Here is a 135,391-nt window from a genome sequence, read left to right on the forward strand (position 1 = left end):
ATGTCTAGTCAGCCTAACTAGGTACAACCTGTTTTAAGGCAGACATTTTTATGCAAAATAAACAATAAAATTACTACCTACTAGTTAATTTACTATACTTATTAATTTATACCATTTATTATTTAAGATTGTTTTTGAGTAAATATTCCGATTTTTCTCTACCTAAACCCAGTAAACAATTTTTTACAGTTTAAATTCATTTCAACAGAGGGGAAAACATTTTTGAGAAGGGAATATGAAAGTCTAGGCGTTTACAGGGCTTATGATCTGTCATTGGCCGGTTTAAGTGGCCACTTTACACACTGTGTAACATTCACCATTCTGCTCATGTTTAAACAACATCCACATTTCCTCAATTCTTCCATCTGTTGAATTTTGTGAAGTAAAAGAGCTGAAACCTTTATCACGTGGGTGAGATTCACCCGGCTGAACCAAATCACCTACTAGGCAACGCCTAAAAACAATTTTTCAATTTTTATACTTCTTCTTTTACTAAATTTAATTAAACAATGTTTTGAGTATGTCCAAATGCTTGCATACTGGCTGGATGTCAAAACATTGTTATAGTTCATGCTATCTTAAGAACAAATATGTATAAACTTTTAGTAACATTAACATTTTCTATAAAAATTTCTTAACAACATATTTTGTTTAATTAATTTAAATATTTATATTTTAGTTATAGCAGTTTGGCTCATTAAAGTATATCATTAATTTTATTAAATGTCCTACTTAACTTAAAACACAGTTTAAAAAAAAAAGATAAAAAAATCATGGTACAAGTACCATTTACATACATGTTTTGTACATAATGGTATGGTGATATTTTTCACATCAATGAGATATATTTACAAGAAAAAAAAACTTGTAATTAGAGAACGTAAAAATAAGCTTTAATTTAAAACATATTATCTTATCACTAGATCCTCAACACAAAGACAACTTAAACATATTTTACCAGGTACCTGGTCATTTTCATTTTTGATATCATATCTTTTTTTTTCTTTTTTAAAAGAAATATTAGCGTTTTTATAATTTACCCAAATATTTCAATTTTGGTGGCCATTTTTAACGAGTTGTAAATAACTCACTATTAGAAAATGGAAATCAAGTTGGGGTAGAGTGGGGTTCGAATCTCGGACCTCTGATCCGTGAGTCCGCAACACTAGCCACGGGACCACAACCCGATTTCAAGTACAAAATTCGATATGGGTATTATTTAATGAAAAAATAATTAGGTAAATGTTTAGTTCACAAAATGCTCTACACAGCAGTGATGCCAATTTGAAACCGATAAAATTGGACTTAGGCGTTTTTTGAAATCGGGCATCCAATTTAATTTCTGAGTTACTATTTTCTTTTAAATCGTTTCATCCTGAAGCTACAGAGCGCATAGACGGTTGGAATTATTTCCGCTATTTAAGAATTTTAAGTTTGAAATAATTCGATTGTTTATGACATTACATACGGAGACTAGTTAAACGAACGACGTCTTGCAGCTACAAAGCGCATTAACAAATGACATTCTTGAAACCTGACAATGATTGAAAACTAAATTATGTAAATGCAGAGACTTCCATAATTGTTTCTCTCGTCCCTGCTGTAATTGCCAACTAATTGATTATTTAAGCTTTCACATTGATAAAAAAAACGTATTATTTATCAAATCTTATTGTAGCATTATTTTTCTTTTTCATTATAACCTAGCTCTAAATACTAGTCACTTTATGTTTATATTCAAATTTATTTCAACAGAGAGGGAAAAAGTTTTCGAGAAGAAATTTGGAAGTCTAGGCATTTACAGGGCTTATGACCTGTCATTGGCTGGTTTAAGTGGCCACTTTACAACACACTTCACTTCACAAAGGTCAACAGATGGAAGAGTTGAGGAAATGTGGATGTTCAAACATGGGCAGAATGGTGAATGTTACACAGTGTGTAAAGTGGCCACTTAAACCAGCCAATGACAGGTCATAAGCCCTGTAAATGCCTAGACTTCCAAATTTCTTCTCGAAAACTTTTTCCCTCTCTGTTGAAATAAATTTAAATATGAACAACTCCCTAGGGAGGAAATCCAGCCAGTCTGCAAGCATTTGGACATAATCAAACTTTATGTTTATGTTAAATTATTCTCAATTTTAATTTGCCATATTTATATTTAGAACAAAAGGTTTTCTCACTTCAATTTGTTATCTTTTATTTGTCATCTTATAATTGTACGTTTCTTTTTTAATGTTTTGCAATTTAAAAAAAAAAAAAATTTACTAATTTTTTTAGTTTTAATTATTTAGTTGAATTATATAGTTATATTTCATTTTGTATATTAGATAATGAATTGTTCACTGCTGTGATTATTTCTGTATTTTTTTATTTTATTGTAAAAGGTTCTTTGAACCGTTATCATGCGGCTGTGTAAATCTTTTAAAAATTTAGGTTCATTTATATTGCTTTACATAACATACGTACGCCCCCATCTTGAATATTGCACTGCTATCTGGTCTCCTGTTTATAAATTAAATATTAATAGAATCGAGAATGTTCAAAAAAAATTCCTGAAAAAACTAGAATACAAATTTCATTTGCATTTTCCAAATTATTTAGCTTCGTTAAAATTTTATAACCTTGTTTCATAAGCACACAGAAGAGATATGTTTGATCAGATCCTGCTTTATAAAATTGTCAATAATAAATTCGATTCCCCGGAACTCATTAATCTACTTGCTTACCGTGTCCCCTCCAGGCCAACTAGACTCTCTGATATTTTCTATATTCGTAAATTTAAAACTAATCATCGGAAACATTCTACAATCCCTCGTATATGTGAAACATTTAACAAAAAATTTAATAGTCTTGATATATTTAACACTCCATACAATATGTACAGAAGAGGTAACTAATAGGCTTGATTCATGCTCTTCATTCATAATTCGTTTAATCATTAAATCAAATGCAATTTTCCACTCTCACTTTCCTTCAATCATCCTTTACCACTCCCTATCAATTTCCTTCTTTTCCTTTCCACTATCTCCTTGTTTTGTCCATATTTATCTTATTTTAATATATAGTACATTTATTATTTATATAGTTTAAACTTCAAGCCGTCGTCGCTTTATTACAGTATTATTTAGTGAATACATATAATTGGATGGCAGGCCCTACTATGTATACATTTTATATAATTAAAAAAATATATATATTCATTTAACCTGTACATCTGTTTGTATTCGAAATAAATAAAATATATAAATAAATGAATAAATTTGTTTTTCAAATAATTCATTTCTGTGCATTGATAAATCATCGTGACGTCAAAATAATCATATTTGAATGAATTATTGTATAAATCGTGTAATCTACACAACTATGCACACACTCATGAGTAACTTCATTCCTTTGAATTCCAACCCACATGGGTACAAAATACGTTGTATGTATGATATTATATCACATATTTTAGTTTGATTTACTCGAGGTCTTTGCCCTTCCAACAATTCTTGCAAAAATGGGACATTATCGATTGCGTTTTTTATTTCATTTTTAATTTAGCTGCTCAACTCTTTATCTGATCCAACTTATCTGTAATTAAAAAAGAATGATAGCTTTTCAATTAAAACAACCGTGTATCTAGATTTATTAATAGTCATTAGTAAAATTGACCCCGGTGTCTGACGCAACGTGTGTGCTCATTTTCGTTTTGTCAATTTTTATCGTAAAAACCACACATCTCTTTAATATCTGGAGAGTGGTGCGCGGTGGTGTGGGGGCATGAAGAAGTCACTAACTCACTAATAGGTGAGAGAACACAGAAGAAGTACCTTCGTTAACTGTACATGAGAGGGCAACCTCTTCTGGCTCTTTCTAGAGCATATAGGACATGCTCAACGGATGCACTTCCGGTTCTAACGGGCTTGTTTCCTTTAGATCTGGAGGTTCAGCGACGATCTGCAAATTTCCACCTAAAAAGAAGGCGTTCTTCTGTTATTGGTGGCGTCCGCCTTATCCCAACTGAAGGAATGTCTCAATCGAATATAAAAAAATGACTTTGAATGCTCTTCTTAATGCTTGGCAATCGCGATGGGAATCTTCCCCTTCAGGGAGGGTTACCTTTCTTTTTTTTCCTTCAATCCGTCAGCGCTTAGAATCTTCTTGGGTTATCCCCGATCACTGGACTACGCAGTTTTAAAATTATTTGTTTTCAATATTGTTGACTCCCCTTCGTGCTGCTGCGGATAACCTAACCAATCTTCTGAACACATCCTGTGGTCTTGTCCCTTTCCCTTCTCTATGATTACCGAATGGAGCTTCTCGCTACTATCTGTGGCCATGTTATAGGTCCCGTCGGATATACAGATCTGGTGGCTTCTAAAAAGAATTTCAAGGCTTTTAAAAAGTTTTGTTATCATTTCGGCGAATTAATCACGTCCAATCAATTTAATCCCAGTCAGTGAAGAATTCACTTCCCTCTCTTCTAAATCCAATGGAGTACATATTATGTACTTCTGGATTACTTTCTTTCAGCACAAAGATGCTAAGGCTACCAGATTTCAGAGAGCTCCTCCGGGCAGCTTTTCTCGTTTGACAACGAGCAAATTTTCCGTGTATGTGGGCACCGCCAAGGAGACTTATGTCCTCAGATGCGGTATGCGGTATGTGGTGGGCGAGCTGTACATGAAAGAGTATGAATACTACCCATTGCAGTTCCCATCATTGTCCCTTTTGGGTATGCTTGGTGTCAAAATTTTGTTGGCCAGAAGGAGCATTGCCGCGCTTATGATGGCCTTTAAACTTCTGAACTAGTTAATTTACGATCCCAACATTTTGGAGCTCATAAAATTATGTTTACCGAGCAATTATTTGAAAGTCAGGCAACACAGACCATTTGTTCTTCCGGAATGCAGGACAAATTTACCGATGATGATGCCTGTGGGGAGAATGATTGGTCTGTTGGACAGGTTACAAAGAGAGGTGGATCTTTTCCATGCTGGGATTACCAGCGTTAGATTCTTCCTCTCTAACTATGTATCATCATGTGCATTAGTGACATATTCGTCTTTGTATACTATTGTTTTTATAGACTATATGTTGGAACTTATTAATCTGTTGTCCTTTTTTTAACGTGTTTTTGTAATGACCTAATAATATAATTTATATACATTGCGATTGGCAGTAGTTCTGTGTTGTACGAGTACATTTAAATAAATATATATATTTTTTTATTATTTATTTTTATTTTACTAGTTTTTCCGAATCAACCAATAATAGAGTGTTTTGATCAGCGTAGCCAACTTTCGTTGAGCTGAAATCGGTGGATTTAGAAAAATAAATCGGTAGATTCATTATAACCTGCGCTGCTTATTCTTGTTCTTAGTGGTGGGCGTCAGTGCTATGCAAGCTCCTGACGTCACAGCGACCCGCGAAGATCTATTGTGGCGGGTCCTGGGAATGGTTCTCGCCCTCCAAAAGCCCATGTCTATAAAGAGCCTGGGTACTGTGTGGAAGGCGAGAGTTAGCATTTTGCTAAGCCTCCCCCTCAGCCCAGATCCGTAAAGTATCGGGCTATTAGGTAGGGGGTGAGCTCTTTAACATCCCCAGGTTTAACCAGTTGTGCCTCGAGGATGAAGCTCCTTTTATGATGTAAAGCATCACATTCACATATAATGTGTATAGATGTTTCCTCATTTGCACTGCAGAACCCCTACATCTATAAGTTTCGGAAAGGTTCATTCTAGCAAGGTATTTGTGCTCTGCTATTCTAAACGCGAACGAACAATGAGGAACTTCAGCCCTACGGGAAATTGGATTCAAAAAATGTTTTCTGACGTGGGGTAAAAATTAGAGCATTAAATTGTACGGCAAAGTTTCTTGAAAATGTACAGAAAAAATAATAAAAAATATTTTGATAAAAACGCACTACTTTGAATGACGTCACTGGTTCATATGAATCAACCTATGATCTGAGAGCTATGGAAGATTTCCGGTCTGCTTGTCGCTTCTGGGCCAATGGGAAGAACTGAATGAGAATAAGCGGAAATGAACCTCTGACGTAACACGCGGAGTTATTTCATAAATACAAAACATTAAAAAATCGTAGCGCTGATAATACGATATATAAAAATTAAAAAAAAAAAAAATTGACTTAGTTTCAACAGTCTATTAACTTTTTTTAAATACCACTGAACTTACTCATTATAGCGCGGTATAGCTGTAAATGCGTTCGGAATACCAGCCCTGGAACAGTTTCACAAAAATGAATTAAAATGTTACTTTTGACGAGCCACGCTACCAAAAACTGTTATAGTGTGAAGAATGAAACAGTTTTAACAGTACTCTACGCATGGAGAGGGGGGGGGGGGTAACCACAGTTTTACCGCGCTACTCTAATAACAGTTTTTTTTATGAAACAGTTCAAAAAACATGGTGAGTGGCCGGGGGGAGATGTTGGCTATCGTTATGTCTTAAATATAGCCTATTGTTATTTTTTTTAAATCGGTAGAATTACCATCGAATTCAGTAGATTGCTCCCAAAATCGGTAGAGTTGGCAGCGCCGAAGTCACCGAAGAGAATTTGTGACGTCACACGCGGAGTAATTTAAAAAATCAATAAATGTTAATTAATACATACATTTCAAATACCCAGCTAGTCATGCTTGATTTAATCTTAACAGCTTCTTCACCTTATGAATAATGAATAAGTATTTTCACAATACCTTTAATCTTCAGTATTCAATATATGTCAATAAATCAAAATCCTGTTTCACCAAACGTTAAATAAACATTCTCTGTCTATTATTTCGTCGTTGCGCCGGCAATATCTGTTAATAATATTTTTTTTAAATAAAAAAATACTATTCATTAAGATTAAACAATTTTGTTTCAACAAAATATAGTTAAAATTTTGTCAAAATAAAATGACATACTCGTATTTTACCTTTTTGTCACCAAGAAAAATGTATTTAAAAATAACATCCACCATTCAAAGATACATTGTTTAAATTATCTTCTTAAAAAAAAAACAAAATGTCACTTAATTGATATTACCGGCGCAACGACGATTTATTAAAGTATAAATTTTGCGATTAAATAGTTTCCTCATATTTTTTTATTTATTAGATGACTCTTTTAATTGTTCCTTCTTAGAACTTCCAAAATTATGAATGGATGTCATCTTGCTTTAATATAATATAAAGAGAATACAAACAATGTAAAAGTATAAATAAATAAATATATCAAATAATCAAGAAGGGTACCTCAGAATACCGATACAGTACCTGTGCACCACTAGTTATGGATAAAGAAATTATGATCTCTTTCTTTTTCTTCTTCATCTTTTAAGAGATTTTTAGATCTGTGTTTTAGAAAATTAGTCATTTTCCTAAAATGGTGAGATCCAACTGTTCCTCCATCTCTTGGGCGGTCTTCCAGGCGGACGTTGTCCAGATGGGATTTCATTGGCTGCAGTGTACACAAGTCTGTCGCTGCTCATTCTGTCTAAATGGTTCCTACAGTATCTTCGTTAGGATCTGCTCCATCGTACGATATCCACTATTTCACACATATCTCCAATTATAGTATTACGGATTCGGTCTCGGAACGTTTTTCCAGTAATGGACCTTAACACCTTCATTACAGCAGTTTTGAGTAGCCCTTTGGTACGAACAGTATCAACCCGCATAACTAAATGAGGACTCCTTAGTTTTAGAAAATTATATTTATTTTAGTGCCTGAAATATGTTTACTTGAATAGAGAATTGATTAGTTATAATTTAAATCGTATTAGTAATAGATCTGATAGTGTACTGTCAGTTCCAGGATGCAGAACTAAGTTCGCGCAGAGGCACTCCTTACAGGTTGGTCCAAGATCCTTCAATCTTTTAACCAAGGAACTACAAAACATTAAATCACTGGTACAGTTTAAAGTAGGTTTGAGGTCTTGGATTAGCATGGAAGGAGCAGATAGACACATTCTTAAAAAAAAAAAATGCATACTGCAAATAAATCATATTTTCGTAATATCAGCATATGTTAATTTGGTTTTTCTTTTATTTTTCTTTTCTTTCTTTTCATGGTCATGTCATACCATGTATAATATGTGCTACAAACTTTTTAATAATTAAAAAAGGAATAGCCCACGCTCAGACGCTGTAGGCTTTGTGGGCATTTTTTCCAATTCATGTAATAGCTTAATTTTAAGATGTATTTTTCTAAAGTGTATTTTTGTTATTATTTTTCTATGTAAATTAATATGTGTATGTAAAAATAAACAAACAAAAAAAAATACCTCACTAAAATGTAATTGAAATAAACATTATAAAATTATTTCAAATTATGTTTGCGCCATTAAAAGTTTTGTCAGTTCCGCGCCCACCGAAGCTATCAAATGTCAAGAAAGGCGAATTATTGTTAAATCCATTGCACACAAGTAATTGTACTTTTTCCTGATAACATTAACACCTTTTATCCTCCGTTCAGTCGTCATAATACTGTATCATTTGATTTCGCATACTTTCGTTATTTGAACTGCATCAAGGATTTAGAATGACTCCTTCTTTTCCACATTCGTTCCTAAGCGGAGCATGTGGATATCACCAGTTGCTTTCAGGATACCCTATCGCCAACCAACACCTCATATGGTATCTTTCATATGTTACTAATATAAATCGCATCGAATCAGTTCAGCATAAACTTATAAGAAAAATTGCTTACAAACTAGGAATCACAAGAGATTACTATAACTATACCTATACCGACATGGGACTTTTCCTGAATATATCCAGTCTCTCACAACGTCGATTTAATTCACATGTTTAAAATGCAAATTTGTAAGTTCGCGTCGTAACTTACCGCTTTTCGATATTTGGGTGTTTCACAACAAAAAACTTACTTCCACTCTTCAACCGATCGTTGTTAATTCGTACACAAACGTAGTTTTTTCTTCCGAGATTTCGTTATCTTCAATTACGCTTGTTTGCGTATCATTTCCTGAATGTTTCACTCTCGAATCTGGATGATATACCGTCTTGTTTACCGTGACGCCTCATGTTTTCACCTCGCTGTCATGTTTGCATTGTCGTAACACGCTCCGGGTAATCAGATTGCCAAACAAGCGCCGCACGGTCCCTCGTTTTGCTGCAAATGCCGAGCACTCCTTGAATTATTATCAATTAGACTGTTTGTCCAGCGAGATTGGCTCGCGGCGCCCTGTTTTTGAAAGAAATATAGAATTCGTGATGTTTGTTCGCCTCGTTTTGAGTATACAATCTGATTCCTCGTCACGATGTTCGTACATAGGTGTAACAGATTTGAGTGCTAGTTTTTCTCTTCTCCGTGCCCAATGAAAATTTTAACATCTTCTGTTGCTAAGCAGATATCATAAAATCATTTTACCTTGGACGGGTAACCATTTGGCTGTCATGAAGAGATAAGACGCAATGTTTTAGATGGTATATTACATAAGACGAATTTTTTGTCACTTAAACGTGCTCATACATGGTAGAATAAGATATTTTTTTAAACATGAGTTGAAATTAAACGCGAGGTGGAATTCTTATCCATAACTGAGCCCATTGCGCGTAAAGTGAGTCAAATGACCAAATGGTCAAATATTTGAATTTAAAGTTTTTTTTATTTTTTTACTGAACTATTTTATTGACATAATACAACAGAGATGAAGAATACTTTAGAAAATGGAATGTAGAAGTCTAGGCATCTGTACCAGGCCTACGACCTGGCGTTGGCTGGTTTAAGTAGCCCCTTTCAACATTGTAACATTCACAATTCTGCCTATATTTGAAGATTTATATTCTTTCAATTATTCCACCTGTTGATGTTTGTGAAGTTAAAGAGCTGAAACCTTTATCATGCGGGTGAGATTCATCTGATTAAATTATTTCACCGATTTGGAAGATTTGACATCATCATTATCATCATTATTTCCTTTCCGCACCTAATAGTGCATAGGGCACTGCATTGGTTTACCAATCGCAGCGGATCTTGATATTTTTTTTTACATGAAGGTAAGATGATCAGTCATACACTTCAGTTACCAGTCCTGGGACTATTAAATATTTTAGTGGGAAAACACCCTTTTGAATAAATCTTTCATATCAACCATGTCGAGAATCGAACCCGAGACCTCTTGCATGGTAGGCAAACGCGCTGACCATTACACCACGAGGCCTTAGGTAAAATTAGGTGTATATATATAACACATGTGTATACATAATAGTAAGAGGATCTTGTAACGAAAAACTCCCTCAGAGACGTGGAAAATGTCAATGTGCAAAGTAATATTGTTCAACGTGGAGATAGCACTTTCAACAGGCATAACCATTGGCAGGTTAGTCCTGTATATTTGAATGTGAAACAGACTATACTGACGCTGTCTAAGGTGACATAAAAGCTAAGGCTCCGCATAATTTCAGGTCGTAACAATCGAAAGAAATGCGTTGTTAAATACCCATTCCTTCTGGTCTTCAAACTGCCGTAACCGATCATATCCTGGAGGAACTTAGCGGGACAAAGTCATGGATAATATCTGCACTTCCTCATGCAGAGAACCCGAAGAAATTTCTCCTGAACCCTCTTTACCATAAGATAATACTTGAACTCACACGGTCCCCAATTCGTTAATGTTGTCGATGTAGTTATTTATTTATTTATTTTTATATCAACGGTTCAAAGAACCTTTTACAATAAAAAGTTTTACAGAAATAATCATAGCAGTGAACAATTCATTATGTTATATTAAACATATGAAATATAACTTTATAATTCAACTGAATAATTAAAACTAAACAAATGAGTTCAAGTATTTTTTTTTAAAACTACAAAAAAGTAAAAAAGAAACAAAAATATCTAAGATGAAAAATAAAAGATAGCAATTAAAGTGAGAAAATCTTATGCTCTAAATATAAATATAACAAAGTAAAATTAAGAATAATTTAACATAAACATAAAGTGGCTAGTATTTAACTAGGTAATAATGAAAAATAAAAATAATGCTACAATAATACTTTATAAATAATACGTTTTTTATATCAATGTGAAAGCTTAAATAATCTTAATAACACCTTTAAATTATCAGTTGGAATTTGGCAATAAATCCACAAATGTATAATTTATATATAAAGAAATAAACAAAAATAAATATCCAAGAAAACAAAGTTAAATTTAATAATATATTTTTAAATAAATTCATTCCTTTTCTAAAAAAAAACGAGTGAGATTACATTTTAATGTATAAAAGGAGTTAGTATTGAAAATATCAAATATTTTTTCGAACTTATTTCCATACCTATGTATTCTGGATATATGTGAATGCATTTCGAAGTTGGTACGAGAATTGTTACAATAAAGTAATTCTCTACTTCTAGTGCACCTACCGGGTATTCGAATTTGAATTAGTTCAAGTAAAGCTGGGCTTTCAATTATTGATTTCATTATTTTAAATACGAATAACAAATCAGCTATAAATTTTCGGTCTGAATCAAATAATCTCATTTCACTTCTAAGAAAATCATAGTTATGAGGTTATTTGGAATTTGATTGAGGAACTGAAAAAAATTAATAACTGATAAAGCCATGGATAATACTGAACTCCCTTATGTAGGGGATTCGAAGAAATTTCTTCTGAACCCTCTCCACCATAAGAGAGTACTTCAACTCACACAGTCCCCAATTCGCCAATGTTGTCGATGTAGTCATGAGGTTATTTGGAATTTGATTAGGGAACTGAATATCAAATCAAACACTGTTTATAGTCAACGTACGGAGAATGGCTCCGTTTATCGATGGACCTCGATTACAATTGGAAGTTGACAGTTATCTTCAATTGTCTATTAAGTAAAATCGAATATTCTCTTATCGCATCTAGGCGAAGGTCTCGCGTGTTGCCGTTGCACACACGATATAAATTAAAACGCATTTAAAATGCTCTTATCGATTTCACCGAGTTTTTAGCAAACATAATTCATGTCGACATTTTAGCGCCGCCCGCCCGGGCCCGCCGTATCTCGCTCTCCATAATTTAATCAAACATAGAGTAAATTTAAGACATTTCACTGATAATGTCTGCCTACATTCTGTGGCGATAACGCTCCGGCTGTCTGTTCTGCTTAGCTAATTATAAAAACTTAGACACTTGACTAATTGGCTAGACTTGTGTGTTAATTTTAAGCGCAAATGTTACTCATTAATATAAGCGATATTTAATTTGCAAATTCGCAGCTATAATTGACTGATCTGTGTTTTAAATAATCATCATCATTCCCCTTTCCGCACCTAATGGTGCACAGGGATTAGTACACCATCCGCAGCGTCTCTTGATAAAAAAAATTAACACGAAAGTAATCACAGATTGTAAAATAATTATGATATTAAAGGATTATTAGTTTAAATCATTTGGAAAAAACATGGTTGCTAACGCTGGAAATTCCAAGACGATAATTATTATTTTATTATAGAAATAAAAGACGAGTGATACTTTAATCCACAAATTTGGAATATGCTGTGACCGGTTTCATCGCTTTAAACAAACAATAACATAAACAAAGACTTTACTATGTTGATTAAATGGACAAACATAAACTTACTTACACTTAATGAAAAAAAATGCAATATCATCCATTTTGAAGATAGAAAAAAATTACATCTTGTAGATGTTTACATAAATAATGAACGACTTACTGAAATTGAACATGTTAAATACTTAGGACTAACAATAGACAGACAATTGACATGGACAATTCAAATCAACAATTTAATTAGCAAAGTGGCGACATTATCGAGTATTTTTTTGAAAATCAAAAACTTAGTTCCAAAAACGGAAAAAATTCTAATGAAGTCTATGTAAAAACTAAAATATGTTATATGCAACGCAACTACTATGGGGAACAGGATATCAAAATGACATAAACAGACTACGAAGACTACAAAATAAAATATTTAAGTTAGTATATGACCTTCCCTATCTAACTGCAACTAGAGAACTTTTTTAACAAACTAAGCAATTAAATATAACTGAACTCTTTCAACTAGAATCATTAAAATTTATCCATAAATTATCCACTAATGTAATTGTAGACGAAGAACTAAAACTTGTAAACAATTGTAGTCAACATGGACATACTACGAGAATATCAGACAAATACCATACACAACTTTCTAAAACAAGACAAGGGCAGTCGAGACTAATAAACCATGGACTGAGATTATACAATAAACTACCAGACAAAACTAAACAAAAGACTCAGACAAACTTTTCAAAAGATGTAAAAAATATTATTTTGAACAACAGAGTATGAATAAATTTTTTTATACTATTTTTGTAAAATGAATGTAATAATCCGTAAGAGTTTATAAATATTTTTTTCAAAATAAAAAAAAAAATGTAATTCCAAAATGTAGTAAATCCTTAATTTCTCGGACAAGCAGTCCCTCCACATACCCCTACTCCTCTCCTACACAGCCGCTTCCCCTGTCCGCGTCTGGTGCATATCGCTTCGTTGGTCAAATACCGCAATTTTTTTTTGTCGAGGAGGAGTAGGGGTTTGCGGAAGGGATGTTAGTCAGAAATCAAAGATTTACTCCATTTTGAGATCTTAAAAAAATTTTAAATTTAAAATGACTTTTTGGAAAAAAAATTTTGGATTTTTTTAAAAGCTTACCATGAGGAATGACCCTCTTAAGTTTCGCGGTCTGGCCTTGAAAAGCCGTGTATATTTCGTTTTTTTAGTACAAAATTTTGACCAGTGTGTTTTTTGTTGGCTGGAAGATATTGCTTTTAGCAGTAGATTCGCTGAAGGACGTTTTATTCATACTGGATTTTTTTTTAAAGAAGTAAATAATAACCATTTTATAAAAGTTTTAAAAATCTAATACATAAGAGCATGATTATGCAATTTGATTAAATAAAATAAAACATACAAAATATTAAAATTGAAATTGATCGCACTTAGATCGTACAACCATAATTTATGGTTGTCTATAAAAAATAACCTTCCTTGTTGCGTAATCAAATAATAATTGACCAAGCAAAAAAATGAATATCTACTGCATTGATTTTTTGTGATTTTCTTATAAAGTCAATTACATTACTTAGATTTTTATTTTACTATTTTAATAATTAATTATGCATTCACATTTTTTGTTTACTTCTAACTTTTATAAAAATATGTCTTGTTTATTTATTTAAATATTTATAAGATAAACTTTTATACGAAACTAATAGCGATTGTTCAATTTATGTTTTTGTTTTACGATAAGGAAGTTCAGTGCTGCGGGAAATTGGATCAATTTTTTAAAAATATTTTCTTAGTTAAAAAGTGTATAAACAAATAAATAAAAGATTTTAAAAATACTACTGAACTTTCAAATTCTTTTTGAAATTCTTTTGTTGTACGGTCTTTTCATGTTTTGTTACGAGTATTATTCTTTTTAAATTAGCAAAAATGACGATTGTAACTGTGTTATATTTTCTACAAAAGTTTAAAATAAGCATATTTTGAATTTCCTGAAAACGAGACATTCCGCGCCGTATATGACAAGCGGCGCGTATTACGTTACCGCGCCACACTTGTACACAATGTTTTTTTTAAGTGCACCCGGCGTGCATTGCGCGTGACGTCGACGTGACTAGACGCCAAATGCGAGCCGTTTTGTAGGTATTAATGGAAACATTATGAATGAAAACTTGTTTTGGTAACATTAATAGTTAGTCGTAAAAATCTGCTCTAAACATTGAAAATATTTTCAACGCTTTTCCCGATTTATAAAAACACCGTATTATGCAACGACTTATATTTTCATGTAAGACATAAATGAAAATACTTTTTACATTCCTTATTTCGACTTTTTGATCAATTAGCACTTTCACCCTCTAATGGCCATCTTCAGACCGGTAAACAATTTAACTCTATTTAACTTTTATTTATATTATTATTTGTATAAACATGTTTATTCTGATCTTTCCGGCTGTTAATTTTTATCTGTTATTCATTGTTTTTATACATGTTAATAATATTATTAAGTTAGTAAAAATATTATCTTCACCAACAAGCCTCAGAAAGTGGCTTGGTGGGATTTTTGTTTTAGTAAAAATATAACAAATGAAGTTTTTTAAATTGTCAAAATGTATAACTATACTATTAAAATAAAAAAAATGAATAAAAATAAAATAAACCAACAATTTTCTTTTAAAAAATTTTTTTTAAACGTTTTGTTGAAAATTAAATCCTTGTATAATTATTATAATATATATTGTTTATTTTGCATATTTTAAAAACCCTGGTTATCTGGTATATTCAAAATAAACTTTTTTAATTTGAGTTTAAGATGAGGTTTTACAATAAACACGTGTGGTTTTACAACACACAAACAGTGGCCACTTAAACCAGCCAATGACAGGTCATAAGCCCTGTAAATGCCCAGACCTACATATTTACTTCTCAAAAATGTTTTCCTTCTCTGTTGAAATAAATTTAATTATTAACATTTTAAATCATTTTACATCGGGTTGTGGTCCTGTGGCTAGTGTTTTGGACTCACGGACCAAAGGTCCGTGGTTCGAATCCCACTTTACCCCAACTCGATTCCATTTTCTAATAGTGAGTTATTTACAACTCGTTGAAAATGGCCCTCAAAATGAAATATTTGGGTAAATCATAAAAACGTAAATATATATATATTTTTTTTTTTAATTATAATTTTAAATCATTTTCAGTTAATTGAGGAAAAGTTAACGTGCGACTATTCTGCGTTCAAACGGATCTTGTATTTTCTCCCTAGGTTATGGCACTAGAGTGATGTTTTTTTTTACGCACTATAGATATTTACCATGAGCGTATCTCAAACGCTTTGTTTTGTTCTTAGGGGAGCTATGAACATCCAAAAACCCTAATAGCGCCCAATTTTATCTGTCGTCTTAAATACGGAAAAGGTACCGGCACAAAAAAAATCATTCTAATACTCTTGCTCTAAAAAGGCGTGTGGATAACGGGACAGAGATACCTCGATTTAAGTCAGGTATAATCAGTCCGACATGCAGTTGTCTTTTTTTGCACAATATAGGGGTGGCATCTGCGAGAAAGTGACGGAAAAACTATGTTCAAATACCCGTTCATCAAACTTTTCTGACATTGCATATTCTCTTAAATTTGTATAACAAGCCGCATAAATCGACAAACTGCGTTACTATACAAATCCTAAATATTTTAATCCTGATACGTTACATTCAATTTAAATGTTATTTATTCATATATATGTATATTACGAAATGAAATATCTCAATTCATACACATAAAAAAAATGAAAATAAAAATGTTAAATTAGGCGTATTAAAAATAACGCATAGGTATACATAATATCCAGAGAACGATGTATCAAAAAAGTAAAATAATCTTTTGTACGTAAAACTCCCTCAGAGACGTGAAAAATGTCAAAGTCCAAAAAAATATTGTTCAACATAGAGATAGCCCTGCCAACAGGCATAACCATTGGCAGGTTGGTCCCGTATATTAGAATGTGAAACAGTCTATGCTGACGCTGTCTAAGGTAATTATCCGGAACATAAAACCTTATGCTCCGCATCATTTCAGGGTTGTCAATAATACCGCACAACAATCGAAAGAAATGCGTAGTTCAGTACCCATTCCTTCTGGTCTTCAAACTGCTGTAACCGAGCATACCCTGGAGGAACTCAGTGGGATAAAGCCATTGATAATATCCGCACTCCCTCATGTTGAGAAACTGACATACATATCCACAACATTAAAATCAAGTCTGATGATCAACGCTGTAATGCTATCCAAAAAGTTGGAAAGGAGTGTCAAATAACTCAGAAAAACTCATTTGATTGTTTTGTTTACTGGTCCTTATGAAACGTGCTTTAGCCTGCCGGCTGTTACTATTCAAATGTAAGTATTGCAGTACCGAAGTATTGAAACCTTGAAGCAATACCAAACTTGTAATAAAATAATAATTATTTATTTTTAATCTTATGTACAAACAGCATAACAACTATGAAAATTGAATCTACAGTTTTTTTTTGGCTGCTTTTTAAGAGCCTAAGCTCTAATAGAAAAACTACAAATACAGAAGTGTTTCTAAAACTGTTTTCAATAGCTACTTATTATTTACTAAATCTTATTAAAGATTTGTATAAAACCACTTACCGACTTTTCTATGTCTACCGGTTTCGAGACGCACCGGTCTCTTCGTCAGGACATCAATTAAACCAACATGCAAATCCCATTATACACCTTCACCATAGTTGTTGCACAAAAATATAAAACCAACACGATATGAATTTTAATAAGCACATGCACTGATTAAATTATGAAAATATTCTGTTTTTGAGAAATAAATGAAAAGTAGAGGGGGTGGAGGGAAGGGGTAAGCTTAATAGGTTTAATAGGGTGACCATTACAGTGGAAAATCGTATAAAGGACTATATTGGAAGTATGTTTGATTATTGATCAAAAGAACATTATTTTTTAAAGCTTTCCTAATGTGAAATATTTCCATATTATTTACTTTTAACCCTTTATTATTTGCATGTAAGATTTTAACTCTTGTATTTTTATCAAATTCATGACTTAAACTGATTTGGTGATTTGCGAATGAGGAACTTCAGCCCTACGGGAAATTGGATACAAAAAATGTTTTCTTACGCGGGGTAAAAATTAGTGCATTAAATTGTACTGCAAAGTTTCTTGAAAATGTACAGAAAAAAATAATAAAAAATATTTTGATAAAAACGCACTACGTTAAATGACGTCACTGGTTCATGTGAATCAACCTATGATCTGAGAGCTATGGAAGATTTCCGGTCTGCTTGTCGCTTCTGGACCAATAGGAAGAACTGAATGAGAATAAGCGGAAATGAACCTCTGACGTCACACGCGGAGTTGTTTCAGAAATACAAAACTTTAAAAAAATCGTAGCGCCGATAATACGATCTGTAAAAATTAAAAAAAAAAAAAATTGAATTAGTTTAACAGTCTATTAACAAATGAAAAAATTGAAAAAAACCACTGAACTTCCTCATTCAGAGAAATTATTATTGTAAAGACACCTCACATGTTCTTTAACACGAATATCAAAATTTATTTATGTTCTTCTAACGTAAACTGAAGGACAAGAATTGGATTAAAATAGACATAGAACAGTCGGTGGTGGTTGGTTAGTGTAAGTGGTTATATACAAATATTTAATAACATTTAGTAAAATGTTTGACTACAAAGTTAATGCTTTAAATATTAATAATATTCATTATTTATTTACTAATAAGCACTGCAGTACGGCACGCAGGCCTTTTACTTACAAAAATACATATTCACGAACAAACAAACAAACCATCACGCCGTTTCCCCGTAAGGGCGGCCGACAGGATAGAATGCTATATCGCTCTGTCTTTGCATACAGATCTCGCTTTCTCTACATTTATACAACTTCTCCTCTCGAAAGCTTCCTATTTTTATGTTTGCTATTTAAGCTTATACACAAATTACGAAATACTCTATTCTAAAATGTTAAGAACCAATGTTAACTGAAATTATGTGTCTGTGGCGTTTATGTAAAGAGGTACAAGTCACTATTGGCTAATTATACAAGAGCCATTGGAAGATACAATTTTAGGTGGTATTTTAGGATATTTTTTATATGCGTAAACTCAAGGATAAAAACAGGTGAAGCGGTACAACTTATATTGCGTTTCTTTCCATCTTACCTTTTTTCATGTTGTTAAATGATGCAAACTTCGTGTGCTTGTTTGCATATTTATTTATAGGGTTCTTTATTACAGATCATTTGTGACATAAGTCCTAACTCCATAGGAATAAAAGTCATGTGTTGAGTTAGAACGAGCAAATAGTTACTCAGTCGCATGAGTATATAATCACAAATATTATATAGGATCAGAAACATAACAAGTTTGATGTCAAAAATTATAGACCTATATCAATGTTATCTATTGTTCCGAAAATATTTGAATCTATTATAACAAAAAAAATAACACCTGTATTCAAAAATGTGTTGATAGATCAGCAACATGGATTTCGAGCTGCCAAATCCACTACGACCAATCTGCTTGCTTATACTACTGCTATTACTTGTGCTCTCGAAGACAATCTTCAGGCTGATGTGCTTTATACAGACTTTTCTAAAGCTTTCGATAAAGTCAATCACACAATTCTTCTGGCTAAACTACAAGCCATTGGTATAAAAGATCCTTTATTATCATTTTTCAGGTCTTACCTAAGTGACAGAAAACAGTTGATTCAAATTAATAATTCCTTTTCTTCTCCAATCACTTTTACTTCTGGAGTACCTCAAGGAGCCCACCTTGCTCCATTATTATTTAATATTTTTATAAATAATATTATCAATGTTTTTCGAAATACAAAATTCTGGCTTTTTGCTGATGACAACAAGGTACTTACACTGATTGAATCTCCCAGTGATTGTCTTTTTTTTCAACATGATAATAATTGTTTTAATGAATGGTGCGACATCAATTGTCTTCAACTTAACATTGACAAATGTAAAATAATATCTTTCTCGCGACTACAAACTAAAAAATACTCCCCTTTCAATGGTTTCGTCAATAAAGGATCTTGGCATTTCTTTAGATAGTAAACTCTCCTATGTGAACACATTGATAATATTGTAAACAAATCTCTCAAACTTCTCGGTTTTATCAATAGAGTGACGGCGGACTTCAAAAATATTAATACCATCAAAACTCTTTATTGCTCACTAGTTCGACCCCATCTAGAATACGCTTCTCCTATTTGGTCTCCATTCTACAGGACTCATATTGACCATATCGAGTCTGTCCAACACCGATTTTTAAGAAAAGTGGCATAGTTTCTCGGATTACAAAGGGGTAATTATTCTTATTTTGAAATAGAGCAATCTCTTAACCTTATATGCATTTTCAAAATACTTCATGCTTTAAGTGATGTCCCATCTCTGTTGCAATAAATTTCTTTTCATGTTCCCAACCGTGTCACCAGAAGTCAAAATCTGTTATTTATAAAATCTTCTAAGAGCAGCTTTGGTTTTTATGTCCCAATGTCCAGAATGTGTAGATTAGTCAATTCATCACACGACTTGGAATTTTTTGGGATAGATCTTCCGGCTTTTCGTAGATCTCTTCGCGACTAAACAGTGTGGGATGAAGTTGGATTGGCATGGTTTAGCTGAAAGTTTTTGATCTTACGTTTTTTAAAATAAATTGTATACTATTATTGTTTTGCCCTTGTTTGTCTTTGCTAAATAGTTTTATGTTTTTTTTGTTCAGTTTCTTGCATTTATGTTTCTTCATGTAACTGTTGTAATTGGCTTAGGCCGTATATATAAAATAAATAAATAACAAAAATAATAATAATAAGGGAAAATACATGTCAAAGAAAATCTACGCTTAGGTCAGCGTTTGATTCAGGCAGAGGAAAACTTCGGCGCTCCCCGAACACTAGATTCGGAGATTGTGCTTTTGCCGTTGCCGGCCCCTCTGTCTGGAACCAATCGCCCTCAAACTCACGAATCATCGACAGTCCCACTCAGTTCAGATCCCAACTAAAATCTCACTTCTTTAGTTTATCATACCCTCAATTTTAAATCAGAAAATATAATATGTCACTTTAGCTTAATAAGAATGTAAGTTTAAGTATACAATTGCAAAGCGCCTCTGTGGTGATTTTTCACAAAAATGGCGCTTTATAAATCAGCCAAATATCATTAGATTACGCTTCTACGGCAAAAGCGCGCTGTTCATAAGTCCTCATCGTGTTTTTTTTAAGAAAAAAAGAAATATTAGCATTCTTATAATTTACCTAAATATTTATTTATTTATTTAACACTTTATATACACATACAATAAATATACATATAAAAGTGGGCATATTGCCCTAAGGCAATTTCTCCCTACATACCCAAACCGTTCAGTTTGAGAAAATTACAAGTACATGGACATATTAATTCTTACAATTTTATTCAGAATTAAAAACAAAGATTAAGAAAATAAAAATATATATACAATTAACATTATACTATGAAGCGAGGAGAGGGGATGGGAAGGAAAGAAGAAGAATAAAGGGACAACTTAAATATTTAAATAGTGACATTTCAATATTGACTTAAAAGTAAATAACGAAAGGGTGTCTCTAACATTAGTGGGTAGATTATTCCACAGTCAAGTGGCTACTACTGTGAAAGAAAAGGTAAGAAAATTAGAGCGATGAAAGGGTATTTAAAAGGTTCTCTTGTTACTAGAACGAAGATATAATCCGTGTTGTGATAGAGGTTGGAAGAGTTCTTTCAGATAAGACTATTTTGTTGACCATTCCCAACGAGTTGTAAATACTTCACTATTAGAAAATTTGAATAAAGTTGGGGTAGAGTGAGGTTCGAACCTCGGACCTGTGATCCGTGAGTTCGCAACACTAGCCACGGGACCACAACCCGATTCTTGTTTGAAACCACAACCCGTTTGAAACTACTGGTGGTTTAACTTAAACTGGCGCGTTCAGAAAACTCACACTAACGCATTTAAAATCTACAGGATGTTGATTTAAAAAAATGTATTAAATTTTATCCAAATGTGCTATCTTTTTGTTTCATTATTTTATATTGTTCAAATCATTTTGTAAAATGTTGCAATTTACTAATTATATTCCTTCCAAGAACAAAGGGCAATTTAAATTTGAAAATATTTTTTTTTTTTTAGTTAACTACTCTAGAACTAGAATGCAAAGTTGTGTAGATTGTTTTAAATAACAAGATTTATTGTTTATCAATAAGTGTAAATACATATTTTTCCGATATAATTTGTACTGTGCATTTCAATTACACTCTATTAATTATAATACTAAAATTAGTAAAATGTGACATTTTGAAAAATGATTTATAAAATATAAAATCAGGAACAAAGTATTTTAGTAATTCATTATTACACTTTCTTAACCCATCCAACACCGAATTCAAAAAAGATATCACGTTGGGTTAAAATTTAATACAAGGTTTTTAAAATCAACATCCTGTAGATTTTAAATGCGTTAGTGTGAGTTTTCTGAACGCGCCAGCTTAAATTAAACCACCAGTACTTCTCTTTAGCCAAGCCTCTTGAAACCAGGGAGATAGCAATGCAGCATCCTGTAGATTGGAACTGCATACTCGACAAGTTTTCTCGATTTGAGTGACATGTACCGCTTTATCTTAATGCCGCAGAATATGATGTATTGTAATAAGTACCTGTGTTTGCAGCATAATGGAGCAATATATTAATAAGTTGGAAGTACGACAACACAGGCTCGAAGCGTGTTTTGTATGGGGACTAAAATACTTCAACACAATACAACACCAACAAACGATATTATAGTACAGTCGTACGTACCTTATTATAATATTGTCTTTGAATGTATTAAATATAGTTCACTTTAGTTACTATCCTCAGTCCAGTGCTACCCGGATCAGAAATTCGAACAGAAAATAGTTTATATTTAATTAATAATTATAACTAACCTTTACTTGAGATTCTGACGAATTATTTCACCTACAGAGAAACGCCAGTTCGCAAAACTTTGTAATGTAATATATTTTAATGGATAACCCATAAAGCGCCATGTTCGTATTATAAAAACTAATAAATAATAATAATTGAAAACAATCAATAATGAATAGGTAAAATACATTTTATTGTTATCAAAAACATTTTTCACTTTGTGGTATGACATTTTACACTTATTTGTTTATAAATTTGTATAAACCACTTGAATTATTTTTTAAATTACACTTCGACCGGTTTTGATGTTACTACCTCATCGTCAGGAATTTAACTAACTTATAATTAATTGTATGATATAAATAGCAACGCGTGTAATTATAAGTTAGTTAAATTCCTGACGATGAGGTAGTAACCTCGAAACCTAAAAAAATAACGTGCGTTAATAGGTGCGTTTTTTGGCGATTAGATTTGAAATATTATCACTTTTGACTTTAACTATAAATAATTTAATCAATTGCATATGAATATTACATTTTTCCGATTTAAAACCTCTCATTTTTTGCATGTGTAATGACTATACAGCACCGTGACGCGCGTATGTTTTTGGGACAGTAGGGGAAAGGGTCTTTAGTCCTTTATGATACAGATTGTTCGGAGTTGCCTTGGTTCTTGTTTTCGACAGTCCAAAACATTCACTTTAATTCATACCGACAAAACTCGTCATGTAACAAGCGACATGTACGTAATTTTCCGGCCTTTAGCGATTATTTTTTTATCGCTTTTCTTTCTAATTCCCCGTGAAAAACCGTAAGTTCACCTTGCTATCGGTACGAGGCTCGTTACAAGTATTATTTATTATTGTACTTAATGTTTATTCTCCCATAAATTGATTCCCATTAGCACTTAAACGAGTTTGGTGCGGTTTATACTTCCCTATGAGTTATTGTGCGTCGCGCGTATCGGAATGCGAGCAAGGATAGTATTGTTGATATGGAAAAACTTTAAATTGAAAATTCCGCACTTCTTCACTCAGAGTTTGTAATAGATTTACCATTTAATAAACTACCGTTATCATCACCAAAGTACTTAAGAAACGACCCAAATTTTTAGCGGACACGGAGCTATGAGAAGTTTTCTATATAGGTTTAAATTAAGGAATGATGACTATTGTCCTTGCGATGATATTTCTTCACAGAGTATCGAACATCTGTTATTTCAGTGCCCATTTTTAGTTTGCAACGCCATAATCTTGAAGCAGAATGCAGGAAAGATGGAATATCCTTAACAGATATCCACACTGTAGTTAAAAGTAATTATCACGCGCCATTGTTCTTGAACTTTGCAACAATGGTGATTGGACTCATAAAGATAATAAACCAAAATCAGTGATCGAACATCCCATTTTCAAGACAAACAAAAACGATTTTTTCCGAGTACCTAAGCGTTGTACATGACACGTAAGGCTACTAAATACAGGGGTCCTAATATATATTTTTAAAAAATCAAAAAAACCATTTAATAATTCATTCAAAAAACGTGTTTACAACAGGTATATAACTAATCTAGTTATATATTGAGGTATATAACTATAGTAAGCGTAAGATTTCGAAATATGGTCCCTCAAACGGCCAATTGGCATGTGTTTGATAGAACGGACTTCAGTCTGTTGCGAGCAGTCCCCGGCTACTTTTGAACTTTGTAAATAATCCCACTTCGCTTGTTTATCTGAGAGAGCTCATCCAACCTCTTTCGCAACACGGACTATCTCTTCGATCTAGTAACGAGAGAACCCTTTTAATACCCCGTCATCGCTCTAATTTTGTTGCCTCCTCTTTCACAGTAGTGGCCGGTCGATTGTGGAATAATCTATCCACTAATGTTAGAGGCCCTTCTTTATTTACATTTGAGTCAAGATTAATATTTAAATTGTTCCTTTATGCTTCTTCTTTCCTTCCCATCCCCTCTCCTCTCTTCATTGTATAGTGTTAATTTTTAATGCTTTAATTAATCTTTTCTTTTAATTTTTGTATAAAATTGTAAGATTCAATATGTCCATGTATTTATAATTTTCTCAAACTGAACGGTTTTGGTAGGTAGGAAGAAATTACCTTAAGGCAATATGCCCGCCCTTATATATATATAAAGTGTCAAATAAATAAACTTTTGTCTCCTCGCAATTACTAAAATGCCTATACTCGTTTATACGCCAAGATAATGCACAAATCGATCTAAAAAAGCGATGGTATAACCTTTCACTGGTAAGTTATGTTTTTCTCTGAATCAATACTTGTTGAAAATAGCTATTTTAATGTTGAAAAACGTCTTATTAATATGTTACAATTCGTGAGTTATCTCCTGTCTCCATCCTGCTTAGTTAGTCGGGCGTAAAGCGAAACGACAAACAAAGGTGACGCGTATGCGAAAGGGAGCGACATACTAAATGGAACTTGCAGTAGATAGATGTAAACAGTCCGTGCTTTTTACTGCACTACGTATTTGCTTGGCGTGACGACACTTGCTCCCTTCGCTGGTCATTACCTTGCCTCTGGGACGACTTTTTAGCTCGATTTTGTTCGGAGTATTATCTCCATATATTATATCTCAATGGTTTACAATATGAATACTGAACACTGTCAAAAGAAAAAAAGCCTCCTACTTTGGTCTCCTATTCCGCAATGAGAAGTATGCCCTTCTCCAACTTATTATGGAAGGAAAAATAGAGGGCAGGCGGGGTGTGGCGCAGAAAAGAGCATCATGGCTCAGAAATCTCAGACAGTGGTTCGGTGTGCCGGGCGTATCATCGCGTAATGAATTCAGAATGTTGGTCGCCAACCTCTGCTCCGGCAGGAGCGGCAAAGAACAAGAAGAGGTTCACAATATTTTTAATGCGTCATAATCTGGGAGGGAAGTAGGCAAAATCGAATCTAGAAAACGCTTTATTTTTAACTACTTTTTATTTTTTCAATTACTCAAACCGGCAGGTATTTTTTTTTATTTGTGTAAATGTAACGGTTTTTTATTTAAGTCCTAAACTGTGGAATCATCTCCCATCCACTATTCAAGATGTTTTATTAAATTTATAAATTTTAATTTTTAATAATTATTAATGATTTATAATATTTATATTACATTGCAAATGGCGGCTTTCTATTCATTAACTTCTTACTTATAGTCTTTTTGAAGTTCCTGATTTGATCAAATGTATCTATTTTAATTCGCCTAACAGGCCAAGGAGCCATTATATTTATCTCAGGTATATTAATATATCCAAGTCAAATTTGCAAATTAATTCATCTGTTCCTGTCGAAATGCGATCTATGCGATACTCTGTTATCTGTGGAAATGCGATCTCTCAGGCGAATGTGTGGTAAAACTATGTATGATAGATGTACAAATGTTGAGATCCGTACATTATGCAAGGCTGAGATAAGCATTATCGACAAAATCAAGAAAGGAGCTCTGCGCTGGTTTGGACATGTAGAGCGAATGGACAGCGAAAGACCGGCTAGGAATATTTACAATGCGAATGTTGATGGGTGCAGAAACAGGGGAAGACCGAGAAAGACATGGCATGACCAAATCCAACAAATACTTGAAGATGAACATGTCAAACATCGGAATAATCGGCGCGCGTGCTTGATAACATCTATGGATGTAGAGGAAGCGAGATCTGTATGCAAAGATATAGTGATGTGGCGTTCTATCCTCTCTGCCTACACTTACGGGGAAACGGCGAGGTGGTTTGTTGTTGTTGTTGTAATTCTATGTTCCCGAGAATTCACTCTATCGGGAACAAACACACTTACAACCAAAAAATTGATGCATTTCCTGCAACTTTATCAAACTTCAAGAAACAATTCAGTAGTCTGATGGCAGAAGGGACGATCTATAATTTTCAAAAATGTTCTGGAGAGCTGAAATACGTCTCAATTTCAAGACTTTAATCCACAAACTAAAATATTTTAGTGTTGCTTTTCAATAATAAATTACCATTCTAAATGAAGCTGATTTTTTTTTTCTGCGTGTATTTACTGAAATATTAATTAAAACTTTTGAAAACTTAAACATAGACAAAAATACAGATGGTCCCTTCTGCAATCTGACTACCGAATTATTCTTTTAATTTTCGCATAATAATTTAATTTCTAATATTTTAATTTGTTTTCAAATTTTTGCATGTATTTTTTTATATTTTCAATTGTATTTTATTATTTGTAAATTGTTCATATGTAAGGGCGTTAATAAATAAATAAATTTTTAGCGATGGAGATAGCGTTTGTAATCAATCGCGGCCCGGGTTTGATGATTTAACACGTGTTTTATTGTGACTTTGCAACCAATCAAGCGCTTTTGATGCATGGCACGTGCATTGCACATTAATCGTCACTACGTTAAAAAAAATCATTTGTGAGAATAATGATTCTGATTGTGACACACTTTACCGAAAATCATAACAATCTAATTTGAGTTACAACCGTCCTTTGATCTGTGTAATATCTTACTGCAGTCACAAAATAATGACACTCGAAGTGTTACAGTTGCTATTATGCGTCATTGAATAGCACGTGTGAGATGCAATGACGTGACATCGAATTATATGCACTATCAAAATGCCATAATACGAGTACACATACGATATGCAGTATAAAAAAATAATCTAATCACTGAGGAGTCATTTATTTACGAATGATATTGATAAAAATAACAATGAATTTCTTAACATATTACAACAGAGATGTAGAACATTTTAGAGAAGGTAATATAGATGTCTAGGCATCTACAGAGCTTATGACCCTTTTAACTGGTTTTTGTGGGCACTTTACGCACTGTGTAACATTCACCATTCTAACTATATTTTAACATCTATATCTCTTCAATTCTTCTATCTGTTGATGCTTGTGAAGTTAAAATGCCGAAGCCTTTATTTATGCGGGTGAGATTCGTGTAATTGAATTATTTCACCTACATACCAGGCAACGCCTGTAAATGTTATTTATGAAAATTACCTGAAAATGTTATTTTTTCAATTTCTATACTTCTTCGTGGACCAGGTGGATTTACCAACAATATTTTGAGTTTGTCCAAATTTTTGTTACAAGGAATTTTATTTAAATTTGTTGCAACAGAGAGGGAAAACATTTTTGAAAAGGAAATTTAAAAGTCTAGGCATTTACAGGGCTTATGACCTGTCATTAGCTGGTTTAAATGGCCACTTCACAAACTGTGCAACATTCAGCATTTTGCCTATGTTTGAACATCCATATTTCTTCAATTCTTCCATCTGTTGATTTCAGTGAAGTTAAAGAGCTGAAACCTTTATTGTTGTGAAGAGATTCATTTGACTGAAGATGGAAGAATTGATGAAATTTGGATGTTCAAACATGGGCAAAATGGTGAATATTACACAGTGTGTAAAGTGGCCACTTAAACCAGCCAATGAAAGGTCATAAGCCCTGTAAATGCCTTGACTTGCATATTCCCTTATTTAAGGTATTCTCCATACATGTTGTAATTTGTTAATCTTAATGACTCCCGAGGTGGTGAAATCCAGTATTTTGTCTACAAACTCAAATATTAAAAGTTTAGGATTTTAAAAATTATTTTTCATAAAACTACACCCTAAAATACACCATAAAACATTATTTTAATGCAATACAAAAAATCATGAATTTAAGTGTCAAACCAGTAAAAAAAAATTAAATCAGTAAATAATTCGAAAAAAAAAAATACAAAATAGATTTTTTTTTATAAAAGTGATATGATCTTTTCAATGAACAAAATCTGACGTTTGCCATATTATATGACACTTTACTTTGCGTCCGTGCTCTGGGGTGACAACAATGTAAAATATGCTAAAAATATATTAAATATTTATTTATTCTGACTCCGTCATTTACATTTATAATTAGACCACTATTGTGGGACCATTTTAAGAGATGCAAAAATATTTTTTGTTGTTCGCGTTCAGCATTTGCTACATTCTGACACGGCATTGTCGCCAGTAAATAAATATGCAGTACATTCGTGAGACAATCTTCGAGAATTGGTATTGGTGAATATTTTAGCCTTAGAACTTATGCTTAACTTTCGTATCTAGTTGGATGGCCAATTGTGACTAGTTGACTGAAGTAAAATAATTCTGGGCCTATTTCACACACGAGCTGTATTCTTTACCGGCTTAATCCGACTGGATACGGAACTTATATAAAACTAGAATTTTTACATTGCTTTGTCAAGATTGAGTGAAAAATCAATATTCATGTGGGATAAAAAAAAATTTTTTTAGTTATAATTTACGTACAAAAAGATATGATGTTCAAACGTAGGCAGAATGGTAAATGTTGCACAGTGTGTTAAGTGGTCACTTAAACCAATGATAGGTCATGGATCTTTGTATTAGGGAATATACATGTTAAAGAAAATCTACTTCTAGGTCAGCAATTGATTCAGGAAGAGGAAAACTTGTCGAAATCCGGCGCTCCCCAAACACTAGATTTGAAAATCGTGCTTTTGCCATAGCCGGCCCCTCTGCCTGGAACCAATTTCCTTCAAACTTACGAATCATTGACAGCCCAGTCAGTTCAGATCCCGACTAAAATCTTACTTCTTTAGATTATCATACCCTCAATTTTCAAATCGGAAAATACAATATGTTACTTTTGTTTAGTTAGAATGTAAGTTTAAGTATACAATTGTAAAGCGCCCTTGAGGTAATTTTTCACAAAAATGGCGCTATATAAATCAGCCAAATATTATTATTATTATTATTAATCCCTGTACATGCCTAGACTTCCACATTCCCTTCTCAAATTTCTTTCCCTCTCTGTTGCATGTTGCAAAAAAAACAAGAATTATAAATTGAGTTAAAAATGAATTATTAACAGTTTTAATATTTAGAAATTATTAATCATAACACACATGTTAAACCCATTAATAGGCAATATGCGTAGACGCGGACTTGTAGAAATTCCCATTAAAAATACATTAAAAAAAAAAATGTAGTGGCACAATTATTATTTTTATATTATTATTTATGTCGTCATCCTTAGTTAATTGGTAATAATTCCTTGTATGTGACAGAGAAAGTAATGATTATATAAAAAAAAGATAAGGTGAGAAAGACGTTTACAAAAAGAGATATAAAAAAGACGGGAAGTCGAGTTTGGCCTATTCTTATTAATTTTTGCGTATCGATCTTTTCCAATTAATTATTAAAAAAATAGAAAAATAATTGATTTTTAACAGGTATTATTGTGTTCTTTTAAGACTGATAAAATAATTTATTTAAATAAAAGTGATCCAAAATCGTTTTTAACGTAAATTACGTAGTGGTATATACAAACTGAAAAGTGTTTATTAGTCTTCGTTCCTCATGTCCAACCTGAAGAACGATGGAGGCGAATCGTCACCCAGACTGATATAGACTTAAATTTCCGCCCAGAGCGGAAAAATAGCTAACTGAAGCAGAATTTTCAACCTGGAAATTTCTCATGAATTTCTTCTCAGGGGAAAATTTCCAACCTAAAGAACATTCGTCACAAGAGTCACCCAACCGAACCGCAACCAAGTATTAGTGACGAAAATATTTGCGTGCAAAGAGTACCCCGAGAAGAATTTTCACGCTACAAACCAACCAGTATTATCGTAGTTTTATTTAAAGTTATTTATTGAAATTTCCAACCAAGGCAAACAAGGCATTTTTCAAAAAGTTACTTTTTGAGGAAAAAAATTATGCAATCATAATTATTAAACGTACGACCTGAAAAAAACCTTGTTTTGGCAAATTAACAACCAGAAGAAGAAAATTTCATCCCAAAGAAAAACTAGATTTTATGAAATTTCCAACCCGAAGCAAAAGTGTTTTGAAAAATATCCAACCTGAAATAAGCGTTGTTTTCTAAAATTTCCACCCTAAAACCTGATTGTTTCGTGAGGACTTTTTTTTCGAGAGTGGAAATTTCTCGGTTGGGAAATTTCTGGTTGGAAGAAAGAGTTCGGCCTCGCGATTTTCGCTACCAGAAACTTCACCGGGTGCGGCGCCTCCCCGCGCCTGCCCGCCACCACCATTCCCTCCATCAGCATGACGAAGGGGCCGCGAAAGGTGAAACTGGTCATCGTGGTCAACAACAAAAAGGAGTAAGTTCTTCTTACTGTTTTATACCCATCTTTGTAATAATCAAATTTGTCCATTTTCAAAGCGCTGATTTCGTGAGTGATCAATAAGGGCGCTGTACATTTCAATCCGATTGGTTCGTGGTATTACGATTAACTTATGTTTCTAGTAACTTCCTTAGACATAGGCAGCTTTCCTGCTTGCAAAACCAGGGCCGCAGCTTCTGCAACGGGTAGATTCCATAAAATACCTTGGTGTTTATTATTTTTTTTTTTTACATCAACGGTTCAAAAAACCTTTTACAAAAAAAATAATTTGCAAAATAATCACAGCAGTGCACAATAATAATTTAGTACACAATATGAAATAATAGAATAATTAAAACCAAACAATTTAGTGAACACATAATACTAAAGCCAAAAAAGTTAAAAAGAAACATTACATCTCTAGATAAAAGATAACAATAACCATGAGAAAATCTTATGTTCTAAATATAAATATAACACAGTAAACTTAAGAATAACTAGATAATAATAATAATAAAATAAATACAACATTAGTACTTTAAAAATTACAAGTTTTTTAGAGCAATAAAATAAAAATTTTAAAAAATAAAAAAACTTAAATTAACTAAAGAATACCTGTATTTAGTGAAATCATCATCGTCAATTGGTTGGAAGAAGTTGCCATTTGGCAATGAATCCACCAATGTACAATTTAAATTATGTCTAACACGTTAAAATAAAGAAATAAAAAATCACGTATTCCAGGAAACAAAGTTAAATGTAAAAAAATATTTCAAAATAAGTCCATTAATTTTCTATAAAATATAGAGTGAGAATACGTTTGAATTCATGAACACAGTTTGTATTGAAAATATCGAATATTTGTTCAAATTTATTTCAATACCTATGTATCCTGGGTGTAGGTGAGTGCATTTTGAAGTTGGCCCGTGAATTGTTACAAAAAAATAATTCCTTACTTCAAGTGCACCTACCAGGTATTCGAATTTGAATTAGTTCAAGCAGAGCAGGGCTGTCAATTATCGATCTCATTATTTGAAATAAGAATAACAAATCAGCTACAACTCTACGGTCCGACAATTCAAGTAATCTCATTTCATTTCTAAGGAAATCATAACTTAAGGATTCTACAGGTATTTTTAATTTGTAATTTATAAAGCGCAAGAATTTATTTTGTACCCTTTTGATGGCATGAGAATAAATTTCATAGTAGGGAGACCAAACCGAAGAGTTGTATTCAGGTCTACTCCTTACTAATGAGCAGTACAACTGTTTCACAGTAAATACATTTTTGAAATTTTTCCGTTTTATCGAGTTAAACTTGTATTGCAATTTTATTTTTCATGTTTTGTATGCCTTGAAAACATTTTTGTAATGTACATAAACGCGTTAAATAAATAAATTGAAATTGAATAACAAATTTTTAAATTAAAAATTGAAATATGATATGAAATATTCTGTCATTCCTGCACTTATGTACAAATAGAGAGGATGTTTGAACATAGCCAGAATGGTAAAAGTCACACAGTGTGTAAAGTGGCTACTTAAACCAGCCAAAGACCTGTCATAAGCCTTGTAAATTCCTAGACTTCCATACCCCTTTCTCAAAAATGTGTTCTCTCTCTAATCTAATCTCTGTTGCAACAAATTAAGATCTAAATAACTCCCTAGGGAGGAAATCCAGCCTGTCTACAAACATTTAGATAGGCTCAAAACATTATGGATTTAAATACTAACTAAAATAGAGTGTAAAAAAATAATAATAGCTTGACTATGTTGAAGATTTAAATGCCAAGTGTTTTCATTAAAAAAATTACATTATAATTTGATAAATACACTGTGTCTTAAAAAAAATTGTTTGTTTCAATTCAAACTGCTTATACTCAAAAGAAATATCTGCTATCAGTTTTCTCAACTGAATTTAAACCTTATGAAAATTTGCATTTAAGGCTGTAATAATTGCTTAAAGTGACTAAAATGAGTTTTTTTTTGCAGTATCAAGTTTTAAAATTGCATGTTAGCTAATTTTGGGCAAAAAATAAAATATGACACGCTTTTCTCTCACAATTAATCGTAATCATCAAAGCCCTATGATGAAATAATAAAAAAAAAGTTTTTATCAATATCATCGCGATTAACTTGTTTAAATTGTTTTTTGCGTTTTTCTCGAAAGTGGATTTTCAGAGTTAAGGTGGTTCGCGGATTGCGCGGCAGTTCGGTGGCCACCGGTTACTTTGTCATATAATCAGTTATGTCGTTTGAGACCTTTGTATGGCCGGCCGGTTACCATTATGGTAAGTACATACGGTTTTCCTACTCCCACCAATTAATTTCATCTCGACAATATTATAACTTGCATCATCTCATCCGTGACATGGTGCATTGTCAGGACGTCGGGAGACGCGTACGAACAATAATGTATTCATTCACGACTGCATCAAAAGTAAAAACGTACGCAAACAGCGGTGGCGTATTTTGTAGCTAATTCGTTTCGTAAATTCAGTCGTATCGTATGAAAGGGAATAAGAGCTAAATACAATTTTGATTGCGTTAGAAAGAGATGGATATATGACGACGATCGAAATTTTGACAAAATAATCCTCCCGAAAGGAAACAGATATCATAAGATGGAGGCGAATTCTTTTTATGAATGACAAAAACTACCCATTCTAGATTACGCCGATGTTTCCATGACTGATTTAAGCTGTGAGCAACTCTATAAACTTGAGCGACTTCAGAATACATGCATAAGGTTTTTTTTGTCTTAGGAAATATTCTAAAATAAATAAATATTATCACTCCCTCTCACTTCTGTTTAATGTACCTTATAGTCCTAACGCTCCTATATACCTCCGTGAAAAATTTCAACGCTTATTAGTTCATGATTTACCTCTTCGTTCTAATTCTCAAAGCATTATCTTAATATCCATCCACAATTCTTCTTTTTTTAAACTCGTATAGTGTCCATGCGGCATCTCCCATCCACCATCAAAGATTAAAGAACTTCTACAGTTTCTCTGTTTAAATCACGTCTGACGAAACATCTCTTCCTTAATCTCTCCTTTTTTTTCTTTTTCCCATTGATTTAAGGTAATTTATATATAAATCCTGTTATATCAATGTTTATATATATATTTAGCTTTTTTTATTTTAATTTTCTATTGGATGTGTTTTGTAAATTATAATAATTCAACTTTTATTTTATTGGTTGGTTGGAAGAAATTGCCATTTGACAATAAGCCCGTCAGTGTACAAATACCACTATGTACAAAAAGTTGAATAAATAAATTTAAAAAATCTAAACAATCATCTAATTCTCTTCTTTCAAACATCAAATATATAAACCTTCTTAAAAAATATTAAGCCAAAGACAAAGTATCTAAATATAATAGATCTGGCACATACCAATTAAACTGTAATGATTACGATTCAATCTACATTAGAAAAACTGAAATAATACTTATAAATCACTAATCATATTTTTTCTATATTCACTAACCATCTGATAGAATATAATTATATAAATTATATAATATTCAATAAAATAATTGTACTTTTTTGCATGCGTTTACATTTTGGCTCATATATGGTCACACTGATGATAAAACATCTAAAAAATATGAAAATGTGAAATTATACATAACGAATTTCATAAGGAACATTATTGCGACTTTAAGCATTACCCGAAACACTTAATTTGGTTAAATTGACCAAGCCGTATTATTTTTTTTCCGTTTTTTAAATAGTTTTTTTTACATCTGTGTGGCCAATATGTGAAGCAAAATGTAGTCGGGTAAAAAAAATAAAAAAAAACTTAAATCAATCACTCTCTAGATGGTAGAGATGATTATAAGCACCACCACTGGACAGTAAAAAGAAGATTACGGGTTTGAGTTGACCATCCCTGCAATGCTCGATGGCCTTGCGGCCGCGTGAGAGTATGTGTGACCGTGTGTGTGTGAGGAAGCAATTGGCGGGTAATTAAAAGTTCTCGGTACTGGGAACAATCAATGAAGACACAATAAGCCATCGCCATGAAAGATCGTTAATCTTAAACCAGGGGTGATAATCCAAACGGTCTTGCGGCCGTAGAAAACACTCTTATCTCACGTATTTTGTAATTTATTTATTTAGATAGTTGTACATATAAAAATTTAACGCCTAGTTATACCTTAACTGTTTCTTTTTCTTCACGTGTCATGACGGGTTCCCCGACGTTGACGATCACTTGGGAGAAAGCTTCCCTATCCTGAGCAGTGTGAAATAGCTCCTCTACAGTTCTAATCCTGGTCCATGCTCGGATGTTTCGAAGCCAGGAAAGCTGTTTTCTTCCGACCCCTCTACGTCCCTCGATCTTCTTCCTCGTGACAAGCTGAAGTATGTCATATTTATCACCTCTCAACACATGGCCAAAATATGAAATCTTACGGAGCTTAACAGTGGTGAATAGTTCCCTATTAGTATTGGCTCTACGTAACACTTCATTGTTGGTTATCATATCGGTCCAAGATATTCTTAACATTCTACGGTGGATCCACATTTCAAATGCTTCAGGGCGGTTTATAATATTAACTTTTAGAGTCCACGCCTCTACAGCGTACAGTAAGACAGACCATATATAACATTTGACCATTCGTTGTCTCAGCTTAAGGTTTATATTATCGTTACGAAGAAGATTTTTCATTTTGTTAAATCTTGTTCGGGCTGCTTCTTTTTTTTATTTTTAAATAATATTAGCATTTAGAAAATAACACATATTGAGAACAGCAAAGAAACAAAGCTAAATATACAACTTTTTTTTTATTATATAAATAAAACACGAGTGATACTTTAATCCACAAATTTGAAATATCCAGTGACCGGTTTCATCGCTTTCGCGACATCTTCGAGACTGGTATCTTTATTAAAAAGTTAAATGTATTTATACAGAACAGAGGTAAGGATACATAATTCAAAGTTACATGCTTTTTTAATGAGTTTTGTTTTAGTTTTGTTTCCATAAACCAAAAATAATAACAATAATATACAAAAATAATTTCAAAAACAAAACATCGTTATAAAATCCAGACGCTTTCAGATGCCACTCTATCTACCTATATAGGTGTTCGTTTTTAACAAAAATCATCGCCATCCCACAAAACGATGCGATTGACCCAGCATCTCTAATATCTTTTGGCATCTCATTAAACATCTTATTTTATATTTTTATTTCATTTTATTTGGGATTTTTACAGCTATTACATAAACAAAATAATTAGAAAAATCTTAACAATACTAAAGCCAATTAAAAAATTCCACTGTAAATATAATCATTTTTTTTTTTTATCATTTATCATTTATTTATTCATATATATGTACATTACAAAATAAAATATCTTAATTCATACATATATAAATAATTAGGTAAAATTAGGTATATGTAAAAAAAACACATTAGTATACATAATATCCAAAGAATAATATGTTAAAAAAGTAAGAGAATCTTGTAACGAAAAACTCCCTCAGAGACGTGAAAAATGTCAATGTCCAAAGTGATATTGTTCAACATAGAGATAGCCCTTCCAACAGGCATAACCATTGGCAGGTTGGTCCTGTATATTGGAATGTGAAACAGTCTATGTTGACGCTGTCTAAGGTAATTATCAGGAACATAAAAGCTAATGCTCCGCATAATTTCAGGGTTGTCAATAATACCGCTCAACAATCGAAAGAAGTGCGTTGTTAAATACACATTCCTTCTAGTCTTCAAACTGCTGTAACCAAGCATACCCTGGAGAAACTCAGTGGGATAAAGCCATGGATAATATCCGCACTCCCTCATGTAGAGAATGACACATAATATATAAGAAAAGAAGTTTAGTAATTGTATTTGTGTGACGTTTGTATTCATGTGTATGTGAATGTGTGTATGCGTGAATGTATGAGGGAGAGGATACATGTGCGTGTGGGAATGAAAGAGGGATCTTAAGTCCTTTATGATACAGATTGTTTTGAGTTGCCTAGATTCTTGTTTTGGGGAGTCTGAAACCTTCACCTACCCTCGTAGGATAGCGATGAATTTGGTTATTACGCTGAACATCACAAAACATGTCCGGTAGTCAGATGGCAGAAGGGACCATCTGTAATTTTCAAAAATCTTCAGGAGAGCTGAAATACGTCTTAATTTCAAGACTAACTAAAATATTTTAGTGTTGCTTTACAGTAATAAATTACCATTCTAAATGACGCTGATTTTTCGATTTTTTTTTCTGCGTGTATTTACTGAAATATTAATTAAAACTTTTGAAAACTTAAACACAGACAAAAATACAGATGGTCCCTTCTGCCATCTGACTACCGATGTATTCGGGTAAAAATTTATTTTTTATATAAATTTATATTTGAAGCACTAACTTTGTGGTTATTCATTATAATAAAATAAATAAAACAACTTTGTTTTTAACCACTAATTAAACAATAGAGGCGGATTCTTTTTATAAATGACATTTTTTCAAAACAATTATCGAATTCCCTAACATCAAACGTTAAACCGGCGTTCTACACAACTAATAAAAAAGAACATTATTAAAAAATCACAAAGACAAAGTCCATAAATATAATTAATCTGGGATATACCAATTAAATTGTAATGATTGCGATTCAATCTACATTGGAAAAACTAATAGAAACTTCAATTTTAGTGTAAAAGAACACTTAAGATGCTTAAATAATAATATTTTTCTGAATTGGACAAACTCAAATATTGTAATGAAACCAACTGGTCCAAGAAGAAGTTGAAAAATTGAAAAATTGTTTTCAGGCGTTGCCTAGTATGTGAAATAATTCAGTCAGATGAATCTCTTCGCAACAATAAAGGTTTCAGCTCCTTAATTTCACTAAAATCAACAAATGGAAGAATTGAAGAAATATGGTTGTTCAAACATAGGCAAAATGGTGAATGTTACACAGTGTGTAAAGTGGCCACTTAAACCAGCCAATGACAGGTCATAAGCCCTGTAAATGCCTTGACTTCCATATTCCCTTATTTAAGGTATTCTCCATCCCTGTTGTAATTTTTTATATAAGGAGTACCTAAGGTAGTTTGTCAGGTAAAATCACTAAAATGTTTTTTCCAACGCTGGCTGATGCAGCAAACTTCCGTCGTCATCACCAAAGTACTTTCGAAACGACCCAAATTCTTACCGGACACGGAGCTATGAGAAGTTATCTATATAGGTTTAAATTAAGGAATGATGACTATTGTCCATGCGATGATATTTCTTCACAGGGTATCGAACATCTGTTATTTCAGTGCCCATTTTTCAGTTTGCAACGCAATAATCTTGAAGCAGAATGCAGGAAAGATGGAATATCCTTAACAGATATCAACACTGTAGTTAAAAGTAGTTATCACGCGCCATTGTTCTTGAACTTTGCAACAATGGTGATTGGACTCATAAAGGTAATAAACCAAAATCAGTGATCGAACATCCCATTTCCAAGACAAACAAAAACGATTTTTTCCGAGTACCCAAGCCTTGTACATGACACGTAAGGCTACTAAATACAGGGGTCCAAATATATATATATATATTTTTTTTAATAAAAGGTAGTTTGTATTGCCGGTAAGTACTATGTGTGGCCAACTGTATAGTGTATAGGTAGTAGAAGCGACCTCTCGTTTCATTCATAATGTGATAGTGCGGACGTCTCAACTCAGCAATCAACTTTACAAGGATATTATCCGCGTAGTTACTTTACAACATACAGGATGTTTATTTTTAATTTTTACAGCAAATTGATCAAATCAACCTTTCAAAATATCGGCCCGCATTACAATGGGAAGTCAACAGAATCACATTACAGAAATTTCAAGAACAATTCAAGAGCTAAAGGATGAGATAATGAGGCTCGATACTCTTTGACGGTGGAGAGAGTGCAGAAGAAATTTCTGCGCTATCTGTATCTAAAAGAGTGTGGATATTATCCTTGGCTCTTCCCAACGACTTTTTCTGGGGATGCTAGGCTATCAGTCATTATGGGGGAGGAGGGACGTTCATTTGGGTGTTCAATTTTTTCGGGTGGTCGCATACATAACTCATAAATTCTGATGGATGTAGGTCTGTTTGTACCTGATAACTATCTTCGACAAAGACAGCATTGATTGTTTTACCTACCACGATGCAGAACCAACCTGCCAATGTTTATGCCGGTTGGTAGAGCAATCTTGCTACTTAATCGCTTTGCCTCGGATGTCGACATATTTCACGACATTGGGCCTTCCCTTAGGAAAGCACTTTCTAACTTTTAATTTTTCTTTTTACATTTTGTTATATTAATTTACTATCTACTATAATTTGTGATCCATTATTGTATGTAGATCGAATTGGGTTTTCTTTCTGTAATGTTCTAAATATCTGAATAAAATAAAATAAATGAATAATTTGACACATTAACGACTTCTTCCTTTCCAAGTCGGTCCCTCAATGCTGAAGATCGTGTTCACCATGAACACTTCTGATTAGTCTGTTCCACTCCAGTCTGTCCTCAGCCCGACGAACTGACTCATCAAATTTTAGCCCCGTAGCCACCTTCATTTGGTCAGTCCATCTATATGGGACTCTACTCCGTCTTCTCCTACCTTCAACTCGGCCAGACATTATTGCCTTTTCTAGACTGTCCGGCTCACGTCTAGCAATATGTCCAAAGAAAGACAGTATACACACCACTGATAGACGAGTTGTAAAATGGAGCATTAACGACATTGAACCTCAATTATGCCTTAGCGTCATTGAAAATATGGACCATCCAATAGAGGTATGCCACCGAAGCCGTGGCGAGCGTTTGGCCGATATTTTGATTCACACATAATTGTCATAGATTTTTTTCTTTCTTTCTTTCTCGTATTATAATAATTTTAAAAAAGATAGTTCTTCAAAAAAAAAATTGTTTTATTTACAATTAGCATCGTGCGTTATGGTTGGACCACCCTGTATTTATTAATACGTTTGTATTTTAATTTATTAGGTATCAAAAAAGTTCTGTTCGTTTTTTTCCATTTTGAAAAATGAGCACAGAAAGTTATTAAAAAAAGTAAAATGGCTGCTCTAAAAGATGTTTTGTTAGGTTCAACGTAACAAATATTATTTTATTTGATTAAACGCCTTCAAAATGGAATGTTTTATTTTGTTTTGTCCTCTTGTTCTCTTCATTTGTAAAAAAATGGACACAACTTATATCGATCAACAAATTAATCGATAATGTATTTTCTTTTATTATTTTACAACAAAATAGATAAAAATTCATAGCATCTTCACCGTACACTGCCCAATTGTCGCGAGCAGCTTTGGCAGGGAATATTGAGAATTGAAACGAACATAAACAGATAGAAGAACTGAAGGAATATAGATATTCAAATATTGACAGAATGGTGAATGTTGCACAGTGTGTAAAGTAATGTGGATGCACTATAGTCGTTAAAATATAGCTTGATTATAATGAAATTTGTCAGAAAAAGTGACGACATAACTTTGTAGTGACGTCTAAGGAGTGATTTATATTGACACACGAAAAATCATTATCTGGTATGTAAATTAATTTTTTTAATACAATGCTTGACATATAAATCAACATAAATATATAAAATCAGCTTTAAAACTAAAAAAAAACTTAAATAAACCTAATTATTAACGACGTTTTTACAAGGTTACATAATTTTACAAAAACGTTAGAGATGATGATGAGATGATCGAATAAAAAAATAAAAAATTTGATGTTGTCTATGAAAAAAGTATAAATGTCTTATTTTTTTAGTGAATAATTGTCTTAAACATACCATAATGGACTTGTTTTTGCGTTTTTATATCAATTTTCGGAAACAGAGTTTTATGTTTTCATGAAAAAACTGATTAAATTGATTTGATCGGTACATGATCAGTGATCGGTAATTTCACATCACCATTGACATTAGTTTGGCAGTTGTCATTCTAATCAAGCTATATTTTAAAGACTATAGTCTTTCATATTTTCTTCTGTAAAACGTTCCTTATCTCTGTTGTAATATGTTAATATTTGAATCATTCTGTACGTAAGCGTAAGTGTACTCTTCGTTTAACAAACGGTTGTCATGTCTCATGTCTATATTCCGTATCATCTGATTATTTGCCTGTCAGAACTATGAAGATGTAGCCAGGTTCTCAAAACGTTATCAATGCGTTACACAATTATTATGCTGTGCTTAAGAAACGCCGTCTGAATTTTCTTTATACAGCTTGCCTACCACATACCGCACATCAGCACATAAGTTTCCTTAGCGGTGCCCACATACACAGAAAAGAATCTCGTTGTCGAACGAGAAAAGCTGCTTGAAGGAGCTCTCTGTAACCTGGTAGCCAAGAAAGAAGGTCATCCAGAAGAACATTATACCTCGAATTATACCTCGAATTCATTCATTAGACGTACCTGTAGAAATTATAACGGACTCAGTATTGATGTAGACATTTTTAACTGCACGTTGCATTTGTACAGAAAATTTCTTCATGGGGTCGATTATTTGGGATAGTTGCTGAATGTACATCTTGAGTGGTTTATGCTATGTATGTATATGTGCCGCAGGTAATGTATATGTTTGTGTATGTTTTATATGTGCGTTCATGTGTGTGCGTGGATGGCTCGGAGTGTACATTCGGTATTTTTATTTATTTTAATTTATTACCTCCATGGAAAACGCAAATGTCAACAATTATCCTTTTTTCACTTAAAATTCTTATTTATTTTTTATTTTTTGTCACATTTAATGTTTATATCTTTTTTATTTATGAAAACTTAATTGGTCTTTTTATGTTAAAAAAATGTTGTTTTTAATACTGATTTTGTATGACTGTATGTTTTCTAAATAAAATAAAATAAAAAATAAAACATAATATGCACTTCATTGAATTGAGAAAAGAGGGAAGTGAATTCTTCACTGACTGGGATTAAATGGATTGGACATGATCAATTATATAATTTGACGGTATAGTTGAAGATAGATTCCCTCTAGCGATTATAAAGATATACTACCGACCCCCCACCTTCAAGTTTCGAGTAGGTACATAGATATGAAACAAGGGGAAGCGTACGTGACGGTACACATATCTACGCTCTAAAATGACATAGCTTTAGTATGACGTCATAGTTGAAGATAAAAGTCTCCCGACCGACTATAAAGGTACACTACCGATCCCCCACCATCAAGATTTGATCTACGTACATCGGTTGATACCGACGGGTCTAGAACCCTTCGATACTTTTACGCATTAAAAGTGTCAAAAAAAATTCCACCGAGCAATTTTTCCTTTAATTTTGATTTAACTAATTTTTAAATCGTTTTGAGGTTGGCACTTTTTTTTTCTTAAAAGTCTATTATAAATATGAGAGAGAAATAAGTAAATTTTGAAGTCGAATTTAATTCCGACATAACTGTCACTTTAATAAAACGAACGCCAGATGTGAAAATAATGTCGCTAGATTCTGTCCTATTAACAAATAAGAGTATCTAGACGTTAGAAAGTTAGCACTACACACAAAAATAATTTAGTTATTAATTTTTTTCCATCTATTTTACTATCTTTCCGAGTGTATGCATCGAGACGTTAAAGAAGCCGGCTTTGTAGTCGATCGGTAGATACATACAGACGATCGTTAAGCGTACCGTCTAGGTGATTTCCAAAAATCATACAAAATTCACGTTCAAACGAGCATTTTTTGCTTGAATTGGGATTTATTGGAGTTTTTAATCGCTTTGAAGTGAGCAATTTTTATTACTAAAGACTATTTAAACTATAAATGACGTAAGAAACGTGGACTAATTGTTTGCGGTCATTCCATTGGCTTGTTTCGATCATATGATGTCGATATGACAAGTAGGTAGAACATACCGAGGTAAGATACAGATAGTACAGAAGTTAAGTATACCGTCTCGATATATACATATGAAGATAGCGTTCATAATCGAGGCACTAGTGTTGTTGATATTGTGTTTTATTTTTAAACTTCGCTAAGTCTCGCTTTTCTATTGTTATTTTTAGTCTGTACATTCATAAGTGTGTTGTGCACATTAAAATAACAATAAAACAATAATATTGTAATAACTATTTTATGCGCAATGAGTTCCCTTGCCACGTACAGGGTCACCGAAAAATAATATCCCTATAATTTGATGCGTGTTACATTGAGATATAATATATAGAGATGACACTCCGTACAAACCCGAGCTAAAAAATCGTCCCCCAAGAAAAGTGAATGACCAGTGGAGGGAGCACTAGTCGTCACGTCATATCACGTCGACTTTGGCAAGCAAAACACGCAGTACAGTAAAAAGGAAGGACTGTTTACATCAGTCTGCTGTAAGTTCTATTCAGTATGTCGCTCCCTTCCACATACGCATCACCGTTGTTTATCGTTTCACTATTCGCCCGACTAACTGAGCAGGGCAGAGACATGAGATATAAATAATGGTAACATATTAATAAGACGTTTATTAACATTAAAATAGCTTTTTTAAACAAGTATTGATTTAGATAAAAACATCATTTACCGGTGAAAGGTTATGCCATCGGTTTTCCAGATCAATTTGTGCAGTATCTTAGCGTACATATAGGCATTTTAGTAATTGCGAGGAGACAAAAGTTCGCTGTTCGCAACAGACTGAAGTCCGTACTATCAAACATATGCCAATCAGCCGCAGGTTGAGGGAACATATTTAGAACACTTATGCTTACTCTAGTTATAAACCTCAATGGCGTGTTATGGATGTAAATTATGTATCTATCTGCCTAATATTTATTTATTTAAATTTGTTGCCGCAGAGAGGGAAAACATTGAGAAGGAAATATGGAAGCCTTTGCATTTACAGGGCTTATGACATGTCTTTGACTGGTAAAGGTGGACACTTAAGACACCGTGTAACTTTCAAGGATGTCCAAGGTAAAGCTGATTATCCTCCAAAAAAATGTAGGATAATAATTTTTCTGTGTATAAAAATGTTTGTATTTTAATGTTAACAATCAACATTGTTTTTGGTGGATTCCAACCAGATTTTTCCCTTAAATTATTTTAGTTTTGATTCATTTATTTCTTTTCACTGGATTTTGGGAATTCAAAAATAATATTAACTTACATTTATTTATGTAAAAAACATATGCCTGCAGTCCTGTAAGTAAGAATTGCGCCACTTTCCCATTTTGACGTCTTCAAAAATAGTATTTATGTATGAATATTAATTGTTTTAAGTCTTGTTGATCACTCGTGAACAAATATTTAGCAATGAAAAGTTACACAGTAGGGTGGGCCAATATTTTGTTTCCGAATTTTGAAATAATTTTTTCCTAAGTGTAAGTGCAGTGAAAGGAACCACATTTCTTCTTTACAATACACCTATATATAGCACCGTAATCAAAACTTTTAAAACGAAAATAACCTAAAATACACCATTTACAAAAATAAAACTTAACATTTTACTTAAATACTGATACATATACAAAATTCTTAATTACGGCACATAAATAACAAGGCACTGACGTATAATAAATAGATACGTAATTCCTAAAAGCTACATCGATTGCGTTGCCTTGAACAATAAAAAAATAGATCAGAACAAATCACGATATATGCTATCATTCATGTAAAATAAAGATGTATATTATGGTTTGCCGATAAGAATTTTGAAATGAAAGGGGCCTAAAAAGTTGCTTTTTGGATTACTTGGAATGCAAAAAATATTCGATACTACTTTTGGCCTTCAACCAGAGCTTGAAGTTTTCGAAAAAGTTGATTTTTTGCGCTAAACCGGCTGCCATTTCGTATTTAAGTAAGAAAATCAGTCCAATTCAATTTTATAATGTGCATTAAACCTTATTAAATTAGCATCTAAAGGCGTGAGTTGCACTTTGTTTTGTAATAAATGGGTAGCACTGTTTTAATAAGCCACTATTTTTGTCAATATTAGCCAGGCGCTCAACGAAATCAGTTCCGCGGAGTATAAACTTTTTGCATTTCAGTAGTTTTAAAACGTGTTCGAATTTGTAGTGTGATTAACAAAAAATAATTTTATCAATATAGATAATTAACAAAATGTTCAGACAGTGATCAACTTCAAACCTCAATTGAGGGCCAAAAGTAGTATAGATTTTTTTAAAAATTATTTTTACGTTCAATGTGATCCAAAATGTAACTTTTTAGACCCCTTTCACTTTGATGTCTAAAAAAATTAAAAACTTCATACATCATCGGCACACTCTATTACAGTCCTTTTTACACGCTTTCTTGACACAAGCAGGCATTTTGGTTTCGATTCTAAACGTCACGCCTGGCTGGCGGTCGAAAAACGACTAAATACGCATTGTAAGTGACAGCGTTTGGGCATGAGTTCAGTGTTATGATTTTTGAGGGCCGGGCCCTTTTCTATGTGTATTAATATGTCAATGGTTGAAAGAAATTGCCCTTTGGCAATGCGTTTACTAATTCAAATATATATTTACAAAAAGTTAAATAAATACCAATCTCACATGTATGAATGAATATTAATTCAATATGTAATGATTTTCACCTTCAGTTCTGATGGTTAGAATCCCTTCAAGCGGAACCCACTTACGGCTGTCGACTTGTCATATTTATCGGACGTTGATATCGCTAACAATGAAGGGAAATAGTAACTATTATGTGTTTTGTACGTTTTTTCCGTATCCGGCGGGTGAAGAATACAGTACCGTGTGTGACATAGAACCAGAACCCTTGAAATCAAGTGAGTAAGAGGTATCACTAGAGCCCCTACAATGCAGATTGAACAAACACCTTGCTAGAATGAACCATTCCGAAACTTCTAGATGTAGTTTTTTTAAAAAAAAAAATATTATATGGGAGTTGCTTTATTATTTACCTTGCTTATAATATACAAGGTTTACATATAAAAAGCTTTAAATTTATCGAAACTATTGAGATCAGGAGGGATATATTAATGTGGGCTAATCAGGAACTTCTCAGCATTTTCTCATGTGGAGAGGAAACCACTTAAAACTCTCCAGGGGAAGCCGGCCTGTTGGCAGCAGTCAACAGGCCTGCCGTTCCACTAGAGGAGTGTTCGGCATTTTGTTCCCTACTTTGGTTTATTTTACCAATTGCCTGCACTATATTGACCATGTATGATACTACCTCTCGTGTGAGTTCTTTATTGTATCGCCGATGGGATGTCTAGATGTAGGTTCTGTAGTGCAGATGAGGAAACAGGTGGTGTATTCGTCAAGACGCTTGACTCACACACGGAAGGTTCCGGGTTCGATTCCCGGTAAGAACACAAAAAATAAATGTGATTTTTCTCAAGCCTGGGTGTTCTGTGATGTAACTCAATAAAATAAAATATCGATGAATATCTACAAATTATATGTTTTTAAAATTATGTATGTATTTTTGTTCAACTACCTACCTCACAATACTGTTTTTAATTGAAGAATAAATACACTAAAATATTCCAAATAAAAAAACGTCGAAATGAGAAAAAAAATCGTCATCATCATTTCCTTTTCACATCTAATGGTGCATAGGGTACTAAATTGGTACATCAATCGCAGTTTAACGTGATCAATTTTGGTAAGATTGCCTTACGCCTCAGGTGCCAGGACTATGAAATATTTTCGTGTAAAAATACCTATTTAAATAAATATTTCATGTCAACCTTGTCGGGATATTTTAAGTGTTAATATAATTAAATATACTGTATCACCCAAATATTACAATGTTTCGATCTGATTGCCGCGTGCGTTGTTGTCTCCTATCGTAATAGTGAAATTTACGAACATGTTTTTCACATCATCAGCGTACGAATAGTTTCATGAAAAATTGACAGGAAGTTATTATGTGTATATCAGATACATTTACATAATAAATAACTAATAATCCCATCCTGTTTACAAAGCCGCATTATATATTTATAATGCATGCAATAATCCGCAGGCTGTGTGGTATGTGTATAGTATATATGATGTTTTAATTTTAATTCAATCTTTTAAAACGAGCGGTTTAAATAATAAATACAATTCGAGATTAGCGAAAATTGACTAATCTGCTTTCCTTCCATGCTTTTATTTGTTTTTTATACATCTTGATATTTTTATGTTATTTTTGTATTATTTAAGGGGACCAGAAAGGTTTCAACGGCCGAAAACTGGGTAATAAACTGAAATACGAATGACGGCTGTGGATGAACAGATAAAATATACACAAATTTAAATTCAACGGAAAATTTACATTATATTGATTGTAACAAATACCGTAACAATATAATTTACGTCCTTTTCACATGGTGTACAAAACAAAAATATATTTATCTTTTTCTTTGTTTTGTACACCATTTTGTGAAAAGAACCTAAATTATATTGTTACGGTATTTACTACAATCAATATAGTGTAAAGTTTCCGCAAACCAAGTTTTGTAAAATTTCCATTGAAAATAAACGTAAAAACAATTTCTACTATACACGTACTAAGGTAATAGATTTCTCTTGATTATGTCTAGTCTGCCGAACTAGGTACAACCTGTTTTAAGGCAGACATTTTTATGCAAATATAAATTAACATGACTACCTACGAGTTAATTTATTATAAAATTATACAATATATATGCCATTTATTATCTTAGAATGTTTTTTAGTAAGTTTTCCGATTTTTCTCTACCTAAATCCAGTAACCATTTTAGTACAAATTTATTCAATAGAATTCGGGTCATCGTTTTGTAATGTTCGGGTAACATATAAAATATTTTGGTGCCCAGAAACCTGAAATTTCTTTGCCCGAATTCAGAGTTTGTGGTAGACCCCATGACCCATCCTCTAGTTTGGCTTCTGGTAGTGTGGGAGTGTTCCTTTTAATGAATAATTAGTTTCACATTTTCATTTAGAATCATCTTAAATACATTGTATTTGTATGAGTATCATTAGTTTATATTACTATTGACGAAATGTGGATGTTTAACCGTAGCAAAATAGTAAATTTTACACGCGGAGGCTAGTCAAACCAGCCAAAAATAGGTCGTAATTCTGTTAATGCCGAGACTTCTGTTTTCCTTCTCAAAAATGCGTCCCCTATCTGTTTCAATAAATTTTAAAATACGGTGAATTTAAACTGAAATTTAAACATTCTGTATATATATTTACAGACCATCTTTTCAATGTCATCGTGATTTGTACGCTTACGTGCAATGAGATAATAAAGAGTAGAAACATTGTAACTAGAGTGCGTTTGGAGCATCTACAACAATATTTTAATATGTCGTTAGCTTAATTTATTTTCTAGTTCTAACTTAAACTTAATATTTGCGTTTGTTTTTTGATGTACTCATAGATACTTCTACTCATACTCATAGATAAGTCTAGACATTTACAGGGCTTGTGACCTGTCATTGGCTGGCTTAAGTGGCCACTTTACACACTGTGTAACATTCACCATTCTGCCCATGTTTAAACACCCACATATCCTCAACTTTTCCATCTGTTGACTTTTGTAAATGCCTAGATTTCCATATTACCTTCTCAAAAATGTTTTTCTTTTTTGCTTTTTATGTGTATATTTCATTAGTATTTTTAATTACTTATCTGGATTTACTTGTTATTATTATAGTTTTGCAATTTTATCTTATTTATTTTGTATTTACATATGTATGTAAAATATTTTTTTCATATTTATGTTCTGTGTATATGTTAAAGGCAATGCATGCCGTTTATGTAAAAATAAATATAAAAAATATTATTGATATTTAAAGCATTAACTTTATCGTCAAACATTTTACTAAATGTTATTAAATATTTGTATATAACCACTTATCGACTTTTCTATGTTTGACGGTTTCGAGACGTGCCCGTCTCTTCGTCAGGACACCAATTAAACCAACACGCAAAACCCACTGTACACCTTCACCATAGTTAGTTATTTAATGTAATAACTTATATTTACGTATAAGTTACCAGTTAAAAATACTTGGCACACTTTCACTTATTTGTTCGACCAATTAGCGCATCTTCAAAATTGTGGCAGCTTCAGAAGATCCCCATTAGAGGGTAAAAGAGCTAATTAGTCGAACAAATAAGTGGAAGTGTACCAAGTATTTTTAATTAGTAACTTGTGTATATGTTAACATATTACAACAGAGATGAAGAACATTTAAGAGAAGGTAATATAGAAGTCTAGGCATCTACAGGGCTTATGACCTGTCAATGGCTGGTTTCAGTGGCCACTTTACACACTGTGTAACATTCACCATTCTGCCTATATTTGAACATATATATTCCTTCAATTCTTTCATCTGTTGATGTTTGTGAAGTTAAAAAGCTGAAACCTTTATTTATGCGGGTGAGATTCATCTAATTGAATTATTTCACCTACATACTAGGCAACGCCTGAAAATGTTATTTTTTCAATTTCTATACTTCTTCATGGACCAGGTAATTTATCAACAATATTTTGAATTTGTCCAAATTTTTGTAGACAAGGACTGGATTCAACTCCCTGGGTGGTGTTTATATTAACATATTACAACAGAGATGAAGAATAATAAATGTTCTTCATCTCTGATGTAATTCACCACTGTAATTGGGCCTCCTGGCCTGTTGTGGTGCAAAAAAAAAAAAAAAATTAACAATCTATAAAAAAAAAAAATCTCTGTTATATGTTAATATAAACAGCTCCCCAGGGAGTTGAATCCAGTCCTTGTCTACAAAAATTTGGACAAATTCGAAATATTGTTATGTATATGTAAATATAAGTTATTACATCATTACAATGGAATTCCATTAGGAATTGTCAATAAATAATTTAAATCAAATTCACCAAAGTCGTTGCATTAGTAATATAAAGGGAGGGGCGTGAGTTTAATTGGTTAAGGTTGACCATTACAATGGAACATCGTTTAACGGGCTATATTGAAAAGTTGTTTGGTTATTGATCAAAGGAACATTATTTTTTAAAGCTTTCCTAGTGTGAAATATTTCCATGTTAGTTACTTTTAACCCTTTATTATTATTATGTGAGAATTTAACTCCTGTTTCTTTATTAAAGTCGTGATTGAAATTGATTAGGTGATTTGCGAATTCGGAGAAAATGTTATTGTGAAGACATCTCATTTATTATTTAACACGAATATCAACATTTCTTAATTAAATATTAATAATATTTTCTTTTAGTTTAATTTTAATATTTAAGGTATGTAGATAACGTATTTTACTACATCGGCTAAAAAGGTGAAAAAATACACAAATATAAGAAAAGGGGAGACCAAGGTGGGTTGACACAATTTTTACATTTATGATCATAACTATAGTCCTTAAAATGTAACATGATTAGAATGACAGTTGTCAGAAAAAGTGACGACATAAGTTTGTAGTAACGTGACAGGAGTTATTTATATTGACACACGAAAAATCATTTTTATCAGGCGTGTTAATTTTTTTTTTAATTTGAAACATAAATCAACATTAATATATAAAATCAGCTTAAAAACTAATATAAAACTAAAATAAACCTAATTATTAACGACGTTCTTACAAGGCTACATCATTTTGCAAAAACGTTAGAGATGGGACAAATTGATCGAATAAAAAAATAATTCGTTTGATGTTGTTCATGAAAAAAGTATAAATGTTTAATTTTTTGGTGAATAATTGTGTTAAACACACTATAATAGGCTTGTTTTTGCGTTTTTTATATCAATTTTCGGAAACAGACTTTCATGATTGCATGAAATAACTGATAAAATCGATTTGATCAGTGATCAGTAATTTCCCATCACTAATGAAATTAGTTTGAGAGCTGGTATTGTAATCAAGTTATATTTTCAGGACTATAACTACCCTGATTTTACTGCTAGGAACATGAACATATACTTTTTAAAAACGTATTTTATCTTTTACTCAGGAAAAAAGCCCTAATTGATCACAAATTGATTAAAAATCTAATTTAGTGAGAGCATTCAAACTGCATCCACCCTCCTTGTGTCAAGGTTAGTTGAAACAACAGTCAAGGTGGGTTGAAATACTTTACTTTAAACGGGTTTAAATCATTATAATGTTTATTTAAACCAAGTTAAAAAACAATGTTATCTCTTCTTTGAGTTCAATCAAGTAATACAACTAACATAATCATAAAACAAAACGTGTCGTACCGATTTGTTTGGTTCCTGTCCTCAGAAAATGAGGCTTTTTTATTTTTTATAAAAATGTTGTTTTTGGAAAAGGGGCGGGTGCTTTCAACTCTGGTTTTGAATAGGGAAATACTACTTTTTTAAACATTTCAAAAGTAATAAAGGTCTATGAAATACTGTCCAGTAAAAAAAAATGTTTGCAAATTATTGGTAGCATAAAAAATATTTTTAAATTTGTAATTTTGAATTCCCGCAAAAACTGTCATTCCATTGGCCCGCCCCTGATACGTTACGATTCATGTTTATTTATTCCTGGCCATTGAATTTGAGTAATACATTATCACGAACCTTGACATTTCTCAACATTTCTCCACTGATTTCGAAAATACAATTAACACTTTGAGCACCGGCCGAATACACATAAAATTTACCCTGTGCCCGACCCATTATTGTGAAGGGTTTCTTAAAAGTGTCATATTTATGAAAATACTAAGTTAAATCAATTGAAACTTCTCAGATTTATTTGAAACTATTATATAAGTCATTTTTGTATGATAGTTTTGCCAACATTGGTCTTTATAGAGAGCCACATTGCGCATTGCAATGTTCGCACATATAAAGGGTCTCACTATATTTTTTGTGCTTTGTATCCCGGAGCCGTGTAAACACGTGATTATAATAACCACGCGTTGTGTCCCGGTCTCGTGTTTTCACGTGGTTTACCAGCAGCGAAAAGTACTCATAAAAGTCACCAAATGTCAATAAAATGCTCTTTTTTAGACAGCTGGTAAACCACGTGAAAACACGGGACCGGGACACAACGCGTGGTTATATAATCACGTGTTTACTCGACTCCGGGATACAAAGTGTTAATTATTCTAAATTCATTTCATATATTTTTATCGGTATTCGTAGTATGTGACATTTCCCGAATGAAAGGGGCGGGCGCTTTCATCTCTGGTTTTGAATGTAATTCAGAAATTTGACAAAAAACAGCATATTTGTCCAATTATTTATCTCGTCCTTGCCTCCATGACTGCGGATAGCCTGCACTCTATCGGCCTGCCTCCAGGTAGTCCTGTTCTCGGCGGAGCGAAGAGCATCAGCCACTGAAAACCCAAGCGTAGATTTTATTAGCTGTCCGGTTAGCGGTCAACATCGCGTAATATCATATCTGCCGTTCTCGACAACGGATGTAGGGCCATTTAATCAATTAGTTGCACGTCGTCAGGTGTGACATTTTGCGGCCCGTATCGCCTCTGGCTACGCGATCTCATTTTCTAAAAAGGATTCTGTAATATTGATCTCCTAATGACGCCATAACATATTGGATAAATGCCCTCGGCTAATTAATCCACACTAGTTATTTAACGATTTAAGATATCAACATTTTAAAGTAAAACCGTATTTAAGGCACCAGTTATCATTTTTCATTGTTTTTTTCATTCAATATTTAATTGTTCCAAACTGTTACAACTAATTTGCTTGCAAGTTCCGGGCCGGTTTACCTGATTTAATTAACTAATCTATGTAAATACAAGTCATGGTCAAAATAGCTTTGTACTCAAAGGGGTAAAAAATTATAATAATCTTCCTAATGAAGATAGGCGTCGTGGCGCAGTTGGTTAGACGGCCGACTGTGAAACTGGCGTCGCGGGTTCGATTCCCGCCAGTTGTAAGAAAAAAATCCATGAAAGATTTTCTTCTCAATTGGTCTGGGTGTTATGGTGAATTTTCCACTACCTCCTTCCATATCCCCTCTTTCCTACCTGCTGACAAGCCTCTAAAATAGTGGCTTAACGGGTTATTCCTTTAAAAAAAAAAGAACTAAAACTATTAAAAGTAATATATCAATAAATAAATTTAAAGTTAATCTAAATAATTATTTGAACTCGTGTAAAAACACAATTAAATTTTAATAAGTATGAATGTATTATTGTTTTATGTTTTTTTCTTTATATATCCTTTGTTTTTATTTTTCTTTTCATGTACTCGTATTTAAAATTATATAAACTCTTATAAATAAACAACTAAAACAGTGTAAGTCACTCTCCAAGCACAAGAGTTATTCTCTTTATTTGGAGAGTTACAGTGATAACATTTACTAGATGTGTAAAAGTAGGTATGTTTAGAATTTTACAAAAACATGTACTTTTTATGAAATTTATGAATAAAAAAAATGTATCTACAACAAACTACAGTGCACACTCTCCAATAAGGAGAATTCATACATTTTCAAATGAATAAGCAAATGACGTAGATACAGTTCGGATAAACAGAGTTCTACTGTACTTCAAAGAAAATAAGAAAATATGGCGTTTTTTTACATTTTTAAAGTAATAAAAATCTATGAAATAGTTTCCAGTAAAATTTTTTTTTGCTATTTATTAGCAGCAAAAAAAATGTTTTTAAATTTGTAATTTTGGATTCCCGAAAAAACGGTCATTCCATTGGCCACGCCCCTTATACGTCACGATTTATGTTTCTTTGTTCCTGGCCGTCAAAATTTGTTTTGAATATAATCACAAATCTTGACGTCACAGCAACCAAAGCCAAACTATTTTAATAAATTTATTTTTTACATTTATCTATGAAAACATTTCTCCATAATATCCATTTTGATTTTGAAAATACAATCAATTATTCTAAATCCATTTAATATATTTTCATCGGTATTCGTAGTATGTGATATTTCCCTATTACGTTGCGTTGCGCATCTAGTACCAGCGCTGACCGGAGAAAGCCTTATTTCGATTTCCGTTTCGGAGCGGTTGATGACGTGTTTGTTTGGTGTGTTGGAGGGCCTGGCACGTGGTGTTTTCAGTGCCCATAGCTTCAAAAGCTTATCGCTTATAAGTAAGTAATTCTCCTCTTAAAGTCGAACCTTTGGAGTATCTCTACGTTGTTGGTTTATTTTATTGAACATTTTCACAAGCACCGTTAACAATTACATTAATCATTGCACTTTACATAACCTAGTTTCTGACAAACTCTTTCTTTTATTAGTTCTAGTAATAATTAAATATGTTTATTGATTGCATATAATACGTTTATTAATATTCTACACACGAGTTTTATGTGTTTATATTGTCATATTACAGAGATTGCATTTATTGATAGTAAATTAATTAAAAGTGACATAATAAAAGTGTTTTATGTATTTTTATACATTTTCAACGTATGTGAAGCTTAATTAACTTATTACAACGCAGATGAAGAACATTTTATAGAAAGGAATAAAGAAGTCTAGGCATTTACAGGACTTATGACCTGTCATTGGCTGGTTGAAGTGGCCAATTTACACACTATGTTACATGCACCGTTCTGCCTATGTTTGATCATCTATGTTCCTTCGATTCTTCCATCTGTTGATCTGTGCAAAGTTAAAGAACTGAAACCTTTATTGATGCGGTGACATTTATGACCGAATTATTTGACATACGTACTAAACAACGCCAGAAAATATTTTTTTAAAAATAAATAACAACAACAACAACAAACCATCACGCCATTTCCCCGTAGGGGTAGGCAGAGAGGATAGAACGCCATAACACTCTATCTTGGCATACAGACCTCGCTTCCTCTACATTCATACATCTTCTTATGCACGCACGCCGATTATTCCTACTTTTGACATGTCCATCTTCAATTATTTGATGGACTTGATCGTGCCATGTCTTTCTCGATGTTCCTCGTTTTCTGCATCCATCAACATTTGCATCGTAGATCCTTTATATAAATAAATTTTAATAAATAAATAATCTGGGTAATAATAACCAACCGTCGACAGGTCATAAGCCCTGTAGATACCTTGATTTCCATACTCCCCTCTCATTGTTTTTCCTCTCTACTGCAATAAATTTTAATCTAAATAAAATAAATAAATAAAATATGCTTGGTTAGCGTGCCTGCACGCGACCTTGGCACCGGTAAACACGCGAATTATATCGCCACAAAGCCTATAACCGCTTATCACAACTAGCTACTCGTAGTCGCTTTGTCCTTGGCTCCACATAGACAGATGATCGTCCATTCATTATTCCAGAATTTTCAACTTGCGCGAAGACAAAGCAGAAAGTAATTAAAACATCGTTGACAGTTCTGTGTTTACGTAACGAACGTTGCCAATTTCAAATAATTTCATTAGCATGCTGAATTAAATTAAGATGAAACAATGTTTTGAGTGTTTACAAATGTTTGCAGACAGGCTGGATTTCCTCCCTATGGAGTTTTTTAGAACTGAATTTGTTGCAATAGTGAAGGAAAACATTTTGAGATGGGAATATGGAAGTCTAGGCATTTACAGGGCCTGTCATTGGTTGGTTTATGTGGCCACTTTACACACTGTGTGACATTCACCATTCTCCCTATGTTTAAACATCCACATTTCCAACTCTTCCATCTGTGTACTTTTATGAAGTAAAAGAGCTGAAACCTTTATCGGGTGGGTGAGATTAATCTGGCTGAACCAATTCACTTACTAGGCAACGCCTGAACCAGATTTTTTTCAGTTTTTATACTTCTTCCGATACTAATTAGTTTCATAATCAATATTATTATTATTTTTTTTTGCACCACAACAGGCCAAGAGGCCCAATTACAGTGGTGAATTACATCACAGAACACCCAGGCTTGAGAAAAATCACATTTTAATTTTTGTGTTCTCACCGGGAATCGAACCCGGAACCTTCCGTGTGTGAGTCAAGCGTCTTAACCGCTACACCACGGAGGCCGTCGTTAGTATATACGTATATACATATTTAGTATATACGTATAGGGTTTGTCAATAAGGATGGGTAGATGTTGAAATGAAATAAAACAAGTCGTGTGTGAGGTATTAACAAAATTATGTTTTTATTTGAAAGTTCCATATGTGCCATTAAGTGTGAAATATGTCATCGTTTAAATGTCCGACTCGGCTTCTTACGGTGGCACGGATCTGAGTGGTCCAATTTTCAATGACTCTTTCTCGTAGATCTGGCTGAATTTGAGCGATGGCCTGTGTTATGTTCACCTTTAGGGCATTGGTGGGTTGTATTTTTTTTGCATAGACCTGTGACTTCAAGAAACCCCACAAGAAGAAGTCTAGCGGGGTCAAATCGCATGACCTTGGTAGCCAATTCAGATCACCCCTGCGAGAGATAACCTTACCCTCAAATTGTTCATGCAGAATGTCAATCGTGGCGTTCGCTGTGTGGCACGTAGCGCCGTCCTGTTGGAACCACATGTTAATTAGGTCCATATGGTTCGATTTGGGCGATAAAAAAACGGTTGTCATTGTTCTGTAGCGCTCGCCGTTGACGATGACCGCCTCACCAACGTCGATTTTGAAAAAGTACGGACCAATGACGCCGCCGGCCCAAAATCCACACCAAACGGTAACTTTTTGAGGATGCATTATCATTTGGTAAACCTCGCGTGGGTTGATGTCGTCCCATATATGGCTATTTTGCTTTTTAACTCAGCCATTCATCCAAAAATGCACTCGTCGCTAAAAATGATTTTTCGGCAAAAATTGGGATAGTCTTCCAAACGATTCGAAGCCCAGTCAGCGAACAAACGGTGTTATCCATGGTCATGAACTTTGAGCTCCTGGGTCATTTGGATCTTGTACAAGTGTAGGTCTAAGTCTCGACGCAATATTCGCCAAGTTGTAGTCTGCGAAAGGCCGAGTTCTTGTACACGGCGAGGAATCGACCCCCTCGGGTTCTGCTGTACTCTTTCACGGACAGCGGCGATGTTCTCGACCGATCTTGCGTTCCTTGAACGTACGGGTGTTAGTTGATTGATTACCAAACCGGTCGTTTCAAATTTGGCCACCAAACGTAGAAGAGTTGACTGTGAAGGGCCACCAGGTCTACCGTAAAATGGGCGCAATGCGAGCAACGGTTGCACTAACGACCACTCATTTTATCATTTGAACGTGCTGTTCAATTGTGTAACTTTGCTACGCTGATTTAGTATAAGTAACTGAATAACAAAAAAAATTGAGAGATGTCATCAAAATAAAATGGCCGCCACGGGCCGTCAAAATCTACCCGCGCCAATTGAAAAACTCTTTATGTATAACTCAAATATTTACATAGTGACATTTCAATCTTAATTTTAATGTAAATAAAGTTGGGGCGTCTCTAACATTATGGGTAGATAATTCCGCTGTGATCTGTATTCTTTGTCCGTCCGGACACGAACGAAAAAAGCATTGATTTATAATTGTATTTTCGTGATAATGGTAAGGCATGGCGGCTTCCACACACATATAGAAATGTGCCAATGGCAAAATGACAAAGATTTGCCGCTGATAATGTCAACATTATGTATCTTATCTGTAACACGTCCAAGACAAGGAAATATATGAAATTTATCTTGGATTATTGATTTACATCGATGATTGATACTCTTGTGTAATTTAGTTTGTGATAAAAATGGCCGATTATCGAAAATTCCCTTACGTACGTCGAAGGATCGAAGATCGATTCATGATATCACCGTTGGCGTATAATTATTATCATATTTAATAAAATAAATATTATACAACTTTTTTTTTAACGGCTTTTTTTTCTACTGACCGTTTACAAAGCTATACAAGCTTTTTATTCACAAGGTTTAATTAACTCATTAATTCTAACCTTTTTTAATTTAACAGTGATTATTAAATATTGCATCGAACCTATGAAGCTAACAAGCCGAGTCTTTTTATTATTTTGTATATTTACGCTTTATGGTTAGTTTTTAACATCAAAGTGTAACCAATATTACGTTTAAATAACATTACATTTAATAATTATTTGTGCAGAGGCTATCTAGGCCGCGATTACAAAAGCCATCTTCATCGATACATTTCGAGACGATGTAAAGTAAAATCGATAATCGTTAATCTGTAATCAAACGTGTTTAGAATTTTTTTTAAACATATTATAATCTTCATACAAAAAACTTAATTTTACTTTGTAGATAAAATTGAAGATAAATATTAACTTCCCATTGTAACACGGGCTCAGAGACGCGATTATGTTGGGTGGTTAACTACATTCACCATGATGGTATAGTTGAAGATAAATTCTCTCGGGCGATTAAGAAGATGCACTACCGACCCCCCCACCTCCCCACCTTTAAGTTTTTGGTAGGTACATCGAAATGTAACAAAGGTAAGCGTACGTCACGGTACCCATATCTACGCACTTAAGTGACATAGCTTAATTATGACGTCCTAATGGAAGATAAATTCTCCAGAGTGATTATGAAGATACACTACCGATCCCTCCACCATCAAGTTTTGATGTAAGTATATCGGTTTGTACCGACAGGTCTAGTACCCCTCGATACGCATATCCACGCATTAAAAGTGTCAAAAAATATTTTCCACCGAGCAATTTTTCCTTTGATTACGATATTCTTTTTATCGTTCCTAAGTTGGCACTTTTTTTCTGAAAAGCCTATTAAAAATATGAGAGAGAAATAAGTAAATTTTGAAGTCGAATTGAATTCTGACGTAACTGTCAGTTTTAAAAACGAACGCCTAGATGCATAAATAATGTGGTTAGATTTTGCCCTACTATATGAGAGCATCTAGGCGTAAAATGTTACCAATATAAAAAAAATATTTATTTATTATATTTTTTCCATCTGTTTTACTACCTTCCTGAGTATACGTACCGAGACGTTGAAGGAGTCGGCTTTTTGATCGTTCGGTATATACATACAGACAATTGTTAAGCATACCGTTTTGGTAATTGTCATAAGTCATATAAAAATTATGTTTAAGCAAGCGTTTTTTACCTGAATTGGGATTTATTGGAGTTTATAAACGCTTTGGAGTGGGTGATTTTATCACAGAAGCCCATTAAAAAAAAGCCGATTAAAAGCCTTCCGGAAGCCCTAACAGATTGGCATTAATGAGTATGTGTATAAAAACACTTAATCTAAACAATCTTAAAATCTATTTAAATTTACAAAAGGTATAATTATGGTATAAACTAAGTAAACATGGCAAGTGTGTCATCGCGAGTCAGGAGTGACAACACTGCTTGCATCTTAAATGCTCGCCTTTGCTGTAGGAACACATCGACAGTACCATTTAATGAGATCTGTTCTTAGGATCCTCGGCAGAGGGGAAACAAATTCGATGCTGGTTTTATAATTTCCCACAGCAAAGATAGCATCGGTACGCAAGTTACGGCGAGGTACATTAAGGTTAATCTGAGCAAGAATATACAACCAGCCAAATTCCTTCTGAATTCTAAACTGAAGATATGAAAGTACTCTAGACGATCATAATAGTTAATTTTGAAAGTATTTGATCCAATTCTAAATATTCACAAATATTCATAAATTTATTTAAAATATAAATTTATTTATTTAATTTTACAATACGCGCAAGGGGTATTTACAAAAAATATACAGATAAGTACAAACATAGTAAGTAATAATTTAAAAAATAAACAACGCTTTTTTGTATAGATGTAGAAACAATAAAAAGCATACTGCTATGCAAAATAAAAAGAAAAACTTTACATAGTAAAAAAGTAAAAAATAAAAAATAAGAAAAGTGATTGAATAAAAAAAAAAATTGTAAATAACTTGTTAAGAATTTAAACAAAAAAAAATATATACAAATATACGTAAATATATTTTTAAAAATAAATAAATGAGAAGTATTTTAAATTTTAATTATGTAAGGAATGCGGTCTAAATTTTCGGGGTCGTTCATTGGTTGGATTCGATCATATAACGTGGAGATGACAAGTCGGTAGAACATACCAAGTCAGATAGAGATAGTACAGAAGTTAAGTGTACCGTCTCGATATGTATAAAGATAGCGTTCATATTCGCGGCACAGGAGCTTGGCGGCGTAAAAGTAAAGCTTGGGTTTCCTAAGACAGCGGTGCCCGTATCTTAACGGCCGTAGTTAACGGTGATGCGGTGGACAGCCGTCGTAACGGTGACTAGAGAGTGGTTTCCTAGGAAAACGGTGTTGATAAATGTTATCAACACCGTAAACCCTAGCTTAAGAGTCCAATAGCCCGCAACACTGCCTTTTTTGCTCAATATATGCACATCAATAATATATATTTTTTGCTATTATTTATTTATATGTTTATGTGTGTAATTTTGTGTGTTAGTATGAACAGAACTGTGTGAATTAATTAACGTTTGTTAAGACTATTTTGAGTCACATATGACACGCAATCACCAAATGTATTCTATCAGCGCTGATACAATCACACGACAGATAACGAACTGGAAGACAATACCAGCAGAGAGACGAGAACGCAGTATTCGGGAAGGTTTGGGAGAGGGCTAATGCGTACATGGTCAGAAAAAGTTGTTTTTAATTTTTTTCTTTTGAAAACCATCTAACCAAGCTTTTGTTACATATTTAGTAACATAACGTGTGCCTTTTGAAGCTTATGACGTCATTAAAAGCAATAATTTTAACCCTTTCGTTCACCAACTATTATGTATAGGTACTTAAAAAGATATACGACGGAAAAAGCGGTTTGATGAATATTTTTTTTTTTTAAAGAAATATCGGTGTTTTTATGATTTACACAGACATTTCATTTTGAGGGCCATTTTCAACGAGTTGTTATATAACTTAGTATTAGAAAATGGAAATCAAGTTGGGATATTTCCTTTTTGCACCTAATGGTGCATAGGGCACTGCATTGGTACTCTAACCGCAGCGTATCTTAATCATTTTTATTACATGAAGTTAAGATGTTCGGTCTTACGTTTCACGTACTAGTCTAGGGACTATGAAATATTCGAGCGTAAAAACGGCTTATTTGTAAAAAAAAAATATTTCATATCAACGTCAGAATAAATATATAAAAAAAACGCTTTTAGGAATAAAAAAAGTTGTGAATATACTAAGATAGATAAGGTCATTAAGATCACATGCCATGCGGATGATGCAGCCATAGTGATGATGAGAACATATTCATCTCAGTTAGTAAACATCTGGAATAACAGGTAGATTATTCCACAACCGAGCTGCTACTACGGTGAAAGGGTATTAAAAGGGTTATTTCGTTACTAGAACTAAGAGATAGTTCATGTTGAGTCCAATGTTGGAAGAGCTATCTTCGACTATCTATAAAGATAAATCGATATTTGTGTACGAAAATGAGTATATTTGCCTGAATATTTCAAATATCTTCGTCGGTCACCAATTGAACATGTTTGGAAGAAAAACAATCTATGCATATTCTGCTTTTCATACAGAAAACTTAATTTTATTTTGTAGTTAAAATTGAGGATAAATGTTAACTTCCCATTTTAATCCGGGCCCCGGACAATGCATGTCAAAGGTAAATATATTTTTTTAATTTTACTTACATATACGGAAAACTAGAAATCGTAATTTATTTATTCCACTAAGATATTCGGAAAAATTGCTTTTTACGAAACTTATAACATTGTTTAATTGTTTTTAAAAAATAAACGTTTCTTTTTACTCAAGATTAAACCTAAAATATCCTTAACAAAACAATGAAAATTGCAACAAAACCTTACAACAAAACTTTACAACAAAAATTAAACCTAAAAATTTTACAACACTGTAATATTACAAGTAATTATAATAATGTGGTTAAAAAACGAGTTAATTTGAATAAAATATTTTTTAACATGTTTATTTTTTAATGTTTTACCATATGCGCAAATACCTAAGCACAAACGAAATGTAATTTTAAGAAACAAAACTGTCATATTTAAATAAAATATAAATTTGCTCAAACTGTCAGTAAATTATATTTCCCTTTAATGCTTGTTGAGATTTTATTGCGAGTCATATATCTAAAATTTTTCGGATTTTCACAACTTTTTTTTAACTAAATCACCTTGGTGACATTGGTTTCTTAATTGACATAATTTTACGCTTCGAATGGCATACTCAACTCAAAACTATCATTTTTAGTATTGATGATTTTTAGATCCAAATTTGTTTCTACAGAGAGGGAAAACATTTATGAGAAGTCTAGGTATTTACAGGTCTACTGACCTGTCGTTAGCTGATTTAAATGCCCACTTTACACGTTTTGTAACATTCAACATCCTGCCCATGTTTAAAGATCCGCATTTCCTCAACTCTTCCATATGTTGACTTTTGTTAAGTAAAAGAGCTGAAACATTTATCTGTATTAACTCCTTCGAGAGGAAATCCAGCCTGTCTACAAACATTTATACATACACAAAACGTTGCCGGTGATTTTCGCCTGAACGGCGACACCTAGAAAATAAAATAGCAAAGAAAAAACAGCCACAAGACGTATTATTAAATAAATATTAAATTGTTAATTGTGAATGCAGACAATGAAGAACTTTTGCCCTACGGAAATTGGATACTAAAATGTTTTCTTGCGTTCGCTAAAAATTAGAGCATTAAATTGTTCATCAAAGTTTCTTGAAAATGTACGAAAAAATAATATAAAATATTTAAATAAAAACGCACTACTTTGATTGACGTCACTGGTTCATATAAACCAACCAATAATGTGACAGCTGTGAAGGACCGTTAACGAACCAATGGGAAGAACTAACAGAGGATGACCTCTGACGTCACACGCGGAGTTATTTCAGAAATAAAAAACTTTAAAAAATCACAACGCTTGTAATACGATAAGTATTTTTTTTTATTGTTTCTTCGTTTTTTTTTTAATAGTCTTATTACAAATATTTTTTTTAAAAAAGACACTGAAATTCCTCATTGGTAGAATTCAATATTAAATCTGGTAATGTATCCAAAAAAAAACACGTTTATTGGATTTTAATTCGTCACAATATAATTTTTAAAAAAATATAATTAAAATTCAATAGGCGTGTTTTATTTTGGATACATTACCAAATTAAACAATTAAATGATTATTTTCCGATAAACTTACCGTTGAGAACGCGAATGGGTTAAGTCGAAACTTGCTACATCGCCAGACCCGCCTTCGACGTAAATATTATTCGTTTTCAATTGAAACAACTAGTAAATAGAATAAATTATCATAAACACCATTATGCAGTGTCCTCGCTTCATGACGGAGCAGTAAGAATGCCAAACATCCATTTCGAGAATAATTTAACTTAAATTCGCCTTGGTCAAATATTGACATATGCCGCTTTCGCACACAACCGCCTGTTATTTCGAACCAATTGAAAAATCGTCTCGATTAATTTGAGACGTTCGCAATAATGGAGCGTCATAAACACATGTTTCATCGTTTTTACGTAAAAATTAGCAAGTGCTACCAAAATCCCCGAATTAGGACCAGTTGCATTGACAAAAGTTAAGTTAAAGTCAGGGCTAAAGTCAAATAAAAGTTACTTTTATGTCAAAATGCGTTGCATCAAAAAAGTTAACTAAATATTAACAAAAATGTTACTTTTATTTGACCGGCCGCCAGGGGACCGCTTAAAGTTAAGCTTAAAGTTAAATGCGATCTGCCATCTGTCAAAAATGCGTCGTGAGTGTTGAAATCTATCGATCGATCTGTGAAAAGTTGCACAAAATGTCCATTTCATCTGAGTTTTCGTCTTCCGATGACGAACTTATTATCGAGTATATTCTAAACCGAAAACAAAAACTGTTCAAACCACGAACGGACCATTTTTTGTGGGAAGAGTCCGACTTTATCGCAAGATTTCGAATGTCAAAAAAGTGAAGAACGAATAATTATTTGAATTTTTAATTGTTAATTATTTTTCAAAACACGGGACTTGATCATCAGCGGCGTGGTGTAAAATAAATCTAAATCATCACTGTATTGAAATGCTGTTTATTTATTTTTAAATAGAGCTAGATTGAGCTCAGCTAACTCTTTCTGGGCATTTAAGGCTGCCATAGTTGCCCGAAAAATAATTAATTAATTTTTTGCTCTATTTCTAGAGTAAAAAGTTCTTCATTTTGTTTTAGCTTTTGCTCTTTAAATTTTTTATCTAGTTCAAAAAGGACGATGTCCCTTTTGTTTTTTTCTTCTCCGAATGCGCGGTGTTGCTTCGCCCTTTCGCACACACTGAAAATTGGAACGAAATTGTAACGTTCGTGCCCAAAGACGCGTCGCGGGGCATGTGTATTGCTACATGTAAATAAACAAGTACGTGCTTGCGCAAAAATTCCAACAAATTTTAGGGTGAAACTTGAACCTTTACAGTGGCAACATTCTTAACATTAACTTAACTAAAATAATGTTGATGCAACGGAATTTTTCAGTTACCAGATTTGAGCCTTAACTAAGTTTAAATATTCAACTTTAAACTAAATTTATACCAACTTGATGCAACCGGCCCTTACTGAAAAGGATGCCTTACCACGGTAGATTAAAAGCACTACGACCTACACCATTGGAAGAACGACGGAAGAAAGGGAACTTGATAGAAACCCATAAGATACTCTATAATTACTATGACTGCCCCCTGCAGAATGTGGATCGTGGTCTCACTGCCATGCAGATGATACACAGATTTATTTTTATTGTAAACCGAGCGAGAGAATTGTGCTTGTTATTCTGATTAATGGATGCATTGAGAAAATAGGAAACTGAATGGCTGAAAATAGACTAACACTTAACCCTTCTAAAAATAAATTGTAGTATTTCCAGGTCACAAAACGTAAGTACGCGACCTAGAACAGGTAGTAATATCTTAATTCCTAAATTAATAACAACTACTGCACAACATCATTATACTTACAGGGGAATATTTTGCTTTAATGAAATGAACAAAGATAATAAAAAGTACAGTCAGGAATACAATATATTAAATAAAGTAAAAAACTACTTCTATAATTCTTCTTTATGTAACACCGATTGAAAACATCGTTTATATATTTTTTTTTAAATATTTTTTTTTTCCTAAAAATATTAATAATTAAAATAAAATAAACTATTGTAAGACGTCACTCCCCATTATGTACACAAGCATTGTTTATTTATTTTACGTAATGGGAAACGTTAATGTAAATATTTGATAAATGTAAAAAATTGTATTTAGTTGTAATATTGTATTTTTATTTGTTATTAATAAATAATAAAAAAATAAATAAAAAAACGGAACAACTATGGATGGCTTCAGCCGGACGACAGAATTTGATTTAGGATACGGCACTACCCGATGTAAGGAGTACCGCTTTACCCACCGTTAAACTACTGGGAGTCTTCCTTCATTCTGACCTTTATCTTGACGCTCAAATTAGTAGAACGATAAGTTCATGCTTTTACCAGCTGAGACAGATTAAATGCATACTCAAAAATTTGCCTGTTGATGCCGCCCGTCAATTAATAAATGCGTTTGTAGTGTCTAGAGTCGATTATTGTAATGTTATCTACGCAAGTCTACCAATGAATAAAATTACTTGCCTACAGTCTGTATTGAATACCGCAGCTAAACTCATTTTCGGAATCTCTAAGTTCACAATTACACTGGCTACGTTTTCCACAGAGGGTGGAATACAAACTCTGCTGGATTATGTATGAGTCACTGCACAACTCTGCTCCGGAATATCTAGGTGAACTCTGCATTCCAGATGAACTAGCTGACAGACGTCTTACGCTTAGATCAGCTACATCTACGTCGAAAGGAAAAGTTATTATACCTCTACGCAAACAACTATTGCATGGAATGCTCTCCCAGCAGAGGTGCGGAACTGTGAGAGTGAAGTGATGTTAAACTTAAAACCCTCATGTTCTCTAAATCATTTGAATAAATCCTTAGCATGTGTAGCTTAGTGGTGACAAAGTTCATTGTTTTTCTGAAGTTAAAAAAAGCTATAATTAAATTTATATCTTAATATAATCACTTTGTAAAAGCGCCTTTGAGGTGTTATATTACGAAAATGACACTGTACAGGTTATCCATAATATTAATAATAACAAAGATACTCAACAATTACTATGACTGCCCCATGAATGAGAACACAAATTTACGGCTTCATTACAGGAAGCTCAATCGTCCCCAATTCCACCTCAATCCCTAGATAATTTTCCTTTCCAGCAAGGTAACTCTTGATGAATTTTGGATTTTTGTTCAAGACGAATACCCAGCTCTCTCCACAAGGGCATTGAAAATTTTACTACAGTTTTCAACCACATATTCGTATGAGCTAGGTTTCTCGACATTAACCAATATAAAAACGAAGAAACGCGAAAGACCTAGTAATTTGGATGAAGAAATGAGAGTAGTTTAGTTTATCAAATATTGACCCAATATCGCTGAAATTTGTGAAAGCCGACAAGCTCAGGTGTCACATTAAACAATTTTTGCCGCAAAAAGTTTCATAGGAGTATTTATGTATTTTTAAAATTAATATAATTTAAACATGTCTGTAATAAAATTATCAGTTTTATTTTTAATGAAAGTTATTTTTGTATGTTTTTTTAATCTTTAGATTTGGTGTACCGCGAATTTTTTTTATGATCAAAAGTGATCTCTGACTGGTTCAGAACCACTGCAATAAATATTCACAGGTCGCAGTGACGTCAGGAGCTTAGCACTGACATCCACTTTAAAAATAATAAAAAAAATAATTTATAATAAATCTACGGTTTATAAATAAATACGTTAGTAATCGTGTTTGATTAATAAAACTGCAAATTTGCTTAAATTGTAACATAATACAAATTATTTAATATCTTTGAATAAATCCTTCATTTAAAAGCAGTGATATTAATTTTAAATATGTATGCCGAGCAAAATAATTATTTCTGCCAAATTAGTAACACATGTTCTTTTATATTTTTTTACTTTCTCAAATCTACAGAAAAGAAAGCCAAGTTTGCCAATGGTAAAATTATACGTCGCTCAACATTACAACAAAGATGTAGACCATTTAAGGTCGATCCCCGAATCGTAAATTACTTAGGAGAGCGAACATGCAATTGCGTTATTAAGAGATTGTTCAATGATCTCGCGCAAACCATTATAAACATAAAAGACCTTCTTTGAAAAAAAAATGCCTGCTTAGTACTTAATAATGAATGTAAAAGGTAACAAATAAATGTATATAATACGTATTTGTGTAAAATAAACCTGTCATAATAAATTGTGTCCTACCAAAAAGTCTTTAATTGGGTTTTTAGTATAATATGTTACTAAAAGTAATAACTAAACGCTGTTTTGCGGTTCGGAAACTGAAACCAGTCAATGCCAGGTCATAATTCTGTATATGCCGAGACTAACATATTCCCTTCTCTAAGATGTTTTCCATCCCTGTTGTAATTTGTTACTGGTACAGTTATTTATGCAATTATATTTGTATGTAAATATACATATGTATTTTTTTCTTCATATTTATATTCAGTATATAATGTACACAAACTGGCAAAATACACTAAGTCATATTAAATTTCATATATCTGTAGTTTTAAAAATAAATTTTATTTTAAGTCGTATACCGGGCATTTTATTCAGGCTAAAAGCTTTAAATAACTTTATATAAAATTAAGAAACGTACAAATTCAAAACTTGTTCTTAAATGAGAACTTACATCTCACTTTATTTAAATAAGATGTAAAAGAGGAAAATTGGAACAAAACTTAAATGCTCAAATTCTCAAAACAGGTATTTGAGAGAGTTAAAGTTTTTTGCCATGTCAAAGGCAATTTATGCCGTTTATGTTAAAATAAATGAATAAATAAAAAAAAAATTGAGACCCTTTTTCATTCTAAATAATCTATTTTTCTTTTCTCTGATTCGATTATTTTTTAAATATTTTTTTTATTCATTTCGAATACAAACAGATGTACAGGTAAAATTGATATTTAAAAAAAACTATATAAAATGTATACATAGTAGGGCATGCCATCTAATTATATGTATTCACTAAATTATACTGTAATATAGCGACGACGGCTTAAATTTTAAATTATATAAATAATAAATGTGGTATATATTATAATAAGAGAAATATGGACAAAACAAGGAGATATTGGGAAGGAAAAGAAGGAAATTGATAAGGAGTGGTGAAGGATGATTGAATGAAAGTAGGAGCGGAAAATTGCATTTGATTTGATGATTAAGAGAAAGAAAAGGGACAAAACGTCTATGCTCTGTTATTCTGAATCAAGCTTATCAGTTCTCTTCTGTACCTATTAGGGTCAAAGCACCAGTAAATGACCATTGATTAATAAACACAATATAATAAGAATTGCTACATGTGTCCAGTCAAAAAACTTTTAACACTAGAAACTATGACAAAAGCAGTAGGCGGACACATATTTGGTAATAAACAAATCTATCAGTTTTGAAATGTGAGTTGTCAAAAGGTAATAGTGTGTCGTCCCGTTATTGTTCTGAGATTGATAGTGTTTTTATAAGGAAAGGTGTGGTAAGTGTTTTATTCGATTCTATTTCTTATGCAATTCTTTGAATATATCCATATTCTAATGTGTTAGGGTGTTTTATAATGTTATGATGTAACTAAATCTAAGTATTATTTTTACTGGGGTAGTAGTGGTCTGCTATTTTTTTAGTTATAATTATAATACCGAATTAAAACTACCACAGCCAAACATCATTATACTTACATGGGACGGAAGCTTTTCAATAATTTACCACAAAATCTACGTCAAGAAATAAATTACGGAAAATATAAGGATAAATTAAAGAAAAGCTTCTTGACATAATTAACATTAACTGTTTTTTGGAAATAAAGATGTATGTTTAATATGTGCCTTTGTTTATAAATTTATAAATTTTGTGTTTTTATTTTAAAAAATTTAGTGTTATATTTTCTCAATTTTTAAAATTGTTTAATTATTTATTTATTTTGTTATGCATTTTTTGTTTCTTTTTTATGTTATTTTGTAAACTTGCCAAACACAAGAAAGAGCCAGACGCTTTTTTGGCAAGTTCAACCTTAAGTGTTCCATTTTTTTACTGAATGTATTGCTTATTTATGCAAATAAAGGTTTTTATTTTAAAAAAAATAAAAAATACTCGTATTTCAATAAAAAAGTAAAAGTATTGTAAGTAAGTGTGTTTTTTTTTGTTTTCTTTTATTTTGTACGCTTAAATAATGAAATGTATACATTTAATGTAGATTTCACTACAAGCTGAACCTTAAACGGCCATTCATTGGTGCTTTGACCCTGTATGGAGTGTTAAATATATCGAGGCTATTAAAATTCTCGTTAAATGCTTCTTTTTATAAACTGCACATTGCTTACTTCAAACGGGGGTGTGAAAACAATCTTAGAGTTTGAAACACGCGCAAAGCGGCTCTTTTCAGCATTCGAGAATTCCAAGTGTAGCGTCCACTCCGTAGTCCAATTTCCATATTACTCAAATAATTATGTTCCTCTAATATCCGAACGGTCCTGTGTCGCCAGCTGCTGATTATACGAAATTATGTTAATAATTTAAGTGCTTTAAATCTTTTGTCGCATCTTCCACGGACTGTGAGGAATATAATAAGTTGTACCTTGAGCGCTGGCTGTGTGTGCGGAGCGCACGAGTATATAGCCGCGACCCTGAAACTCTTCGGAACCTTAATTAAGTCGTCGGCGTCGCTTTGTTTAGTACTGATTTAACCTTTCCCTCACTGAGCGTCCAAAATTTACACATAATCCGAACGGGGGGACCAAACGATCCCTGCGCCTTGAATATTTATTTAATTTAACACTTTTTTATTTATCAACATATTACAACAGAGACTAAGTAATTAACGTTCTCGTTTTATTAAATTGTTTTAACGTTCTCATTTTTTTCAAAATAAGTTCAACGTTATCTTTTTTTACTTCTAAGTAATTACGTTCTCGTTTTATTAAATGGTTTTAACGTTCTCATTTTCTTCGAAATAAGTTCAACGTTCTTTTTTTTACTTCTAAGTAATTACGTTCTCGTTTTATTAAATTGTTTTAACGTTCTCATTTTCTTCGAAATAAGTTCAACGTTCTTTTTTTTACTTCTAAGTAATTACCTTCTCGTTTAATTAAATTGTTTTAACGTTCTCATTTTCTTCAAAATAAGTTCAACGTTCTTTTTTTTACTTCTAAGTAATTACCTTCTCGTTTTATTAAATTGTTTTAACGTTCTCATTTTCTTCGAAATAAGTTCAACGTTCTTTTTTTTACTTCTAAGTAATTACGTTCTCGTTTTATTAAATTGTTTTAACGTTCTCATTTTCTTCAAAATAAGTTCAACGTTATTATTTTTTACTTCTAAGTGGTCAACGTTCTTTTTTAATAAATTGTTTTAACATTCTCTTTTATTTCTTTTTTTTATTTTCGAATGATTAACATTCTCGTTTTATGAAATTGTTTTAACGTTCTCTTTTTCCTTGTTGCAGTCCACCGACGTTTAAGACCCTGACTCCAACGTCGAGAACCCAACTCAAGCAGCAGCTAATGCGAGAGCATGCGCAGGAACAATTACGCAGGGAATCTCTACAGGTTAGTTCTAACTGCACCTTGACCTCGCCCGCACCTGATAGTGCATAGGGCCCTGCACCAGTAAAATAAATGCGGACCCAGGAATGTAAGGTGATCAGTCTTACGCTGTAGGTGCTGGTCCACGGCCATTTTATTTTGTTGAAATTCACTCCAACAATGAGGGAAAACCTTTTACGGATAGTAAAAGTAAAATTTAAACAACATTATTTTTTGGTATGTGTATTTTTTTGTACATACACAAATCTGGATTTCTCCCGAGGGGGAGTAGGTATATATTTTTTTTAAATAAATAAAGTAATATGCTAATTAAAAATACTTAACTTCAATATCAATACATAGATGGTGCTCCAACACGCTAGTGAATGCTTTCTCATTTAATAGGATATATACAGGAATCAAAATGATGCCAATGTCGATATTCGCTAATAAGCGGAATGGGGAATGTTGTAAATACGTAAAGTGGCCACTTAACCCAGCCAATGACAGGTCATAAGCCCTGTAAACGCTTGAATATCCATAATCCTGAATTTGAAAAAATTCTACCTCATCTCTGTAGGAATATTGATAAAAAAATAGTAAAATTTAAAAGTTGAGCAGGAGATAAATTGAAAATGTCTTTAACAGATCTGATAAAACTATAGTATTTACCATGTAATATGTCGATGTCACTAACACTGTCATAAAAGGAAGGCATTTTTGAGTGGCGAATATGGAACTCTAGACATTTACATAGCTTATGACCTGTCATTGACCGGTTAAGTGGTTGGAAATAACATTAGAAAAAGAGAAACAAGCTTTGGTAGAGCGAGGTTTGAAATTCGGACCACCAGGTACGATTAACTAGCAAAGTTAGCGTAGTTAAATTAGCAAAATTACAATTTAATTAACAAAGTTGCGACATTATCAAGTCTTTTTTTTCAATCAAAAATTTTGCTTCAAAAACGAAAAAAATTCTAATGTATGAAGCTTATGTAAAAACTAAAATATGTTATATTTATTTATTAATGAAATCATACAGTCTTTATATAAAACAAGGTACAAAAGAACAATTAAAAAAAGTAAGACCAATTACAGATTTCACACTAATTTATTATGAATGCAGGAGGAGAGGGGAAAAATAATTGAATTCTAAAAAAGTAAAAATAAAAATATTACATAAAAAGTACATAAAAGGAGAAGACATTGTATAGCTACTCTACTTTCCCCCCTCTCTCTCTGCTTCCATGAACATTTAAATTTATTTGTAAAAAATCACAACCAACAATAAATTATTAGATGCAGGTAGTAGATGTAAGTAAGTATAAATTAAGAGTGGAAATCAAAAGTTAAAATTAAAATCAAAAGTAAAAGTTAAATTTGAAATGAAAAGTTTAAATTAAAAGTTAAAATTAAGAATTAAAATTGAAAGATAAAATTAAAAATCAAATTAAAGGTTAAAATTAAAAATATAAAAGTTAAAATTGAAAGATAAAATTAAAAATCAAATTAAAAGTTAAAAGTCAAGCAGGAGATAAACTTAAAATGTCTTTAACTGATCTGATAAAAATATGGTATTTACAATGTAGTATGTCGATGTCACTAAAACTGTCATTATAGGTAATCTGTATTCTTTGTAAAGTGCTATTTAAAAAATAATTAGTCATTGAGTTAGGAATGTCGAAGAGTACAGATTGACGAGTTCTACGGACAGGGACTCGATATGAAACTACTATGCGGAACAGGATATCAAAATGACATAAACAGACTACAAAGACAACAAATTAAAATATTAAAGTTAGTATATGACCTTCCCTATCTAACTGCAACTAGATTACTTTTTAAACAAACTAAGCGATTAAATAGAACTGAACTCTTTCAACTAGAATCATTAAAATTTATCCATAAATTAGCCACTAATGTAATTGTAGACGAAGAACTAAAACTTGTAAAAAATTGTAGTCTACATGGACATAATACGAGAATATCAGAAAAATATCATATACAACTCTCTAAAACAAGACAAGGGCAGTCGAGACTAATAAACCATGGACTGAGATTATACAATAAACTACCAGACAAAACTAAACAAAAGACTCAGACAAACTTTTCAAAAGATGTAAAAAATATTATTTTGAACAACATGAGTATAAATAAAAAAAGTTTTTATTATTTTTGTAAAATGAATGTAATAATCCGTAAGGATTAATAAATAAATTTTCAAATAAAAAAAAATTCTGTGACGCTATCCACGAAACTTGTCGATTGGGCAAACCGGAGCGTCGCCTCTTTCCCACCAGCTATCTACAGCGTTCATACAGAGCAAAATTTTCATGATATTCCGCCTGTTTTGAAGACACCCTTAATCAGACATCTATCGAAAATTAAAATCTATGAAACCCAAAAAGTCATAGTTCATAAATCCATTATATTCGCAGAATCACCTATTCCTTAGAGAACTTTCCCGCTGATTTAAAAAAAATAAAAATAGTATTGGTTATCTAGATGATCTGTCTGTTTGCAGTTACAGGCACAGCAGGCCATCGGAGTCAGCAAGCAGCCACTGCGCCGCCATGACCTCCCATTGGCTATCCCGGCCCCGCCCACATCAGCTCCCGCCCCCCACCACGGAGTCGAGGTCCCTTCACAAGTACTACAGGTATTTTATTTTTTCAATTTGTAAAGTTACATTTCTTTATTTTAACCTTTAAAATATATTTTTAAAATAATTTAATATATATAAATTTTTATTTTTATTTATTAATAAAACATATAAGACATGAATATCATGATATTATATTCCCAGGAGTTGTACGAGAAAACTCATTTGGGACGGTACATAAAAAAAATAGTACATTTCTTGTAACAATACATAGTATACATTTAAACAATAAAAATTTAAACAAATTTTAACAATCTATGAACTTAATATTAAAAAAGGAAAGAAAACATTTAAACAATCTGTGAATTTAATATTAAAGAAGAAAATAAAAACATTCAAACAATCTGTGAATTTAATATTAAAAAAGAAAAGAAAAACATTTAAACATTCTGTGAAATTAATATTAAAAAAGTGAAATTAATAAAAAGTGAAATTAATAAATAAAATGTATTTTCTTTGGCCTATTATTATAGAGGTGGTGATCAGAATCGGATCAAACCGACACTTATAAATTATGAAAGCAAACCTATGGATAATAAATTATTTTTTTATTAAAAATATATGTTACAACATTTACATTCAGGCGAATTATTTTAAGCGGACAAAGGCAACCTCTCCTGGCTCTTGCTAGAGAATTTAAGACATGCTCGACGGATGCTCTTCCGGCTCTAACGGGCTTGTCCCCTTTGGATCTGGAGGTCAATACGCAAATTTCCACTTTAAAAGAAAGCGCTCCTCTATTATTGGTGGCGTCCATTTACCCCTAACTGAAGGAATGTCTCAATCGGATATAAAAAAATGTCTTTAAATGCTTTTTTTATGCTTGGCAATCGTGATGGGAATCTTCCCCTTCAGGGAGGGTAACCTTTATTTTTTTTCCTTCAATCCGTCAGCACTTAAAATCTTCTTGAGTTATCCCCGATCACTGGCCTACGCAGTTGTTATCAGGTCATGGTAAATTTAATGACAAACCATTTGTTTTCAATATTGTTGATTCCCCTTCGTGCTGCTGCGGATATCCTAATCAATTTTCTGAACACATCCTGTGGTCTTGTCCCTTCCTTGTCCTTAATATGATTTAGCCCTGTTTTAGCAAAATAATTTTTAAATCATAAATACTCCGATCATCTTACAATCATATGCGTGCACCCACCATCATTGTCAATAACCGACTGAATCTGTTTCACACAAACATCGGCCACAGAACGGCGTCTCTATCTTCCTTGTTAAGAGTTCTATCTTCGTGCTCTCTCTTACACAAGTTTATTGCTGTATTGGCGTCACTTTCATTGTTCGCGTAGCAAGGATAAATATTTTTTTGTATTAAAATCCAACATATTTACTTTTAAAATCCGGTGTGAAAATGTCCATTTGAAGATTACAAAAATACAACTTTATAATTTACCTCCTTTTTCTATATACATCCGTGAAAAATGTCAACGCTTATCAGTTCATGGTTTACCTCTTCGTTCTAATTGTTAAAGCACTCTCGTAATACCCATCCACAATTCCTCTTTCTTCTCTAACTCATATAGTGTCCTTGCGGCTTGACTGTAGAAACATCTCCCATCCACCATCAAAGATGTTACTACAGTATCTCTGATGATGTAATAACTTTTATTTACATATAAGTTATTAATTTAAAAACACTTGGTACATTTCCATTTATTTATTTGACCAATTAGCGCTTTCACCCTCTAATGGGCATCTTCAGACTGGAAAGCGCTAATTGGTCAAATAAATAAGTGGAAGTGTACCAAGTATTTTTTAATTAATAACGTATATGTAAATATAAGTTATTACATCATTACAATGGAATTCCATCAAGAATTGTCAATAAATAATTTTAATAAAAAAATACGGTATCTCTGTTTAAATCACATCTGAAGAAACATGGAGATGTTTCTCCTTCTCTTCCTTAATCTCTCCTCCTTTTCTGTTTCCTCTTTTTCCTTTTCCCATTGAATCATGGTATTGATTTAAGATAATTTATACACATATACACATATTTCTATTTTTGTGTATCTTTAGCTTTTTAATTTTTATTTTCCATTGAATGTGTTTTGTAACTTGAATTATAAAAATAAAACTTTTGTTTTATCGGTTGATTGGAAAAAATTGCTATTTGGCAATAAGCCCGCCAATGCACAATTAACATTATGTACAAAAAGTTTAAAAAAATAAGAGAATCAAGTCTTGTATCGTATGTAGACTAGTGTGACATCACAGCCACACAAGAATTAAATCTAATAAAGTCGACGTTTTGTTGTCCCGTTTTCCGCACCTCAAAACTGAACCAATGTTGTTCTTTTCAATTATTTTCTTAAAGAGAACTAAAATTTCTGTGTCGGTAACTTTGGCGTTTTTCAAAAATAGTTATATTTTTACCGTAGATATGACGGCAGATAAAACTGGGCACCTTTAAGGGTTTTTTTAGATGGTCCCAGCTCCTATAAAGCTAGGGTTTCCGAGGACAGCGGTGCCCGTATTTTAACGGCCGTAGTGAACGGTGATGCGGTAGATAGCCGTCGTAACGGTGACTAGAGTGTGGTTTCCTAGGAAAACGGTGTTATCAACACCATTTAACACCGTTTTCCTAGGAGACCACTCTCAAGTCGACGTTACGACGGCTGTCCACCGCATCACCGTTCACTACGGCCGTTAAGATGCGGGCACCGCTGTCCTAGGAAACTCTAGCTTAAGAAACAATTTATCAAAAAACAAAACGATACAGACAAGCCAATGGTAAATTAGTGTGTAGAATACTCACTGTTCCATGGAGAAAATACAGGAATATGTTTGTATGAAGAAAAGTCAGACCGCGTTTCCTTTTAAGAGTCCCCAAGTCATTTTTGTGTCACAATTCTCATTGTTTTAAAAACTGGGTAATCGCAGCCAAATTTGGAGAGGCTAATTGAGATGCACCACCTTATACCGTATGTATTTCCCCACCAGCCTTTGTGGAACAGTGGTCAGTGTCAAAATTAACCAAACGTATCAAATTTGCACCACTTACTAATATAATATTTATGTTATCCCCGTACTCATAAAAAATTGACACGTTCAAATTACTTCTTTTAAGTTGATTTTAAGTTAATAATGATTGTTTATATTTCTCCGAATCCACGCTAAAGAATAATACAGTTTTGTGCACTTCATTTACAACCAAGTGACAATATTTTTGAATTAATATCGTGGCTGTACTGACAGAATTAATTAAGTCATTAATACAAATTCCAAGATAATCGCCTTCAAAGCTATTTTATTCTTTCAACGCACTATTTCTCCCACAATTTTTTTTTTTTTTTAGAAGCTTTGAAAGAGTAATTTTTATTCTTGGTATAGCGTAAAATTTAAAATCAACGTCTTGCACCCATATTTTTTTTTTTAATATATAAAAACTGTTAACTTATGCATTCTGTCAGTATAGCCTCGATATGTCAAAACCCCATTTCCCATTTTAAAAAAGCTGTTATTCTTAATAACTTAAGTTTTTTTTCATGTTTTGATATACATTTTCGATTTGTAGCACAAATTTTTGACTAACTCTTGAAGATATTGCTCTTAGAAATAAGTCCGCCAAAGTACTCATTCTTTGTACTTAAATTTTGAAAAAAATAAGTAACACTTTAATTTAATTTTATGTAGATAAGGACTGTTTTTAATCCCCTAAGGAATTATTAAAACTAATACATTATAACAGAGATTGAGAACGTTAAAAATATGTTTATTTTTTAAATAAAAAACATATTTAAATACAAAATAGGCATATACTATCAATCAGTCATCATCATTTCCCTTTCCGCACCTCATGGTGCATTGGGTACTGTATTGGTACACTAATCGCAGCTTATCTTAATCGTTTTTGTTACGTAAAGGTATCAGTCTCGCGCTTCAGGTGCCAGTCCAGGGACTATGAAATATTATATTGAAAACCAAAATTTTAAATAAATATTCCATGTCGGGAATCGAACCCGAGATCTCTTGCATTGTAGGCAAATGTGCTGACCACTACACTACGAGGTGGTCATGAAAAATATATTGTTAATTACAAGAATCACCAAGCCAATTCTTATGGCTTGTCGGTGAAGGATCCTTTACAAGAAAACATATATTTATACATTTATCTAATACTAATTACTGCTAACTTAACTATTCTTATATGCTTCTTAGCGAGAATTTTTTTTAAAAATATAATACATTTTTAAACAAAATGAACATTCAGTTATGAGATAAAATAAATACAAAACAGAAATACCAAACAATAAAATTACAAATATGTACATATAAACTCCTAATCGAATGGCTAATCTCTTATTTTGCCCTTGTTTCTCTTGGTAGGGACATTTCTAAGACCATTTGACAACAAATTGAACATAACTGGAACTCATATTTTAGTAAGCGACCGACCGAAAAAAGGTTTTTAGCCAAAACTGACACCCGAATTTCGGCTTCTGTCCTATTTTCGGCAGAAACCGAAACTTACTTAAATAAATTAAAAGTCACTTCAAAACGCCCAAAATTAAGCGTTTTTATTGTTGAACCTTACGAGTTCATTAAAATAAGTGTTAAATAAAATATATAATAAAATAAAAAGCATTGATTTCATGAGTAAATCTGTATATTTTAGGCTCTTTTTGAATCGTTGTTATGGCAAATCCCGACCGCAGTTTTTGGCTGAGCCGAATTTTCGGCCAAGTTTTGTCTGAATTTGAAACCGCGGCCGAAACTCATTTTATTGACCAGAGCTACCCGAAACCGAAACTGAAACTTCGGTCGGTCATTTATTTTTCTATATTTGTTGTATATCTTACCTTCCATGTAACAAAATGATCTAGATACGCTGCGATTGGAGTGCCAATGCAGTGCCCTATGCATAACTGGATGTGGACAAGGAAATGATGATGTAAAATGATAAATCCTTACAGCGAATCAACGCCTTTTATTACTCAGTCCACAGCGATGTAACGGATCGAAGGAACCCTTCTAAAGTGGTCCTTCGAGCCGGATTTATTTATTTAGATTATTTTTACCGTGTCGTGTGGATTTGTACGATCGCGACCGTTGTAAAATTGAAAATTTACTTATTTTTTAGCCATTTAAAAAAATAAATACTGATCGTTGTGGCACCAAGGCGCTGCAGCGGCCTCGTACCGCGATATTTCGTAATTAACAAGCTGCTCTTTACTCGATTTATTGCACTAGTTTTTGCGACCAATAAAAATGTCTGCCCATCGAACAATCAAGAACCAATGAAATTTTTTGTATGTCCAAATGGTGGACAAGCATTATTTTTATTATTTATTTATGCATTTTATCATATTCACAAAAGCTATCCAATTACATTTTAATACATAACTAGCAGGCAACAGTCTACTGTTACGTGCTAGGAAGTTTGGCCCTTCGGGCCTCGCTTTATCGATCCTGCGGGCCTCAGGTGATTGGCTCTTCGGGCCTTAGTTGATTAATTAGGATCTCAGGCACTGTGAAATTGCATTGCATCTGATGTTTTGTATCGCCACAGGATAAGGGAAAAGCTAGACTTAACACTCTACCACAACTTGGTTCCCATTTTCTAATAGTGAGTTATTATTTATGGCCCCCGAAATCTAAATATTTGTGCTAATCATACAAGCACAATTTACTCTTTTTTTTTTTTTTAATATTAAAAAGTATAATCAGTCACTCTGAATATAGAATAATACTACCAAAACCACATAAAATTTACATATATAATAAATTAAATATCCCGGCGGCCTCCGTGGTGTAGCAAGCAATAAGACGCATGCCTCACACACGGTAGGGTCCGGATTCGATTCCCGATTAGGACACAATAATTCAATGTGATTTTTCTCAAACCTGAGTGTACTGTACTGTAAATCAAAGTGCAAAAATCTATCGATCTACTGAATTTTATCGAAATTCTACTGATTATTAAACATTGCCTTTTTTAAAACGATTTATTCGTCCCCAAAATAGGCAATAAATGAATAAATCAAATACTAATATATTTCTGTATGCTCAGAAAGCTACTTTTTCTGCCATCAGTGTATTTTTAAAATTATAATTATTTTACTAAATGTTATTAAATATTTGTAAATAACCACTTACCGACTTTTCTATGTCTACCGGTTTCGAGACGTACCCGTCTCTTCGTCAGGACACCAATTGAAACAACATGCAAACCGACATGCAAAACCCACTATACACCTTCACCATAGTTGTTGCACAAAAATATAAAACCAACACGACATGCATTTTAATAAGCACATGCGCTGATTAAGACAAACATGCACTGATTAAATTATGAAAATATTCTCTTGTTTGAGAATTAATATAAAAAGTAGAGGGGATGGAGGGAGAAAAATTAAAAGTAAGTAGTTATTTACAAATATTTAATGACATTTAGTAACATGTTTGACCACAAAGTTAATGCTTTAAATATTAATAATATAATTATTTTATTTTGTAATATTACACTACAAGTCCGGAGGCCCAACTACAATGATGACAATACATACACAAAATATACATCTTTATATATATATAATTCTTCTGTACGTGTGATGTCACCGTACCTCCTAAATGGCTGAACAGATTTACGTGCGGTTTTCAGAGAAATGTAGATCTTTGCGCTATGCGTGTTCGTAGATATTAAAATCTACAATCGGATATGTAAAAAAAAGTTAGGAGCATAAATGGTTTATTCATCGATCTACCAGGGTTGCATTCGAGGAGAATGCATTTACAAAAAAAATAAAAAGATGTGTTCTTTTTGTGTATAAAAAAAGTTCGTTTTTTAATGTTTACGAACAGCATTTGTTTTATATGTAGGTGCGAAGGTTTTCACGGTCACTGTTATCAATATTATGTATCTTTTATAAGCATTTATTTTTTTTAAAACTTAATCAGATCCTTTCCTCAAATACCCTATAATTTCTACCCATTTATTTATTTTTACTGGATTTTTGGTAATATTAAAATAACATTAAATTCAATACATTTTTAAAAATCGCTTTCTTACATAAGTCCACTCCTTTGTTGGTGAAAAGACCGGAGTTTGATGTTTGCAAAAAGAATGCCATATTTGAAAAAATATTTATTTTATGTTTTGGAATTCAACCATAAACAAGTACCTAGGTACCTACTTAAATCCAATATTTGAATAATAACAATTTTTAGTTTTGGAAATTAATCATAAACAATTACCTAGGTACCTACCTACCTATCAATGAAAAGTCTTTTTCCAAGCTTATAGTAGGCAAGCTGACGTTCGGGCAGGACAACGTCTGTCGGGTCCGCTAGTAATATATATAATCATTAATTGATATATTATATAACATTAATTATAATTTTTGTTTATGTATTATTTATTTGTAGTATTCTTTAATAATATGCTTTCACTTTCTATTTTGTTGTATCCCAACTCAACACAGGGCTCTTAGCCTCATAAAGATAGGGACACGTTATTATTTTTTTTGTAATATGTATCTTTATATGAATAAATAAATATATCTTGAGAAATAGTATTACTGATCGATATATATTGTATTCTATTCAACTTAAGTTCCGTAACTTATCGTATTTTTCGGACCTAGGACGCATTTTTTCTGAAAATTTAGGCAAAAAAAGTTTTGTATTTCTTTTTTTTTCTAAATTTGCTTTTTTGCTTGAAAATGTACCATTAATTTGAAATATATACTCGTTAAATAAAATATTAACATAAAGTACAGTTTATATAAATCAACTCTATTTAATCATTTCAAAGATGGTAAACGGTAATTTACATTTTTTAGATTACGGTGCTTCCTATGTTTATTTTTGTATGGGTACTGTTTTGTACCATATTTACGTTTCTACTTATTTTTTAAATTGCTTTAATTGTTATTATTATGACTATTTTTTTGAGACAGAAAATATTTTTTTGTATTTAATATACTTGCCTCTTAAAGAAAAAAATATTAAAATTATTTTCCTTTTAAAATTTTATTTGCACACATTGTTTGATTATATATATATATATATATATATAAATATGTTCTTTATACGAAACTACTGTGTTATGGTATTTGTGTTACATAATACTTTTCAATTTGATTTTTATGTTTTTCACATTGTATTGAAGTGTTTATATTCTTTTAAATATGTATCTTTGTAAGGTAAAAGACACTGCGTGCCGTGTATATTAAAAATATTTATATATATATAAATAAATTCTTCTGTACGTGTGATGTCACTGAACTTCTCATAAACGGCTTAACAGATGTACGTGCGGTTTTCAGCGAAATGTAGAAAGAATGTTGTTTTTTCGTGTTTGAAAAAAGTTTGTATTTGAATGTTTACAAACAACATACACTTTTTATGGATCCCAATCAGATTCCTTATAATTTCTTCCCATTTTTTTCTTTTTATCGGATTTTTGGTAATACTAAAATAATATTAACTGACATTCAATACGTTTTTGAAAATCGCATTCATTAATAAAGTGCACCCCTGTTGGTGAGAAGAACCGAGTTTGACATTTTCAAAAATAATCATATATTTAAAAATTAATTATTTTATGTTTTGGAATTCAATCATTAACTAGTACCTAGGTACCTGCTTAAATTCATTATTTGAATATTAATAATTTTTAGTTTTGGAATTCAATCATAAACGAGTACCTAGGTACCTACTTATCAATGAAAAGTCTTTTGCCTACGTTCGGGTAGGATAACGTCTGTCGGGTCCGCTAGTTAAATATATAAATGTAAGAATACAAAAAATAATGTGATTTTTCTCAAGCGTGGATATTCTGTGTTGTAATTCACCGCTGTAATTGGCTTGTTGCGGTACAAAAGAAAATAAAATAATCAAAATGTATTTTGGTTTTAGGTCCGGACCGTTCTGGAAAATCCGACCAGGTATCATGTCATCCAGAAGCAGAGGAATCAAGTGCGTCAATACTTGAGCGAGTCCTTTCAACCAAGGCAGGTATGTTTGCAACAATTTACTTATATTATCTTTCAATTAAGCCAGGACGAAATTTGTTATACTTGTGGCATTAAGGTGATTCAAACGAAAATATGAAACTATATGAATATTCATAGATGGCGCTTTTATCATTTTTTATTTTAAAATGCAATTTGTACGTTTATTTTCGATGGAAATTTTACAAAACTTGGTTTGCGGAAACATTTCACCATACAGGGTGTTCTTTAAACCCTGTCACATCCGAAACCACGATGATCAGCATGGGCAAGAAGACATATTAGCATATTTTAAAAAATATTTAGAACAAAAAAAAATATTAAAAAATTAAATATTAAAAAAAACAAATAGTTGCTTACTTCTGCAGGGGAGAAGTGAGGGGAGCGCGTGGCAGTATCAGACTCCCCCCTCCTCGTTTCTCCCAATTACTTTTTTTCATAGATTTTTTTTTTAAATATTCGTTCTAAAAAATTATTTCAATGCGCCAATATGTCTTTTTGTTCATGCTGATCACCGTGGTTTCGGATGTGACAGGGTTTAATGAACACCCTGTATTGATTGTAACAAATACCATTACAATATAATTAAGGTCCTTTTCACAAAATGGTGTACTAATTTGGTGTGTTAATTTTCTGCTATACAAGAAATTGTTTACTATCAACGGTTCATGTATTATTTTATTTGGTTACAAGCCTTCAAAATGGAATGTCAAGTAGACAAAAGTAAGTGTTTTCAACACCCCTTCTGCTCGCGTTTAATCAATGAGGAAGTTCAGTGTTTTTTTTAAAAAAATTTATTTGTTAATAGACTGTTAAACTAAGTCAAAATTTTTCTTTTTTAATTTTTATATATCGTATTATCGGCGCTACGATTTTTCAAAGTTTTGTATTTCTGAAATAACTCCGCGTGTAACGTCAGAGGTTCATTTCCGCTTATTCTCATTCAGTTCTTCCTATTGGTCCAGAAGCGACAAGCAGACCGGAAATCTTCCATAGCTCTCAGATCATAGGTTGATTCACATGAACCAGTGACGTCATTTAAAGTAGTGCGTTTTTATCAAAGTATTTTTTATTATTTTTTCTGTACATTTTCAAGAAACTTTGCAGTACAATTCAATGCTCTAATTTTTACCCCGCGTAAGAAAACATTTTTTGTATCCAATTTCCCGTAGGGCTGAAGTTCCTCATTCAATAAAACTGCTAAAGCTATTAGATTTTAAATGCTTTCGCCTTTTTAAACCCTTGTTATTTTTTTCTTTTCGTTGTCGCAATCGACATACCCCGCTACGATCGACAAGTCGATCGCGATCGATCGTTTGGCCGCCGCCGATATAATGTGAATCGGGTTGTGGTCCCGTGGCTAGTGTTGCGGACTCACGGATCAGAGGTCCGAGGTTCGAACGCCACTCTACCCTAACTTGATTTCCATTTTCTAATAGTGAGTTATTTGCAGCTCTTTGAAAATGGCCACCAAAATAATATTTGGGTAGATTATTTTTTTTTTTAAAAACCTAAAAAATGGATCAACTCTAGATATGAACATCAGCCATCTACTTCACAGGAATGTACCAACCGCCTCAGTGTCCCGGGGGCTGGAGGGGGGAGCATCATGTCTGCCCCCGACCTGCAGCCTCCCCATAGCCCCGACTACCTCGGTTCCGGAGTCCTCAGTCCAGAGATGTGTTCAGTCACCACCAGCAACTCAGAGGTAATGAATATCACTTGAGTGTATTTATAATTTTCACGTCTCACGCCTTTAACAAAATGTAAAAAAAAAAAAAAACACAACATACAGAACACTTCTCACTCCCAGAGTACCGCGTGTAAATGCTCCAAACTAAGAAAAACATTGACATATTAATACATAGACATCAGGGGCGTGCGGTGAGGTTTTAGATTAGAGACGCAGTCACATATTTTACCCATGTACCTACTACTAACATAGTAATGTGAATTCAGTGCTTTGAAGTAAACTAAAAATATTTTTTATTCTTTAATTTTATCATTGAAGAGTTATTTTTTAAAGTCTATTATTAGATTACAACCGTGTTTACCAATTTCAGTGGTAAATTTGTTATAAAATAATCACAATATATGAAAAATAAACGTGGATTGGTTTGTTAGAATTGCTTCCAGAGAGCTACTTACGATCTCAATTTGCGCACACAGGACTTTTAGTCCCGTGGAGTTGAGACTTATGTCTCAATTAATGTGTAATTAACTGTCTCTGAGTAGATGAATAAATCAATAAAAAATCAATTATGAAAAACTTTTTACCACAGATCAATGTAAATCAATTTACTATATATAATACTGTAATATGCATTCAATAACAACAATTATTTGTTTTAAGCTAATTTATTTAATGGTTATTTTTGATACCTAATAAATATGAGGGGCACAGCGTATAAAGGATGGATGTCAATTTTTACGTGTTTTAAATTTAGATTAATTAATCTGACGGCAGTTCACATGATCTACATTTCTTTTTAGTAAAATTATACAGAAAAACCCTATTTTCCAAGATACTAGAGAAATATCGCATTCTACAAATACCGATCAAAATAGGTGAAATGGGTTTTAAAAAATGAATTGTGTTTTTGAAATCAATATATGGGTATTGTGGAGAAATATTTTCATACATAACTTTTAAAATAAAATTGTTTAAAAATATAACCCCCTAAAAACGTTACATTTATTTAACGTTTTTTTAAAGCAGACAGAACCGAAGGGCATATATGACAAGAAGTATGAATGTGGAAGAAGCTAGGAATGTATGCCAGGGTAGACGTGTGTGGTGATCCATTCTCTCTGCCCATCCCTACGGGAAAATGGCGTGATGGTAGTAGTATTTATTGTGACATGTTTTTGACGTCAAGATTTGCGACGATGTTCTATTTAAATTTGAACGGTCACTCACAAAGCTCAAAATTTATTTTAGCCGCTAGTTGGAAAAGCTGTCTACAGCACTGAAAGTGAAAAAAATAACATTTGAAAAACTGTAAAATAATTGAAAAGAATCATGAAACCACTTAATTTTTTCTTACCAGACGGACGACTTTCTGGACGACATCTTGTCCCTGGAGAGCGGTGGAGGGGGTATGGGCTGCGGAATCCCGTCTTCAGGGGAGGGAGACTCCCCAGACCTGGAGGCGAGGGTGAAGCAGGAGCCTCCCATCCATGATGACCAGGTCCACGCTCTGGCCAAAGACAGGCAGAAGAAGGACAATCATAACATGAGTATGTCCTCATACCGAATAATACTCATTTTCACAGAACACCTTGTTTCCTACCACTTAATACATATTTGATTACCGAACGGTTTCGAAGCCACACAAGCTTCTTTATCAAGGTGCAATTTAGTCATGAATATTGTTCTATAATGTTTTCAGTAGTATATACGGTGGGTGATTGATTTCTGCGAAACCACATTCACAAACTGCAGCCTTTGCAACATGAGCCTTGTGCAACTCTGGCCAATTTCTCCTGCCTTTTCTCTTTGATCGCCTCCCTCAATTAATGAAGGATACTGGAGTAGTATTTCCCAGTGATATTTTGCCCTTTTTCTTGTAATCTATCAGCAAAATTCCCCGGTAATCCCAAAAAACTGCAGCCATGACCTTCCCTACGGATTGTGTCACCTCGAACTTCTTTAGGTGCTCTGCACCTTTTCGGTGCCCCTGCACGGACTCCCGCTTACTCTCAGGATCAGAGTGATGAACCCAAGTTTCATCCCCAGTAACAATTTTGTCGATAATTTCTTTAGAATATTCACCACAGAGCTCCAAAAACCCTTTGCAGTTTTGTACGCGGTGAGATTTTTGGAGTGGCGTTAGGAATCTCGGCACCCATCTTGCTCTGAATTTCGACATGTAAAATAGAAACGATGGTACCAATGGATAGGCTAGTCATCTCGGCTATCCTTTTCACCTTCCTTCTGGCATCCTCCAATATTAAATTTTCTATTTTCTCCACATTTTCTTAATTACTGGCCTCGATTGGCCGACCGGATCGCTTGTCGCCTTACCTTATATGCTCTCTCTTTTCACTTGACCACTTTTGAACTGTCGATATTTTCAATTTTATTTATTCATTTATATGTACATTACAAAATGGAATATCTTAATTCAAACATATAAAAACAATTAAAATAATTAGGTAAAATTAGGTATCTATAAAAAAAACACATAAGTTTACGTAATATCCAGAGAATAATATGATAAAAAAGTAAGAGAATCTTGTAACGAAAAACTCCCTCAGAGACGTGAAAAATGTCAATGTCCAAAGTAATATTGTTCAACATAGAGATAGCCTTTCCAACAGGCATAACCATTGGCAGGTGAATCAGTCTATGCTGACGCTGTCTAAGGTAATTATCCGGAACATAAAAGCTAATGCTCCGCATAATTTCAGGATTGTCAATAACACCGCGCGACAATCAAAAGAAGTGCGTTGTTAAATACACATTCCTTCTGGTCTTCAAACTGCTGTAACCGAGCATACCCTGGAGGAACTCAGTGGGATAAAGCCATGGATAATATTCGCACTCCCTCATGTAATGAAGGAACAGACTCCCCGTAAACTTCTGACATCTCTTTGTGGATGGTTTTCTGATTTTTTACTTGTTTGGTGAGGAATTTTACAACGGCAGTTTGTTTAACTTTGCGAAATGACTCATCTTGCTTATGTTTCGGGGACAGCTACCCAATGACTAATGATCCGTTTGTTATGAAACTCGGTACTTATACCACTAATGAGTGCAATATAACGAGGTAATTAACTATTCATTCATAGGTGCACTCCTTCATATCAATACCGAGAATATATTGAAAGCCCCTCGTATATATTGACTTTTGTGAAGTAAAAGAGCTGAAACCTTTATTATGTGGATGCGATTCATCCGACTGAACCAATCTTTAAATTTTTCCAATATCCAATTTTTGTACTGCTTATACCGGTTAGTTTAATCAACAATATTCTGAGTATGTCCAAATATTTCTCGACAGGCTGGATTTTCTGTAAATGCTTAGACTTCCATATCCCTGTCCAATTTGTTTGTTTTATGAAGTAAAAGAACCGCAATCTTTATTGATGCGAGCCAAATCCTGATGAATTATTTTACTCGCTCGGAAACGCCCGTGAATGCTTTTCCGCTATGATGATAATTAAAATGTTATTTTCTGTTTCTAGTTGAGAGGAGACGTAGATTCAACATAAATGACAGAATCAAGGAGTTAGGGACGCTGCTCCCTAAAACCAATGATCCTTTCTACGAGGTTATTCGGGACGTGCGACCTAACAAAGGAACCATTTTGAAGAGCAGCGTTGATTACATTAAGTGCCTTAGGTAAATATTTTTTATTATTAACAGGAACGCGTCAAAAACATTGAAACATTCGAGATATGAATGTCGTTTTTTTTTCCTGAATTAGTTTCGTGGAATGACATATTGTGCTTCAAACAAAATGTGGCTTCTTGTCTGAATAATATTTGGTTAAATATATGGGCTCATGGCAGTGGCGAGCGGTGACGTTTGTATAGGTAATCTACAAAAAATAATCATTAATTTGTGACTACTCATAAGTACATGATATATAAGTAACTAACAGACCTGACAGACGTTGTCCTGCCCGAACGTTGGCTTGCCTTGGAAAAATACTTTTTATTGATAAGTAGGTACCTAGGTACTTGTTTGTGATTAAATTCCATAACTAAAAATTGTTAATATTCAAATATTGAATTTAAGTAGGTACTTGTTTATGGTTGAATTCCAAAACATAAAATAAATATTTTTCAAATATGGCATTCTTTTTGCAAACGTCAAACTCCGGTCTTCTCACCAACAGAGGGGTGTACTTATGTGGGAATACGATTTTTAAAAATGTATTGAATTTAATATTATTTTAGTATTACCAAAAATCCAGTAAAAATAAATAAATGGATAGAAATTATAAGGAATTTAAGGAAAGAATCTGATTGAGTTCCATAAAAAACAAATACTGTTTGTAAACATTCAAAAACAATTTTTTTTTTTACACAAAAAACAAAATCTTTCCATTTTGTTGTCAATGCATTCTCCTCGAATGCAACCCTGGTAGATCGATGAATAAAACATTTGTGCTCTTTACTTCTTTTTTACACATTAGATTGAAAAAGGCGTTATCTAGCTTTTTTTAAATGTACTTTTTTACATAAATGACGATTTTATGTACAGACCTTTCCACTCGCATGCAATTTTTTTCGATAAAAAGTACACTATTTTTTAATCTTTAGCTACTAACTATTGTGCTTCGAGAGTGACTTACACTGATTTAGTTGTTGATTTATAGGAGTTTATATAATTTTAAATACGAGTACACGAGAAAGAAAAATAAAAACATAAAATATCTTTTTTTCACTTAAATTTTAATTTTTAAACAACTTTCATTTATGTTTTCTTTTTAATATGGAAACTTCACTGGTCCATTAGAATTAGGTCTAATTGTGTAAAATATTAAACTTTGTAACTGTACTGTATGTTTCCTGAATAAAAGAAAATAAAAATAAATAAATAGGATATATAAATAAAAAACATAAAACAATAATACATTCATACTAATTAAAATTTAATGTTGTTTTTACACATGTTCAAAAAATTTCTCCTGATTAACTTTAAATTTATTTATTGATATATTATTTTTAATAGTTTTTTGTTCATGGGGAAGATTATTATAATTTTTTACACCTTTGAAGATAAAGCTATTTTGACCATGACTTGTATGGAATTTAGGAATTTAAATATTATGTTGGTATCTGTGTGACTTATTCATCTCAAATTCTTTTATTTTTTCTTCTTTATAAATTCGTAAAATAGAATTTATTTTATAAAGAGTGTCTACAGTATGAACCTTAAATATTTTATATAGACTTACCGTATTGAATGTTGAGGGTTTCTTTAAAATTACTTTAATAATTAATCTTTGTACTATTTTAAGAGGGTTTAATATATTGGCATATGCACCACCCCATACTACAATACCATATTGTAACAAAGATTGTACAATTAAGTAATAAGCTATTTTTAAATGATTGATTTTTTCAATATTCCTTAATCTAATAAATATGTATATACATTTTCTAATTTGTAATATTTTATTTATTTACACTCTTTATCAAAATACAATTCCATGTTCACTTTGCCCAGCTCTAACAAGGGTTACATACCCCGTTCCAAGCTAGGCAATTACATTTTGATATATTATAATAGTTAACAAATTAATATAGAGCACAGACAAACAAAATATAAACTTATTCGTATACACATTTTGATATATATACATACAGACATACACATATATACACACATATATATACACATATGTATATATACACATATATACACATGTACATACACACACACATACATACACCCATGCGCATACACATACATACATTCATAAAAACATAGACAATTTATTTATGCGAAACTTCATGGTTGTCATCTATAAATATTTTTTTAAAAAATTATTCCTTATTTTTTATATTTTATTTACGACAAGAAGAATCTCCAATCCGTGGCATGCATCAACTTTTCTGACTCCCTACTACCAATGTCATGAAAGAGCGAGGTCAACACCTTCCGTAACTTGACCTCACTCCCGTCTTTACACGATTCTGGCAAAAGGTTATGGACCTTTTTGCCTACATAATGGTGTTGTCTCGATGCCAGAACAATGGTGACCCCTTCACTTAGTATCAGATCCCTGTTAGAGTATCTTGTATTATAGTTGTGGTTGACGCTTGGGTAAATGTCTCTATTTATGTGTGTAACCACTGCCGTTCTCAATATATACTGTTGAATAATATTCAGCACTCTGAGTTCTTTGAAGAGCATAATAATATAATATAATATGGTCTTTCCATTTTAATTTTTGGTCTATGTATACACCAAGATATTTAATTTTATATGTTGTATCAAGTACTGAACAAGTATTTATTTAAATAATTTTTCTGTTTTAGGGAAGAAGTAAATAAATTAAAACAAAGCGAGCATCGGAGACGGCAAATTGAAGTTCACAACAGAAAACTATTACTACGAATACAGGTTAGTTTAAATAAATAAATAAAATGACTCTGCGTAACTTTTACCACTTGTCACTTTTATATTAAGCAATAGAGAAACACATTATTTTTTTTACAATTTTAAATTAATAAGTGTCGAGAAAATACTGTCAAGTAAAATAAAATTTCATCGGTCTCGTGGTGTAATGGTCGGCGCATTTGCTTGCCATGCAAGAGGTCTCGGGTTCGATTCCCGGCATGGTCGATATGAAATATTTATTTACAAGGGTGTTTTCGCACCGGAATATTTCATAGTCCCTGGACTGGTACCTGAAGCGTCAGACTGATCATCTTACCTTTATGTAAAAAAATAATCAAGATACGCTCGGTTAGTGAACCAATGCATTGCCCTATGCACCATTAGGTGCGGGAAGGGAATGATGATGATGATGAAATATGGATGTTCAAACATAGGAAAAATAGCGAATGTTACACAGTGTGTAAAGTGGCTACTTAAACCAGCCAACGACAGGTCATAAGCCCTGTAAATGCCTAGACTTCCATATTACCTTATTTAAGGTATTCTCTATCCCTGTTGTTTTTTGTTAATCTTAATGACTCCCGAGGGCGTGAAATCCAGTCTTTTGTCTACAAACATTTGGACAAACTCAAATATTGTAAATTAAGACTCATTCTTTCTGGCTGCGATACGCTCCCACTTGCTATTTAATGATGCTTACGCTTACACACACCTGAACACTTACTCTCATACGAATACTCACAAACACACCCTTTTGTTGTGCCACAATTTAATATGTATGATTTTTATTTAGAAACTTCGCTGGTCTGTCTTCAAACCGTATCTTTTTTATGTAATTATATCATTGGCGAATGTTTGTTACTGTAAAATAAATAAATAAATTTAAAAAACGCACATATGACTCTTACAAGACGAAAAAACTTGATTTATTAGTTCCATACACAGCATAATACTGATAAAATAAAATAGCATAGAATTCATTTGTTAAGTGTACCTTGATAAAGATGCTTGTTTGGCTTTTAAACTGGTCGGTAGAAGAAGAAAAAAAGTTGTGAAAAATAAAGTTGTTTTTATTATTATATGAATAACCACAAAGTTAGTGCTTCAAATGTAAACTTTTATTATATTTATGTTGTGTTAACTTTAGGAACTAGAACGCCAAGCCCGCCTGCACGGTTTACCAGTTAGCGATTTCGTATGGCAGCCATCACAGGAGACTTCTAACAACAAGGCCACACCAGATAGTCCTCATCCACCATATTCTAATGTGAGTTACCATCAAATCTAGTGTGATAAAATCAAGGTAAGGTGTTAAATGGTCAATATTTCACATCAACCTTGCCAGAGACCGAACACGGTACCTGAAGCATGGTAGGGGAATGCGCCAACCACTACGCTTCAAGTTGGACTTATCTCCACTCGATTTTCTTTTTTAGGACTTTTACCTGAGAGTTGTCATGTCTGGGATCTGTTTCTATTCCACACACAAGACCGATTGCCTACCTTCTTATTAAAACAGTTGATCGAAATACTCTGCATTTTTGTACTAATGCAGTGCCATTTGTTTACTAATGCAGTGCTGTACTAATGCAGCGCTGTCAGTTTATTAAGGCAATGCTTTTGGTGTACTAATGCAGTGCTATTTGTTTACTAATGCAGTGCTGTACTAATGCAGCGCTATCAGTGTATTAAGGCAATGCTTTTGGTGTACTAATGCAGTGCTATTTGTTTACTAATGCAGTGCTGTACTAATGCAGCGCTATCAGTGTATTAAGGCAATGCTTTTGGTGTACTAATGCAGTGCTATTTGTTTACTAATGCAGGGCTATTTGTTAACTAATGCATTGCTTTTAGTGCACTGCTGCAGTTTTAATAATTATTACAATTAAACCCTCGTACAATGAGTTTTGGAACTCCGTTTTCTCCTCATTGGTATTTTCAGTATAAGTGTACCGTTGCGGCGATTTCGCCACATTTTTTATAATTTCTTGTCGTTGTTTTCAGTCAACTCCAAATTCGCTACAAAACCTGCCCAGGTCGGAGCCTCTCCGGCACAGTGTAGACTCTAACCTCCACACATCCAGAGATTGCCACGGGAACTCTGCCAACGATGCCATGGGTGAGTGAGCTCTCCTGATCTCCGGAAACCCTAACAAATCTCCCGATCTTCGGAAACCCTTACAAATCTAATGATCTTCGGAAAACATTACAGACCTCTTGATTTTTGGAAACTGTCACAAATTACCTTATTTTTTCAATCCCGTCTGCACGCTTTCGTAATATATCTGTCAAAGGACCAATATACTTGAAGGAAACAAATAACTTCGATAGAAGTATACAGGGATTATAACATCATTAGCATTTTCATAATATGATTTCGATTTTAATTTTTTATTTTATAAACGTTTATGTACATTACAAAATATTTCAATGCATACATAAAATGAAAAAATTAATACTAAAATTTAAATATACAAAAATGGTAAAATAAAAGTACCCAGCAATTAAAGAGAAAGAATGCTATCCTCTCTGAACTTTTTTTCACTAATATGAAAGATGTCGATATCCGAAGAGATATGGTTGAGTAAAGACATTTCTCTTCCTACTGGCATTACCATCGGCAGGTTGGTTCTGCGAGCAGGAAGATAAAACAGCTTAAGCTGCCTATGTCTAAGGTAGTCATTGGGAACATAAAGATAAATACTCTCCGTTACACCTATGTTGATCGTAATGGGATTGCCCTGAACTATTATCTATCATCAACTCCAGGGTGCCTGGAAGAATGACTAGACAGGTGCCACCGTTTTGTAGCAACAATTCACGGACAGTGTATACTTGTAATGCCGTATTATATTGTCGACATAAAAGAAAAATAATTTTTATTTTTTCTTTAAACAATGTAATTTTTTTTCCAGATTCACTACGCCTTAGTAATTACAATACGGCTCCTAGTTTGGGCTGCCTCCAGCTAGACTCGGTCAACAACGAAGTGATGGCGGCCATCCCCGCCAGCTACCTCGACACTCCTTCCAAGGTATGTCAAAACCATTTATACCCGGGCCGGTATTCTGAACGGCATGGCGCGCGAAGAGATCGCTCTATTAGCGTGTATTTAGCACGTAAATACGCGTTCAGAACAACACCCCTGGGCCGCGATTACAATGAGAATTTAACGACGTCGTACCTTTACCATGGCGGTATGGTCAAAGATAAATAGGCCAATTACCAAGGAGACGAGTACGCCACGGTACACATATGTACTAACTAAAGTGACATATCTTCATTGCGACTTCATAGTTTAAGATAAATTCTCCCGAGCGAATAAGAAGATACAATAGATTCTTGGCCCTTTGTTGTTTTTTTATATATATTAATTTCATTTCATTTTCATTTCATTTCATTTTTTTTTGCACCACAACAGGCCAGGAGGCCCAATTACAGTGGTGAATTACATGACAGAAAAACCAGGCTTGAGAAAAATCATATTTTTAATTTTTGTGTTCTCACCGGGAATCGAACCCGGAACCTTCCGTGCTTGAGTCAAGCGTCTTGACCACTACACCACGGAGGCCGCCTTGATCTTTGTACTATAGCTGTCCCTGGTAAATTAGTTTCTTATGCAGATGATACTGCAATAATTGTACACTACAATAAAGTAATACCTGGGTTAATACTTTCAAAAAAGCCAATATATGTATAACTATTATCAAGGGGTGGTTAGATCGAAATATTCTCTCGCTAAATTGTAATAAAACACTGTTTATTCCATTTTACAACTCAAAATCATGTTCCCCTTCTTCTTCGCTTGATGTAATGTTTCATAATAAATATTGTAATCTTGACATATGTAATAACTGCGAAAACATGAAGTCTGAAAGGTGCATAAAATACCTGGGAGTAATCATTGACTGTCAACTTAAATGAACTAATCATCTTGAAGTAATTGTTAATAAACTAAGATATTTAACCTATGTGTTCAAACGACTAAGTATTTACGCCCAGCTAAATACGATTAAAATGGTATATTATGCACTTGTACAGTCATCGCTTTCCTATGGAATAATTGGACGGGGGGAACTCACAACAACCATATTAAACCATTAGAATCTGTTAAAAAATTTATATTAAAAATAATGCTTCACAAAAATCGCACTTTTCCCTCTTACCAATTGTTCCAAGAAGCTAAACTTTTAGACCTAAGACAAATATATTGTTTTCAATGTTTAAAATATATATTTAAGAATCAATATTTATTTACAAGCAATTAAAATAGATCAAGTCAAAGAAGGAACCGCGTGTTAATAAAAATACCACATTGTAAAACGAGGCTCGCACAGACATGCATATTTTATTGGCCCAAAAATGTTTAATTCTTTTTTTACTGATAATATTTCATTGATTCCAAACTTTCAAAATTTTCCTTTTTTTAAAAAACATGCTCTATCCTGGATTCAAACTAAAGATATGAACTCTTTTTTTCTATGATTTATTTTGTTGCCCTTTAATAATAAGGAATATTGTTGTTTTTTTTTTTAATATTTTTTATTTCCTTTTTTAATTACCATAAAAAAAGAATGCCATATAATCTTTTACAGAATATTTTACATTTTCTTCTTATGTTACACAAAAATTATAAATGTCCATTATTTATTATAGGAGCAAAAATTCATTAGCTTAATTTTTTAATACTCTGTTTCATCACTTATGTTTATTGTAAAAAAAATAAAAAAATACTGACACTACCGATCTTCTACCGACGGGTCTAGTGCCCCACGGTACACATATCCACTCATTAAATTTGTCAAAACTTTGTTCCACTGTTTGATGATTTATTTTTTGTATATTGTTTTTTTTTACCTCTGTGACGACACTTATTAATTGTTGACTGTATTTGGTTAGGAAAAGGGCTTAACTTGGGAGTCTGTTAAGTTTTTTGTTTAATAGTTCTTAATTTAAATTCGTGATTGCGTGCCACACCAGAGTATTGTTACTCTGGTGGGTACTTATAGCATAGTGTATAAAGATAGCACAAGGGCTATAATCGCGCTCTATTTCGTTTTTTCTCGGAGTCTTCGGTCGTCACGGAGCGCACTGTGCTTTAAAATAAATTGTATACGGTCCACTATTATCAAGACCTTTTATTTAGTAAAGATCGCCGCCATAATTATTGAATTGGCAACCACCAGCGCACACACATTTTTCCAACGCCAGGTACAAATGATTTTTCGTGTGTCAATATAAATAACTCCTTTGATGTTATTACAAAGTTTTTTTTATTTTTTTTTCATTCATAAATTTCATAAAAAGTACAAGTTTTTGTAAAATTCTAAACATAACTACTTTTACACATCTAGTAAATTTTATCACTGTAACTCCAAAAAAAGAGACTAACTCTTGTGCTTGGAGAGTGACTATACTGTTTTAGGTGTTTATTTATAAGAGTTTATATAATTTTAGTACGAGTACATGAAAAGAAAAATAAAAACATAGGATATATAAAGAATAAACATAAAACAATAATACATTCATACTAACTAAAATTTAATGTTGTTTTTATACGAGTTCAAAAAAATTCTTTAGATTAACTTTAAATTTATTTATTGATATATTATTTTTAATAGGTTTTAGTTCATTAGGAAGATTATTATAATTTTTTACACCTTTGAAGACAAAGCTATTTTGACCATGACTTGTATGGAATTTAGGAATTTTGATATTATGTTGGTATCTGAGTGACTTATTCATTTCAAATTCTTTTATTTTTCTTTTTTATATATTTGTACAATAGAATTTATTTTATTAAGAGTTATGTCGTCACTTTTTCTGACAACTGTCATTCTAATCATGTTACATTTTGAGAACTATAGTTATTTTATTTTTTCCACCTTTTTTCTATCTTCCCGAGTATATGTATCGAGATGTCAGAGGAGCCGGCTTTGTTATACCTCGGTAGATAAATGCAGACGAAAGTTAAGTGTAGATATTGTGGAGAAATGTTTGTAAACATGTTTTTTCTTTTAATGTTAAAAATATGTCTTTCCAAAAACGCGACATGTTCGACCTTGAAAATTGTGACGTCAAGATTCGTGACAATGTTCTATTTAAATTTAAACAAAACTCAAAATTTAACCGAATCGTGACGTAATGTAATCAACCGTTTATCCAACGGGAATTCAAAACTATAAATTTTAAAATATTTTTAATGCTACTAATAAGTACAAAAAAAAATTTTTTTTGTATAGTATTTAAAGGACTTTTATTTTTATTTTTTAAATGGCGTATTTCCCCATTATTCTGATTAATGAGTGCCAGACGTTATATTTATAGGCGGAAATCCAGATAATTGGTATAATCATTAAATTAAGGCAATGTTTTGAAATAAATGCAAAATTTAAAGCAAGTTTCGACAAAGCTTTGACAAAGAAACTCGCTTGCCATTTTTATTTATTATAACATCTCCTTTATTTTTTACTTTCTAATAAAGATCCGGATATTTCGCAATCCGGATGACTGGAGTTCGGATAAACGAAGTTCTACTACAGTAGATCTACAGATCGCAAACAGCTTTGGCAGATTTATTTCCTTGACTGAACGCGAACAGAAGGAGGTGTCGAAAATGTTCGCTTTCGTCTACTTTACATTCCATTTTTAAAGGCTTGTAATCAAAGAAAATAAGATTTATAACTTAAAAGCAAATACAATATCTTGTAGAGGAGAAATTTTTCTTTCGAATGATGTATAATTTTTTATTTTTTATTTTGGCTCTCCTTTTTAAATTTGGAAAACAACGTCTAATTTGTTGATATTTCCACCTTCCACCAGATGGCGGTGAGCCCTACTCCCGCCATGATGATCACGGGCCGCGACCACTCGGCCAGTGATGCTCCTCCTGTACTATCCCTCACACAGATAGAAGATCTCATGGAGGACGACTCACATAATCCTGTTCAAGGTTTGTTCACAACAGTTTAATAATTTGTTTTAAATATGTCGATTGCTAATAAAAATATGTCCATCAAAGCTAAACTGGCAGCGGCCAACGGAGTTTTAGTCCCAACAAAAAGGGCAGGGGAAGCGGGGGCTAGTTGTTACAAAAAATGAAAAGTCGAATATCTGACAACTGTTTATATTGAGACACATCATATTTATTATATCTTCATGTACATATGTTAAAATATAATAAAACAATTTACATGTGTTCATACAAAGTCCACAAAAATAATTATAGCATTTCAAAAAATATATTACAACTGTACCAATGTGTCCCACACAGGGGCAAGTTGTTACAAGGTGGGGCATGTTGTTACAAACTAAAACGAAAATCAAACACATGTTTGATTTTCGTTGTTTGATTTACATACATATTTTATTTTATTTTTATTTATTAAGGAAAAACGACAGTTGTTATATAAGAATACAAAATATAAAAAATAGTACATACATCCAGTTAAAGTTTTTCACAAATATAATGAGAGAACATTTTACACAGTAAAGAGAAAAATAATATATTATATAAGACATGAGAAAAAAAGAGCTCTTAAGAAGGTTAAGGGATGAGGAAATAGAGTGGAGGAGTGGAGGAGAGGGATTTTCATAATATAGTTGACCAATTCAAAATTTTGATATTATAATAAAATAAACATAATTAAAGGAACATAAACACACTGACAAATGTTTTATTTTACAGTGTTTCAAAAAGTTTTTTTTGAAGTCACAAAATTTTGTATTAAAAATATCTAAATGGGGACAAAGTAAATTAAATTTGGAGCAGCTACGATAAATAAACGAGTTTTGAAAATATTTTTTTTGCGCAATAAATTATTGAAAAAATGAACTTGTGTTGACTTTACGGGACAATTGATTGAAATACGCTCCGAGAGATATGGACTATCGATAAAATTGTTTAAAATTTTGAAGAGGAAAGACAGATCAGAAATGCTTCTACGTTTAGTATGGGAAGTTAAACTATGAAAGGAAGAAGAGTCTTCATACGAGTAAAAATTTGTAAGAACTTAACAATAATATGTAGAATATATATAATAACATGTAATGATACAATAGCATAAGCTTATGTATGCTGTAAGCTCCTTTTCCTGATCGACAGAAAATATTTGCCAAGGTTTGTCGTAACCCACTATGTTAGATGTGGTTGGACCATTCTCTTGACGTTTTATGTAACGATGTAATGTCATAAAATTCGCTTTGTATGCTTCGGCAGCTCTTCGAATAGATATTTTTTTCTGTTACTTCTTTAGCCGCTCTTTTATAGGTCTCCTCGGATATTTCACCTCTATAGTTTTTTTTATATGTCCGCATCATTTTTATATAAAAACTCTAACAATAATAACAAATGGTTTAATAATTGTATATAAATATGCCGTTTGAAGTAAAAGGGAAACGTTGTGGAGCCAGTTGTTACAGTAACATCTTGCCCCCCCATTGTTGTAACAACTAGCCCCTCTGACCCAAAATAAAAACAAATTGTTATTGTTAAATAATTCTGATTATATTTTGTGTCAATTACTATAATACTTTCTGTACTTCTTAACCAAATATTGTAAGAGCTCTCTGGGCATTCTTTAATTAAATAAATCTATTAACACTTTTGTTTCGGAGTGAAACATGGAACTGGCAGAGGAAGGATGAAAGCCTAGTCAACGCGGTCAAAATGCCGTCTCTTAGACGAATGTGTGGGAAATCAATGTATGACATGTTACAATTGATGAAATCAGGCAAAAGTGTAAATCTGAGTCAGGTATAATTGATAAGATTAAGAAAGGGTCTCTGAGATGGTTTGGTCATGTAGGACGAATGGATGACGAAAGAAAGGCAAAACGGGTATAATGTGGGACGAGGACGACCAGGGAAGACGTGGCATGATCAGATAAACCAAAATCTTCCGGTCATGTCAAAAGCAGGTAGAACCGAAGGGCATGTCTGACAAGATGTATGAATGTGGTAGAAGATGATGTAGGAATTTATGCCAGGATGGACGTGTGTAATAAATGTACAGAATTATTATTGAACCAATATTTTGTTGCAAGGTGACGCGTATAAAATAAAAAATTTCAACAATGTTTTGAGTATGTTCAAATGCTTATAGACAGGCTGAATTTCCTCTCTAGGGAGTTATTTCGACTTCATTTACTTCACAACAGTCAACAGATAGAAGAGTTGAGGAAACTATGATGTTCAAACATGGGCAGAATTGTGAATGTTACACAGTGTGTAAAGTGGCCACTTAAACCAGCCACTGACAGGTCATAAGCCCTGTAAATGCCTGGACTTGCATTCTCGAAAATGTTTTCCAGAGAACAGAGAACTGTTGCAAAAAAAATTATCTAAAAGATTTCAACTGCATATTTTGCCTGGAGTTTTATGAATGAATACCGAACAATACTGTTTAAATCTAGCCGTGGAAATTGGAACTATTTCATTTTAAATATTATAAATGAGTAGAAATGTCGTTTTGAAGGCAACTGGAATCAAAGGTGGTCGGAGAATGTCTGGTTTGAGTTTCCGGTCGTTAGCGCCGTGTTGGGTCTCCGTGTTGGCAGACTTGTCACCTGGAGTTTGATGTGCCCAGTGTTGCAAGTGCCCATAGTTCTCTTTTCCACGCCGACAGCCTCTGAAGTAACATGTGACATTTAATTGACTACTTTTTCAAAATACAAAATCATTGTTTTCCTATTACACTAACTACTTACTTATGTGATTTTATATTGTCCTGTTATGTTTCCAGGGGACCCAATGCTGTGCTCGTCTGCATCGGGTCGCTTGTGCCTCGGAGACGACGGAGACCAGCAGAATGGAATGAGTTCCATGCTGGCCGATGATAGTACAGCGATGTTGGGCATCAACTCTTCCACAGGTAGCTTAATTTTGCATACATTTTTCAGCTTTGGCTTCAATAGTTTTTTAATAACTTCAATTCAACGATCAGGAGTTTATATATTAAAAAAATTGAATATTTGTAAATATAGACATATATAAAATAGAATTTATAACTAAGTAATATTTTCATGGATGTTTGTGTGTGTATATGTATGTTCACATGTATGTATGTATGTATGTATGTGTATATATGTGTATATATGTATGTATGGATATGTATGTGTGCATGTACGGGTATAAATATGTATGGATATGGATGAGGATGATATATAGATATAGACTTACATATAGATATAGATATAGATATAGATATGGATATGTTAATAAATAATGTTTTTAATAAAATGCTTTGTGCCCATTAAATATGTAAACACTTATGTTTAAAATTTTGGTACTCCGGTTCTGTAATTATTTATTTTTTATCTTAAAATTGCGTGATCATTCACTTATTTTTTTTGCTTTTTTTTTTACATCTTCTAAATATTTTTTTTTTTTTGAAAGCATCAATTACATGTACTTTTTTTTCGCTCCCTATATCTAAGTTAGTAGTAATTATTATTATAAAACCATGTAGGACTATCATATGATTAATTGTAAAGGATCTTTACCGACAAGCCATATTCATTGGCTTGGTGAGTCCTGTAAAAAAAAAAAAAATGTCAAAAATGTCTTAAAATAACTAAAATGTAATATTGTATGTACATAATAAATAAAAAAAAAAAAATAAAAAATAAAATTGATCAAATAGAAATACTGGCCTTCGTTTGATTTACCTGAATATTCAAATTTTGGGGCCATTTTCAACAAGTTGTAAAATAAATTTGTCGGCCTCGTGGTGTAATGGTCAGCGCGTTCGCCTACCATGCAAGAGCTCTCGGGTTCGATTCCCGACATAGTTGAAATGAAATATTTATTTAATAGCGTGTTTTCACACTTGAATATTTCATAGTCCCTGGAATGGTACCTGCAGCGTAAGACTGATCATCTTATCTTCATGTAACTTTTTTTTTTACCAAGATACGCTGCGATTGGTGTACCAAAGCAGTGCCCTATGCACCATTAGGTGCGGAAAGGGATTGATGATAAAAAAAATGGAATCAAGTTGGGGTAGAATGGTCAATCTTCGGACCTCTGATCCGTGAATCGAAAATCCTTCAATTCAATCCTCAAAACTATTCAGCTTTTTCCATTCGCTCAAATCAAATTTTGATTAAAACTTTCAAAATCTTCATCTTCCCCCTTCGATTCAATTTTCCGTACCCTTCAACATAAGCTTTTCATTTTGGGCATCAGTTCTGCTTTCCAAAACCTCCAGCTTTTCTCCTTTAGCTTTAATTCAATTTCCAAAATCTTTAGCGTTCCCCTTATATTTTGTTAATCTTAATGACTCCCTAGGCGGTGAAACCCAGTATTTTGTCTACAAACATTTGAACAAACTCAAAATATTGCATTAATAATATTTTATGATTTCTCCAGGTGGTGGAAGTTCAATAATGGATCTCCCGTCCGCACAGCGCTCCCTGCCGTCTCTCGGCCTCCTCGGGCCTCCCGACCTCCTGACGTCCTCCAGCCTGCTGGGCCCCTCTAACCTCATGAAGGCCCGCTCCACGCACATCAGCGACTGCTTCTCTGACAGCGACATGGAGTGACCCGCCCGCTACCATCACCCCGCTTCAGTCTTTCGATGGTGCAACCTTCGAACCAATTCTCGTCTCAAGAATAAAACATATCGAAATACATATCTGAGCAATATTTTTACGTAGGTACATTTCGCCCCAAAGGTTATCGGTGGTCAAGGGTGCCATAAGTAAAAAAAAAATGTTTTTGAGTTGAGTATGACATTTAATTTAATAGAATTTGGGATGTATTACGCTGTGCCAAACTGCCATTACTAAAAAGTCAATTATAACCACATACAAAGTGCAAAGTGACACTTTAATCCGTCTTTAATAATACGTCAAGACTGCCAAAATACGAAATGTGGCCGTCGCAACATATTTATTAAGATATTACAACAGAGATAAAGAAGATTTAAGATAAGGTTATATAGAAGTCTAGGCATCTACAGGGCTTATGACCACTTAATCTCTGTTGTAATGTTGTAATATGTTAATATTAGCAGCTCCCCAGGAAGTTGAATCCAGTCCTGTCTACAAAAATTTGGACAAACTTAAAATATTGTTGAAATTTATTAAGTGTCAAAATTAACAATTAAAGACATTTTAAGATAATTAATTTTTGTTAAGTATAAGAGTAAATTGATCTGTCGTCAAAAATTGTAAGTGTCAAAATCTTTGAGAAAAAACGTGGTTTTTCTCAGTTTAGACTTGTGGCACTCTGGACGGGGTGCGATTTGTGGACAAGGTTGCGTTTTATTGTTTTTTTTTTTAATAATGTCAATAAAACTACATCATAACAACCCGCCGTTTCTCCGTCGGGGTAGGCAGAGAGGATAATACGTCCCATAAATGTATTATATTAATTCTTACATAACATAGCCAATATACTTTTTATAATATACGGGGGTTGATTGGTTTGTTGCAACGACGCCATATTGCAAGTAATAAGGTTGTGTTGAGGGTATTAATTAAAAAAAACTTGGCCGATTCAATATGATATATTATATTTATATACTGACATTTTGTTAGTATTGCCAGGGTAGTCGAATTTTTTACCCGGCTTTCTATAAATAAACCCAAGTATAATACTAAACGGTATTTTACTAAATTATTATTTTTTTTTTTTTTTTTTTTTTTTTTTTTTTTTTTAATAAAAAGAAATATTTGCGTTCTTATGATTTACCCAAATATTTAATTTTGAGGGCCATTCTCAACGAGTTGTAAATAACTCACTATTAGAAAATGGAATCAAGTTGGGGTAGAGTGGGATTCGAACCACGGACCTTTGGTCTGTGAGTCCGAGACACTAGCCACGGGACCACAACCCAACTGTTTAATTTAATATTTTTTTTTACGTTTGCTCACAAATATACCTGTTTTTTTTTTTATTGTCCAGTAAGTATAATATTTTTTCTGGTAAAACATAACACAAAATTATATTGTATTTATGTTACGATAATATATTGTTCACGGTCTGGTAACATTACGCGGCCACATCGCGCATGCGCGCAGGCGGGATGTCAGACTTTTGGAAGCAGTGCAATGTATGCAATCGTGATTCTACGCGCCTTCCGGTATATTATCATTCTATATAGTTATCGTCAGCTGCCTGTTGTAACGGACCGTTGCAGATTTTAACTTTAAACGTCTCCATATTTGGCTGCATAAGGGCCCGTCCAGGGTAAAGCCCTAGTGCGGTAGCGACAGCGGGCGCGAAATTTCAAACATACGAAAACGTATGAAAAACGCCACACATGGCCATAGTTCGAGGCCTAATGCGTACACATCAGCTCGACTGGTCAACTCGAGGCAGGTCAGGGGTGCAGCATATCAATCAACCCTCGTACTCCTATACAAAATCCATTATTTAGTATGGTCATTTTTTACTTGACTAAGATGCTGTGAAATCTATTTTTGATATTCAAATATTTCTTATTTAAATTATGTAAAATGATGTCTTCCAAACCAGTAATATATAAATAAATTATATGAAAATCCCTTTACAAAATTTCGTCATTAAAAGTATTTAAAACCACTCCTCGACTCATAGAATAAACAAATCAATTTTAACATATTCTAAAATAGGTTAGTTCAAGAATAACCCCTTTACCCTTTCAGACCTGTATTCATTTCTTTGCACCCATAAAGAAAATATTTCGAATTCCATGTGTGTTAAAAGGAATTATCTGAAATTTCGTATTTAAAAAAAAATATTTCAAAATAATATTTTAATAAACACTGGGTCTCAAAAATAAGCTTGTTGCAGCAATTTTCGCATTTCGATTGTATTTTTTTGCTAGCTGTTTTTGAGGCTTTGGTTAGTTTTTGATATTCCGTTTTGTTGAACTTGTTCAGGAGAAAAAAATGGCATTTATATCTCGAAAATCAAAAAAACTCACGTTCACGTTATAGCCGTGTGCCCTTCATACGTTTATTCTATTAAATTTTTCTGAAATATATTAAAAATATATTTTTCTTTTCGAAGCCAGTTGTCCAACTTTCTGGGTGATGCTGATTACCAGCTTAAGCAGAAAAAAAGAGACATTTAGGGACAACAGGAATTCCATTCGAAGCCAGTTGTCACACTGCAAACATGTTTTTCTGTGTGATGCTGATTACCAGCTTATGCAAAAAAAAGAGTCATTTTGGGGCAACAGGAATTCTCTCCGAAGCCAGTTGTCAAACTGCAAACAAACTTTTCTGGGTGATGCTGATTACCAGCTTAAGCAGAAAAAAGAGACATAAGAGACACTTAGGGATACCAGCAAGGCCAGATCTACTTCAGTTGTCAAAAAAAACCAGACACATGCTTACATAGAATAATATCTTCTTCAGCGTTGTTGTCTGCACTACTGGATAAAGGCCTCTTCCAAATGTTTCCACTCCTGTCTATCCTCTTCTCATTCATATTCTACCAGTTGTCTAGGCAATGTCGCTGTCCCATCTTTTTTGTGGCCTTCCACCTCCTCTTTCATTTGCCTTTGGTCTCCACTTGATTATTCTGGGTGTCCACCTGCCATCATTTTGTCATGTCCAAGTGTCCTGCCCACTACCATTTTAATTTTGTTATATCTACGACTCCATTAGGCGCTTAATTTCTTATCGTCTCTCAGATATACACCGAGCATCATTCTTTCAAGAATAAAATACTTCAATAAGACCCGTCTTAATGCCCCGGCATTAAATCTCATTAGATGTAGCGCTCGACACAATTGATTCAAAAACAAACTTAGCCATTGGAGAGTAAATAAATTTTAAAATTTGTTGTATATTTGCGCAAACACATGGTCTGAAAGGGACAATGAAATTCTTAGGAAAATGTTTAAAAACATGTATGGGTCAAAGTGGTTTGTATACTTTCACTGTCGATTTTTTAACCTATCGGCTATCGGTGATTGTAAAATACCTTCGAAGCAATATTTTTTGAGTATTTTTTATAGATAATTTAATTAAGAAGAGTACTTATTAAAATTTTACCTAAATTAAATGACGTATAATTAAATAGGCACGTTAAGAGCGCGAATGGGGTTTCAATTTGTGGGTAATTGCCTTTTGCGCCTTCATTAATTAACGAACTTTCATCATGATCGGACGTGATGCAATGTTGTAAAATGAAAAAATGCTTTAATTGTACTCCAACTGTGAAAATCATTACAGATATATCGTTTCATTCGTAAATACAATCCAATTTTTGTTAAATTTTAAGTACGTTTCTTAAAAAAATTAACAAGTTATACAGAAAAAAAAACAAACCAAGGAGACATGAGAGTGGGCCGATGATGCATGAAGTTTTTTTTTTTATGCATCAAAGTGAAAGAGGCCTAAAAAGTTGCATTTTAGATCACATTGAACGTAAAAATTATTTTAAAAAAAATTCCATACTGCTTTTGGCTCTCAATCAAGGTTTGAAGTGTGTATAACTGTCGGAATATTTTGTGAATTATCTATACTGATAAAATTATTTTTTTGTTAGTAAATATATATAATTTAATCACATCACAAATTCGAACACGTTCTAAAACTACCGAAATGCAAAAAGTTTACACTCCGCGGAACTGACTCCGTTGAGCGCCTGGCTAATATTGAGGAAAACAATGGCTCAATAAAACAATGCTACCTATTTATTACAAAACAAAGAGCAACTCACGTCCTTAGATGCTTATTTAATAAGGTTTGTTGCACGTTAAAAAAATTAATTGAACTGATTTTTACGTATACAAAATGACAGCCGGTTTAGCGCAAAAAATTGACTTTTTTGAAAACTTAAAACGCTGGTTAAAAGCCAAAAGTAGTATCAAATATTTTTTTTGATATTTTTTGGATTCCGAGTAATCCAAAAGGCAACTTTTTAGACCCCTTTCACTCCAAAATTCTTATCGGCCCACTTTAATAATATACATCTTTTTCTTCCATTAATGATTGCATTATATTGTGATTTTTTCTGATCTAAATTTTTATTTATTTTTGAAGGCAACGCAATCGATGTAGCTAGTATAGGAATTACGTGTCTATTTATTATACGTCAGTGCCTTGTTATTTATGTGCCTTAATTAAGAATTTTGTATATGTATCATAATTTAAGTGAAATGTTAAGTTTTATTTTTGTAAATAGGTTATTTTACGTTATTTTCGTTGTAAGAGTTTTGATAAAGGTGCTATATATAGTTATATTGTAAAGAAGGAATGTGGTTCTTCCCACTACACTAATTAATTACCTAGGAAAAAATTATATTTATATTTTAGATTTTATATCACTATTGTACAACCTAATCCTGAACTGCACGCGTTTTTAGGAAATTCTCCATCGACTGTGTTTAAGACAAAGGCCCTAAACGACAGTAAGAAAGTTTAGTGCTACGGGAAATTGGATAGAAAAAATGTTTTCTTAGACGCTGTAAAAAAAAGACCATTTAATGTATCGCGAAGTTCCTCGAAAGTGTACAAAAAAAATGGTCATGCTAAAAATAACTGCTTTGAAACGTCACAGGTTTACGTGAACACATGTAATTAACAACCAGTTTCGCAGTTTCCGGGTAGCCATGTTTTTTAACTTTAAGCTTATTTTGACAGGTGCGGGGTTCTCCTTTTAAATGTCAGGAAAACTCGGCGACTTGAACTCGTGACGTCACGGACGGAGTAATTTCAAAATTGCAACACTTAAAAAAACAAAGATATGATAATACGATACATAAAAATAAAATATATAAAAAAAATTGTCTTAGTTCGATAATCTATTAACAATTAAAAATGAAAAAATAAAACCACATTCTAGCAAAAAAATTGTTCCAATAATTGGTGTTTGCGATTTAAATTCTTTTGCTTAAATGTGTAATATAATTTTTTCCATCATAGTGGAATATCACTTGATTTTTACATTTTTAAATCAATAAAGGTCTATGAAATACTGTCCAGTAAAAAAATTTTTTTTTTGGTAATTTTTAGTAGCATAAAAAATATTTTTAAATTTGTAATTTTTAATTCCCGCAAAAACGGTCATTATTCCATTGGCCATACGCCACGATTCATGTTTATTTGTTCCTGGCCATTGAAATTTGTTTAAAACATTATCACGGATCTTGACGTCACAACAACCAAGGCCAAACATGTCGCATTTTTCTGGCAACGCTTTTTTATTAAATTTCTTTTTTGCATTTATGTATGAAAACATTTCTCCACAATATCCATTTTGATTTTGAAAATACAATTAATCATTCTAAATCCATTTCATATATTTTTATTAGTATGTGATATTTCCCTATTGAGGTTTTGAAGCTTTTGTCCTAAACACAACCGATATAGTAATGATACGCTTTTACATCTATATAGCCAGAAATAAACATAATTATTACTGAATAACAACTTCAAAATAACATCAACAATTTTGTTTTACTTGACAGTTTTTATCGGAACTGCAATTTGATTTTCTGCCTTTAAATAGATGAACCGGGTTGTGGTCCTCGCGGGCCAAAGGTCCGACCGAGGTTCAAATCCCACTCTACCACAACTCGACTTCCATTTTTCCACCACAAGTTATTTACGACTTTTAGGAAATGGTATGAAAATTTAAATATTTGAGTAAATAAAACACTCCAGTAAATAAGCATTCTCTTTCCTTTAAAAAAGAAAGACTAAAAACAGATTTAAAAAAAAAACTGTATTTAAAAAATCACATATGTACATACACCATATTTCAGGGCCCTGATGCAAAATTTCTGAGGAACATTTTTTGTGTACTTTTTATAATATCGTAATTAATTATTTTTTTGTGAAAATCGTATTTAAAAAAATGTTTAAAAATATTTTTTACCCAAAGAACGTATTTCGACAATGGCCTAAACCTTGGTTTTGTTTTGAATACTTGCTAAAATTATGATTAAATTTCATGAACCGAATAGGTTTTTAAAGCCGTGACACGTTTGCACAGCTGAGAGACATAAAGGATTCATAAAATGAGAGATTTTAAACAAAATTTTTAAAGTTTACCCCGAGGAATATTCCTTTGAAGTTTTCCGGTCTGGCTTTGAAACACAGTGTAAAAGTATGTATTATTCCAAACACTAAAAAAAACGCTACCAAGAATGTTAAGTTGCGTCGTATGAGCCGACAACCATCGATATCAGATGTAAATTTCGCGTTTATATCAAAAACCGTTTTGTTAGATGTTCATTCAAATTTATATCACACAATATTACACATATTTTTACGAATTGCCATCTAAATGCGCCTCTTTCCTCCACATACAATCAATTGAAGGTTTGATGATACATGTATGAATTATGTCACAGAAAATTAGCCTTTGCGTAAGTCACGTTGTTCTTACTTTCGAATCGTATGGTGTAATTAATTTTTTTAAAATCACTATATTTATTGTTAGGCATGCTGAAGATTTTATTAAAATACAAGCCATGTACAAAAAATTATAGCCGCCAGTATCGAATAAAATGATAAATTAATTAAAATAATATTTATTATTCAGTTGTTAATCTAAATTATGTCTCAATCTATAAAAAAGTATGTATATTTAAATTGGTTCTATATGGTAGTTAAAATAAATTAATAATTTATTGATTTTTTATGTATATATATCAAATAAGGAGAGGAGAGTATTGAAAGGAAGTCCATTATTTTTTAATGGCTATGCATTTCTACTTTCCTTTTTGAAACCATAATTCAACGGAGAAATCTGTAATTGGTCTCATGTTTTTAAATTTTATATTTTTCTCCATGTTTCTATGTATAAAAAACCGTATGATTTCTGCGGTAAAATTATATGAAAAAAATCTTAATCCTCAGTTTGAGGCAAAAGATGGAAATTGACAAAAAATACAATTTTTTGTTCTGTTTTTGCATCCATGATATTCTTACGCACCATTTTACTGGTAGCCACATTTGTTCCACTGCTGGTCAAAGGCCACTGTTAAATTCTTCAAATATTTTCTGTCTCGAGGTAACTGCTACCTTCTACGACCCGCAAATTCTGTGTTCTGTTTTCTGTGGTCTTCCTACGCCTCTTTTTTTGGTCCGAGGCCTCCATTTCAGGATTCTAGGCGACCATCTGACACTGTCCTGTGCCCGGCCCACGCCCATTTTACCTTTGCTTTCTCCTCATTTCTAATTCTATCACAAAGACGAACGCCATTGCTCGCTGAACACACTTTAACTTTTGTACGCTTCTGACAGTGAGAGAAATAGTTTCCAGAGCCGCGATTACAAAAGCTATCTTCATCGGTACATACAGACAGACTTAACTTATGGACTATCTCCCTCTAACTCGGTATGTTCTACCGACTTGTCATTTCGACATGTGATCGAATCCAACCAATTAATGACCCCGAAGATTTAGTCCGCGTTCCTTACTTAATCAAAATTTAAATACAAGCAAAGAGAGACACCTGCGAAAGAAAAGTAATTCGTTCTTATTTTTAAAATATTTTTTTTTCGTACATTTTCAGGAAACTTTGCCGTACAATTTAATGCTCCAATTTTTACCGCGCGCAAGAAAACATTTATTGTATCAAATTTCTCGTAGGGCTGAATGGTGTGTTGAAAACATTGTTAGTATCGATCAACCTCGAAGCATAAATACTAATGAATTACTAAATATTATCAAATATTTGTATATAACCACTTACAGACTTTTCTATTTCGACCGGTTTCGAGACGTACCCGTCTCTTCATCAGGACACCGATTAAACTAACTATACACCTTCACCATAGTTGTTGCACAAAAATATAAAACCAACACGACATGCATTTTAATAAGCACGTGCACTGATTAGAGCAAACATGCACTGATTAAATTATAAAAATATTCTATGTTGTTTGAGAAATAGTTGGTAGAGGGGATGGAGGACGGGGTGGTGAGCTTAATAGGTTTAGGGTGACTATTACGATGAAACTTCTTATTTATCATTTATTTATTCATATATATGTACATTACAAAATAAAATATCTTAATTCATACATATAGAAATAATTAGGTAAAATTAGGAATATATAAAAAAAACACATTAGTATACATAATATCCAAAGAATAATATGTTAAAAAAGTAAGAGAATCTTGTAACGAAAAACTCCCTCAGAGACGTGAAAAATGTCAATGTCCAAAGTGATATTGTTCAACATAGAGATAGCCCTTCCAACAGGCATAACCATTGGCAGGTTGGTCTTGTATATTGGAATTTGAAACAGTCTATGTTGACGCTGTCTAAGGTAATTATCAGGAACATAAAAGCTAATGCTCCGCATAATTTCAGGGTTGTCAATAATACTGCGCAACAATCGAAAGAAGTGGGTTGTTAAATACACATTCCTTCTAGTCTTCAAACTGCTGTAACCGAGCATACCCTGGAGGAACTCAGTGGGATAAAGCCATGGATAATATCCGCACTCCCGACCATGTAGAGAAACCGAAGAAATTTCTTCTGAACCCTCTCCACCACAAGAGAGTACTTCAACTCACACGGTCCCCAAATCATCGAGCCACTCTCGAGTCTACTTCGCACCAACGAGTTATAAAGAATTCTCAGTACTCGTGTACTACCAAAAACCCTAGCAGTATGCAAGACGAATCCTAACATCTTCAATGAACTACTACAAACTATTTCGATCGGACGGACTATATTGAAAGGTTGTTTGATTATTGATCAAAGGAACATTATTTTTAACCGAATCTAGAGACCGATAGACATAGAAAAGTCGGTAAGTGGTTATATACAAATATTTCATAACATTTACTAAAATGTTTGACACAAAGTTAATACTTTAAATATTAATTATACTAATGAATTAGTTCAAATGATAAAATAAATAATATTATACCAATCGTCTAGTTGATCAGACATCTCAGAATTAAGTCAATGATAGTAAGAAACGCACTATTTTTTTTAACAAAACAGTGTCCCAACTTAACAAAAAAACTAAAATCGGGTTGTGGTTGCGTGGCTAGTGTTGCGGACTCACGGATCAGAGGTCCGAGGCTCGAACCCCACTCTACCCCAACTTGATTTCCATTTTCTAATAGCGAGTTATTTACAACTCGTTGAAAATGGTCACCAAAATTTAAATATTTGGGTTTATTATAAGAACGCTAATATTTATTTTTAATTAATTTATTTTTTAATGGGGGAGATTGGCCAACCTGGGCCGACCCATTATCGCCTCATCATCGTGTCTCTATTCAAACAGGGTGGTGCATTCCTTCATTCCTTCGCCAAATGCAGCATATATTGGATCATCCACTAATCTTACGCTTTATTCATCAGTCTAGGAACAATGGAATAACTCGTTACCTCAAGAATGGTAGACAAACACGCCGACCGGGCGGACATTCCTCCAATCAATTTCCTTGCTTCGAATTTTCGTAAACGTTCATCCGGGATTTTGGTTTTATTTTACACACTGCACTATATTCTTGAGCCGTCAGATGTAATACATGATCGAGATTAGCTGCATTTGGTAAGCAAGTGCCTTATGCACCATCTGATGTGAACGAGGGTATGATATCACGGGGTAATTACTACAGCTAGGTAACTTCAATATCGGACGTCGAGAACTTGATGCCTTGTGTGCAAGCGTGGTAAAGCCAACCGTGTCGCCTCCGCTTGATGACAGTTGTCACCCGAGCTTGCTGCGTCCGTTCTCTTATTACTTCATTCCTTACAATACCAAACCACCGCACACCCAAGATTTTTCTGCGACACCTGTTCTCAAAATTCAGAATTTTGCTGTTTTGGGCCCTAGTGAGGCGCCGCGATTCGCATCCGTAGAGGAGAATAGGTGTTATGCAGGCGTTATATAGGCGGCATTTGGTTTTCACTGAGTAAATATTAAAGTTACCGAGTCGCAGTAAGTACCCTACGATATGATGTCTGACTGGACGATCGATGTTTCTTGTTAAATTCAATCGCGATTCTTTCAGTTGTTAATTTTGAATGTATATTTTTAACTATTATTATGGAATTAGCGTGTATTCGGATAATGGTTCTCAAAAATTAATCATATTTAACATTTAAGCAAATAATGTAAATAGTTATTTTTATCGAATACTTTCAAACAACATCAAATTCAAACGACCATGTTTTAGATAAAAATATGTTAAAAATCTTTTGAGTTAGTACAAATGTTTGTAGACAAGGGCTTGATTTCACCTCCTAGGGAGTTATTGAGATTAACCGATTGCAATAATAGAGATAAATAACATTTTAGAGAAGGGAATATGGAAGTCTAGCCTGTTTAAGTGGCCACTTTAAACACTGTGTAACATTAACTATTATGTCTATGTTTGAACATCCATTTTTGTTCGATTCTTCCGTTAGTTAATTTTTGTAAAGTTTATCTAATTGAATTATGCTGTTGACGAAACAAAATCTGTTCACAAATAAGCATAAAAATTAAAAAATATTTTCAGGCATTGTTTAGTACTTAGTACGCATCATTCTGATTTTGTCGATAAGGCTTGTCTCAGCCTTACACAGTTCACGGATCTCGACATTTGTGCACATATCACACATCGTTTTACCACACATTCGCACATGAGTTAACAAAATTATTTTTCCAATTCGAAATATTCTAGTGTAAAAACATCCTTTCAAATAAATATTTCATATCAACCATGGCGGGAATCGAACCCGAGACCTCTTGCATGGTGGGCAAACGCGCTGACCATTACGCCACGAGGCCGACAAATCAGAGCCAATTTATGTTAACACCCGAGGGCGCGTCCAGAGTGCGGGCCTAGGGGGTGGCGACAGCGGCCGCGAAATTTCAAACATACGAAAATGTATGAAAAACGCCACACACGGCCATAGTAAAGCTAGGGTTTCCTAGGACAGCGGTGACCGTATCTTAACGGCCGTAGTGAACGGTGATGCGGTGGACAGCCGTCGTAACGGTGACTAGAGAGTGGTTTCCTAGGAAAACGGTGTTGATAACATTTAACAACACCGTTTTCCCAAGAAACCACTCTCTAGTCACCGTAACGACGGCTGTCCACTGCATCACCGTTCACTACGGCCGTTAAGATACGTTCACCGCTGTCCTAGGAAACCCTAGCTTACGAGACCTATGGCGGGCGCGACAAATTAATGTTCGAGGCCTGACGCTTTGCGTCATTTATAAAAATAATCATATAGATACATCTTACAACAAAATACGACTTCATTATTTTTTTAAATAAGTGAGATATATAATGTCTCAATATGGTAGACTCATGTGACATCGTAGCCACACAAGAGTTAACAAAACTATAATCCTTAAAATATAGATTGATTAAAATGACAGCTGCCATACTAATGTGACTAGTGATGAGAAAGTACTGATCACTGATTATGTACCGATCAAATCGATTTTATCAGTTTTTTCATGCAAACATGAAACTCTGTTTCCGAAAATTGATACAAAAACGCAAAAACAAACCTGTTATAGTGTGTTTAAGATAATTGTTCACCAAATATTACGACATTTATACTTTTTTCATGAACATCAAATGATCGACTTACATTGTCTATCTCTAATTTTTTTGCAAAATGATGTGACCTTGTAAGAACGTCGTTAATAATTAGGTTTGGTTTAGTTTTTTTAAGTTTTAAAGCTGATTTTATATAATTATGTTGATTTATATGTCAAGCATTGTATTAAAAAAAAATTACAAGCCAGATACGAATGATTTTTCGTGTGTCAATATAAATCACTCCTCAGACGTTAATTGTCATTCTAATCGAGCTATATTTTAAGGACTATAATTAGTGATAATTGTGTTCTCCATTTCTGTCGTAATATGTTATATCAACCTTGATCTTCCAGACTTTGTTATAAACATTTGATATTTCAAACATGTTCGCTTTAATTTGATATTGTTTATGGGGTGAGTATTATTTCGTAGTGCCTGTAAACAAAAGTGCCTTTAGATAATGCAAATAATTAATGATCTAGGTGTTAAGCCGATTGGAATGTTGAACTCTAGTCTAGAAAATAATTTTGATTTACCACCAAGCCATCGTATATGTTTACGAAACCGAGAGTTATCAAAACCGATGTCATTTAATAATTTAATTTATAATTATGTATCATCCGTAGCGAACGTTACCCATATTACAAAAAATATAAAAGCTTTCATTTGTGTTTTATTTCAATCTATTTAAAAACATCAATTATTTATTTCGACGGCCTATGCTTTTGACAAAGTATAAAATAATATTGAAAAACAATTATCATGAAACAAAACACCTGTACACAGTATACAAAATATAGATACATGAAATAAAATCATCAGAAATAAGGAAAAAATTAAATAAGAAATTGTAACACAGGTATGCAGCAAATTAATAATAAATAAAGTGTTTTAATATAAAAAGTATTAAAGTAACAGATGCGATGTATCATAGCATAAACAGTAAAACAAGTATAACACTTCGTACATTTTTATAATTTAGAAAAGAAGTGATTGAAAAGTAATGATTTTAATTTGTATAAAGATAAATGAAATAAATCTAAGTTTCCATGTTTGTTTGCTAACATGTGGAACCGTGGAATAGGTGAGTATTTAGCATAGTTTGAACTATGCAAATCAGCAGCAAAAGAAGTATTTTGTCTCGTCCCACGCTGTCTCACATAAAAATTCACACAATTTAAAAGTTCGGGACTGTCGAGAACATTATTTAATAACTTGAAAAGCAGCACTAAATCTGAAATTTCCCTTCTATCACCAATACATAGAGACCGAAAAATTTCGCGATCGCGATAAAACGAAAAATAACGCGAAATTCTGCATTTTTACGCGAATAACGCGAAATTTTGTGTTTTTTGAAAATAACACGAAATTCGGTGTTTTTTTTTAAAATAACAAGCTTAGCAAGCTTTGAACAGCCACAAAATATTTCGAAGAATATTTTAAGTGGCTAACTTCTCTGCGTCATTTTATGGAATCTTATCTTGATTCGAATTGGAGGCCATATTTGTTTTCATAACTGTCATATGTGTGTTGTTATGTGCCGATTCTGCTGAATATGACGATATCTTGGAAATGAAAGGATTCTTGTAAAAAACATATTCACGGTGCGAAACATAGGAAAAATGACGAGAAGAATTCAGCTTGCACTTCAAAGCAATCTTATAAATAAAAGATGTAACCAGACAGGACGCTGTTAAGCTAGAGTTTCCTAGGACAGCGGTGCCCGTATTTTAACGGCCGTAGTGAAAAGTGATGCGGTTGACAGCCGTCGTAACGGTGATTAGAAAGTGGTTTCCTATAAAAATGGTGTTGATAACACCGTTAAAAAATAAAACCACTCACTATTCACCACTACGACGGCTGCTTACCGCATCACCGTTCACTACGGCCATAAAAGCTAGGGTTTCCTAGGACAGCGATGCCCGTATCTTAACGGCCGCAATAAACGGTGATGCGGTGGACAGCCGTCGTAACGGTGACTAGAGAATGGTATCCTATGAAAACGGTGTTAAATGGTGTTGATATCGCCGTTTTCCCAAGAAACCACTCTCTAGTCACCGTTACCACGGCTGCTTACCGCATCACCGTTCACTACGGCCGTTAAGATACGGGCACCGCTGTCCTAGGAAACCCTAGCTTTACGGAATTGGCTAAAGACGTGACTGGAACCTTTATCAAAGCCAACATACCTTCGGAAAAACTCGATGATCCGCATGTCAGAGCCTGGATTGACAAATATATGCAAGGTATTTGATTTATTCATTATTTACTTATTCTGAGCAAAACATTTATTTTTAAGTTTTCAAAAATAACACCGCTTTTCACAAATTATAACACCGCTGTTTTCCGGTCCCTACTAATACATATTAATTTTAACTGCTTAATTAAACATTTCTAGTTCCGCTTTTCAATTGGAATGTTTAATTTGGAATTCATAAATCTTAAAAACGTGTGTTGGACCTTCTCCACACTGTTTACATGGGTAACATGATGAGGAGACCAAACTGAGGACCCATATTCTAACTAGCTTCTTTCTTCTTATTGATGCACACTTTCTTTGTAATACGATGTCAGACCCCGTAGACGAATCCACGGATGTCAACACCTAAGCCATCATCATAATTCCCTTTCCGCACCTAATGATGCATAGGGCACTGTATTGGTACACTAATTGCAGCGTATCTTGATACTTTTAGTAACTTAAAGGTAAGCTGATCAGTCTCACGCTTCAGGTACCAGTCCAGTATCTCAATCACAAATAACTATTGACGTGCTTAAAGCATGCTAAGCATTTGAGCGATCACAATGAACAACAATGAATATAAGACAACGTCAACGCTCGTGCCAGTTAGTTTTTTGTTTTCCTCGCAAATAAATACAGTTCACTGGCGAAAAATCGGCGTTTACAATAAAAAATAATACAATATATTGCATTTGGAAAATAGTAAGGCGTATCTAATACAAAAAAGTGTCAATTAAATTACAATTACTATGGCGACTGCTTTTCTTGACATTTGGCTTGCCAACCGCCGGCTAAATGCAATAAATGAAATGGTAAATAATAAATAAATAAATAAAAATAGCTGTTTTGGAATATTTTCCATATTTACACCGGTGAAATTCATATAGGTGATTGCGCAGCAGGATTATACGCCGCGAAACGTAAATATTTTGTCATTTAATATTAGGTGTTCACTAATGTTACATTGTGATCGCGAATACGATCAAATACGATACTATTTCCCTTCTGGGGAACTAGTAACAAGACAGACATAACAAGAATACAAAGACAACAAAATGAAATTCTCAAACTAACATACAATCTACCCTACCTGACCTCTACGACTGAACTGTACAAAAAAACACACCAGTTTGACATAAACTACTTGACTAAAATTGAGACCTTAAAAATTGTGCACAAAATAACACTGGGAAACATACAAGACGACGACATAATATTAGTCAAAAATGCTGACATACACAAATATAACTCCAGACAACAAAAACACTATCATATTGAAAAAGCAAAGACAAACACAGGACAGTCAAAAATACTACATAATGGACTTAAACACTACAACGACCTACCTTACTACTTGAAAACTTTTACTGGAGACAAATTTAAAATCAATCTGAAAAAGCACATGATGACTGAACTAACTAGACTAGACGAGACATAAAATGACTAGACAATATTAAATTTCTAATGTAACCCTAACGGGTTTTTTAAAATTGTAAATAAATAAAATAAAAAAACCATGGTGAGAAATTGTCATCTCGTCGATAGTTATTTGTGATTGAGCTACTGGGGCTATAAAATGTTCCAGTGTGAAAACACACTTTTAAATAAATAATTATTATCAACCATGTCGGGAATCGAACCGGAGACCTCTTGCATGGTAGGCAAACGCGCTGACCATATGCCGCGAGGCCGACACTAAGCCAGCGGTCGGCAAACCACGGCTTAAGAGCCGCTATTTCGTCTGCGGGTTTAAAGAAGTACTTCTAGGACTGACGCCAGAAATCTGAGGATATTGCAAATACCTTCAATAAATGTATGGAGAAGCGTCATATAGTATATAGTTGGATAATTTATAAAGCGCCATTTTTGTGAAAATCATCCCATGGGCGCTGTACAATAAATAAAATCCCAGCACGTCTTGCAGCTACAAAGCGCATAAACGGTTGGGATTCGAGTTCGTCATTTCCAATTAAGATCAATTTTAAATTATAACAGATATGAGCTTGATTACAGCACGTCTTGCAGCTACAACAGAGCACATGGTAAAAAATCTAGCTCCTAATTACATTTGTTTTAATTTACAAAGAAATTTAGTGTATTAATGAAATTTAAAAAAATAAAATAATAATAAAAATTAGGAGTAAGATTACAACACGTTTTGCAGCTACAAAGCGCACGGACGAGTGAATTTCTAGCAGGTTAGAACAATATCAATAAATTTATAAAAAACTAATGGAAACATAGAGCATAGTAAATTTGACAAGAAGTTAGCCATAAAAAAGTAAATAAATAAAGCACTGTTTCAACATTATGGTTAAGAAAATAAAAATAGATGTCCGATGAGTAGCTTTTGTAGATCATGTATTTAAAAAAAATATCGAATTAGTTTAATTTTGTCATAAAATTGTTTAAATTTTAACAAAAAAATGTTTTATTTTTGACATAAAATTGTTTAAGTTTTAACCCAAATTTTGGACATTTTTATTTTCACTTTTGTAGATACCTAATTATATAATATATGTACATTGTAATTGGCAGAAGTTCTGTATTGTACATTTAAATATATTTGTTTATTTTTATTTTATTTTTATTTATTCATATAAAGACACATATTACAACAAAAAAAACGTATCTCTAACGCGATGAGGCCAAGAGCCCTGTGTTGAGTTGGGATACAACAGAATGGAAAGTGGAAGCATGCATATTATTAAAGAATACTAAAAATAAAAATAATTGCATAAACATAAATTTTAATCAAGATCTGGAAAACACGCTTAATAGTTCCATTTAATATAATAAATTTATGTTATGTCTCGCAGCAGTCTTTGCTTAAAATTTGTTGTTTCAATTTTACCATAAAATTGTTTAAATTCAATCGACAGGCGCCGTGCCGCAGTCGGCCAACTGTGAATCTGGCGTCGCGGGTTCGATTCCCGCCAGTTGCAAGAAAACAATTCCAAGAAATATTTTAATTTCAATTGGTCTGAGTGTTGTGGTGTATTTTTCAACACACACACAACATTGCAGATGAGTAATTTTGCATTAAATTTTACAGCTATTTTGTGGCGTGGTAATAAACTGTTTGAGGTGTTGGAAACTATTGCCAATAAAAATACACGACCACATATGAATGTGTCTAAGTATTGAACCAGGTTGTGGTTCAGTGGTAGTATTATGGACTCACGAGCCAAAGGTCCGAGGTTCAAATCCAACTCTACTGCAACTTGATTTCCATTTTTCCAGCACAAGTTATTTACGACTTTTAGGAAATGGTCTGAAAATGAAATTTGAGTAAATAATAAGGACTGAAGAATTTATATTTTTTTCGAATCGGGTTGTGGTCCCGTGGCCTTTGTTTCGGACTCACGGATCAAAGGTCCCTCATCTGTTGATGCATTGCCCCTTTTTCAGCTGGAGGCGCGATGCAAAAGCCGGGATGAAGATCTATGCGACATCCCATCGGTGATAGGTAATAAAGAACTCACACGAGAGGTAGTATCTTTTTTTTAAATTTTTATATATATTTGGACCTCTGTATTTAGTAAAAATCGTTTTCGTTTGTCTTGGAAATGGAATGTTCGATGACTGATTTTGGTTTATTACCTTTATGAGTCCAATCACCATTGTTGCAAAGTTCAAGAGCAATGGCGCGTGATAACTACTTTTAACGACAGTGTGGATATCTGTTAAGGATATTCCATCTTTCCTGCATTCTGCTTCAAGATTATGGCGTTGTAAACTGAAAAATGGGCACTGAAATAACAGATGTTCGATACCCTGTGAAGAAATATCATCGCATTGTCGATCATCCCTTAATAAATTAACCTATATAGAAAACTTCTCATAGCTCCGTGTCCGGTAAAAAATTGGGTCGTTTCGAAAGTACTTTGGTGATGACGACGGACTGCATCAGCCAGCGTTGGGAAAAACATTTTAGTGGTTTTACCTGTAAAAGAAGCGCGGTAAGCGGTAATGATCCTCCCAACGCTGCTGAGAATTTTGTTTTATACAGCGTTTAGCAAAGCTCCTCTAGGGAACGGAACGCCTGTTGACTACTGCCAACAGGCCGGCTTCTCCTGAAGAGTTTTAAGTGGTTTCCTCTCCACATGAGCAAATGCTGGGAAGTACCTGATTGGCTCACATTAGAATATCCTTCCTGATTCCAACATTTTAGCTAAAGTAAAGCAATATAATAGCAGAAAAATCCTATTTTTGAAATATAAACCTTGTATATTTTAAGCAAGGTAAAAAATAATGCAACTCCCGTATAAAAAAATTACCCAGAAACACTAATTGTGCAAATATAATTTCACACATGAATTATAATAAACAGTATGGTCCAATTTTGGCGTGAATGGGCACAAAATCCGCAACCAACGTGTTAAAAGTAAATATTTATTTTCTTCGGGTATCAAAACTGTGGTTTGTTCCTCCAATATGATTTTATCCGTATAAATCACGTTCCTTAGTCACGTGTTAAGCTAAGCATACCAGTTTAAATCGGCCATTACTCGTATTATCAAGAAAACTACATTGTGAGTAAATAATATCACCTGAAAACTAAAAAGATACACAGAGTTATCTGTAAAACTAAACAACAAAAATCTTGTCAATTTATTTAGACATTAATGGTTTTTCTACTGTTAATCTTCATGCGATGTATCACATTGTATGATAATTACAAATTCTGCACTATTCCAATAGAATTACTTATTTGTTTATTTGGAACAATTACAAATTATGTGCAACACACGCATACGAGTAAACACATAGAACTACTACTATTACTACTACTGCCATCATGCCATTTCCCCGTAGGAATAAAAGCAGAGAGAATGGACCGCCACGCACGTCTATCCTGGCATACATTTCTATCTTCTTCCACATTCATACATGCCCTTCGGTTCTGTCAGCTTTTGACATGACCAGACTTTGGTGCCATGACTTCGCCATGCCATGTCCTCATTGTCTCACGTGACCGTTCATTTTCGCCGTATATACTTGTTTTACCATTCTTTCGTCGTCCATTCGTTCTACATGACTAAACCATCTCAGAGACTCTTTCTTAATCTTATCAATCATGCCTGACTCAGATTTACGCTCTCGCCTGATTTCATCATTCGTAACCCTGTCATTTGTCGGCCTCGTGGTGTAATGGTGAGCGCGTTCGCCTACCATGCAAGAGGTCTCGGGTTCGACCCCCAACATGGATGGTATGAAATATTTATTTAAAATGTTTTTCAAACTTGAATATTTCATAGTCCCTGGACTGGTACGTGAAGCGATAGACTGATCATCCTACCTATATGTAACAAAAATTATCGCTACTAGATACGCTGCTATTGGTGAACCAATGGTAACCAAGGAATGATATTTGACCATTGTAGTCTGCATTACTTTACGGGCTGCTTGTTTAACCCATCAGGTAAGGCAGACTGTAAATTTAAGTCAGAAGTTAATGAATAAAAAATAGATGGCTGCTAAACTTCCGATATGTACAGAAAAATAGATCCATATTTATTTTTATTTTATTAACATAAACGGCAAATCTGCCTTTTACAAACATTTATAATATCAACATATTTGGCTTGATATTTTTTTCCTTTTTTTCAAAAACATTAATAATGGGCCATGTGACTTGGGGCACATTCTGAGAAAATCGATAAAAACGATTAAAAAAAAAAACCAAACCGAAAATAACACTTCTTGTATGGACGAAGTAGGAAAAATACAGTGCTTTTCAATAAAATAATATTTTTATTTAAAATATTAATTACTTTATGCCAAAAAGTCGCATTTTGATGATTTTCTCAGAATGTGCTCCGAGTCACATGGCCCATATTTGATGTGCAACGGCGATATATTGTATATTTGATTTAAATTATTTATTGAAAATTCTTGATGGAATTCAATTGTAATAACTTATATTTACATATAAGTTATTAATTAAAAAATACTTGGTACACTTCCACTTATTTGTTTGACAAATTAGCGCTTTCACCCTCTAATGGGCATCTTCAGGCTGGTGAACATTATAGAGTGTAAGGATAATTTATGTTTAATATTCATCAGTCTGAAGATGCCCATTAGAGGGTGAAAGCGCTAATTGGTCAAACAAATAATTGGAAGTGTACCGAGTATTTTTAAATTAATAACTTTTATGTAAATATAAGTTATTATATCAAATATAGTATATTTTTTATTCTTTATACAGGGTGTTCTTCAAACCCTGTGACATCCGAAACCACGATGATCAGTATGACCAAGAAGACATATTGGCACTTTAAAATATTTTTTTAGAACAAATAAAATTTAAAAAAACAAATGGTTGCTTACTTCTGCACGAGAGAAGCGAGGAGAGGGGAGGGGGGAGTCTGATACACCGTCAACCACATGGCCACGCCCCCTTCGCTTCTCCCCTGCAGAAGTAGGCAACCATTTGTTTTTTTTTTTTATTTCTGCATTCTAAATATTGTTTTTAATATGCTAATAAAAGTCTTCTTGCCCATACTGATCATCGTGGTTTCGGATCTGACAGGGTTTAAAGAACACCCTGTATAGTTTAAAATTTAAACTATCGTCGCTTTATTGCAGCATAATTATGTAAATACATATAATTGGATGGCAAGCCCTACTATGTATACATTTTTTATAGATTTTATTTATATTTATTTAACCTGTGCATCTGTTTGTATTCGAAATAAATAAAATAAAATATATTACTAACACATGTGTAAATTTATCAAAAACTCGACAACACCAGTAAAGACGTGAAATAGCCAATAATCAAAAAAGAAGATCCAAGTCCAAGTATAAACGATCACTGATGCTCCTCTGATCTTTGGCTTTTACTCGTCTCTCCTTTCTTTCTTCCCAACCCGGCTTTCCACTCAAGTTTACTCCACTTCGCTGACCCTGGACTTCATTTCGAACGACTCTCAATGTCTCTTTGTAAGATCGATCACCTCATCTTACGTAAAAAATAATCGAGATTCGCTGCGTTTGATTTACCACTGCACATAAGGAAAAATTATGGTCTTAAACCACTCCAATCATCTAAAAAATGAACATTAATCTTTCTTTGTTCTAGATGCGATATTGGTTAATTACCTTTTCCTAATGCCGCAGAGTTATTAAAGATGACACGGAAAAATTAAAGTACTTTTTCATCGAGAAGTTTGTCTTCATATAAACGTTTAGTTTGCGTCCCATTTACAATAAAGAGTACCCAAGGTCTTTGACAATTAAAAATGACACATTTCAATTGAAGAGTCAATTGCCAATGTACAAGAGATGGGCGTTTCGATTATTTTAAGGAGGAGAAGTAACAGTTGCCATTTTGCAAATTTAACTATTTTGTGAAACGGTTTTTAAATAACAGTTTAGATTAGCGTTGGTAAAATCTTTAGTTCAAGCAGCTGCTCAAACAGTTTCACATAAATGAAAAAACTGTTATGAACAACATTTTGAATTTGTCTAAATTTTTGTATCCGTGGACTGGATTCATCTCCCTGGGGAGCTGTTAATATTACCATAATACTACAAAAGAACTGAAGAACATTTTACAGAAGGTAATATAGAAGTCTAGGCATTTACAGGGCTTATGACCTGTCAATGGCTGGTTTAAGTGGCCACTTTACACACTGTGTAACATTCACCATTTTGCCTATGTTTGAACATCCATATTTCTTCAACTTGTTGATTTTAGTGAAGTTAAAGAGCTGAAACCTTTATTGTTGTGAAGAGATTCATTTTACTGATTTATTTCACATACTAGGCGACGGTGAACCCCAGTCTTTTGTCTACAAACATTTGGACAAACTCAAATATTATATGTATTTTTTATTGTTAATTATATTGGCTTGACACGGGCACAGCCTAATAACCCTCAATAAGTTAATTAATATTTAAACAAGTGTAATTTTAAATGAATAAATAAATTATATACCCGTATATAAGAATGCAGAAAACAAAGGTTTAACACAGTGTAACACTTTACACGCCACAAAATCATGAAATAAATAAAAAAAACTGTAGAGCTCTCTGACACACAACTTCACTTTAAGATTTTCTTCCTTCTCATTTTTTTTTGTTTTTGTCTCATAACTAAGGTGTTCTAGCCAATGTCGGGTTTCAGATTTTTATTTATTTAAATATTTACACATGTGTTAGCACTATATACAAATTTTGGCCGTAGAGACTACAGTAAAAAAATCAGTGGCGTCCGATACAGTCTCCATCGTGCCACCAGACGAATCAGAACTTGATCCATCAGGAGGATCTGGAGGTTTTTCTATATCATCATCATTCATTCCCTTTCCGTAGCAAATGGTGTAAAAGGCACTGGATTGGTACACCAATCGCAGCTAATCTTGATCATTTTTGTGACATGAAGGTAAGGTGATCAGTCTCACGCTTCAGGTACCAATCCAGGGACTATGAAATATTCTGGTGTGAAAACACCCTTTTAAATAAATATTTCATATTAATTATGTCGGGAATCGAACCCGAGACCTCTTGCATGGTAGGCAAACGCGCTGACCTTTACACCACGAGGCCGACGATTTTCTTTACCACTCATTTAAAAAGAAGGAATATTTTTTTTTTAAATCATCATCATCATTCCATATCCATATGGTATCCACAAAGAGCCTTCATGCATCTTTATCGGCTGCCAACTCCTTTGCGTCCTCCCAAGTCAGGTTCTCGTCCCGAAGTTCTGACATAAACTGCCGACGAATAGTCAGCAGTGGATGTCCAGGACGGCGAGAACCTGATGCCTTGTAAAGTAGGCAAGCGTGGTAAAGGCTCTCAGGAGGCATCCGTAGTACATGGCCAAGCCAACCGTATCGCTTCCGCTTGATGACAGTTGTCACTGGAGTTTGCTGCGTCCGTTCTCTGATTACTTCATTCCTCGCAAAGTCAAACCACCGCACACCCAAGATTATTCTGAGACACCTATTCTTAAAACTCAGAATTTTGGTGTTTTGGGCCCTAGTGAGGTGCCACGATTCGCATACGGAGAGGAAATAATGCGTTATGCAGGCGTTACATAAGCGGCATTTAGTTTGCACTGAGTAAATATTAGATCTCCAGAAAAAATACAGTAAAAACTCTTAAAAATTGACCAATAAAATATACAATACAAAAATATGGCAAATCTTATTGTTACCTGAGTGGAAGGTTAGAGATACACAAATAACTAACTAATGATTTTATAAATTATTCACAGCACTAAATTAAAATGATTTTAACACAGATTTAACTAGATTAGCACGTTATTATCTACAAAAACACTGTTATGAATACGAAACACGATAACTGACAAATACGTCCGCCACCTTTTGTTAGTCATAGACAAGTTGTAGAAAACACAACTCTACTTACAGATCTTCTTCTTCTTAGTTTTTTGTCGGCTTTTTCACCTCCCAACTGGGGTGTTCTAGCCAGTGTCGGGTTTCAGATTTTTATTTATTGAAATATTAGTGCATGTATCAAGTACTATACACAATTTACACGATTTACTTTGTTTATTTTTTTTCTTATATTTAAAATATATTCAAGTAAATTTCAATTCTTTAATTTTAATTGTATTATTTTACTCTATTTTCTTACTTTAAAAAAAATAATATATTTCGTATTTTGTATTTTGGTTGGCTGGAAGATATTGCTTTTAGCAATAAGTCCGCCAAAATACTTATTATTTGTACTTGAAGTTTTAAAAAAACAAAACTTGGCTCTAAAAGTGTAAGTCTTACCTCATCTCATCTCATCACCCTCAAAGTGGCTGGATATGTTTGGACATCCATGTTTCTTGCCTTTAATTAATATTTCAAGAATGTAAATAGGTTATAATGAAAACAACCAAATAAAAATATATTTTTCATTATTTATTTGACATAAAAACGGTATTATTAGTATACATATTTTTTTAAAACAAGCAAATGATCATGCCGTTTCCCCATAGGTGTAGGCAACGAGGAAAGAACGCCACATCACTCTGTCTTTTCATACAGACCCCGCTTTCTCATCTTCTCATACGCGCATGTCGATTGTTCCGACTCTTGACATGTCCATCTTTAAGTATTAGTCTGATTTGGTTGTGCCATGTCTTTCTCGGGCTGCCTTATTTTCTGCATCCATCGACATTCGCATCGAAGAACGGCTAAAAAGCCGTTCTTCGCTGTCCATTCACTCTACGTATCTAAACGAACGCAGCACCCCTTTCTTGATTTTGTCGATAATGCAGCCATACATAATGCACGGATCTCGACATTTGTGCACCTATCATACATCGTTTTACCACACATTCGCCTAAGAGTTTCATCACTGTTTTTCCAATTCTATACTTTGCTCCCATTCATAAGGGCCGGGACAAAACTCTATTGCGACCGGCTGGTTTTGCCCCCGGCGATAAATATTTGTTTGCAAAGGTAGATTTAAGGGAACCAGAAAGGTTTGAAATTTTGAAAAAATCTACTCTCTCCCTCATTCATTCACGCATACACACATTCACATACACACGAATACAAACGTCACACACATACAATTACGTAAACTCTTTTCTTATATATTATGTATTAGTGAACGCATTTGTGATATCACGAGTCGATTACCGCAATGGAATATATGCTGGCCTCCCTAAATATAAAATGGAACGATTGCAGTCGATTCTGAATGCAGCTGCTAGGCTGATCTTTGGTGTATCAAAGTACGATCATATTACACAGTTGCTTCAAAGTCTGCACTGGCTACGTTTTCCTGAAAGGGTTGAGTATAAGCTGTGTTGGTTAATGTATAAAACAATGCATAACACGGCTCCTCAATACCTTAAGGAACTCTGCATTCCGGATGAGTTGGCAGATAGGCGCCTCACTCTCCGCTCAGCCTCCTGTTCTGCTGTAGGGAAGGTGATACTACCCCAATTACGCAACCAGAGTTCCAAATTTGGTGATAGAGCTTTTGCAATAGCCGGACCTTTGGCGTGGAATGCCTTACCTCCAGAACTACGAAATTGTGCAACAGAATCGCTTTTTAGAAAAAAATTATAAATTCATTTATTTGTGAAATCGTTTCCTGATTTAAAAAGTGCTACTGCTTAAAAGGAATACAAACATAATACATATGTGTATGGGTAATTTATAAAATTAGTGTTAAACTGAATAGTAATTAAGAGTAAGCTGAAAGAATTAAGTATAATGTACAGCGCCCTTGAAGTGATTATTCACGAAAACGGCGCTATAAAAATTGTCAAAATTTACTATCATTTATTATTATTATTAAATTTACAGTGGATTTTTTTAATTGTTAATATATTTCGACTTATTTTGTTTATGTAATAGCTGTAAAAATCCCAAATAAAATAAAAATATTAGGTACTGGTGAATATCACTGATTTCTTGGTGAGGCTCAGCCTCACTTGCTTCATATGCTCCTTTGTCCTTGTTTGTTTATTTGTTTGTCAACAACCGTCATTCGAATCCCGCCCAGTTATTGGCCGTTGAAACCTTTCTGGTCCCCTTAAGTGCACTGTTTAGTCTGTTCCTGGTACTGACCCTCCTTTCAATATCAATATCAGTCTTTCCATTCTCCCAGATAGGCAAATTCTTCTACCCGCTTCAGAGTATCTCGTCGTGATCATGGAACAACGCAGGATGCGCGACATTGAATTTCTTCTGTATTTGATCTTGGAAAAGTAATATAAAGGCTTTATTCCCGGTGTGAAAAAATACAATATATATAAATACATAATATTTCAAATATCTGCCTTCTAATAACATACAAAAGGATAAATCAAACCGCTCATACACGCGTTTGTGTAATATTCATGTAAAAATGTGAATTGAACAGGAATGTTGCGTCTCATAAAACGAAATAATACGGACCAAAATGGACACCAAGTCGTTGGAACAATAGGCATAATCCCCCAGTAACTAAACACGTGCGTTTCCAGAAATTGTCAAGCAGCCAGTGGGCCACATGCCGACGGTATCTACCTACTGTCTACAAAAGCTTATTTTTGGACATCTATCTCCCTTTGTTAACCATGGAGTTGAAACAGTGTTTGATTTATTTAGTTTTTTATTGCTTACCGCTTGGCATGAACACTTGACCAATTTACTACTGTGCTCTGTTTTTTATAAATTGATTGAAATAATTTTAACTTTGCTGGAATTCCACTCGTCCATGCGCTTTGTAGCTGCACGATGATTGGTTATCTAGCTTTCATATATCAACTTTAAAATACCGCAATTTTGTAAATGGGGTCTAGAATTCTAATCGTCTATGCGCTTAGTAGCTGCAAGACGTGTTGTAATCTTACTCCTTTTCATTATTTATATTTTTAAATATCATTAATACACTACATTTATTTGTCAATTTTTAAAATGTGTAAACGGGGGCTAAATTTCTAACTGTCTATGCGCTCGGTAGCTGCAAGACGTCCTGTAATCTAGCTCATATATGTTATATATTTTTATTGATCTTAATTGAAAACGAGGAACTAGAATCCCAACCGTCCATGCGCTCTGTAGTTGCAAGACGTACTGGGATATTTATTAATTGTACAGCGCCCTTGAGGTGATTTTTACAAAAATGGCGCTATATAAATTATCCAAATAAATATATATAAAACTAACCCAAGTATCAAATAATGTACTTATGTACTTAAGTTGTGACATAAAATGTCAAAAGAGGTTTTAAACCGCTCTCATGTCAAGTTGAAGAAAACTAATTGCGTTGTTGTTCTACGATCATAATGATCTTATTTAAACCATTATAACTTCAGGCAGTAAGGCATTATTAAAGATTTTTTTATAGTCTACATCACATGTTGATTTTCATATCGTTCATATCATAAGAGGTGACATAGTATAAATTTGGAATAAATTTGTTCAAATGTTTGTCAGCTTTCAAAACAGTCGATAATACAAGGCTTTTATGCAACTGCAGTAGGACAAATAGATCAAATATCAAAACCAACAAACTTCATAACAGGATACCCTGCCAAGCGTACGCTCTAAGTGATATAATATAAACAAAAAAACAATGAAAAATTCAATTGAAAGATACAACAGCCATCTACTTATTTTGCATAAAATTCTTTGTAATAACAATAATGAGAACGTTTAATATGTGATTTGCATATTAAAAATAAATTAAATAGAATTATCAAACTTCTTTATCTTACAATCGTAAGAGTAAAATTGAGGGGTATTTTACACTTGTTTCAATATAAAATTAATACCTACACTTTTAAACGCGAAACGTTTAATTCATTGTGCATTGTTTCATTCAGACAATAGTTAGAAAAATGCCTCATTCATGTAAAAATTAACATACTGCTTTTCCTTCAGAACCCGTGGCCACAGTCGTGAGCGTTTGCATTTGCAGTGTGGTGCGCGGGCGCGGCGCGGGCCAGGTGCCCGCGCGTTTTTTACCACGCGGCTTGCGAGAAAGTCAAGCCAGTTTGAAAATATAATTGTTTTTATTTTTTAGATTTTAGTAATTTGCTCAAAATAAAGAAACGTGGATTTTGCCAGGGTTGCAAATGGTCCCCTCAATTAAATGCGCTAATCATTACCACATTTAAGAAAACTTATTTTGTATCTAATTTCCAGTAGCACTGAACTTCCTCGTCGTATTGCCGTTTAATTAAGCGATTTGCATCAACTGAATATTATTTTTTTAAACTTTTTTTAGCATCTTTATTTTTCCTTATTCACGCCTGATGTATAAATGCAATAATCTTGATGATTTGTTAAGAATAAATATTTCGATGACCTTTGCTGGCAAGAACCTCAGCATGGAAGACGAACACACTAATGACTTCACCACGAAGCAGACGGTCTAAAAATTTAGTTTACTCTGCACATAAATAAATATATGTATGAAAAATCAATTGCTACAAATTTAAAAATGGGCTTAGCATATTCTCCAATCATCGGCGTAATTAAACGTAGCTATGCAGAAAGCAGCCAGTGCACAATTTTGAAAAAAATGTATATTATTGGTATCGAGTGCAGTAAGGTCGATTCTATGTTCTGCTTAAAACAGCCAGTAGCTCAATCACAAATAACTATCGACGTGCTAATAAGCGACGCGATAACAATTTCTCACCATGGTTGTTTATCGTATTCGCGATCAGAATGCAACATTCGTGAACGCCCAATATTAAATGTTAATATATATACGTTTCGCGACGTATAATCCTGCTGCGCAATCACATATTTGAATTTCACCTTTGTAAATATAGAAAATATTCCAAAACTGTTTTTTTTATTTATTTATTTATCATGCTATTTATTGCATTTAGCCGGCGGTCAGCAAGCCAAATGTCAAGCAAAGACTCAAAACTACTTTTTGAATCGCATATCAATAAAATTACCTCCAAAGCATTGAGCATGTTAGGTTTCATAATTCGAATGAGTAAACACTTTGATAATCCAAAGGCCCTTATTTCATTATATTATACATTTGTCAGAAGCCATTTGGAATACGCCTCTCAGATATGGAATCCCCAGTATGCCATATATATAAGTAGAATAGAAAATATTCAAAACAAATGTATAAAGTACCTTAAATACAAAACCGGTATTTCTTATGTATCTACTCTCACTGCCTCCACCTTCCATGGAATTATTTCTCTACAATACCGCAGAGTGTGTGCGGACCAACTACTGCTTTACAAAATTATGACAGGAACGGTTGACTGTACATAGCTGCTTGGATTAATAACAATACATGTGCCAGCCAGGATTTGTAGACGGTACCACCTGTTTCATGTACCAATAAGTAAAACATCGTATGTTAAAAATGCTTTTTTTTCGTAGGACTCTTTCAATGTACAATACAAAATTTTAAAATATAGATTACACAAACATCACTCTGTCAGATTTAAAATTTACACTAAAAATATATTATGTAACTTAGTAGACATTATAATAATAAATATGTACATCTCCCCTCCCCTCCTTATCCTCTCTTCAAGCATTTTTGTCCTTATCCCGCCCAATTTATAGTAACTTAATGTTCTTAAAATAAATATTTTAAAAATCTTTGATTATTATTGAGTACATGAAAATAACATTTTTATGTGTATAAATTGTATGTATTTATTTGATATGTAATATATTTTCTTTACTTACTTTGTATACTTTGTGGAAATCTGTTATTAGTTCTGAGTTTATACACTATATCTGTTTGTTTAATAAAAATATGTATGTAGAACTGTTGATTTCCCAAATAAAATAAAATAAATAAAATAAAGCAGTCGCCGTAGTAATTGTAATTTAATTTTCACTTTTTTGTATTAGATACTCTTTACTATTTTGCGAATGAAATATATTGTATTATTTTTTAAAGTAAACGCCGATTTTTCGCAAGTGAACTGTATTTATTTACGAGGAAAACAAAAAACAAACCGACACGAGCGTTGACTTAGAGATTTCACACGCGTTGTTCATTATTGTTCATTGTGATCGCTCAAATGCTTAGCATGCTTTAAGCACGTCGATAGTTATTTGTGATCGCTACAGGCCGTGTTCATACAAACAACAGAAATAATCACCTTTTGAAAATAGCACTGATCACAAATACGGCATTTCTCAATTTGCAAAAAACACGCACAACACTAGAAAAATCTATCTGATATAAATGCTGTTGGGAAGATTAATGCCTCCAGAAATCTAGTTTTCTAAAATAAATTAATGTGGATACATACGATATGTGCATATTCCTTTGGAAAAAATCAACCAAATGTCATTGTTAAACTTTTTGAATTTACCTACTCTGGAGGATCGCAGGAAAATAACAGACCTTATATTTTTTACACAAAATCATTAACAATATTTTGAGTTTGTCCAAATTTTTGTAGACAAGGACTGGATTCAACTTCCTGGGGAGCTGTTTATATTAACATATTACAACAGAGATGAAGAACATTTCAAGAACATTACAAGCCCTGTAGATGCCTAGACTTCTATATTACCTTTTCTTAAATGTTCTTCATCTCTGTTGTAATATGTTAATATAAACAGCTCCCCGGGGAGTTGAATCCAGTCCTTGTCTACAAAAATTTGGACAAACTCAAAATATTGTTGATAAATTACCTGGTCCATGAAGAAGTATAGAAATTGAAAAAAATAACATTTTCAGGCGTTGCCTAGTATGTAGGTGAAATAATTCAATTAGATGAATCTCACCTGCATAAATAAAGGTTTCAGCTCTTTAACTTCACAAACATCAACAGATGAAAGAATTTAAGGAATTTAGATGTTCAAATAAGGGCAGAATGGTGAATGTTACACAGTGGGTAAAGTGGCCACTTAAACCAGCCATTGACAGGTCATAAGCCCTGTAGATGCCTAGACTTCTATATTACCTTTTCTTAAATGTTCTTCATCTCTGTTGTAATATGTTAACAAAATCATTCATTCTAAATTCGATTGTTGCGAACTCCTGGATTTAATCAATATTAATATCCAATACGTAGAACTAGACAAAATAGTATATAGTATTGTCACCTTTCTCAAACTAACTATCTTTGTCACTTATCAATACCGCGTATACACAGACTAGAAAACGAATGTACCTCTCATATCAACATTTTTAACTAGAGTCTCTGTGAATTCAAATCATCTCTTTATAAATATTTGATGATGTTCTATAGTAACGATTAACGAATTATTTGCAAAATCTACTTATGCCAATGATCTAGTGTTTATTCATTTCATATTTTTTATATATTTTGTATGCTGACAAACAAACATATATACAAATATATGTATTTTTTGTTATTTTTATCTTTATTTTTATACCCATATTTAAATATTGTTTTTTAGTTTTTAATTGTTGTATTTCTGACTTATTACACATTATATTGCTATATTTTATATTGTTTTATTTTATATTGTAAAGGGCACTTGTGTCGTATAATAAATAAATATGTATTATAATTTTATAAATTCATTAATTTAAAAATATCTATAGTAATTTATTTATTTATATATATATACGCCCAATGGGCATTTTTATGGACACATTTATACATGGAAAATTATTTTTTAAAAATTAGAAAGACTCAATGGTTTATAGTAGACTTTGTGGGAGTGGAAGCGGGAGAGAGGTGTTTATAATTGAATTTGATTCAGTGATCGTTTGAAAGAAGACAACTTGTTATCAAAGAAATCAAGACTGGTATGTTTGTTGGTAGACCTAAGAATTCTGGGCATAGGGGAATGAAAACCATAGTTAGTTCTATGGTTATCGGTATGAAAGAATAAGTTTTGTCTTAGGTTTCTGGTTGGGATGTTTAATTTTATTGAGTCCAGTAGTTCAGGCGCATCAAAGAGTGAGTTGAGAATTTTAAATAGGACTATAAGGTCGGATTTATTTCGACGGTCTTGAAGAGAAGATATATTCAAGGTAGTTTCTTACTCATTATACGTATATAGGTCTCTGAATAAGCCCAACCCCCGATTTTGGACTGATTCAATATTCTTGATGTGAATATCATAATATGGAGACCAGATAACATAGGAATACTCTAGGTGCGGGCGAACTCGGGAACAGAAGAGAGTTTTAAGGGTATTGATATTTTTAAAGTCAGCTGTGCTTCTGTTCTATATTCTATATTCTTGATAAAAACATGTTTAAGCCTCTTAAACAAGCCAATGACAGGTCATAAGCCCTGTAAATGCCTAGACTTCCATATTCCCTTCTCAAAAATGTTTTCCCTCTCTGTTGAAATAAATTTAAATATGAACAACTCCCTAGGGAGAAAATCCAGCCAGTCTGCAAGCATTTGGACATACTCAAACATTGTTGAATTACTACCTGGTAAAAGAAGAAGTATAAAAATTGGAAAATTGTTTTCAGGCGTTGTCTAGTAGGTGATTTGGTTCAGCCGGATGAATCTCACCAACATCATAAAGATTTCAGATCCTTTACTTCATAAAAGTCAACAGATGGAAGAGTTGAGGAAATGTGGATGTTCAAACATGGGCAGAATGGTGAATGTTACACAGTGTGTAAAGTGGCCACTTAGACCAGCCAATGACAGGTCATAAGCCCTGTAAATGCATAGACTTCCATATTCCCTTCTCAAAAATGTTTTCCCTCTCTGTTGAAATAAATTTAAATATGAACAACTCCCTAGGGAGAAATTCCAGCCAATCTGCAAGCATTTGGACATACTCAAACATTGTTAAAACATGTTTTAATAAAGAATGTCACCTCATACATTCAAAATTTGAATGGGGTATAATTCAATATTAGATCTGGCTGTTTTCTGCAAAATGCATATTTAAGATGGTGTGGTCAGCCGGATAATTTCTTTAATACATAATTAAATTATTTTTAAAGTTAGTATAACAAATAAATTAAGTGATTCATTACAATGAAGTACCCTTATACCTATTTATACAAAGTAATATGTTTAATGTCGGCCTCGTAGTGTAATGGTCAGTGCGTGTGCCTACCATGCAAGAGGTCTCAGGTTCGATTCCCGACGTGGTTGCTATGAAATATTTATTTTCAAGGGAGTTTCAACTCTAAAATATTTCATAGTCCTTGGACTGGTACCTAAAGCGTAAGCCTAATCATCTTACCTTCATGTAACAAAAATGCTCAAGATACGCTGCATAATTTTACATTTTTCAAAGTAAAAACATTCCAACTGTTGTGTATATTTATATCTGTGCTATTATATATCTGTGCTATTATCTCTGTTTCACTTTTCTATGGCTGGCTTCTTTTTGCATAACTACGTTGAATTAATCTTAATAAAAAGTTTTACAATTAAGTGTTTTTAATTAAAACAATAAGAATGTTTATTGGTCTCATCACGAGTTATCTTTATTGATATGATCGGTCAGTAACAAAGACTTTAAATTGAGAATGTGGTCTATAATGTGGAAAATGATGGTCGAATGTCGTACGGTCATCGGCAAGTTACAAAATACATAGATTGTATTGAGTTAAAATAATATTAAAATGATTTTTGTGTCCGGGAGGAATGAAGTTCTTCGTGTAAAATAGAACTGCATTTTTATATTTCTTAAAACCAAATATATATAAGTATACAATAAAATAAATAAGAACAACTTTGTTTTTAAACATTTTTTTTTCTTCCGTCTGGTTTCAAAACTATAAACGCTTCATCAAGGCATACTTAACTAATGAATTCGGTTCTATTTTATTTTATCAATCTTTACTCAGTGTTGTGCTGCGTCTGAACCAAATAAATCAAGTCTTTTCTTTTAAGGATGGGGAGCGTAATGTGAGATGGATACGATCATCAAAACTAGAATAATTGCAAATCAATATACATTGGAAATACTAAAAGAAAGTTTAATAATAGAGTAAAAGAACACTTCTTCTTCTTCTTCTTGCGGTGCCTTGTCAGATCCCCTCGACGTTGGCGATCACTACAGCGAAAGCATCTCGGTCCTGCGCTACTCTTTTTTATTTATTTATTTATTTACTGCTTGTTGGATGTACTCGCCAAAGTGATCCTGGGAAAAGATGAGTGGTTTCACATTCCTAAGAACACTCAGGGTGCCTAAATAATGGTATTATTTTCTGAATTCGCAAACCATCTGTTGAAAAAATAGTCATACTTTCAATAAGACACTGGATTAAAAGTACTTCATGTTGAAAATAAAATATTAAAATTAGACAACTTTCAAATCTTAGAAATTTAAAAAACGATTTATAATAAGAAAAAAATAGTTAACAACCAAATAAACAATATTTTATTTGGTCCCCTCCTGTCTAGTTTTAAAGATCGTATCCATCTCACATTACTCTTCGTATCCTTTTAAGACAAAAATACTTGATTTAT

General features: G+C 33.1%; 1 protein-coding gene across 1 annotated transcript; it reads left to right on the forward strand.

The window, feature by feature from the left end:
- The first annotated feature begins 25,205 nt into the window (after positions 1–25,205).
- On the forward strand, positions 25,206–101,556 carry Mitf (transcription factor Mitf). The gene is made up of 15 exons (XM_088237983.1): positions 25,206–25,370; positions 30,453–30,637; positions 70,054–70,156; positions 72,657–72,791; positions 81,669–81,767; positions 83,325–83,471; positions 84,814–85,003; positions 86,954–87,110; positions 89,762–89,846; positions 90,991–91,110; positions 91,848–91,962; positions 92,759–92,877; positions 96,666–96,795; positions 99,586–99,714; positions 101,214–101,556. Exons 1-15 carry the CDS (start codon positions 25,206–25,208, stop codon positions 101,384–101,386), a joined length of 2,052 nt encoding a protein of 683 aa, XP_088094109.1. The 3' UTR covers positions 101,387–101,556.
- Positions 101,557–135,391: the final 33,835 nt, after the last annotated feature.

The sequence above is a fragment of the Micrasema longulum genome, unplaced genomic scaffold (assembly GCF_059751315.1).
Source record: "Micrasema longulum isolate JH-2025_06_02 unplaced genomic scaffold, ASM5975131v1 h1tg000109l, whole genome shotgun sequence".
Classification (NCBI taxonomy): Eukaryota; Metazoa; Arthropoda; class Insecta; order Trichoptera; family Brachycentridae; genus Micrasema; species Micrasema longulum.

Excerpts from the sequence above, each read along its gene's own strand:
- Mitf (XM_088237983.1), top strand. The coding sequence starts at position 25,206 with ATGGAAGGAAAAATAGAGGGCAGGCGGGGTGTGGCGCAGAAAAGAGCA. Across the intron at positions 89,847-90,990 it reads AACTATTACTACGAATACAG|GAACTAGAACGCCAAGCCCG; the intron begins GTTAGTTTAAAT and ends TGTTAACTTTAG. Across the intron at positions 91,111-91,847 it reads CTCATCCACCATATTCTAAT|TCAACTCCAAATTCGCTACA; the intron begins GTGAGTTACCAT and ends CGTTGTTTTCAG.